The 109990-nt window shown below is 41.9% G+C and overlaps 4 protein-coding genes and 1 long non-coding RNA gene across 8 annotated transcripts in view; 3 read left to right on the plus strand and 2 right to left on the minus strand.

The window, feature by feature from the left end:
* The window catches only part of LOC136676021 (fibronectin type III domain-containing protein 7-like), a 23059-nt gene extending 18615 nt beyond the window's left edge, over positions 1–4444 (minus strand). The window contains exons 1-3 of the mRNA XM_066652872.1: positions 4385–4444; positions 3929–3947; positions 3122–3379 (exon numbers count right to left, since the gene is read on the minus strand). Of these exons, the coding sequence (XP_066508969.1) occupies positions 3122–3379; positions 3929–3947; positions 4385–4444 (337 nt within the window). The remainder of the gene's footprint in view (positions 1–3121; positions 3380–3928; positions 3948–4384) is intronic.
* A 10256-nt stretch (positions 4445–14700) lies between these two features.
* On the minus strand, positions 14701–31582 carry LOC136675490 (uncharacterized). The gene is made up of 18 exons (XM_066652039.1): positions 31154–31582; positions 29886–29960; positions 28670–28793; positions 26809–26927; positions 24857–24990; positions 24080–24251; positions 22085–22203; positions 21555–21615; positions 21318–21412; positions 20608–20822; positions 19570–19696; positions 17671–17853; positions 17299–17372; positions 16906–17034; positions 16111–16395; positions 15868–15973; positions 15583–15751; positions 14701–14850 (listed from the first exon to the last, which is right to left on the minus strand). The coding sequence occupies exons 1-18, from the start codon at positions 31580–31582 to the stop codon at positions 14701–14703; spliced, it is 2766 nt and encodes a 921-aa protein (XP_066508136.1).
* A 5358-nt stretch (positions 31583–36940) lies between these two features.
* LOC136676022 (G-protein-signaling modulator 2-like) lies at positions 36941–59152 on the plus strand. 2 transcript variants are annotated; one of them, XM_066652874.1, is made up of 15 exons: positions 36941–37054; positions 37447–37490; positions 44895–45116; positions 45540–45675; positions 45972–46111; positions 46372–46495; positions 47153–47268; positions 48293–48448; positions 49735–49843; positions 51332–51461; positions 53533–53609; positions 54033–54212; positions 54727–54904; positions 55509–55738; positions 58234–59151. In XM_066652874.1, exons 3-15 carry the CDS (start codon positions 44896–44898, stop codon positions 58381–58383), a joined length of 1947 nt encoding a protein of 648 aa, XP_066508971.1. In that variant the 5' UTR covers positions 36941–37054; positions 37447–37490; position 44895; the 3' UTR covers positions 58384–59151. The 2 variants fall into 2 exon arrangements, with proteins under 2 accessions (XP_066508971.1, XP_066508970.1); XM_066652873.1 differs by lacking the exons at positions 36941–37054; positions 37447–37490 and adding an exon at positions 42531–42666 and having other exon boundaries at positions 58234–59152.
* A 5797-nt stretch (positions 59153–64949) lies between these two features.
* Positions 64950–91318, plus strand: LOC136676020 (zinc finger E-box-binding homeobox 1-like). 3 transcript variants are annotated; one of them, XM_066652869.1, is made up of 10 exons: positions 64950–65022; positions 77478–77639; positions 77737–77784; positions 79492–79620; positions 79765–79967; positions 80932–81037; positions 81743–83655; positions 85646–86254; positions 86935–87109; positions 88418–91318. In XM_066652869.1, the coding sequence occupies exons 1-10, from the start codon at positions 64962–64964 to the stop codon at positions 89002–89004; spliced, it is 3993 nt and encodes a 1330-aa protein (XP_066508966.1). In that variant the 5' UTR covers positions 64950–64961; the 3' UTR covers positions 89005–91318. The 3 variants fall into 3 exon arrangements, with proteins under 3 accessions (XP_066508966.1, XP_066508967.1, XP_066508968.1); XM_066652870.1 differs by having other exon boundaries at positions 85667–86254; XM_066652871.1 differs by lacking the exon at positions 64950–65022 and adding an exon at positions 66178–66342.
* Positions 91319–94149: 2831 nt separating this feature from the next.
* On the plus strand, positions 94150–101670 carry LOC136675787 (uncharacterized). The gene is made up of 8 exons (XR_010796220.1): positions 94150–94255; positions 96507–96597; positions 97503–97750; positions 97857–97938; positions 98200–98238; positions 98341–98532; positions 99257–99352; positions 99970–101670. It is a non-coding gene; the product is annotated as an uncharacterized lncRNA (long non-coding RNA).
* The last annotated feature ends 8320 nt before the right edge of the window (positions 101671–109990 follow it).

Genomic DNA, 109990 nt, shown 5'->3' on the forward strand with positions numbered 1-109990 from the left:
CGGATTAGGGGATGGCGGGACTAGTTTGTGAACGAAACTTCTCGAAGTTCTATGTAAGCGCTGGAAAAAAAAATCCCGGACTTTGGTGAAATTACGCCAGCATTTTTTTAAGTCTAAAAAAGAGGACACGTCCAGGTAAAAGAGGACCTCTGGTCACCCTACTTTCAAAAATGTAGCAAATGGTCTGTTCAGTTCCAAACTGAATGTTGTTAAAAGGAGGGATGGTACAACACACTGGTAAACCATGACCCTGTCCCAACTTTGTTTTTTTTAAAACCTGCTTCTCAGTTTCAGCAATTAAAATGCTGTCTTTGTACTATTTACAATTAAATTTAGGCTATGTAATATAAACATTTGCTTGTAAATATATAAAAATATATGTTTTGTAATAACGTAGGATTAACAGGACATTGGACAGCATGCTTAGTATCACAGAAACATATGTTAAGTAATACTGGGTTCCAGTTCATCTTAAAACATTACACAGGTGACATCATCCCTAACATGTAAGTAGGGCAGCAATGGTTAGTTCACAAAGTTGTTTATGTTATTTCATTAAATCATTACAAGACATTATCTGTGGCAGAGAATGAAGATATAAACTAAAAAATACAAGACCTACAAAATTACAGCTTGCACTGCGTAATATGAAGAAGCAGCAGCAGGTGAGCAACGTGTGTGTTAAACACTTAAGATTCAAATCAGTTTCTGCTCCTGCTGATAATCCACTGGGAAGGTTTTAGTAATTAACTTAAGTAAATGTAACATTAAGCTACATGTTGAAAAAAGAATGTTAGTTAACACGGCAGCATTTGTTAATTATTATGGAACTGCAGCTTAGTTAGTTAACGCTCTGAGGTCTATAAATATGTCTGTGCTTCAAACTTGGTAATTATGTTGGTTTTAACATCTGCGATTATGCTGCTCAGAAACACAGCGCAGACATTTCCTGAATCTGCAAAGTCCGCCATTTTAATTTGCACTTATCAAAAGATGTAAACGGTGTAATAGGGGGCTTTATATGTCCATATACTCATTTTGCATGACACTGTTTTGTGGCCATTCAAATGTATCATTGAGGACTTATCCTTCCAAGCAAACTCTTCATTCTTTACTCAGTCAGCATCTGAGAAACATGTGAAAGTCAGTTTTTATTGCTGCTGAGGTTGCTGCAGCCGTTTTTCAAAGCAGCGACAAAGATAACAGAGATTCAGAGCTGGAGGGATTTGATTTGAAGTCTGAATGTGTGGGAACCCTGTTACTGTGGACAGTGTCAGATTATATGGGCAAGTGTCTGGGCCGGAACTGAGACAGTGTATAAGGCTTTTCTTTTCTCAGTTTCTTGACTAAAGAAAGTACTAAATCTACTATTTTAAAAAAACTACTCCTTCAATGTCACTGCAGTTTATAAATCCCATTTCTTGAAAAGGGACGTTGTGTAAAACCCCAAATCTATGGGTCAGAAACCACTACTGAATGTGTGTGACCTTCAAGCCCTCAGACAGCACTGCATGAGAAACCATCATGCCACTTTGACAAATACAGCTACATGGACTCTGAAGTATTTATCCCAGCCTGCTGCTACATTGGGAATGGAACCTGAAACTCCGTTACACATGGCAAAACCATACATCTGTTCTATGCAGAAACATGGCTGAGTACTCAGGGCCTGAGCTCACATCAGGGGGTCTGAAAGACAGTGTATATGCTGTGGTCAGATTATTCCACATTTCAACTTGTATATAGGATATACAGTGGAACATCTACTTACGAACGCCTATACTAATGAACTTTCCAAGATACGAACCGGGCATTTGAATATTTTTTGCCTCCACCAACGAACCATGATGCTAGAAACGAACCCGAGCCTCCGCCGAGCCGGCGGCTGGAAATGACTACTGACCCCAATAGGCGAGTCTCCCAGCGCCCAGACTTGAGTCATTGACCCATTTTCGCTCGTTCTCTCGACCCTCAAGTTTTAAAATAATGGAAAAGTAATGAATGCGTTCCAGCCCCCACCCCGAAAGTAACCCTTTTTGCACTAATATATGTTTATAACTCTCTCAAATTAGTAAAAAAACACAGGCACTGGCTGTATGACGGGAGGTGGGGGTGGGTGGAATAACGGAGAGTAGGCGGTAAATGTTGGGAGGCGAAGCGTAGATACGGCTTAACTTAGCACGAATTTCGATGTCTGCTATTTACGCTAATGCTAAATTGCTAAAACTACAATTTGCTAATTTTAAATAGGGAAAATTGACTCGAGAAACCAACTTTTCTACTTACGAACCGGGTCACGGAACGGATCAAGTTCGTAAATAGAGGTTCCACTGTAATAGGGTATTACCTCAATCACCTCAATGTGCAGCATCCACACATCAGCTATTTGGTAGAGAGTAGATAAGAGTTCATTCATTCATTCATTCATTCATTATCTGTAACCCTTATCCAGTTCAGTGTGGCGGTGGGTCTACCCGAAATCACTGGGTACAAGGCTGGAACACACCCTGGAGGGGGCGCCAGTCCTTCACAGGGTGACACACACTCACACATTCACTCACACCTATGGACACTTTTGAGTCACCAATCCACCTACCAACGTGTGTTTTTGGAGCGAAACCTCAACCCTAGGACCCTGGATCTCTGACAGAAACACTACCTGCTGCACCACCGTGCCCCTAAGAGAGAATGATTGAGCCAATTATTAGAGAAATTTACAAAGACATACTGCCCCATTCAAAGCCACATGTTTTCCCAGAAAGTCCATGGTTATTTCAGCAAGAAAATACCAGGCCTTACTTTGCATATGCTACAAAAGCATGGTGCATACAGAATGCATGTGCTTGACTCAAATTCACAGATTTAATGAGTTTATATTTACGAAATACTGTTTACTGTAGTTGGTCAGTGAAGTAAAAATGAAAGACTTGATTTTATTGCCTTAAAACAAAATGTTCTGACTTTGACATGGGGTTTGTTGTTTATTATATATAATAGTAAGCATCTGCTGAAGATTTTCGTAGTGTTTCTCACTGCCTGGTGATGAACAACACCTGATATAACAACAACCATGAATAAACAAATACAACAAACACAAATATAAATGTTATTTAAAGGTCACCCGTAGTCCCCTCAGTCTCTGCGCTGCTGAGAACGTGAACAGCATTGTCCATGGCCTCAACTCGCATGGTGTACACTGTGTTTGGAGACAGGGAGTTGACAGAGCCCATGACGGTGTTGCTGCTAAACTGTGCGAACACAGGCAGATCACGCGAGTTCTTTGGAGTGGCCGTGATCTTGTAGGAGCTTGCTCTGGAATGACTGCTCCAGCGCACTGTCATGCTTTTGGATGTGGCCGTGAAGACAGACAGAGTCAAGTCTGGGGAGGAGAAAAGAGAGTGTTAAGCAACAAATCAGATAAAGTTTCACTCCATCAGTGGCATTCAATGCTGTTACAACACATACACTTTACATATTACATTCCACATTTAAATTATACCTAGAAATGCTTTGAAATGTAGTTGGAGATTTTACAAACACGACACAAACTTATCAATTTAATGCGTATATGACTTTATAATTACTTTTCTTTCAACTTTTTAAATCTGTATCAAATTTATTAAACAATATAAAAACAAAATAAACAAAATACCATAAAAATATTGTACTTTAAAAAATCCATAATGAAATTCTACATTTAAAGAATATGTAAAGTTGTGAATGTTATTATCCATTTATCCGCTGTCAGGAGAGGTTCAGAAGACATTGATATTGATCCCAGACCCGATACATTGATCTCTGCTTTTGTAGTTATCTCAGTGTTTTATGAGTTTAATGAATGCTATTGTAAACGTATAGATATCACTTTATAATTATTCAACAAAACTGATCTACTTTTACTCTGTGGCAATGACAAATCTTTTCTTACCATTTTGTGCAGCACACATCTGCAAAAGGAACACAAATCACAGCAATGAGGCTCTATAATCTCAAAAAAATGTTACAAGACTTTCGTGGTCAGTGTGGAGGGCTATTATTCTTACAATTGCTCTTTTGTATGTGGTTTGATTGTTCCCCGGGGAAATAACCTAGCAACGTCTGTACATCACTCAGCACGGATTTTCCTCGTCCAGCCTGACTGACTTTTCTTCATTAGTTCACTAGGAAACCTTCTCAAAATTTCCCAAACAACCACTGTTTTTTTTTTTTTTTTTTGTCAAAAATGTATTTAATAGATACACACTAAATATATATATATATATAAATATAATGACTTCTACCTGAACGTACCAATCCTAACTACAGTACAACTTAACCTGACATTAAGTAGCCCACTGCTGTCAGCACTACCACACAGCTTACAAATAAGTGAGCATCCTCTTACCTTAGATATGCCAATGGTCAATAAGATGATTTTTAATAATTGTAAATATTGTGATTCCATGCCTCCAGTCTCTTTACGATCTGCTGCCTTGGGGTTTTGTCCTGATATCTTTGTAGGCTGACTCTAGGGCTTTAGTTCCCTCTTTCTCTTTTTTTTTTGTCATCCAACAGGTACTTTATTGTTTGAAAATTCAGCGCGTGTGCTCTCCCTCAGGCGCTGAGAGAGCAGACCAATCAGCACCAGAAGATGGAGCGTGTGCACTCATTTACACATGAAGAAAGGTGGAGACATGCTGGGTATTATGATTTTTTTTAAAGAGTGAAGGAGAGGCTTTAAGAGATTTTGCTGGAGCGGTTGAATATTTAACTGTTGATTTATTAAATAACTTTTGGAATAGCTTTTTAAACTGAAAAATCATGGAAACTTTGTCAGGTTTAATGTATAAATGTGTCTTGAATCTGGGATAAAAACTGGGCCAGTGGCAAAGTCAGATCAACACACAGGTTGATGTTTTTATTGCATTTTACAAAATGTCTGAATGTCTGTTTTTGATTAGTTCCATTTCGTTTAAGTGTGAGAGTAAATCCTATACATTTATGTACTTCATTAAAATGATTTTATTGGCAACATTTAGAGACAATATAATCTGTTTATAATCTGTTTAAAATGAGTGTTACTGAAATTAGTGTTTTCTTTAAAATTACTGATGTATTTTGAGAAATAAATAATATTACAGCGGAAAAGAAACAAACGCACTCATGAGACAGGTCTGAAACGGGTTACACTAAGGACTTTCAAACAGAAGCATATTTTCTGTGAACCATTACAGATTTAAAGCTTTTTATTATTATTATTCAAATGATTTTTTTTAAAAGACAAAAAAGACAGTACCCGATTAATGCACTGATTCCCAACTTGAGCAACATCACATGCTAAACCTCCTGGAATTCATAGCAAACCACCTAAAGCTACATAAACTCTGTAAAATTATTGAAAATATTCATCTGGATACAACATGTGCCATAGGCCATAAATGTGAATACTGCTGCATCAATCTAGGGGTTACTAATAAAAATAGTAGAGTTTCAATATTGAAAGGTTAGCTTGATTTTTCAGAATTAAAATTAACTTCAACATTGAAAAAATCAAAAGAAAGCCTTCTCTGAGTAGAACAGCGCACGCTGAAGAATGGGAGATAATCGCTATTTCACTTATTCAAAAGACAATATGCAGCACTTTTACAGGGTATTGTGTTATTATAGCCTTTAGCTACCAGTTTAAATCCAGGTGAACAAAGACTAGGGGCCTATAGTGGTTTTCTCCGGTTTCACTGGAAACACTGAAGCTAATCTCTATGGAACAATAATAATAACCTGTTTACTCAATATTTTTACAATTTTACTTCAGATCGTCGGACTGTCCAAGAACCTTTACATCAAAAATTTACTTTGTAACTTACTGCTAAACTGTGTCAGATTTAGCGAAGGCAGGGCACAGTGTAACACGGGAAAAACATCATGGATCTTTACGTTATTAATTGTTTCCAGAGACGACCCTAGAGATTTCTGTATGGGGGGCTAAGGGCGGCTAAACTTACAGCAAAATGTGATATTTTATTTAAATATATTAAATTTAATTTTGCTGAACTGTTCCACAAATGGTCTCTTGGGATCTGAACCACCTATAAACCACCTGCTTTGTTGAGTTCTCCCTGATGAGCTAGTACATTCTGCTGCATCAGAAAAGGAAGAGCCTGGTCTTTCTGCCCCAGACAGATCTGATTTCTGTCTTTGTGCTTGTGCTAATTTCAACCGGACCTTCCTCTTTTCAGGATCGGTATAATCACTTACAAATGATGACAAAGAAAACGTGTGTACTGCCCACAAATCCAAAGCTATATAAACTACCGTAATGTAATAATAAAAAAGTTCATCTGGATAGCAGCATCCGCTCTGCCAACTCTATTATTAGAATTTGAATTAGAGTGATTTAATTGGTCACTGTGCTGCACACAAAGGAATTTGTTCTCTGCATTTAACCACTCAAGCACTCAATGAGTGACTGTCTTTGACGTTCTTTCTACAGCGTGGTCCAACAAGGTGACTAACAGTAGCCAGTGAATGGGCACATTTTTTAAAAACTCCAGCCACACTGCTGTGTCTGATCCACTCCACTACAAGCTCAATGCGAACTAACAGGCTGTGATCATGTCCATAGTCTCAGCCACAGACGTTCCACCCACAAGATGACGGAGAGTCTGATGCTTTCAGTGCACCAAGCTGTCGGTCAGATATCTTTTCCTGCAGTAGTAGGTGGTTATTGGCCACGTTACATGGCGAAAGGCACCAGACTTTCCCTAGAGAGTCTGGCAATGTGAGACTATCATGTCCATGTCACCGCAGTGCTGAGAATGTGTTTTTTGTTTGTTGTCTTGCTTTTGTTTAGAGGTAACACACAGCTCACAGATCACTCTATTGAAGAAATTAGTACAAACACAGAAACAGAAATCAGACCAACAGACCAATGAAAGCTTAATGCTAAAAGAAATGTTTGGACATAGGAAGACTTGACTTTTTAAGACTTAGACTTGACTAAGTCTAACAGCAGTGGGTATGAATGACCTTCGGTATCTCTCCTTCCTACACTGTGGGTGTAACAGTCGTCTGCTAAAGGAGCTGCTCAAGGCCCCCACTGTCGCATATAGGGGGTGAGAGGGGTTATCCACAATTGATGTCAGTTTTGCTAACACTCTCCTCTCCCCCACCTCCTCTATGGAGTCCAGAGGACAGTTTAAGACTGAGCCAGCCCTTCTGACCAGTTTATTTAGCCTCTTTCTGTACCTATCACAGCTTCCACAGCCCCAACAGAGCACAGCGTAGAAAATCACTGAAGCCACTGCAGTGTCGTAAAAAGTCCTTAACAGTGTCCTGCAGACCCCAAAAGACCTCAGCCTCCTCAACAAGTGCAGACGACGTTGGCCCTTCTTGTACAAGACATCTGTGTTTATTGACCAGTCCAGTTTGTTGCTAAGGTGAACGCCCAGGTATTTATACTCCTTCACAATCTCAATGTCCACACCCTGGATGTTCACTAGTGCAAATTGGATAGGCTTCTTTCTGAAATCAGTCACCACCTCCTTTGTCTTGCTGGCATTAATACACAGCTTGTTCAAGTGACACCAGTCCACAAAGTTGGTGGTGACCTCTCTGTACTCCAGATCGTTCCCCTCTGACACACGTCCAACAATGGCCGTATCATCAGAGAACTTCTGGAGGTGGCAGCTGTCCGAGTTTGTAACTGAAGTCCGATGTGTAGAGTGTAAATAGGAAAGGAGAGAGAACAGTACCCTGGGGGGCCCCCGTGCTGCAGACCACCACATCAGACACGCAGTCACGTAGCCTCACGTACTGCGGTCTGTTGGTGAGGTAATCAGTGATCCATGCAGCCAGATGACAGTCGACACCAGCTCCCTCCAATTTCCCCCTTAGTAGTGGTGACTGGATTGTATTGAAAGCACTGGAAAAGTCAAAGAATAGTACTCTTACAGCGCTCCCCGTGCCCTCTAAGTGTGAGAGTGTTCGGTGTAGCAGGTAGATGACCGTGTCCTCCACACCAATACCCGGTACACACGCGAACTACTATTTACCAGTTGTCGAAGGTGAGTGAAATAAACTACAACTGCTCATGGTTGAGATGAATACACTAAGAGAGATAGTCTTTCTAGGGATACAGTCAGTTTGTAAGAAGTTCCAGGGAATTATGCTAATGATGCAGTACTCAAAGGTAGCATCTACAATTGTGGGGAAATGCTGTCCTCTGATTTGTTTACATTCAGACGCTCTGCATTTGAATTGCATTTGAAGGGAAAAGGCAACTGTTTTTTGAATGTGTCTGAATTATAAATTGTCTGTAAGTGTTTATTCACTGTTTGAATTCCCACAGAAACTCATGTGTAACTGGAGCTGTTTAGTTTTGTAGCACTTTCGCTCTGTGTTTACTTTCATGCAGTTAGCACTCTCCTGAATTTAGTCAGCTCCATTTACAGCAAAAATAAGTCAGTGTTACCCCTGTATTGACCTCCATTTTTTCCTGCTGTGAATTTGCTTTTTAAACCATTTTCAGACACTGGGGCTTCATAAACACATTAGCGCACCAGTTTCGAGCACAAAACAGTGACAGACTGCGATAAGCAGAACTGTCCTTTCATGTCCTTATATTTATGTCTATTGAGTTACCCACTGTTATCATGATGCTAATCACCAATTATGCTAACAGTCTCTGCCACTCCCAGAGGTCTTTTCCTTCATTCACTTTTTCTCCAGCAACTCACCTTCCTCTTCAGGAACTGCCTTTATCACATTAAGCATCAAATTTACGGATTGAATAGAAATAAATTACAATAGTTTCAGTGGGATAGTCGCCTTAGTATCTGGTTTCCCAACACTGATATTTAAACCTTTAATACGGGTTGATACTTATAGCAACCGTTTAAGACACCATATCAATTACATGAACAACAATAGCATCCACCTAAAATAAAATAGCACCCAACTAGTAACCACTTAACCACCAGAAACATTAGCCAGTGCTTTTCTTTGATGAAATGTAACAAAATAAGAATTTGATTAAAAGCATTCTTAATGATTTCTATTACTTTATCTTGAGTGAATCTCTAACACCAAATATAACTACTGGAAATAGCATCTACATATGTCATTATGATGAACAAAGATGACTTCTTTAGGGGGTTATGGCTGGATAATAATAAACATCATCCACAAAAAAACTCTGTGAATTGTTAGAACCGTGTTGGTGATCTAAAACATATCATCATTTCTATACAAGTCAACATCAATCAATACAAAGTGCATTATGAGCCCAGAGGACTACATTAAAGCCCCTGGGAAATCATTTAGAAATGTTGATTTTATTTTATTTTTCGTATAATGCTAATCTTGTGTGTTACGTGAAACACTGAGCAAAGTTTAAATAAAAAACAAACAACAGAAATGTGATCTTTGTGTCTTTGTGTGGTTTAACGTGATTATTTTGTTAACGTAAGTGTATGAATCGGATACCTTCTTGAGTGTCTCCTGTTGTATTGTTTTTTTCCTTTGGATCTGAATTGTACCATTTCTCCTATAACATTTTGGACTGTTTTAGAGATCACACATTCCCTGTTTTAAACACCTTTGATAAGAACAGCTGTTATCTTTACGACAGTGCACCAGGAACTCAGATGATGTATATGGCCTAGGTTGTTTATGGCTTGTTCATGACAGTGATGTGTTACGACAGTTCCTGGTGCTTCCAGATCCTGTTTTAGGTAAAGATCAATCCATGTGTGAAGTTGTAAAATGGGTATAAAGATGTGTGCCCCTTACAAACCATTAGATCAGTCTGAGATTCAGCCTGTGACCAGATCATTCTGAGATCAGTCTGAGGATCAACCAGAGCACTCAATAAACAGCCTTATATCCAGACTGGTCTCCTCTCTTCACTTTGAAACCACCAGAAGACAAGTTTACAACACTCCAAATTGGTGCTGTCCTCCAATGTTACTCTGCTGTACTGCCAACCGAATGTGGCTGTTATCCCTGCTGTTATTACTGCTGGCCCAACGTGTCCGCTATCACTGCTGTGCTTCTGACCAAGTGGGTCCGCCTTCCCCACTGCTACTCTGCTGTATTGCCAACTGAGTGTGTCTGCCTTCCCTGTTGCTACTCTTCTGTACACGCCGACAGAGTGTTGCTGCTATCTCTGCTGTACTCAGACTTAATCCATTCATGTTTGTTCTGTATTGTGATGTGTATATAGCCGAATAGCTAGCTCTCTCACTAAGATGGCTCCTAAATTTTAGCTTACCAGTCCCTTCAACTCAGAAAGGAGACGTGGCTACGGTAGCCTTGTGATTGGTCAGGGTAATACTGACATAAGCATTACCCACTTTTAGGGCTGTCTATTCTACACAGAGAGAAGAGCAGTATTGGCCATGTTTTAGGAGAGATTTATCCATCCATCCATTATCTGTAACCGCTTATCCAATTTAGGGTCCAGAGCCTACCTGGAATCATTGGGCGCAAGGCGGGAATACACGCCAGGGGGACGCCAGTCCTTCACAGGGCAACACAGACACACACACATTCACTCACACACTCACACCTACGGACACTTTTGAGTCGCCAATCCACCTGCAACGTGTGTTTTTGGACTGTGGGAGGAAACCGGAGCACCCGGAGGAAACCCACGCGGACACAGGGAGAACACACCAACTCCTCACAGATAGTCACCCGGAGCGGAAATCGAACCCACAACCTCCAGGCCCCTGGAGCTGTGTGACTGCGACACTACCTGCTGCGCCACCGTGCCGCCGAGAGATTTATTATGTTTCTTTTTTTGTGTTTTTTATTTAAACTTTGCTGAATGTTTAACATAACACTCAAGTTTAGAACTCTCACATCTACAGACACTTTGAGTTGCCAGTCCACCCACCAAGGTGTGTTTTTGGACCGTGGGAGGAAAGCAAAGCACCCGGAGGAAACCCACGCAGACACAGGGAGAACACACCACACTCTTCACAGACAGTCACCTGGAGGAAACCAATGCAGACACAGGGAGAACACACCACACTCCTCATAGACAGTCACCCGGAGGAAACCCATGCAGACACAGGGAGAACACACCACACTCCTCACAAACAGTCACCTGGAGGAAACCCACGCAGACACAGGGTGAACACACCACACTCCTCACAGACAGTCACCCGGAGAAAACCCACACAGACACAGAGAGAACACACCACACACCTCACAGACAGTCACCCGGAGGAAACCCACATGGACACAGGGAGAACACACCACACTCCTCACAAACAGTCACCTGGAGGAAACCCACGCAGACACAGGGAGAACACACCACACTCCTCACAGACACTCACCCGGAGAAAACCCACACAGACACAGAGAGAACACACCACACTCCTCACTGACAGTCACCCGGAAGAAACCCACGCGGACACAGAGAGAACACACCACACTCCTCACAGACAGTCACCCGGAGGAAACCCACGTAGACACAGGGAGAACACACCACACTCCTCACAGACAGTCACCCGGAGGAAACCCACGCAGACACAGAGAAAACTCTGTGGTTATTTAATCACATTCTATCTGTATAAGTTTGATGCACAAAGGTTTGGTCATATGTAGATGTTGCACATCAGAGAGTGCCATGCTCTGTACAAAAAGTACTGCGCTCCACGTTTCCGGGTTGGACCAGTGGATCTGTGTTGTATTTTAGAGTGATTAATCATCATGTGTTTTTTGTTCCGAAAACAACCACTTAGCATCAGTAGCGGACCTCAGTAATGATGTTGTGGCTGACTGCCATCAAATGATATTTCACAGAAATGCATCCTGCCACATCCTCTAGTGACAGGCCTTCCAAGCAGAGCAGAAGCTGTTACTGCAGCAAACTGGGGGTCAAACCCGGTTCTATAATTCTGACAGAACAAAGCACTGTGTGAGAATAACTTCAACATGAACAATAGAAACTGCTGATCTTTATCTGCTCCCAAAGGAGTTTCTGCTTTTTGTGCGAACATCAGTGATCACAAGGGACACACAAAATGATGCTCATCACAAGATCATCCAAACTGTATAAAGGACGTGATTAAATCACATACAGATTTTAGCCATGGCACACGGACCTGTTTGTCTTCACGTATTTTATTCGAAGGGGATGCTACAGATCCAGGTGCGTGTATAATTTTCTCGTGAAGATCATAGCTTTATAGATGTAGAGATGTGAGTAGTGTGGAATGCAAACCAGACTGAGCATGTGTGTGTGTACTGCACATGTTTGTGTGTAAATAAGAAAACCCTTGATAAATGTAGAGATGCTTTAATTTACAATTTGATTAAAATAACAAAGAGATTTGCTGTTCAAAGTTTAGAAAATATTGTTTTATAGAACTGTACCATTTATTACAGACATCTGAAATTTAAAGGGAATGTCTAGGATTGTGGGGAAACACTCCGTGTCTTTTGAGGTGGAACAGTGTGTGTGAGGGAAATTGTCACACAATAAAGTTTTATTCACTGTTTAAATGACCACAGAAACACATTTGTAGCTGGAGGTGAAACTGTCAGTAACGCAGTTAGCCGTCTCCCGAATTTGGAAACATTTCCACCTTAAGAGATCCGGCAAAAAAAAACAACTATTAACCACCAATGGAGCAAGAATAGAGCAATATCCTCATCTCTGTTTGTGCTTTTCCACGTTTGGAGTTCTTTTCGTTGTGTAAGAAGACGACTCTAGATGTCTTTGCCATGAGCAGAGAGAGGGAGAGAGATAGAGAGAGAAAGAGAGAGGGAGAGAGAGAGAAAGAAACAGAGAGAGAGAGACACACACACAGAGAAAGAGAGTGAGAGAGAAAGAGAAAGAGAGAGAGACACACAGAGAAAGAGAGAGAGAGAGAAAGAGAGAGAGAGAAAGAGAAAGAGAGAGAGAAAGAGAGAGAGAGAGAGAGAGAGAGACTAGCGTACTGGACTGAGCCAGATTTTTTTCGTCAATTGTGAACTACATCTTTAAATGCTCCTAAAATTTATTTATTTGTTTGAACAGTTTAGGAAAAAGGTAAACCTGCTACAACAGTGGAAAGTAAAAGAAAATGCAGGAAAGAAAAGGACTTGTATGAAGCACATTGCCTCATAGAGAAAATAAATAACAATAAACAGACGAAATTCAACCTCATATATATATATATATATACACATTTAAACGTGTGCTGGTGTGTATTACACATGTATGGAATATGTGTAGGAATGTTTACATTTACATTTATGCATTTGGCAGACGCTTTTATCCAAAGCGACTTACAAAAGAGGATCTAACATTCAAACTACAGCACAATTTATAAAAAATACCTTACATTAAGTGCAATATGCAGGAAGTAATAAGTGCATTAGAGAAAGACATTCAGCGCAAAAGATACTCTCGGAAGAGCTGGGTTTTCAATGATTTCTTGAATGCAGAGAGGGTTTCTGTTGCTCTGATGGTGCTTGGAAGCTCGTTCCACCAGCGTGGTACCAGAGATGAGAATAGCCTCAACTGACGTCTACGGGGGGTTGTTAGTTGGCGCTCCTTTGAGGAACGGAGAGGGCGGGCGCTAACGTGTGGTTTTAAGAGTCTAATGTTAATAACAGGAACACGCTGGGATAGTAACATAACGGCTGTATTTGTGTCGTAGACACCAACCTGTTTTCTATCACAACTGTAGAGAAATCTACAATGCATCAGCTTTAAATGACTGTTTACATCTCAAAAAGTAAAGGAAGCGGAAATATAAAGGAGAAAATGAAGGTGGAATTCCCCTTAAAATATTCCTAAGAGCACATCATTAGAGGAATGTGTTTGTTTAGAGGAGAAAGGAAAGGATGCACCTTGCGCTCGCCCTGAGGGCTGAGGAGAGAGAGAAATATAATACTGGACAACAAAAAGAGAACAGGGGAAGAAACCAGGGACAGAAACTAGAAACTTAATAACACCCCCCCCCCCCCCCCCCACACACACACACACACACCCCTTCTGTTATCATCAGTGTATGGTGAGGGTGCCTAATATCAAATAAGCAGAAAACAGGGCCAAAAGCCTTATGTGAAATTTGTTTGTGTTTGTGATACTCTGAGAGGACACGGGGAGGGAGTCCAGAAACATGACACAGAAAATCTGTCCTACTTCCTTCTGCTTTATCACTCGGTGACAAGCATTAGTACGTGGATAATGGTTATTCATTTCAGTGCCTTTTATTTAAGCAACGTTAGTTTGTGTGTGTGTGTGTGTGTGTGTAGTACTCTTCTAGGCAGGCTGCATTGCAATACTATTCTGTTCAAAGAGAGTTATTATATGTACTGGTGCCATTCTGCCCCCTGTAGTCTGCCTTTTACTAAACATTTACTTATTTGTTAATTCTTGGGGACATCATAAAAATGTCATCACACATGAAACTGAAAACACATTGCAACACACATCATTTATATCTGCATCTGAACTTTGTAAATTCTTTAATAATAACAGTTATTAGTTAATAGTTATACACTGGTTTTCTGAGACGAGAGAAAATCAAAAACTACTGTTTGATAAGCATTTATTTAATTAAAATGAATTCAATTATATATTTAAATATTAAATAATATAAAACCACATCACAAAAAAGGACAGGAGTGTTTAGAAAAAAATGTTCACTGTATTTCAGCAGACATTCCACGTAACCTTTGTTTAAAATATCAAAAATACGTAAAATTCTGTGTGCTCCGTCACTGACAGGTTGGATCCCGTGTAACAGTCTTGTAGATCCGGGCCTTGGCCAGGTCTGCAGACAGAGTTTTAGCCATGCGGTCTGTGGTCTTCTTCATCAGAAGAGCCACCTCCAGGGCTTTATCTAGAGTCTTGTTTATTGCCTCTTCCTGTCCAAAAAATAAATTGTACAGAATTAAAAACATTGGCTAATCAGATTCATACGACGTGTGAAAACAGACAGAATTGGAAATGACTTCAAACCAAGCAAGACCTAGAAAAGTTATGATATTTTGTAAAATAATATGTATTGTTTATTTCCTTTGAACCTTTATTTAACTGAAAAATGTACATAAAATATGTACTTTCCCCCCACAGTCCAAAAACACACGTTGGTAGGTGGACTGGAGGCTCAAAAGTGTCCGTAGGTGTGAGTGTGTGAGTGAATGTGTGAGTGTGTGTCGCCCTGTGAAGGACTGGTGCCCCCTCCAGGGTGTATTCCCACCTTGCGCCCAATGATTCCAGGTAGGCTCTGGACCCACCGCGACCCTGAACTGGATAAGGGTTACAGACAATGAATGAATGAATGAATGAATATACAGGTACATATTTTAATTAATTCATTCATTCATTCATTGTCTGTAACCCTTATACACCCTGAAGGGGGTGCCAGTCCTTCACAGGGCGACACACACTCACACCTACGGCATTAGACCAAGGATTTTTGAACATGAAGTATTAATGAAGTAAGAATATCCAAAAGTTCCAAGTACAAAATTAAAAAACTTGTATTGTCAGTTACGGCACAATTAAAATATAGTTACATAGTGGAAAACATGTCTCGGTCTCAAGTAAAAGCTGGTTTAAGTAGACACTTTAGAGCGCTTCAATGTGACCCTGACCTTGCTGGCTCTTTGTCCCCAAGGCCTTGCTCTGCTCCTGCCAGGCGTGTTTGGGACAGGGGAGGTCCTCTGGAAGTACACGTTAGCAGGCAGCATTGCTGAGTCTGACTGGGTGGAGCGCCTCCTGCTGGACACTTCTGAATCTGACTGCTGATCCCACACCTTGAAACTAACAAACACACGCAAAAAGAAAGTCAGATTTTGGAACGAGGAGTGGGTGGAGTGTTTGATTTATCAGCCCATAAATAACTGATTATCTTCTTAAGGAATTGGTGAGTTGAGTACCCTGGAGGAAGACTGTTGCAGGATCCGTAGTTGGTCTGAAGCAGAGGCTTCCCGTGAGGATGAGGGGGCAGATGATGATGTCTGTTCCTCGAGCGGAGATACTCGTCTATAGTGTTAAACATAAATGTTTTCACCAAACATACAGTGAATTCATAAAGAGGTCTGGCTGTTAAATTAAAATCTAAAATAAAAACAGTACGACATCCATTATGTTTTGAGCCCAGAGAGTTAGCACACCCTCACCTGGTTGTCTATACACACTGCTATCTCTGCTTTTGTGAATGGTTAATACAACACTGCCATGACCTCCATGATCGTCCCAGACAGGCACAGTTGCTGCTTTCCTGCTGTGATGAGTTGGTCTATCAGCAGCTCTTCTGTTGTTACAGAGTGGTCCTATACAACCATCACTGATGTGGCCAGTTAAGGACCTGATGCTGACATTGCTTCCAGACCCAACAGTGGCTCTCAGATGGTGTTTGCCAGGCTTTGACTGAGATGTTTCTTGAGATAGACTCTCTAAAGAGGCTAACAAGGGAAAAAATGAAGGGTACATTTATTAATGTTTATAAATAGTTTACAATCTGTTTACAGTCATTTATGACAGATAGATAGACAGGGCAATGGTGACCTGTTGTTTGCCAAATAGTGAACCCACATCCATTACACAGTTAAACCTCAGATCTTGCCAGATACTGACCTCACCGTGTCTCCTCCATCAGTCGACATTAACCCCGTTGGCTTCCTCAGATATTTGTTAATAGGTTTAACCCTTTAATGAATTAACCACCAACAAAGTGGTTTCTTGGGTCTGAGCTTATTCTATTCTTTTTTTTTTTAGTTCTGACTCTTTCAGTTTTAGACACAAAAAAAGGTTACTGCCGCACCTCTATCTCTGTGTTACACATGATTATTAATGACTTGTGAAAATGAACTGTAAAGTGTTTACAATCTAATTTATATCCATGTAATAGACATGCTTTTAATCCATTTATAAACCTTTATAAGTGTAGGCTTATTTTAAAGTTTTAAACCCACTTTTTGATGAACATTTCAAGTCTTGTAACGTCCTGCTGGAGGGACTTCTGCAGTGAGTACGTGTGCCTTTATGGGTGCGACTATAAGAAGCTGGAATTTCACTGTTATCTGAATCTCTGCTGTCAATTCCTGAGACAGAGAGAGAGAGAGAGAGAGAGAGAGAGAATGAGAGAAATTGAGAGAGAGAGTGACAGAGAGAGAGAGACAGAGAGAGAGACAGAGAGAGAGATTGAGAGAGAGAAATGAGAGAGAGAGAGAGAGAGAAACAGAGAGAGAGAAAGAGAGAGAGAGAGAGAGAGAGAGAGAGAGAGAGAGGGAAAAAAAACTCATATTATTCGGACAGACACTTATTGTGACAGTATACAAGTTCAATATAAAATGGTAGGCTTTTACCTTTGTGTTTACTGAGCTCCACATCAGAGGAGCTCCAGTCCTCCTCCTGCAGTGATGTATCTGCAGTCGGGCACCTGTTGCAGGAGATAAGTCTGCAGCTTAAGGTTTGCACATAAGACCTAACACTCTAAGACCCGTGGCTCTAACACACTCATTTTAACCCAGGGATAGTTTATTAAAGGTCTGATTACTGGGATCACTCAAATGTGTTTAAGATTTGCTAGCTTTGTCTTACATTATCTACATTTGTATCTGTCTAATGTACAACCTTGCTGTAGTAACACTTAAATAAAGGTTGATTGAGTCCAACTAAAATAAGGTAAAATAAGGTCACCATAGCTGTCATTGGCTATTTCCTTTGTGCCGTGTCACCTGCTGGAATTAGTTCTGTGTCTGTGTCGGACACGAGGCCGGGTCCTTAGTCGTTTCTCTTGTGAGCACACACTGCTCCGGGGCTCCGTCCGCACACCCGGGTGTGACAGGTGACAGAGACTCTCATCCAGCGCCCTCTTCAGACACGACACCTCATACTGCAGTGCACTGATGGCTTCGCTGCTGGACACAGCACACACACAAAACCTCGTTCAAGTTTGACTTGATGCTTCTGATCTAAACTGAAATAAGACGAATATAACAGAGCTGTAGATCCTTTGTAAATATTTAATGTTTATTAAGATTTAAATTCGGCTTTAATTCGTACTCAATGAGCAATTCTTTCAAACAACATCCTGAGTGTTTCTGGTCGACGTTACCATCCCAAACTTTGCTATTCTCACTTTTATAAACTTGCTTAATCCTACTGTTTCTTCACATAGAATATGTTCCATAGACATCAGCAAAGCTTGAATTTGCTGTGTGTTGAGCACTATGTTGAAGAATATTTAGGTAAATCCTACTGTAACCTCGGGCGGCACGGTGGTGCAGCAGGTTAGTGTCGCAGTCACACAGCTCCAGGGACCTGAAGGTTGTGGGTTCGAATCCCGCTCCGGGTAACTGTCTGTGTGGAGTGTGGTGTGTTCTCTCTGTGTCTGTGTGGGTTTCCTCCGGGTGACTGTCTGTGTGGAGTGTGGTGTGTTCTCTCTGTGTCTGCGTGGGTTTCCTCCGGGTGACTGTCTGTGAGGAGTGTGGTGTGTTCTCTCTGTGTCTGCGTGGGTTTCCTCCGGGTGACTGTCTGTGAGGAGTGTGGTGTGTTCTCCCTGTGTCTGCGTGGGTTTCCTCCGGGTGACTGTCTGTGAGGAGTGTGGTGTGTTCTCTCTGTGTCTGCGTGAGTTTCCTCCGGGTGACTGTCTGTGGGGAGTGTGGTGTGTTCTCTCTGTGTCTGCGTGGGTTTCCTCCGGGTGACGGTCTGCGAGGAGTGTGGTGTGTTCTCTCTGTGTCTGCGTGGGTTTCCTCCGGGTGACTGTCTGTAAGAAGTGTGGTGTGTTCTCCGTGTCTGTGTGGGTTTCCTCCGGGTGCTCCAGTTTCCTCCCACAGTCCAAAAACACACGTTGGTAGGTGGATTGGCGACTCAAAAGTGTCTGTAGGTGTGAGTGTGTGACTGAATGTATGTGTGAGTGTGTGTGTTGCCCTGTGAAGGACTGGCGCCCCCTCCAGGGTGTATTCCCGCCTTCCGCCCAATGATTCCAGGTAGGCTCTGGACCCACAGTGACCCTGAACTGGATAAGGGTTACAGATAATGAATGAATGAATGAATGAATACTGTAACCTCTTGCTGTGTTACAGATTCTCAGTCTCTCATTGTTCTCTCTCATTGTTCAGCTAATGTCTCACTCGTTCCCTGCTTCTGTTTTATGAACAACTCAGTTTCTGTAAAGAATAACTACTAATATATCATTTAAATTGTATTAGGTATTCTGAGGAATCTAGAGAGGATTTAATGTACACAGGAGGATATGTGTAGGACGGAATATACAAATACTACAACATTTTATACAAAGGACATGAGGGACTATAGATTGTGTATCTTTGTCGGTTCCTGGAATGAATCATCCACAGAGACATGATACTGATGATAAAATGTTGTATAAACTTATGTTTCCCTGAAACTGCACCATTGTGGAAAATAGTGGGGATATAATTCCTAAAAATTCATAAAGTAAACATTGATAATGGAAATGTACTTTCATCTGATGTGAATTTTTTGTTTGTCTGAGATGAAATATGCGCAAGTACAGGACCAAATAATTAACATTCTCATGAACTGCACTTTCAAATATTATTTTCACCTTTGAAAGTGAATGATATTATGCAGAGAAACAGGACTGTACTCACTTGGGACAGGAGCAGAGAGAGAATTGTCCTCTGATTTGCTTCTCAGTTGCAAGCGGTTTCTGTGTCAGTGCCGACTGTCCCTCTTGGCTGGGTTCTTGCAGAAGGGGAGAATGGAGAGTGGCACCCTCTAGTGGAACAAAGATTTAATGGGGAGAAAATGACAGCTGAATCAATTCTGAGTGGTTCTGGTCTTTGGCTGATCAATGTACAGATACACATTATAGGTTAATAGTTACTGACCACCCTTCAGTTAATGGAAATGTAACAATAAAAGGTATTAATTGAGTGGAGGATCATTGTCAACACTGTGGCAGTTGAACAGGCCCAAGTTTCTCTGTCACTGCTAGGTCTAGAATAATCCACCAATAGTCAGATATACCCAGTCCTAATAAGTTATATGTTGGCCTATGGTCAGAAACTGAACACTGCTGAGGGTATAGAGAATGACAAACACAAACTGACCAAAAAAAAAGAAATGCGTTAAGGTCTCTACTACAAGCTACAAGGTGGACTAGCGTTATATGTGCCTTAATTTTCTCCTGTGGCTTTCACTGTCCATTTAGTCCACTATATTCCACAGTCTGGCTATTAAAATCAGTCAAAATGGCTATAAAGATATTGAATTAGCTTTAAAATGGCTGATTGTTACTCCCCTGAAAACGTAGCAAGTATGTGCACTGGATGTGTGCATTTGAGTGGAATGGCATTTGTGTTCCTTTAGGTTTGTATGTGTATGTGTGGAGCATAAAGATTAGAATTAGAATCACTTTATTGGCCACTGAGCTGCACACAGAGGAATTTGTTTTCTGCATTTAACCCAATCCATGCAGTGACACACACATTTACACACTAGTGAACACTAGGGGGCAGTGAGCAGTGCAGCCCTAGGCGCCTTGGGAGCAGTTGGGGGTTAGGTGCCTTGCTCAATGGCACTTCAGTCATGACCTGCTGGCTCTTACATGCCCAGCTCCCTCACCACCAGGCTACAGCTGCACCAGTTAACATAAATGCCCATGTGTACAGGCATCAGTAACTTGCCTTGAACCCATAATCGATCTTCTCCTAAGGTGTGCAATCCAGCGGTTGCTTTCTGGCTGTTGGGATTCTCTTGCATGTTCTGCATTGTCTTAGGAAGTTGATCTGGTTGCCATCCAGTCGTAAAAGAAAAAACAGTGTGTAGATTAGAGAGGGAGACATCGTTATCAGATGTGCTCGCGCTGGTCATGCCATTCAAATCCTCAGGAGGGAGTGAACTGGAAGAGAAAACACGTAATGGGACATTTAGCATTTAGACATAATAAACAAATCACACTGGCTTAGAAATTAAACCATTCCCTATTATTACATTATCAACACAGTTGTGTATCTATTTCCATTATGCCTTATCAGTGCTAACATGAATGTACGCTCGTATAACAAATAGATTTAATGATCATTTATGGGTCCCCAGCTGTTCTTGGGCTCATAAGAGCAAAGTTACGTCACATTGTCAGCTTCAGGTTTTAAAACCTTTGTTAATTCTTTTCCACACTGATCACTGATAGATCACAGACTAAATATTATTCACATTCATTTAAATTTCATAATACACATGTACAGGGTTCTACAGGACACCTAGCGTTATAGGAATTCATCATAGATTCCATCAATATCACTACGATGAGCTCAGAATGTTATACCCACACAATGATAGAGAAGCAGCAGGTGTGTGTGTGTGTGTGTGTGTGTGTGTGTGTGTGTGGCGGTACCTCTCAGTGCCACGTTGTGTGTCTGAAAGTCCTGTAGGTGGACGGCTCTGGTCAGAGGTGCACAATCCGCTGTCTGTCTCTGGACTTACAAACCGCTGTAACAAAAAAAAACCATTTGCAATCACCCTTTAGTCACAACAGAACCTTGAATCATCAAACTTTACAGAGGAGACACAAAATATTAAAACGTTTTTATGTTTTTAGTCTTTTAAAAAAAAAGAAAGGTTAGTGGGATACCTGTGCTATGTTGGTGTACTCTTCCTGGGGTTCCTGAGTAGGAGAGCCTCTATCCTCAGGTCTTTTATACAAGAGGGAAACGAGCAAGAAACAATATTTATTCATTCATTCATTGTCTGTAACCATTATCCAGGGGAACAAACCCTGCAGGGGGCGCCAGTCCTTCACAGGGTGACACACACTCACACCTACGGACACTTTTGAGTCACCAATCCACCTACCAACGTGTGTTTTTGGACCATGGGTGGAAACCGGAGCACCAACTTTCATTGGTCGTTTTGCATGTTCTGGTCCACGTTAAGTGCCGAATGGTAACACACTCTCTTGCACACCAAACACATCTTGACATATCTACTACATTAGAAGTAAGGGGTTAACAAACTCAGTGTAAACTCTCTAATTTGTTGGAGGAAAGAAAGCTGGAATATGTTTGAAAATAGAGTTTGTGAATCAGTTGGAACTAGTTGTCTTGATGTAGGAAGCACAAGTAAACACAGTGTAACAATGTCACTCTGGAAAACAGAACGTACCGGAGCCGGTAGCTGTTCTCGCTCTCGCTGAGGAGTGAGTCTCCATATTCCTTCATGAAGACTTTAGAGTGTTCCTCTTCCTCTCTCTCGCTGTGTCCACCGCTGGTCAAGACTGACCCCTGTAAGATGAGAGCCAACGTTCTTATACAATTTTGTGATTCAGTTCTCATCACATTATGTGTTAGTGATTTAATTTAGAAATCTATGACAGCTGACAAAGACGTACGTGTCCAAAACCACTACTCGAGATGATTCTGGAAACAGTGCTGCCTTGGAGGCAGGAGGAACGAAATTGTAATGGTTAATACGGATTGGACATATATCTTCAAATACAGCACCATGAGCCAGTAAAGCTCTGCCTGGACTCTGCCTGCTCTGTCTGTCAGAAATGACTCTGGAATAAATAAATGTGCATAATTTGTTAAAAAGCTTTGAGCATTTTGTTTTCCTTAAATGGAGAATAATGTAACTCTGTGCCTCAGAAGCAGATTCTGTAGAAGTACTTTCCTGTATATCTGAGTTGTGATGGCTGCCTCTGAAAGAGCTACAGAGTGTTATATGATAATGCTCTGCTGCCTCTGAGGCAGAGGCTTAGACATAGTTGAATAGCACATGACTGCTGCCTCTGAGGTAGCAGAGCATTACTGTGTCAGTCTGTAGCTCCTTCAAAGACAGCACCCTTAAATCGAGGGCAAAATGTACTTCTTTAGAATCTTCCTCATAGACAACCGAATTTTATTTTTATAACACGCTAAAGCTTCCTCTGAGGTAGCAGTCACAACTCAAATGTACAGGAGAGTACTTCTTTAGAATCTGCCTCAGAGGCAGAAAAGCTTTTTACAGCTTCCTCAGAGTTACACTATCGTCAACACTTCTAAAAAATTATGAAATAGAACTAAGCCTACAGCATATTTATTTCTTTCAATGTCATTTCTGGGAGACAGAGCAGGCAAACACGAGGGTCTCCGCCCAATCCATTTTAACCAATCACATACATACCCATCTATTTGGCTGGTAACCAATTACACTGGTACTGCCTTGAAGGCAGTGCTGCCCCAGAATCATTCTGAGTACTGATTTTGCACCAACACTTGATCACTTCATTTATTCATTTCTTTTATTACTTTACCAATGAGAGGTAGACTGGTATATTAGAATTTGATGACAATGGGTCTGTCCCAAAACCTCCTGGGCTCCCTGAGTAGGCAGTGACTCCGTAGACAGCTGTTTAATTGCGGTGTCTAGCCTTTATGTTTTTATCACGATTTTAACTATTGCTCTGGGAGAAATAGATGCTGTGAGTCGTGCTTATGTTGCATCATGGGATTGCCTTCGCAGCTGAGGAGTAGTTTGATGCCGCCTTAAAATTCAGCCAGATTAAGGTATTTCAGTAGGCAGCATAATGAGGTCTAACAAGTGGGACAGCCTTCGTGTCGAGACCGCGCTCACTATGATGTTAAATGCTCTCTAGTTTTTCAAGCATTTAAAAGATCTTCTAAACAATGACTGATATATGGAACATGGAATAAACAGGCAGCTGTCGGTGTTGTTCTGTTGAGCTGATATTTGTATTAACGGGTACAGAAGAGGTACAGGTATCCTTCTACAGAGACATAGACTGTCCCTGATTAGTGTAGCCATGCCATCCTTTCATTAAAAGAAGCCTTCAGAGTTTAATTCCCTAAAATGTAAGTCCTTCAGGGTGGGTGTATTCATGGGCTAAAGCCCACCCTCAGTCTTCATAGGCTCTCCTCTGATGGACCGCACCTAGATGATACGTATTGGTCCCTGACAGTGGTTCCAGTGCATCAAGGCCAAATGAGGCACAATGGAAGTGGTTTAGATCTTGGCACCAACAACATACTGTTTCATTCCAAATGGCAGAAACGTCTGCAAGCCATGGTGCCATCATCCATGTGAACCCTGCTGTGGTGAATGAAGGTTAAACAGTGAGGTGTTATTGTGAATGAGTGCACATGAGCTAGCTGCGTTCACCTCATGCAGTGTCGGCTGATGTGAGGAAGAACAGATCAACTCTCCGTGCGGTGGGAGAATGGGAGTGGAGGACACCGGAGGAGGAGATGGCACATGATGTGCATTTCTGTCTATCTGTTCCTTTACGTCCTCCAGCTGCATCCCTAGACGAAATATATCCCCTTCCACCTGCCTTACGAACATCCACATGAGTAAAGGGAGGTGTTATAAAGAGCTCACATCCAGGGCGTCCTCAGTTATTTCATCACTATTTAATTTAATAACATAGTTATTCCAGAGTCAGAATCTGTTAACACCATACATACACAGATCAGCCATAACATTACGACCACCTCCTTGTTTCTACACTCACCACTCACTGGGCATTCTCTGAGTTCCACTGGGAGCACTTTGTAGTTTTTGTAGTTTTACAATTACAGACTATAATCCATTTGTTGCTCTGCATACTTTGTTAGCCCCCTTCCCCCCCTGTCCCTCAGCGCTCAGGACCCCCACAGAGCAGGTGTGATGTGGTGGTGGGTCATTCTCAGCGCTGCAGTGACACTGACGTGGTGGTGGTGTGTTAGTGTGTGTTGTGCTGGTGTAGAGTGGATCAGACACAGCAGTGCTGCAGTGTTTATGACAGTGTAACACTTGGCAGGTCTCTTCCCATAAAATGTAAAAATGCACATATTTCAAATAATTTGCTCTGAAAGGTTTGAGTGCTAACATCAAACACACCAACTAACGGATTAAAGACACATGGTTAAAAGCGAAGTTTGGGTTCTGTTTTACTACCTGTCAGGGTCGAACTGTCCTGTATTCCTGTCAAGACCCATGTAATTCTGCATCTCCAACACTCTATGCTCCTCCTTCTTGCTCATGTAGTTGCGCTCCAGCTGATCCTGAGCCTCCATCATGCTCTTAAACATCTGATTTCAAGAACATAAAACACCAGCATTATCTCAGCACCTGCTCAGAGACAACACAAACTACACATGCTGCCACACACACACACACACACACCTGTGCAAAACCACAAACCAAATACTACCACACGTGTACCCAAACATCTTCTCCCAGACAACACTAACAACATAAAACAACATACATTCTCGTCTGACATGCTTTTTACATCCATTTTTTTTTTCAAATAAACTCACATGCAATTCCTACATTGGTATTTTGCAGATAAATTCATAATATTTTGAAAAAAATCAACGTTTCAAAAGGAAAGCAGTAATATTTCAAGAAAAAATACTCAATTAGAATACAGTGCTGTTATTTTCAGAAACATCTGCAGTGATAACTAACTACAACAAAATGTGTCTTCTGCATTTAACTCATCAGTGGCTGTAAACACACACACACACTAGTGCACTAGGGGCTGTGAACACACACCCAGAGTGGGGAGCCATCCCCGGCACCCGGGGAGCATTTGGGGGTCCAGTGCCTTGCTCAAGGGCCCATCAGCTGTGGATGTTCCTACGGGTCCTGGGGATCAAACCAGCAACCTCCCGGGACCAAGCCCTGTCTCTAACCATTAGACCAAGGCTGCCAATTTCAAAACTTCATTTCATTTCACAAAAGGGTCCTGCCTTCCTTTTGCAAATTTTTGGCCACAATACTGTGACCTTCCTGAAAATAATGGCACTTTATTCTTGTAATCTTATGGCATTATAATTGAAATATTGTATTATACTTTGAAATACTTTCATCTATGTATTTAAAAAACGATTATTATTTTTTTAAACTAACAACATCATATGTTCTTGACATACTTCTGTTCTCACATGGTCTCAGACATATTCTTAACATCATAGGAAACCTGTTTACATTCTTCTTTTTTAAAATGCAGTGAAGTTGGTGACTGGGTGAATTCACCTTTCAGACGTTAACTGGAACATTGTTACATTTTTAATGTGATAGTGATTCTATCTCAACACATTTCTTATAGCCACCGAAGTCCTTTTGCACTTGTACAATATATAGCACTGTGTACTAACGGATAAGAATGATCGTAAACGTCTATCTCCAACTGTCCAGTCACCTTCATCAGGATTCTAGTCAAGGTTTGTTTTCATTTCATTTCTCATGGTTCTTAAAGCTGATAACAGAGGCAGAATGAACAATGCTCAAACATCCAAACACTACTAATAACAGCAGACTAAAGCCAGTAATACACGATACAGGGGGCAGCCATGGCCTGGTGGTGAGGAACTGGGCTTGTGACCGGAAGGTTGTTGTGTCAATCCCAGAGGTGGCAGGTCATGTCTGAAGTGCCCTTGAGTAAGGCATTTAACCCCCAACTGTTCCCCGGGCTCCGTGGCTAGGGCCGCCCACCGCTCCGGGCACCGCTCACTGCCCCCTAGTGTTCACTAGTGTGTGTGTGGGTAAATGTGTGTTTCACAGCTACTGAGTTAAATACAAAGAACAAATTCCTCTGTGTGTAGCGCAGTGGCCAATAACGTGATTCTAATTCTAATTCTTAATCAAACCTGACAAACTACAGACAATTCTCAGCCAATGATGCTCACCCAACTACTGTATGTTATAAAAATTAGAGAAAACAAATACAATGCTACCATTTGCTGTTCTTCCACAGATAGGGACATGTTGCTAACGCAAATTTTGAATTCCTCCACCTGTGAAATAAAACAAACATTTTAATAACTGACTGCTAGTATTCTGCTAATATTTCTCATGCTCAGGCCTTTTCTGGTTAGGTCTAGTGAGTCTCTTTGTTTTACCTTCTCCATGAACTGGTTGATAATTGTGGTGAGCTCTGTGGTCAGTCTCTGGCCCTCAGACATGCTCTGCTCTTCAGAAGGAAGGCTCCACACTGCATCTCTCTTCTCTACAACCAAACCTACACACACCACAGATGTATACAAATACTTTCAAGTCTTATATGCTCTATATTTTGATAATGAATCTACATATTCTGCGTATAAATACACACTGACAGGGCAAATGAAATGGAATAGCAGTACGTAAATTAATTATGAAGTGCTGTGACCTCAGGGGACGGCTTGGGAATGGCCACGCCTGAATAAGTGAGGTGTCATCTTATGAGTGAGGTTTAACACTGGTAAGCATGCTCATGGCAAGGCAACGTGAACAAGGCATGCTAGTGGGTGCCAGATGGACAGAGTATTCCACTTCAGACGTTGTTGGTGTTTAGCATTCCTCTATCCACAGTGTCATGTGTGTACTGGAATTAGGGCTGGACAATAACCAATATATATCGCAATATAAAATGTTTCACATTTTTAATATTTCAGTAGACATTATTTACAGGAGCGGCATGGTGGCGCAGCAGGTAGTGTCCCAGTCACACAGCTCCAGGGACCTGAAGGTTGTGGGTTCGAGTCTGGCTCCAGGTGACTTTCTGTGAGGAGTGTGGTGTGTTCTCCCTGTGTCTGCGTGGGTTTCCTCTGGGTGACTGTCTGTGAGGAGTGTGGTGTGTTCTCCCTGTGTCTGTGTGGGTTTCCTCTGGGTGACTGTCTGTGAGGAGTGTGGTGTGTTCTCCCCGTGTCTGTGTGGGTTTCCTCCGGTCCAAAATCACCCGTTGGTAGGTGGATTGGTGACTCCAAAGTGTCTGTAGGTGTGAGTGTGTGAGTGAGTGAGTGTGTGACTGTGTGTGTTGCCCTGTGAAGGACTGGCGCCCCCTCCAGGGTGTATTCCTGCTTTGCGCCCAATGATTCCAGGTAGGCTCTGGACCCACCGCGACCCTGAACTGGATAAGCGATTACAGATAATGAATGAATGACATTATTTACAGCATCTGTCATTGGTGTTCATTAGAGGGCGCTGTTGTCAATTCAAGACATTCCGTTTTAAAGTTAGTTTAAAAATATTAACATTGACAAAGCTAACAGGTTTATGTTTGATGGTGATGTCATGTTTCCTGTTTGTTCTGGGCAGTTTTTCTGTGGCTTTTTTATTGTTCACATCAATATCAGAATAATATCGTATCTACTGAATTGAAGGAATATATCGTGGTATAAACTTTGGCTGCATCGTCCAGTCCTAACTGGAATACATCATATAAGGCATTATCTCCCATGGGTGCTTATCTGTCAATGCCATGAGACATGTGCCTTTGTCAGAAATCACTTCCACATTTAATGCAGTGGGTCCCTCGTGTATATCCCGTAGGTCAGTGCAGCATTCTTTAGCTTTCAAGGGATATGGATGCAAAAGTGTTAGATAATGCCACAACACTGGACTTCTCACCTAGGCTTGGGTTGTTAGAGCACTAGCAACATGTGGTGTGTTCTGGTGAGTTATGATACCAACTGTTCTGGGATGATCATAGTGTTCATGTGTGGCACAAACCCCTTGAACCCATGGATTGCCAAAATCTCCTCTATATGGCATGGCTCCTTTAATTTGCATGCCACTATTCCATATACAGGTCCAAATGTGTCGTCTTAAAGAAAACTGATAACTGATATCTGGTTCGACTATCAGCTGACACTGTGGCATTGTGGTTCACGGCTGAGGAACTCAGATCAGGTTTCTTGTTCATTTGAAGCCAGGGCTACAGTACAGAGAGACAGCATCATGTTTCACGGAAGAAGGACAGTGAAGAAAATGACGACTTGCCTGTTATGGTCGACTGAGAGGTTTGTGGTGCAGCTCTGGTCGAGGCTTTGCCATGAGTCATGTTCAGCACATCAATTGTTTCTCTCCAGTGGGTTGAAGGAGATTGTTCATTTGAGGTTTTACACTGTTCGATTGAAAAGAAGCTAAATTAGCATTGTTTTTAGCATTGTTCCTTGTATAACACTTATGTAGCAACTGCCTAGGATTCTCTTAAAAGGGCATGAAAGCATCCACATTATTATAATAAATTATGGCAGATATAAAACAAAAAGTATAAATAAAAGTATATCAAAATACTATATAACTAGTAAACTTTAATACCAATAACATAACATTGCTATTGAGATGGGGCGTGGTGGAGCAGCAGGTAGTGTCTCTGTCACAGCTCCCGGGTCCTGGAGGTTGTGGGTTTGAGTCCTGCTCCGGGTGACTGTCTGTGAGGAGTGTGGTGTGTTCTCTCTGTGTCTGCATGGGTTTCCTCCGAGTGACTGTCTGTGAGGAGTGTGGTGTGTTCTCTCTGTGTCTGCGTGAGTTTCCTCCGGGTGACTGTCTGTGACGAGTGTGGTGTGTTCTCCCTGTGTCTGTATGGGTTTCCTCCGGGTGACTGTCTGTGAGGAGTGTGGTGTGTTCTCTCTGTGTCTGCGTGGGTTTCCTCCGGGTGACTGTCTGTGAGGAGTGTGTTGTGTTCTCTCTGTGTCTGCGTGGGTTTCCTCCGGGTGACTGTCTGTGAGGAGTGTGGTGTGTTCTCCCTGTGTCTATATGGGTTTCCTCCGGGTGACTGTCTGTGAGGAATGTGGTGTGTTCTCTCTGTGTCTACATGGGTTTCCTCCGGGTGCTCTGGTTTCCTCCCATGCTCCAAAAACACACGTTGGTAGGTGGATTGGACACTCAAAGGTGTGAGGGTGTGAGTGAACGTGTGAATGAATGAACTCAAAAGAACTCTGTGTAGCGTGGGAGGACACCAGAGCACTCGAAGCAAACCCAGGTGGAAATGTGGCGAACACACCACACTCCTCACAAACCCTGGAGCTGTGTGACAGACACAAATGTGATCATTAAAATTTGATTGAATTATTAATAAATTTAAAAAATTCAAATAGAGGAGACCAACATGACAGTGAGAAAATATTCTGCAGTTTTGTGCAGTTTGTTATTGTCAAGTTGATGGCCACTGATCCTGACCTAGTATGCACCAATGTATAAAAAGGCAATGTACCTGACCCCTCAGCCTTATCTGGTTGATAAGGCTGTCATCCTCTGCATATTTAGTAAGTAATCTGTCATACTCCTCCTGAAAAGTAACACAGGGCACAAGACAGAGAGTCAGCAAGCCGACACATTCAGTACATACTCTAAAAACACTGCTAACATAATCCAAGCTCTAAACGGACTTTCAATCAAAAACACAAGAAAAAAAACTCACTGACAATCATTATTACAATTTATTACTTCGGTCGACATATCATTTTCAAAATTGGCTACTACAGCATTCTTCAGCATCTGCTGTGCCTCTGATGTACAGTAATCATATTGCCATGTTTCGATTGACATATTACACCTGTAAAAAAGCCCATTCTATTATTAGTGGTCCTGTAGTCAAGGCGGGAGCACACCCTGGAAGAGGCGCCAGTCCTTCACAGGGCAGCACACACTCACACACTCACACCTACGGACACATTTGAGTCTCCAATCCACCTACCAATGTGTGTTTTTGGAGCGTGGGAGGAAACCGGAGCACCCGGAGGAAACCCACGCAGAAAATGGGAGAACACACCACACTCCTCACAGACAGTCACCGGGAAGAAACCCACGCAGAAAATGGGAGAACACACCACACTCCTCACAGACAGTCACCCGGAGGAAACCCACGCAGACACAGGGAGAACACACCACACTCCTCACAGACAGTCCCCCGGAGGAAACCCACGCAGACAAAGGGGGAACACACCACACTCCTCACAGACAGTCACCTGGAGGAAACCCACGCAGACACAGGGAGAACACACCACACTCCTCACAGACAGTCACCCGGAGGAAACCCACGCAGACACAGAGAGAACACACCACACTCCTCACAGACAGTCACCCGGAGGAAACCCACGCAGACACAGAGAGAACACACCACACTCCTCACAGACAGTCACCCGGAGGAAACCCACGCAGACACAGGGAGAACACACCACACTCCTCACAGACAGTCACCCGGAGGAAACCCACGCAGACACAGAGAGAACACACCACACTCCTCACAGACAGTCACCCGGAGGAAACCCACGCAGACACAGGGAGAACACACCACACTCCTCACAGACAGTCCCCCGGAGGAAACCCACGCAGACACAGGGAGAACACACCACACTCCTCACAGACAGTCCCCCGGAGGAAACCCACGCAGACAAAGGGAGAACACACCAGTGCATTCAGTGCATTAACACATTAATCTGAAATTCTTCCACCGAAGCCCTGATATTAGTGAATGTTTACCTGTAAAAGTTGATCCATTCTGGATTGTTCATCCTCGTCTTTCCTCAACTCAGTCAGCCAGAGAGAGTCCTCCAAAACTCGACTGATGACATCAGCTGTACAGGACGGTGCTGATTTACCCAGACTGCTTGGTGCTGTGTGAGTTCTGTCTGTGGTTGACGTGTGGAAGGCAGGCTTAGTGGGTCCGTTACCTTTAGGGATCTTGACTTTAGGGGCCACTTTGGAGAAGTCGGGTAAAGGGTAGTGCACCTGGCCCTGTCCATACTTCAGCTCGGTGCAGGATCGTGTCCTACCCAAAGCAAGCCTGCTACCCTGGACGTCTGCTTTACACAGGTTTGGAGTGCTGGCACTGCAGCTCTGCTCCACACCGTCTTCTTTACCTTCATTCCCTTCTTCAGCCGAACCGTCTGGACTCCTGTTGGTGGACATTCTGGACTCTACAGTGGGGTCTGACTGACTGTAGATGTGTGAGTGATTTACTGATGGATCTGGGTGTTGTTCTGGGTTTTTATTTCTGTTCGTTGTTGCCAAAGATTCCGTCTTTGAGACTGTTTCTTCCGATGTCACGTGGCTTTCGCCTCTGCTGGATTCGTTGTCCTCTAGAAGACTTGGATTGGCTTTGGGGTTTGCTCTGAGCCCTGTGAATAAAAGTGGACAACATGTCAAAAATATACTACAATCACCTTCATACACATCATACATACATAGAATTTAAATCAACCTAGACAATGCCACATTCGCCTGCTTGTTACTTAGTTACCCCTTAACTTCACTTGGCCAGTGGCTCTCAGTCCTGGTCCTGGTGGTCCACTGCCCTGTACTTTTAGAGAGTCCTCTGTTCCCAACACACCTCAAGCAACTAATGAGCCAATGAACAATTCCTTCCAATACTGAAGTGGATGGAGTGAGGAGAAAACTACCACATGCAGTGGCTCTGAGCGTCTGGGACTGAGAAGCATGTTAATGCTTCTCACCTTAAATGTTAATTTAAGGTGCCTCACACTGAACTTCAACATCTTCAAATGTTTTTAAGTAAAAATAAGTGCATGTCCCTCACAGGGAGCCCATTTAAATGTACAATTACTGTTATTTTCTCCATTCAAAATATCAGACAAATACATGGAACATAAAATGAAGCCTGAACGAAAGTTATGGAGCCTTACGTTAAATTAAAGGAACGCTTGGTAAGATTTGGGTTTTGGGCTCCATCAAGTGTAATTCATTTTTACAGCACTGTACTTGTTTCATACCCCTCTCCAGAAGTTACATAATGCAGTTTCTGCAGTGCTGAGCCCAGAGTAGCACTGACAGAGGCTCCAGTCTCCCTATTACAAGTCAGTGAAGCATCACATTGATTTTAAACCTCAATCAATCAAATTTTATTTATATAGCGCTTTTTCACAACAGAAATTCGTCACAAAGCAGCTTTACAGAGATCTGGGTCCCAGCTTACGATGAGCGAGCCAAGGGCATGAGGAAGAACCCTTAGAAAGAGCCAAGAGTCATACGGGAGAACCCCAACCTCCTCGGGTCGACACCAGGAACGCAACCGAGAACAGAACAGAAGTAAAAGTGAACTGATGGAGATATTGTGTTACAGTAAAGTGAAGGTGAAACATAAGTGAAATGAGTCTGAGGAAGGAGGAGGTGGGCAGTGATTCTGTGGGAGGGTAAAAGCAGATGTAGAGTTCATTTGGGATAAAACAGCATCCCTGCACGACCAGGAGTGATACTGTAGATGAGACCAAAGGCCAAGATCTTGTACTGGACGCATAAGGGTGGGGGCAGGATCAGGGCAACACCAGGCGTCTCGTAGCATGAGAGAGACAAAAAAAGTGTCCACAGGCCAGGCAAGAAAACACAGCAACAACAGGAAACAGACATGCAGGAGAGAGAGAGAGAGAGAGAGAGAGAGAGGGAGAGAGAGAGAGAGAGAGACAGAGAGAGAGAGACAGTGAGAGACAGAGTGAGAGAAAGAGGGAGAGAGCGAGAGAGAGAGAGATAGAGAGAGAGAAAGAGAAAGAGAGAGACAGAGTGAGAGAGAGAGAAAGAGGGAGAGAGAGAGAACGAGAGAGACAGAGACAGAGAGAGACAGAGTGAGAGACAGAGAGAAATAGAGAGAGAGAGAGAGAGAGAGAGAGAGAGAGAGAGAGAGAGAGAGAGAGAGAGAGAGAGAGAGAGAGAGAGAGAGAGAGAGAGAGAGAGAATGTTATACCCTACCTCCAACAGCAGTGTTTGGACTGGGTGGAGCTCTGCTGAAGGCTGTCTCATCGATGCTCTCCAGCAGCGAGACTTCAGGCAGTGTCTCTGCCTCAATCAGCCGTCCACATCTGAGCAGCTCGTCCTGAGAGAAATGCCTAAGCAGGAACTCAGGGACTGAAGCTGAACCTCTGCCAAGCTTCTGTCCTTCGAGGGAACCATTTGTAGGTCGCTTGGAACTGCTGAGGATTTGGAGTGCTTCAGAGCTCTGCTTGGATGCCTCGTTCACAGTGTGAAGCTCTAGGGATGTTCCTTTGGAGCTCTGAGTGTGGAGGGTGTTGTAACTGTGTTCACCATCATATGGGAGTTCCTCCTGATCTTCATCGCTGGTATTGTCACCCTCTTGTGCTGTGTTGGGCTTTGGAACTGAAGCATGTAACAGATTTATTTGGACATCTCTGATGTTGTCGTAATCTCTGTGTTCACTGTTTATGGAGGAAGGACTCCCAGAGGAATCTTCTTCAACCTCATATGAGCCAGAAAGACCTGCGTTCTCTACAAATTCAAAATTGGGTTAAATTCCTTAAACCACAGACGTATTATACAGTTATTAATCTGACTTAATAATAATTAATATAACACTAATACATATGAAATTTGGGACCACACACATAATGAAGTTCCCATATACTTTTCAATTTGCGGTGGGTCCAGAGCCTACCCGGAATCACTGGGCGCAAAGTGGAACACATCCTGGAGGGGGCACCAGTCCTTCACAGGGCAACACACACTCACACATTCACTCACACACTCACACCTACAAACACTTGAGTCTCCAATCCACCTACCAACGTGTGTTTTTGGAGCGTGGGAGGTAACCGGAGCACTCAGAGGAAACCCACACGGACACAGGGAGAACACATCACACTTCTGACAGACAGTCACCCGGAGGAAACCCATGCAGACACAGAGAGAACACACCACACTCCTCACAGACAGTCACCCGGAGGAAACCCACACAGACACAGAGAGAACACACCACACTCCTCACAGACAGTCACCCGGAGGAAACCCACACAGACACAGAGAGAACACACCACACTCCTCACAGACAGTCACCCGGAGGAAACCCACGCAGACACAGAGAGAACACACCACACTCATCACAGACAGTCACCCGGAGGAAACCTCATAAGTGTCCGTAGGTGTGAGTGTGTGAGAGAATGTGTGTGTGTGAGAGAGAATGTGTGAGTGTGTGTTGTGTTGTGAAGGACTGGGTGTATTCCGTTTTGCGCCCAGTGATTCCGGGTAGACTCCGGTACCACCGCGACCCTGAACTAAATTAGGACAGCCTTAACATTACTGTTCCATTTGGATATTGGCAAGAAACATTCAGTGCATTCAATACAATCTTTAATGTCAGTGTGTGTGGTCTATACAGCTTTAACAAGCTGCAGATATAAAGCACAGTGCTGATCTGGTAAAATATGAGAGAGTCTTACCACCACTGGAGTGCATGCTCTCGGGGCCCTGTGAGACATGCACCCTGAAGGAGCCTTGCAGGTCACTCAGATGGAGACTGTCGTCATCCCCAATGTCCACAAATATACTTTGCTCTAAACATTTTTCCCAAAGCACAGAAGGGCCTTGGTGAGAATCAGCCTCGTCGTCTACATCCTCCTGGATCTCTTCTGCAGACGGGTCACCTCCGATCCAGCAGCTTCTTCCCTTGGTCTTACATCTCTGAGCAGATCCTTCTCGATTCATTTCTTAGCAACCACAAGAATAAACAAACGCAAGCTGAACACTGATGTTAAAGTTAGCGGAGCTCTTTCTATTGTGTTCTGTGCAGAGCAGGTTTATGAACAGAGGAGTGTGGAGTGCTCTCAGAGCCAGAATATTCTCTCATTTGTTTAATTTAGGAACCAAGTAACTACTAAGTGAGATTTGTTGTTTATAACGTACGTCCTTTGCATTGTTTAGATGTTTAGATATAAAAGGAAGTAGTTTTAAATGTTCTCCTGTTTCTTTAAAGATGAAATCTTTATCTTGTGCTGATCTGATGACATCATTTAAGATGCACATCCTTGTGGGAGTGTTCTCTCTGAAAGAGAACACAATGTCATTAACTCCTTTGAAAACACCTTTATTAAGAAGAGAAAGCTGTAACATGTTCTTACTGAGCATTTTGCCTGAAAATGTTGAATCATTTTCACATTACTGCAGGTGTTCAGGTGCAAACAGGTGTCTACTTTATATAAACACTTTTTTTTAAACTAGGACACTTAGAATCATTGGCATAGCGCGTTAAAGACCACCTCTGTAGAGCATTTTATTAAACATGTGATGTAAATGAGTGTGTGATTGCTCCATGAGGTCTTTCACATATAAAAACAGGTGAGAAGGTAGCTCTCAAAATTATAGCTTAGACAATAAACACATGCCAGCCTTTAGGTAGCTGAAGGTCTTACCTTTTAATGACGTTCTTCAGCCAGAGTCCGTCTTTACTGACAGTTAATAAACTCGGTGCTCGATGTGAGGTAAATGAAACATGACATAACACATTGATGGAGTTACAGCACGGTGTGAAGTAACACTACACTTCAATCCACCATCTGAAGTCTCATAAATAATACACGCGCCACTCGGGTCTTCAAGCGTCTGATTGGCTGCTCTGTGAAGAAGGCGGAGCTTGGTTGCTTGGGGAGAGTCAAAGGAATCGTTCAGCACTATTTAATGGTTGTGTGTAAATAGTTTTGTCTTCATAATAAAAACAGACATTTTACCAAACACATTAATAACCGTGAGTGTTAGTTCAAACTGACAAGTAATGTTTCTTTCGACGACGAAAAATTCAGCTAGTAATATATCTATCTCGAATGAGTCGATTCTTTGAATCGAATCTTTAGTTTGTATTTTAGGAGCCGATTCACTTTGGACAATATTCGTTTTTTTTGTATTAAAACAAAACTAATGTGTGTATTATAACAGTAATATTTCTGGTACTTCATTAGCATTCAAGGCACTGCCCCTGCATTATCCTCCACAGCTGTATCATTAATTCATGAATTGTTTTCTGATCCTATTCATTTGGTCGAAACATGGAATCACGGGGCGCAAGGCAAGAACAAACCCTGGACGTCAATCATCCACACACATCTGGACACGCGCACAGCCAGCCTACCAACATGTGTTTCTGGTCTTTGTGAGGAAACCGGATCACCCAGGGGGAAACCCATACTTACAGGGGGAGACTCCTTATTTAGTTATTTATTTATTGACTAAAAAGTACGACTTAATTAAGAGCCGTGGTGGAGCCGTAAGAGTCCGTTCTTATTTGTGAACTGAGCCGATTCATATGATTCACATTAAGAGCTGAAACATTCATCACTAGATTCAGCATTCAAATTTGATTGGTCGTCAGTGGCGATGCTGGGGCGTGGCTAGTTTGAATTACTCGCTGCTGGTTGGCTGAAGAAGAACTGGCAGGGAATTCGCTTCTTCAGTGCTGTATTGTAAAACTTCTCAGGACGAAAGTAAACAGTGTTAAAAATGACCAAAGCCCACTGGCTTACTTGTAGGTAAAGTAGTGTTTTTTTTATATTCAACGTCATATATTTTATGGATATTTTCTGTTAGGGTCTTGAATGTATTTAGCGAAGAGCTTCACGGGGAGAAGTCAACCGTTGAGCCCGTGGTAACGTAAGTTAACGTTAGCGCTTTACATTATCGTTAAACGAACTCTAACCGTCACACCGCAGCTTATTTCTGTCCAAATACGAACGCGTCGCTGTAATACTGCATCTCTTTCACTCTGAATAACCCCACTTTCTCACCATTTATTCTCGCATAAACCTAGTCATCTGTTATTTATTTATTTATTTATTAATTTGCTGACCACTAAACTGTCGTTATTGTAAATTTACCCCCAGTTAGAAGCATTCTCTGTTCCCATAAACACTAATATAATCTATAGATGAATCATTTTGACGGTAGATAAAGCAGACAACTATCTCAGTGGATGTTTTGACCTTGGATTTAAACTAAAACCCTTATCACTATGTGCTTTGTGCTTGTTTCCACGTTCTCTGCAGGTCTTTTAGAAATACAGGTGATTTTAAGCAGCACTATATTTCAGGTTGGTATTCTAAGATATTGCAAGCCTTTTCTCTTGAAACGTCAGGTCTCTCTGCTTCTTGCTGTCACTGTTTTAACCCTTGTTCTTATGCATGTTTGTTCACGGTGTCAGTTAAAGGCGTATCCCTCCATACATCAGCCCCCACAAACAAAACAGAACAGCTTTGTGTAGCAGCTTTGGCAGAGCTTTCATTTAGTGTTATGTGTTTTGTACAGTGGCACACAACTGTCAAACACACTCCTGTCACACATCAGTGGAAAAATGAGAGTCTCTATGCAATACATGCATTATGTACTGCATAGGTATTTCATGTTGTCACTTCCCAGTGTTTTAGGTTTGAACGGCGTAAAGATTATAACAGGACATCAGTTGTTAGGTGGTTGACATGTATCCGTTGACAGTTTATGACGGTGTTAAACTGAATAAGAATAACGACTCAATCAAAGCAACAATTCGCCAAACAGGAATAACAAGGTTACAAGGCTACATTCAAACTACAGGTCCGCTTGCCCAAAAGAACTGTTCTTATGATGAACAATGGTCTTCATATGATATAGTGAATGCACTATAAACCTAAAAGAATGTTAAAACTGATTCAGAGAAGTTGGTAAACGTCCGTAGGCTGGATGTACGTAATATTTTAAACGTGAACGTGCAAGAGCTTTCTTGCAAACATGGGCTTTTCAAAGAGGAAGACAGTAAACCACTCACAAATAGTTTAATACTCCAGGTCATCCACATTTAAGCAGGTGTCATATTGACATGAAAAATCTAGAATTGACAAAGATAAAGAAAATGCCTAGAACAGTCCGTTTTCCAATCCCCAGATCGTAATATTTAAAACTAACGTACATCGACTGGCACTTTCACAGACATTGCTCATTGTTGCTGTCAGTCTTTCCTTCCCAGCTTGGTATTATGAGGAATGTCCACTTGGATTGACATCAAATTTAGATGAATTCTGATCCGACTGTTCAGACTGAGTCGCATTGCTGCATATCAAATTTCATTTTCTTGCATAAAAGTGGCTCAGAATTGTCATACACGGTTTTTAATTTTGCTGTTCACACTGCCACACAAATGACACATTTGAGTCACGTGAAGAACACGATTTGGGTTTCTTTTCCCTGCTGTACGAACATCTCCATATACTTTTACAATATTATTAGCCACGTTTACATGCAGCCTGATAATCAGTTAATAATCCGACTAATAGCTCCATCGGAATAGAGAAGTCTGATTGGGGTAATTCAGATTACATTTTCCATCTGATTGAACGAGGCGGTAATTCTTTAAATACTGTGTTAAATAGAAGAATAATAGCCGTGTAAACACCTGTATCCATTGTACATTCTGCGCATGAGAGGAGCTGGTACAAAGCCGCAGCAGTGGTCTTGGTCATTTTTATAAATTAAAAAACGGAACTGAAGACGGTTTCAGGATTCACTGCTTACTAAGATGATTGTTTATCAATTTTCATGTGAATAGAACAATGAAAACAAAAACAGGGATGTTTACACAGTCTGACTGGAAGCCTATTGTCTTCATATGTGAACTACACCTATTGTTTTCCTGGCATTTAGCGAGTAATGTTGTTAATGTTATAAACAGGGACCATCTACAGTTTTGTTAAAGGTTTGGGCGATATGGCCCTAAAGTAATATCACAGTGTTTCAGGGTGGTGTGGTGATAACGATATTCTTAGCGATACGACACAACACTGAAAAATACATTTATTTATTTATTTCAAGAACAAACTACTGCAACAAAATAAATGTTGTATTAATGTTAATTATATTCAAATTAAATATATTCTTACATAACACCATGGTTTATTGTAGATATACCCAGTCGCATCACCCCTGACTTTTAAGCTTTTTTAAATCCAGAATGTTTCAGAGCCAGTTACACTCTGGGGACACATTAGAAATGGTTTATTCGTTTGCTGCTGCTCCGGAACTCTTAGATTTCCCGTCATAATAACAGTAAATGCGTCTCCAGTTGCCTTATCAAGCTGATTAGTTTGCTAATGGATTAGCTCAGTACTGCTGACACATCTTGTGTAGGATTGTCAAATGACGCATGTTTCAAAGACATTTATTCATCAGACTTTCAAAAGTGAGAACTTATTGAAAAGAATCGCGTGAGGACACGTTGTCTGACATTCATGTGCTAAAGGTTAATGTTAAAAGCATGTGTTTGTTCAGACGTGTTTCATGTACCAGTTCAGCTTGTATTGCTATGTTATATATATTTAAATAAACAGGATTCCCTAACCACATGTAATTATCAGCACATTATCACACTATATTCGCTAATGTCTTGAGCCAGAATGTGATGAAACAGTCAGGAAAACAATAACAACAGTTTAATAACACTACATTTACATTGCAGCAGAGCAAAATGCTTGTTTCTGCAATTGCTGGCAGCTTTTGTTGGTGTGACACTAAAAATGCAAATAAAATAACAAATCTGTACAATATACGCTAACTGTTATTTCCTTCGGCGTTCAAAACTGCACACACTGAAACAAATATATTTATTATAACTATAATTACCTTTAATTACATTATCTTTCGCCTCCTGCCTATACTTCAGTTGGGAGCATATTTGGGGATGCTTCTTACAATTTTATTTAGACACCTGTCCTTATAAAAGTACACTACGGTCGCACATTTCCACAAGGTAAACAACTCAACAGAACACTGGGGAGCAGTGAGACTCTCGCTGTGTCGTTATTTGTAATCCACATTAAATATGTGTATGATATCTCCCGTTATAAACCCTCAGCGCTTAGACAGGGCAGACACAGAGCAGCAGCGCTATTTGTCAGGGAAGTAAATTCGTGCGTCAATATTCGCGGACGCAAACCCTGCGTGACTGTGGCTTTATATGTCCCTGATGTATACTGTGTCCCCTATAGTAACTTAAATGCGATACTGAAGCAGCATGATAGATCACGATTGACGTGCATGGTCTTGGAGTTTGACCTGTCGATCGCAATCGACTGGTTGGCGACCACTGCTGCATCACGCTACAGGTGTTACTGATATGAATGATAAAACTGTTGGTTTTATCATGGTTTTGTCATGACCAAATTTTTCATACCACTTGAAATTTGTTCGCCAATCAGCAAAGAAGCCTTACAACCACAAAGACTACAAAAACCACAAAGATCATTGCAAAAGAGCAGTTCATAATCCCAGTAGAGACATGCAGAAAGCTTTTATGGATCATTTTTAAAATGGCATTTTTAATAGAAATGTGAAAAACACAGATGTGGTTCATTTTTAAATGAAATCTTTTAATACAGCGTCTGGAATTATCTTGTGAATGTCTTGTAATGTATTCCAGCTCAGTATTTTAGTGTTTATTTTGTTTTTCAAAATGAATACAGATATAAAAAAGTGATGATTATTAATAATAAATGAATAGAGATGACAGTCAAAACAAAAACAAACTGCACAGTAAATTATCCAGTGTTAAATCAACACTATTAGTGTTACATTAACACTGTTAGTGTAATGTATGTATCTTTACACTTATATAGCGCCTTTCTAGACACCCAAGGACGCTTTACAACACTGCTCAGAACACTCAATCCACACACACACTGGTGAGAAGCGGCAGCCAAATGCGCACAGCGTACTCTCGACCAGTAACAACCGTCCACCTGGAGGACTGCATCGGGCACTAGGGTTTCACCCAGGACAGAGTGCCAATCCATATCTGGGCTCACACTCATACACCAGGACAGTTATTAGACAGAAGCCAATTCACCTACACTCCATGTTTTTGGACTGTGGGAGGAAACCGGAAACCGTTAATAAGTTAACCCTAATAGTGTTGATTTAACACTGGAGAATTTACTGTGTGAAAAGGTGTCGGCTGAAGCATTAGCTTAATGTTCTTACCCTTTTTACTTAGCTACTTAACAGTCTTTTTACTTCTGTATAATGGCGATGCAAAACAACAGCAGAAGGAAAATCAACATTCCACACTTTATTTGTTTGTTTATTTGTTTTTATAAGTGCTTCCCGCCCTATTTTTGAAAGAAAAAAAAAAAGTAAACTTGCAGAGTGAGCTACACATTTTTACTTCTTATCACAACTGTTCCACAAATGAACCTCTTTGATGGATATAAATCTATTTGTTTATATTTGTCCTTGCTCTTGTTTCTGTGAACATACCTCTTCCCCTGAGTTCATATTTCCTCTCTTTAAAATCAAACAACTTCTGAACACAGTTGGGAAGTAAATTCTATTGTGTTTTGTACATTATTTGTGCAGAATTAAGGTTGATGAGGTCACTGAGTTTAAAAACGTGTAAATTAATAAATAGTTTGTTGGTTGGTTCATAATAATCCTTTCAATTTACTTAAACCAAGTTTTCAAAGTGTGATTTATTGGATTAGACCTACTGACTTTGGCTGTTATATTTTGTGGGGAAGTAGCCTCTTCTGAGCTTGCTTTGTGCCACTGCGAAATGGCTTTTGGGGACCACTGTGGGCTGCACTGTCCTAGTCTTCCTGCTTCTTCCTGAAGTGTGTACATTCTGCTCTGTATTATCAGTACTGTTGGTATTGATCACACACACTCTCTTTCAAGTGGACAGCCTGCTTTGATTCAGCTTGAGCACACACAGAGGCCACAGTGATGTGAGACACACACACACACACACACACTCACTCTCTCACACTCTCTCTCACACACAGCCTTGCATAGCCGCTGCTCAGTGGGTGTTGCCATGGCGTTATGCACAGAATGAGGCTTCACACGGCTTCTTGTGTTCTCTTCACAGAGAGGCCCGGGAGACTGCTATTGGATAAAACACGCACTTTCTCACACACACACACACACACACTCTGAACCAAACCTACGCCAACTGAGAACCTGGATCTGTGACTTCGCTTTTTACTTTCGGCTGGGGCTGTGTTCCACTGCGCTCTGAAGACTCAGGCACTGGATACCAACGGAGACGCCATTGATTGGTTTTTGGGTTTTTTTTTTCTTTTTTTGGAGTAACTTTTAAGCACTTTGCAAACATTTTTAAAACTTGGTTGAACTTTGTTACGGACCTAACTGGGATCACTGTGTTTATTATGCACTTCAATGGCGGCAAGTGGCTCAGTGGCTAGAATGGGGGACGAAGAGAATTCCGTTCATGTTTGCTACAGGTAGGCACTTTAGCATCATTTCGTGTTGCTTTTAAAGCAGCTGTGTGTTTCACTGCCCAAAGCTGGATGCTAAGTGTCATGAAAGGTATAGCATTTTTCAAACACTCTGCATTTTGTCTGTAAAACCAAACTGAAAATGTAAAAGTAGAGTTGAATATAATTGTGTCTATTTTAGATAAAAATGCTAATCTGACTTTTACAGTAGAGTTTGCTGTAGGTCTGTGCGTCTGTTGCACCAGAAACTTCATGTTGGACCTGTTGACTGCTTTACTACTAATCCTGGCATGAGGGGAGGCAGGTGTGCCTCTGAAAGGAGAGCTCTTTTCACCATCCTCAATATTTAATATTGCACTGAATCATTTATGCTTTATTTCCCATTGTGCGCCCATCTGGTGAACATCCTCAGCTGCGGTTTTCCACTTACTAGTGCGCGCAGCAGCATTTCATGCAAACCTCCCTTTGTGTTCGCCTGTATTGATTGTTTGAAATGGTTTCACATTTCCATCAGACCATCAGAGCACCGCAACAATGGTTTGTTATCTCTAGTTGACGCCAAGGATCTTAGACTGAATGGACCTGCTTGTTTAGTAGATCCATTTGTCATTTGTTTTTCTGTTTAAACGTGAAAAAGGTTGATCAGTTGCCTGCTATGAGAAAAGCCATTTGGAATGATGTTTTGGGGAAATTGATCTGTTATTAATAAAGTAATTTAACTCTCACAGCCAGGACATTAGTGTTGGGAGAGTGTATTTATCAGAGCAGTTTTTATTAAGGGAGAGTTCTTCTGTAATTAAATAAATCACTGGCCTGGGTTAATATAAACTGTGCTGCTCTAGAGAAACATGAGAATTGTTTACAGAAACCAGACCAAAGAGTTTAATGCCTCTTTCTAAAGGTTGGGATCAATATCTAAAGCATGGAGCATGTTTTAGGAATCAGTTAGATTCTCTTTCATTTTTTCTTAGCAAAGGTTTGACTGGGAAATAGGAAGGTGCTGCTGGTGCTGTTGCCAGTGGACAGAGTCTTTAAGAAAGGTAGATATGTGTGTAACAGGCTTCTTAGCTGCTTTGGCAGTTTGAGTTCAATGAAAGTAAGTATATTAAGGTGCCACTCATGTGGAGTAGGTCAGTAGCACAGTGTGTGTCACTTTAGCTCATTTCCTTGATTTAGAGTCTGTGTAGTGTAGCCTCTCAGTTTAATGTTCTCTCTCTGTGTGTTCCCTAATCACAGATTACAGAGGAGAGTTAAGACTCAATCTGATTAGCAGCGAAAACTCTGAGCGCAGCAGTTTCTGTCAAAGCCAGACGCAATTTCTGCCCTTCGATACGGAACGGTTAAAGCAGGCTCTACATATTTATTCGTGTTATTATGCTTCTTTCATATATCTGATTTACATTCATTTAACTTTTACCTTTTTTTTGTAATGTGAACTTGTTGGATGGGGTGGTATCTGCTGGGTTTGTGATGTTTGTTTATCAGCAGCAGCTAGTTTTAGTCAATGCACCCCTCAAGGAAAGCTCGGCAGGGGTCAAAAACAAGTCCATAGAGCTGTCAGAGCAGCTGAGACGAAGCAGAAGCGCTTTAGATGCCCATCAGATGCTCCGTGTGCTGTGATTGTGTGAAAGGCAGCAGGTAGGCGCTGTAGCTTTGATGAAATTATGGTCAAGGCTAATTGCTTCTTAGTTTAGTCATCCAAAGGGTTGAAGTGATGAGGAGATTTGGATTTATGAAGGATTTGAAAGGATTTGGATGCAATGGACAAATAGGTGCTATGGGCTGGCGTTGATTATTTTTGTGACAGTTATGGTATTTAAAAAGCAGGATTGGGTTACGCTTCGGGTCACGACCTGAGACTTTAAGACATTTATAAGGGATGATAAATGGAAGTTCTGCAGATCATCCAAACTGTATGTGAGCTTGTCTTTTAAAGTAAACACTGATTTAAAAGTCTGTATTGATGCAGTTTTGATTGTATATGTTACTATATCTAATGCTATGTGATGAGAGATCCTGTTAATATACTAATCCAGTCGTAAACAAAGGTATGGCCTTTATATTTAAATAAAGCTTACATTCACAGCTCTGCTGGAAAAAGTCTTTACTGCACGAACTTGGTGTGTGAAAGACTGTAAAATAATAAGATTATTAAATATCCAGCCTTGGGAGAAGCACAGGAATCCTCCTGATAGGCTGTTGGTCTTTCATGTTCTCTTTGCTGTGCTCTGCAGGATGGAGGCCTCCTGTCTGGAGCTGGCTCTAGAAGGAGAACGCCTGTGTAAGGTGGGTGATTACAATGGAGGGGTGTCCTTTTTTGAGGCTGCCATACAAGTGGGCACAGAGGACCTTCAGGTGCTGAGTGCCATCTACAGCCAGCTGGGCAATGCCTACTTCCATCTACTCAACTACACCAAGGCTCTGGAGTATCACCACCATGATTTAACATTAACCAGGTAGAGACACTCGTTCATGCACATGAAATGAGCACTAGTACTCTTTTACACACACACACACACACACACACACACACATATATATATATATATCTCGGCTGGTCAGTGTCTTCCAACAAATTTGTGCCGGTCGCATTTACACATGTGCGCCACACGAGGGCAGCTACACACACTCACTGTTTTTATTTTTTTTTTACATGTACTACCTTCTGCACATGTTTTCATTTGGAAACATTGCTCATATATACTTCAGCATCTTCCTTTCAAATGCTTCATCGACTGCATCCTCCAATGGAGCTCTTAACTCTATGAAACAAACTATCTGCTTACTTCCAGAGTACAGCACCATGTCTGGCCTCAGTGTTGATATGCATTTTAGAGGAGAAACGTTGTTTGATGTGTTGTTTTTGGCTTTCGTTTTAGGACCATGGGAGACCTGCTGGGTGAGGCCAAAGCCAGCGGTAACCTAGGGAACACTCTAAAGGCATTAGGACGCTTTGATGAAGCTGTGGTCTTCTGCCAGAGGCATTTAGACATTAGCAAAGAAGCTGGTGACAAGGTCAGCACTTTACAAAAAGCACAATAAAGCTAATTTCTGATAGCGTTTTTGAATAACGTGTAAAAAGCCTGACTTTTCTCTTTAATGGTAAAAGTAATTCACAATTTTACAAATGTTTTGTTTTCAACATTGATATCTGCGCAACGTGCATTAAATACGAGCTCATTTAATTTATGCATCTCTATTACTGTCCCAAAGCAAACACAGTATCGTTGGCCTGGACTGTTAATATTGAGATAAATATAGTGTACTTTTACTTATTAAACTTCTAATAGAGGTCTTTATTGCTGTGACAGATGGGGCAGGCCAGAGCCCTCTATAATTTCGGGAATGTGTACCACGCCAAAGGAAAGAGTAGCTGCAGTAATGACTCAGAACCTGGAAACTTCCCTGAGGAAGTCACTACTGCACTTAATAAAGCTGCAGAGTACTACGAGTAAGTGTGTGTGTGTGTGTGAGAGAGAGTACGCTTATGCATATGGTTGTATTTTAACATTAAATAATGGTGTGAATAGCATGCTTTAACCCAGTGATTTTCAAATTTTGCTCGTAACATGTTGATTGAGGTGTGTTAGCAGATAAAACCAAAAAAGAGCAGCACGTAATCTTTGTGTGCTTGCAAAAAGTCTGAGGTTAGGGTGTGCCAAGCGGTTAAGAATAATGTAGTGTTTATTTCTGTCTGGTGTGCTGTCGCAGGGCAAATCTGTGTATCGTGAAGGAACTGGAAGACCGAGCATCTCAGGGACGCACCTACGGTAACCTCGGAAACACTCACTACCTGCTTGGAAACTTCCGAAGCGCCATTGCCTCCCACCAACAGGTGAGGCTTCTAACCAAAAGCTAGTGATTAACATAGACACTGGTGGTAAGGGGAAATAATACAGTTAAAGGGAATGTCTACGACTGTGGGGAACTGCAGTTCTCTCTGGTTTATTTACATTCGGAGGCTCTGGGTCTTTTAAGGTGGAACTGTATTTCTGTGGAGAAAAATGAGTACTGAGACACTTGGTTGTTTTACTTGTTTACCCTCCACTAGAGCTAGCAAATGGTGTGGACATGTTCTGAATTTTTTTTTTGTAACAGCCATGAACGTCGTTTTTTTAAATCTGTGTTACCAGCAAAACATTTAATACAATTCAGATGTAATGACTTCTGTGTCTGTCAGTTGTCAAATGTAAATGAGTGAATATGACTGAGTAGGAATGACATTTCTGGTTCTAAACTTTTGCCACAAATGTTCTTGTTTTGACCAAAAATTAAAAATGTGAAAATAAATGATACGTCAGTGACGAGAGAGAACAGAACAGGAACTGAGTAGAAGTATTGTTCATATTCAAATGTTCAATTCCACCTTAAATAGTACAGCAGTTGCATTCTTTCATTTTCTTATTCAAGGTGTGTGTGTGTGTGTGTGTGTGTGTATATGTGTGTGTGTGTGTGTGTAAATTATTAACATATATTTTTTAAAATCCTCCAGCGGCTCCTTATTGCTAAAGAGTTTGGTGATCGATCAGCAGAGAGGCGAGCCTACTGTAACCTGGGAAACGCCTACATCTTCCTGGGGGAGTTTGAGAAAGCTGCTGAACACTACAAGTCAGTAAATATTCTTATTCATCGAGCTGTTTATTACCAAAACCGCTTATAGTTTTGCAATTTTTCATGTGTTCGGTTCACTTCTTTGTTGATGCTTATGTTAATACATGTTTAACCTTTCTAAGTGTCTGACTACTTACTGTATGTCTACTGTTAATCTGAGTGTTTACATCATCTCTCTGACAGATCTATCCTTTATATATTCCACATTGATGTTGTCTATTACTGTGGCAGTGAGTTCTTATTATCAGTGTTTATTATCAGTTGTAGTTACACAAATTCTTCATACAGTATTAACTAGTGCTGACTGATTTGGGCGGGGTAAAGATATCTAATGGAAATGTTATTTTCCTGATTCATTCTGCAAACTGATTCTTAAATGAACATCCAGAGAGGCTTTTTTCCTCTTTATTTTTGTTGTGGTTCAGAAACATGTTTTTTTGGCTTCTTCTGAAAAGTATAACTCACAGGTTGTGTATTACTGAGCTGAAATTCCTCTCCTAAAACACGTTAAAGAGGGAATATTATACCCCATTTCCAAAAGCTTACACACGCTTTGTCAAAATGCCACGAGGAGCCGAAACTGTTCGTTCTTCTCCATTCACGTTTTCGCTATCTTTAATCAGTGCACTTATATCTCTGAACTTGTGATTATAAATACTTAGACGAAGAGGTGGGACAGTACCAACGTGACTGCAGGCTACAAAAGACACAGCTCAAAATCCCATATTAGATTTGGATGTGAAATCATGGATCATGGGTTAATGGGTTAATTTATTTCAGAGTTTGTGGGTTGGTAGCAGCTCTAGACACTTTTCATCTTTTCATGTCCCTTTAAGACAATGCTGATTAACGCAGGCTTAAACGACATGGCATCACTTATGCTCCTGAATATGGTGTTTAAATATAAAAACAATGGTTTCCACCCCTGTGTTTACTTTATCCTGCAGTTTGTGTTGTGGAATTGATTCTGTGCTGGAACGGTGATATTGTTTCTAAGTGTTTCTTTGTGGGCTGTTTTTAGGAGAGCTCTGCAGTTGGCAAGACAGCTAAAGGATCGGGCAGTTGAAGCACAGGCCTGTTATAGTCTGGGCAACACTTACACACTACTGCAGGACTATGAACGAGCTATTGACTACCACCTCAAACACCTCATCATTGCTCAGGACCTCAGCGACAGGTACCGACTTCATCTACACATTTAACATTCTCCTCGTCTTTCGACATGACCTGCAAGCACAGGGCTCATTATTGGAAACACAAGTTTATTATACGGGAGAGCATGGAGAAGGTGAATTTTGAATATAAAATAACATACTTGGCTGTGGTATCAAAGTGTTTACTCAAATATTTATCGCACCATCGTGGTTTAAATGGTTTGAAGATGTCACAACAAAACAGTAAATAGTAATACACTTTATAAAGTGAATAGTGATGATGATGATAATGATAAACACTAAATTATAAGCTGAAGTAACAGCCATGTCGAGCAACAAGTCTTTGCTGATGCTGATGATGGTCTTGGTGATATTTTTAAAAATAGGTATTCAAACCTGTTCAAACTTAGGTATTTTAGTTTATGGTTAGTTTTGGTTGTATGTTTTTAAAACATTAAAATAATTCAATCCTTAAGGTGTTAACCAAGTCATCAGATTTATATTATGAGATATGCTGGATTGTAAACATTGGAAAACCACGCAGACACAGGGAGAACACACCACACTCCTCACAGACAGTCACCCAGAGGAAACCCACGCAGACACAGGGAGAACACACCACACTCCTCACAGACAGTCACCCAGAGGAAACCCACGCAGACACAGGGAGAACACACCACACTCCTCACAGACAGTCACCCGGAGGAAACCCACACAGACACAGGGAGAACACACCACACTCCTCACAGACAGTCACCCGGAGGAAACCCATGCAGTCACAGGGAGAACACACCACACTCCTCGCAGACAGTCACCCGGAGGAAACCCATGCAGACACAGGGAGAACACACCACACTCCTCGCAGACAGTCACCCGGAGGAAACCCATGCAGACACAGGGAGAACACACCACACTCCTCACAGACAGTCACCCGGAGGAAACCCATGCAGACACAGGGAGAACACACCAAACTCCTCACAGACAGTCACCCGGAGCGGGACTCGAACCTACAACCTCCAGAACCCTGGAGCTGTGAGAGAGACACTACCTGCTGCTCCACCACTGTGCCGCCCCTTTTTCAATTTTTCAGAGCGAATTATTTATTTTATTGTATTGTTAGCGTGTTAAGTTATGAAGTTACAGTATTCCAATTAGAATTTATTTTTTGAAAAGGATTTGTGGAAAAATGTCCCATTGATATGTAATAGAACTGCAGAACCGGCTGCGTGGACTTAAACCAAAGCAACTGTATTTGCTTATGATACCTTTTGTAAAATTTTAGCTGTTGGATGTTTTTTATGTTTGTCAGGATTGGTGAAGGCCGTGCCTGCTGGAGTTTAGGGAACGCACACACAGCGCTGGGGAATCATGACCAAGCCATGCACTTTGCAGAGAGACATCTAGAAATCTCTAAAGAGGTACACAACTTTGACTTGGGCCTAGATTTCCCAAAAGCTTTCTAGTAGTAGAGGAAGAAAGCCTCTATTAATAAATGTGCCCCTCCAAGAGCTATAACCTTTTTATTTGTTATTATTGTTTTTATTATAGCAAAAATGCCTGTATAACAAGGGCAATTAGATGCTTTCCAGTTTACTTTTTGTCATTAGCACCTACAGTTATCAGCCATTAAATTATCACCAATATTTTTCTACATTCCCTGTTCATTCTCTCAGCTACACTGACCAAACATGAGCACTTATACATTGTAAAATTACAACAAAATTGTCCATCTGGCACTCTGCATACTTTGTTTTACTCTTTTCTACAATGGTCAGGACCACACCATGTATAATGTGTGACTGACTGTGTTAGTGTGTGTTGAGCTTTTAAGAGTGGGAAGAACAGTGCTGCTGTGGCGGTTTTAACACCTTTATTTTCCACCAACTAAAAATATCCAACCAGAAGGGCCTTGTGGGCGGCGTCCTGTGTCACCGACGCACACTGTGCAGCGACAGATGAGCTACTGTCTCTGACTTTACCTCTACAAGGTGGACCAACGAGGGAGGAGTGTCTCACAGAGTGGACAGAGAGTGGACACAGGGTTTAAAAACTCCAGCAGCACTGCTGTGTCTGATCCACTCTACACCAGCACAACACACACTAACACACCACCACCACGTCAGTGTCACTGCAGCGCTGAGAATGATCCACCACCACATCACACCTGCTCTGTGTTTACCTGAGCATTGAAGAACAGGGTGAAAAGGTGCAAACAAAGTATGCAGAGCAACAGCTGGCCTTCAAGTGCTCCTTTGTGGTGAGTGGAGCTGAGAGAATGGACAGTGAGTGTAGAAACGAGGTGGTCACAATGTTATGTCTGATCTGTGTATGAGTCTGAGTGGAAACAATGGACAAGACTATGGGACATGTTTTTACTTTTATAACATAAGAGTATATTGCTGCACACTCAGTCTAAAGCTGGTCACATTCTGTTTTTGAATTTCTGAAATTCAAGAAAAAATGTAGATGTAGCTTTAAATCAGTTCTGAATTTGTACATGTTATGGATATAGGGAGCATCTGAAAATTTGGAAAATTACATCTTCACATTTGCAATTAAATATTTTTATATCACAATCTGTTCCACAATTCTATAATGAGTTATTACAAGGGAATATACCTTTCTTATAGCCCAGCTTATTTTGTGATATTTTTAGACTGTTATAAATTGATTGCTGAACTGACAACAGCGCCCTCTAGTGACCGTCAGTCAGTGACAGATGTATATTGAAATAATGAAAATTTGTTGTCCAGCCCTAACTGAGCATTTCTTACATATAGACTGTGCTTTTGTGTGAACTGAAACTCTTACACAGTACATTATTCTGATGTACATCAAAAACACACTATTCTAAGAGTATAAATTAACATTTTCAAAATGAAAAATTGCTTGTGTTTTGCACTCAGACCGGAGATCGCAGTGGTGAGCTGACGGCCCGTATGAATGTGTCTGATCTGCAGATGGTCCTTGGCCTCAGCTACAGCACCAACAACTCTGTCTTGTCAGAGAACAAAGAGATTGATTATAATATGCATGGTAAGATTGTACAATCATTTAAAAACCTTTCTTAGAATACAAAATAAAAGGAAAAGTTTTCAAATTGTATGGATATGATTTAGGATCCTTTGTTACAAGCAAAAGACAGTGAAAATCTCCACGTTGTTTAACAAAGGACTGGCTGTATGATCAGGGTGTGTTCGGGTAGGCTCCGGACCCACCGCTGCCCTGAACTGGATAAGGGTTACAGACAATGAATGAATATGATTATTACCGTTTATGTTTTCTTTTCTCCACTTTCCCTTTAATTTTCTAGTAATATGTTATTATTTATGCCTTTTGATTTTCTCTTAACCTTTTGGGCTCTAGTTATTTTTCAGAATTTCAGAAAAATAGCTAATTGCCAAATTTGAACGATTATTACTTTCTAAATACTTAGAATAAATTAAAATAGTTTTTTTAAGGACACTTTAAAGTAGAAAAATATGTGTTTTTGATCCTAATATAATTTTAATATACCGTATTTTCCGCACTATAAGGCGCAAAACTCAAATTATCTCAAAAGCCGACAGTGCGCCTTATAATCCGGTGCGCCTTATATATGGACCAATATTGAGCCACAACAGGTCTCGCAACTACGGTAAGCAGCCGCCTACTTCATTTTCTTCCGCGCGCGGTGCATGCTGGATATATACCGGTATATATATTTCATTTCCATTTGTTTTTTATGTAAAGCCCAAAATGGCTCCTATTAAGAGACACGCATATGACGCAGAGTTTAAACTCAAGGCGATCAGTCACGCAGAAGCACACGGGAATAGAGCAGCAGCAAGAGAATTTAACATTAACGAATCACTAACGAACGGGATTCGTGGATGAGGAATAACTTAGTAAAGTGAGCTTTACGTGTTTATTTTGTGTGTTGTGTGATTTTAACGTTTGAGCAACGTGGTTATTGATATATTGTTTTTGCTTTGCACTATTTCGAGTGTTACTATATTGTGATTATTATTATTATTGAATCGAGGAAAAGTCCCCCCCCCCCCAACGATGTGGGGTATATTAACATTGCACTACATGTTTTACCTTAAACTACGCTGGGTTGTAATCTATTAATAAAGTTGAACTGACCTATCTGACTGTTTTGTTGACATTCCCTTTAGCGCAGCTCCATCTAATTGATGCATAACGTAACCCCCAGCCTCTACTGTAGCGTCTATTGTATGCGCCTTATAATCCGGTGCGCCTTATATATGGACAAAGTTTTAAAAAAGGTCATTCAATGAAGGTTCGCCTTATAATCCGGTGCGCCTTATAGTGCGGAAAATACGGTAATATAATATGCTTCCAATTAACTCCCAAATGCCAAAAAATGTAGACGCTCACAGGTTTTTTTTTTTCACCGTAAATGACTCTAGAGACATCAACAGTGATCCACGTGTTGATTTATTTATAGAACTTTACCAGAGAACACTGTGAGTGTTCCCAATATATTTATTTTGAAATTTATTCAAGTCTAAATAGAGGATCACATGTGGTATTTTTTCGGGGAATCGAAATTTGTTTTTCATAATAAATTTTTTTTTTTTTAATTACTTCAAATACACATTGCATGGTTTATGTTTGGGCTGTGAAAAGCCATTTTGGGCATTATTAGATTCTAATAAGCAAAAATGGACTTATTAGGGATGCATATATTAGTCCATTTTGAAAAACTGTGGTAATAAATATCCAAAGTGTCAACAATGGTGTCAAACAGTGCTCAATCACCTTGAATAAGGCGTTAAATTAATTGTCGCTGATGGTACTGCATGATAAATGTGCATTGTAAAACATAATATAAAAACTTCATACTATATATATATGATGGTTTGCTTGGGGCAGATTTCTCATTATCTGTCTTTTATATTTAAAAATCTTAAAAAATAAAAAAGTTATGAAGCAGAGAATGTGACAATTACTAGTCTGAAACCACTGGTGGTTTCATGGAGCTAAATGTTACCATGATTGTGGCACAACATTTCTTTATCTACTGCATGTGGCAGTCATCACAGTTGTGCCTTGACTGCTTACAGAAAGTCTTTTTTGTTTGTTTACTTTATAAATCTAGGCGCAAGGCCCCGAATGAGCAGACGGCAGAGCATGGAGAATCTGGAGCTGGTGAAACTTACCCCAGACAAGCTCAGCGTGAGTGTAGTCTTTCTGTACTGACACAACACACCTGATAACGTCAAGAACCTCCAAATCATAGTCAGAACTACAGACACCCACATGCAACCAGACACCTACAACCTCAAAGCCTCAAACTGACTGAAACTTAGACTTAATCCCTGGTAGATACCCAGGACAGGCTTTCATTGTTTCTGTCTGGTATCTGCAGTGTTCACAGTAAAACCACAGTAATATTATTTAAATAAACAAGGCATGGGGGCTCAGTACACTGGGCTACTTTTAAGAGGAACTGTTAAGCGAACACTGTTACGTACATTAAATCTCAATATTCGTGGTAATAGAAGTGTTCTGCTGTTCAGATGAACAGATTTATGGACGTTGTTTTCTTAGGTGCATTTACACAGTGATGTATTCATTTTATATTTTTTTTCTGTACAGGGTCAGAAATGGGGCAGTGATGTTCTGTGTAAGCAGTCGAAGCCTACGCTGGCCAAGTCCTCCACTAAACTGTTCTTTATGAACCGTCTGAGGGGGAAGAAGACAAAGAGCAGCTCCACAAAAGTTCTTCAGGACGCCAGCAACACTCTGGAGACCCCTCAGAGCCAGTCTGCTCAGAAAGTGAGTGTCTTTGTACTAGGGCCGCAATTAACTATTATTTTCATATTCAAGTTGTCTCCAAATAATCCATAACTTGCTTTATTTAAAAATAGTAATTTGAATAAATTAAATATAGGGGAAAAAAACTATTATTTATTGCAGCATTTCAATGAAATGTAGTGAACAATGACGTATTTTAAATAATATTGTTTTAAAAACGGTGTCTGAACACCTTTGATGAGTTTGCTGTTGACATAGTTTTCTCACAATAAGTGAATATTAATTTAGGGGATGTTCCTGAAAGTCCATTTCATTAATATACTTCACAAACACCCTACGTCCTCCTCCAGTTTCGGGAGAATATGGAGAACGCTGTGTATTGGGGAGTTCGGAGCCCTGGATCCTTTAAAGTCTCACTTAGGGCTGTTTTGGACCTCCTTTAAGTGGGAGCTCTTGTTATTTACTCAGTGACATTTACTGCATGTGAGAGAAGGGGAACACAGTTTGTGACTTTTTGAACTTTGACCCCCTGTAGCGGGTGACCGTGGACATGCTGGGTGATGAAGGTTTCTTTGACCTGCTGAGCCGTTTCCAGGGCAACAGGATGGACGACCAGCGTTGCTCTATTCAAGAGGGCCGAACCCGACAAACCGCCTCCGCCTCTACCTCCTCGTCCTCCGCGTCTTCCAGTCCACCCACAAGCATGAAGAAATGTGAGTGCCAGTTTCGTCAGTAGTAAAAAGAATAGGTGCTGAAATTTCACCAAATCTCTTCATCCAAGTAAAGACAAGGAAGAAAAATGTGAAGGGTTTATTCATTTGGAGTTTGGAGTTACTAAGGAAAGGCAGTTTAAAAAAAAACGTGTAGTCCAACCCATTTTATTGACCAAACTGCCTGGTCATTTGCCGTATTCGGAACCGTACTCAGCACATCGCGTTCCAGATGTTATTAGTTACTAGTCATTGTGTGAAAGGGAGGACAAAATGCAGAAATACATTTCCTTTTAAAAATACTAGTGCAGATGTAAACTTACTAAAGTAATTAGACAACACCACAATGAAGTGTGTTTATGTTATAATTCCAATTGAAAAGCAACTGATTTACTTTTATATTTTTACATTGTTACTTTAAGGGCATACTTCAACTTTAATAACAGCTTGTTAATTGTTAAATTATAGAAATAAATCCCATTTTAAATCGCACAATATTTGTAATAAACTCATAATTACATTTCCATAAACAGGGGATCAATATTCTGAAGTTATTTCAAATTTTACAATGCGAATAAAACTACAATGTCCTTGTTTTCCACTATAGCTTTGTCAGAGTCAGCTGTGTCTCCGGGACAGGAGGCGTTTCTGGGAAGCCTGGCGAGGGCTCAGGGTCGGAGGCTGGAGAATCAGAGGGCTGTGGGAAGTTTACCAGGTCTGCAGAGCCTCCAACCCGGCCAGAGCTGCAGCAGGCAGGCGGTACTCAACCAGCTGATGGCCAGTGACAGTGCCTCGGAACCAGATGACCAGTTCTTTGATATGTTGGTGAAGTGCCAGGTGAGAGAAGTGGCTGAATCCGCTCCTAGGAGCTTATAAACAGGACATACGTCTAACCTGCAAACTATGTACTTGTTTAATTTTTCAAAAATGATTTATTGAAGCTAAAAGCTGGACATGAGTGAATCTTGGAGATGATTTGAAAACAAGGGGAAAGTTTGAAGAGTGACACCTGCTGACCGCAGTTAGTCACGTCAGCTAAGTTCAGGCCTGTGGTGAAGCTGTAACTTCAGTTTGCTTCAGAACTGAAGCTGTTTTTATATAGAGATTTAAATGACTATTATCACTGGATTTCCTATTGTCCTTTTTGAAGTGCATTTGTTTTTAATGTTTACTGTTTGTGCTGAATTGTGTACATTCTCACATCAGATCAAATCAAACTTTATTTGTCACATACAGTGATACACAGTACACCTTGCAGTGAAATGCTTTGATGACTGTCCACACACAGTAACAACATACAAGAGTTAAGGAAGTAGAAATAAAATAAATTATATAGACATTCTCAAAATAAATAATATTAAAGTAAATAAATAAAATCTAAAACTGCACAACAAAGTCAAAAGAAAAATAAAACAACCTCTAAAATTGAGCTGTGCGTATGTCATACAGATGATGTTTAAAGTGCATAAAGTGCAAGTTAATTCTGTTCAAAATAAGAAGTGACACGTTTATTCTGTGCAGTAAGAGCAGCTAACATCCTGTATGTGGTGTAAAGTGTGAGCTGGATGAAGTCTGGGTTATATCTGATAAGTCTCTCAGTAATCTACAAATAAATATATAATAATATATATATAATAGAAATACATACAACTGTTGGCCTTCATCTTAAAGTGGTGAAGCTCCTGAATGAGGTTCTAGAAACTTCTGGTCATTTTCTGTGCAAGGCCATTATTTGACTGCACTATGTAATGGCTGCTTGTTGTTACCTTGTAGCTCTTGGCACCAGACGTTAAATAGGCAAATGTGGGCAGGAATATTTAGCTTAAAGCATCAAACTGCATACAATTCTACTCGATACGGACGCTGCAGATATAGGCATGTCCTCACATGCACGGTACAATTAAAGCTTTAAGAGTAGCTGATTAAAATATGTCTGCTAAGAATAGTGTTCAGCAGAAAGCTATATGTGTAATATTACCTTTGTGATACCTGTAAAAATACAGCTTGCAGCATCCTGTTCATAACGCTATACTCATGTTGCTGTGCACAGAGTAACTACAGGTGCAGCCTGAAGCTAAAACCTATAGCCACTCACAGTGTAAGAGTGCGTAACAATTCATTTCAGTTGTCCTTTATTTTCTTTAATGGGTGCATGTCGTCACTGGTCTGTGTTTGTGATTTTACTGGGAGCACGATGTGGGGAAAAAAAAGGGTTTTTACGTCTTGCATCAACATGTGGTTCTGGTGATCGATCGCATTTCTGAGAAATGGGGTTTAAACACTCAAATCAAAAACAGAATCGCTGTCAGAACAGATGTCAGTCAGAAAGTCCCATACGAGCAGCCGAAGGCGGCAGTGGCAGGAAACAAATCTCCTTCGAGACCGGAGATCCTGGGGAGGAGCCGAGATATTCAAGGGGAACCTTCTCTGGACAAACTATTGATAGGAATTTTTCAAGTATCACCAGTTACATCTGTCATTATCCTTCAGTGTAGTCAGTGTAGTTAGTAGAGTACTGATGTAAGAGTGAAGTAATGGGGATTAAGGCAATAATAATAACACCAAATAATGAAAATAATAACAAATAATAAGTGATCGTGGCATAGATCTGGAGCAACAATAACAGTGTTGGAGGCATCGCTCTCTAAAACCAAGTCCATTTCAAGTCCAGACACAAGGTAAAGTGTAAATTAAATCTGGCTAAAATGTATCCAGATGAGATCCGAGGCTAAAGCACATGTTGATAAAAGGTTTCAACAATTAAGCTCAAAAAGTTATGACAGATTTTACATTTCTATTTCATTTAGTCCTTAATTATACTGCCTCGATCTGATCTGTCCCCCTCTCCTGTCTTCTCTCTTTCTCTCTCTCCCTCCCTCTCTCTCTCCCTCTCTTACTCTCTCCCTCTCTCTCACTCTCTCTTTCTCTCTCTCTCTCTCTTCCTCTCTCTTTCCCCCCTCCCTCTCTCTCTCTCACTCTCTCTCTCCCTCTCTCTCTTCCTCTCTCTCTTTCTCTCTGTCTCTCACTCTTTCTCTCTGTCTCTCACTCTGTCTCCCTCCTTCTCTCACTCTCTCTCTCCCCCTCCTTCTCTCTCTCTCTCTCTCTCTCTCTCTCTTTCTCTTTCTCTCTGTCACTCTTTCTCCCTCTCTCTCTTTCTCTCTGTCACTCTCTCTCCCTCTCTCTCTTTCTCTCTGTCACTCTCTCTCCCTTTCTCTCTTTCTCTCTCTCACTCTCTCTCTCCCTCCTTCTCTCACTCTCTCTCTCCCCCTCCTTCTCTCTCTCTCTCTCTCTCTCTCTCTCTCTCTCTCTCTCTCTCTTTCTTTCTCTCTCAGGGTTCTCGTTTGAATGATCAGAGGTGCGCACTTCCTCGTGCTCCGATCCGTGGTCCAACCGTCCCCGATGAGGACTTTTTCAACCTCATTCTCCGCTCACAAGCCAAGAGGATGGACGAGCAGAGAGTTACATTACCATCTGTGCACTGAGCACCAACACACGAGTGTCAGGAAATACCTGTAGGATGCTTAGTGCCCTGTTCTAGAAGTCGGTTTTTAAAATGTCCATATTGGTACGATAATTTATATCTGGGTTTCACATTTTAAACAGAACAGTCCTGCTCCTGGTGATCTAACAGTCTGCCGAGTTAAGTTCCAAAATGAAGCTCCGGTCTAACACACGTGATGCATGTATTAAAGGCATTGTAATATCAGACGTGTGTACTCTATCTGAACTCTCAGTGGTGGTAGGTCTCCAGTGCACCTCTCTTCTAATACACAATGCTACTTACATCAGTCAAGCATCAAGCGTCTTCTAGATATTTGGCCAGTTCCTGACACTTGGCTTTCCTTATTTCGCAAGTACATACTCCATGCAGTGAATGCACACAGATATATCTTTAGTTTTCAAATCCTACGTCGGTCCGTTTGTTTTTAAGGTCTAGTCTTACAGAGTTTCACATCATTTTTTTTTTTCTCTCTCTCTCAGCGGGCTCAGCTCAGTCACCTTTCAAAAATCCTTCAAATTTAAAGTGTTCGAGCCACAGAATCACTTGGACACACAGGGCAAAGGCACTTCGGGACATGTTTGTAAAACTGTCAGTCACTGATGTCCCTATCTGACTTCTAAGTCAATGTTTAATTACGCCCAGAGGTTTCTGATTCGTCTTTTAAAATCCACTCCACCGTTCCTGCAACGTAGGTTTCTACAGACTCTAATACAATCTGCTGTATCACTGAAGCAGCGTTTCTATAAGAAAATTATGTAGCAGCGAGGATCTGTACTCACTCACAGTTTTGGAGGTTTTTAAATGTATACACATCTAACTTTGAGTGCAGATCAAATATGATACACATTTTGAGCACATGTTTATAGCTTGTTTTAGTATGAATGTTTATAACACAATAGCATTAAGCATTAGTTTTGTACATCCACAGTTCTCTGTATACAGTTGTATTTATGTTTTATTACTTTAATCATGAAGATTGTGTGTAAGAAAATGGGGAAATCTCGAGCTGTTTTTGTTAGGACGGGTAAAATGGTGTCTGTGAATGTGTTTTGTTTTTGTTTTGTAGTGTGTGAATGTCAGGCCTCTGGACACAGGGAAGGTGTCAGTGGAGTGGTAGTAATTAAGAATGAGTGGGTTTTGTTTTGTTTATATGGAATGGAATTTTTTGGAGTGTTTTTAAATACTGCTAATTTTACATTTTGTAACAAGGTTGTCATTGTAATTTGTACATTTCAATACATCAGCACTGAACGGACTGCTTGATTATTGTGATCGTGTCAGAGATTTCCTGGAAGTATAAGGTAAATGATGCAAATCAGTGCATTCACTCACATTGTTTTGACATTTGATGTTTCTTTTCACAACTAGTATGCTGTAAATGTGTTAAATTAATATTTAAAATAGAAATATTGGATATAGGGTGGCGCAGCAGGTAGTGTCTCTGTCACAGCTCCAGGGTCCTGGAGATTGTGGGATCGATTCCCACTCCGGGTGACTGTCTGTGAGGAGTGTGGTGTGTTCTCCCTGTGTCTGCGTGGGTTTCCTCCGGGTGACTGTCTGTGAGGAGTTGGTGTGTTCTCTCTGTGTCTGCGTGGGTTTCCTCTGGGTGACTGTCTGTGAGGAGTGTGGTGTGTTCTCCCTGTGTCTGTGTGGGTTTCCTCCGGGTGACTGTCTGTGAGGAGTGTGGTGTGTTCTCTCTGTGTCTGCGTGGGTTTCCTCCGGGTGACTGTCTGTGAGGAGTGTGGTGTGTTCTCTCTGTGTCTGTGTGGGTTTCCTCCGGGTGACTGTCTGTGAGGAGTGTGGTATGTTCTCTCTGTGTCTGTGTGGGTTTCCTCCGGGTGACTGTCTGTGAGGAGTGTGGTGTGTTCTCTCTGTGTCTGCGTGGGTTTCCTCCGGGTGCTCCAGTTTCCTCCCACAGTCCAAAAACACACGTTGGTAGGTGGATTGGAGACTCAATAGTGTCCGTAGGTGTGAGTGTGAGAGTGAATGTGTGAATGTGTGTCGCCCTGTAAACAACTGGCGCCCCTTCCAGGTTGTATTCCCACCTTGCGCCCAATGATTCCAGGTAGGCTCTGGACCCACCGCGACCCTGAACTGGATAAGCAGTTAAAGATAATGAATGAATGTTGGATATATTGAAAATGAGGAAGAAGTAGAGTGGCTGGGGTGGTAGGTTCAGACTTCACTACACTTAAATATCTGTGAAGAGTTTGTTGCGTTCTCCCTGTGTCTGTGTGGGTTTCTTCCCACAGTTTGAAAACACATTGGTAGGTGGATTGTTTATACAAGAGTGTCTGTGTGTGAGTGATGTCTTCTGACGGACTGGTGCCTTGTCCTGGGTGTGTTCCTGCCTTGCACTCAATGATTCCCAGTAGACTCTGAACCCAAGGAGATAGAACTGGTTACAGAAGTTGGAAAAAACTTGCATACAACTGCATAGGAACTGAGTAGTAGGTTGTTGGTCACTGCATGGAGTAATGAGATGTTATTAACACAATTTTAATTTGAAATGAGAGCATCTGCATTTATCAGAGTTCTTAAAATTCTCTCCAAGTGGATGACTTAAAAACCATGACTAAAAACTAATGACTGTCAGTGACAGGATATACATATAATGTAAATGAGTTTAAAAATCATATTGAAACATTTTATATTGTGATATATTTTGATATTGAATTATTGTCCCCAGGAAAAAGCATTTTTATATATAAAGCTCCTTACCTAAGTGTAATGTTTATGGTGTATATATAAATATATATACGTTTATTCTCATTCCTCTGTCGTGTCTTATAACCTGTTTTAACTCTTTTATTCAAGCATTCATTCACCACCTTCAGCATTAGGAGCTCAGGAAGATTTTATTTTCCTAAGACACACTACACCTCTCTAGTGCTGCATAATACTATCATTCACTGCATAATTCAGTTAGTAATATACACACAATATTACAGACAGAAGTGCAGAAGCTGTAGTGCTCAGTCTTTATTTTTTACGTTTTAACCTGGGAACAGTATCAAAGTGTATTTCCTGTTCAATTTAATGCAGTAAAATCTGCTACACGTCTTCATTGTAAATCAGGCCCAAAGACCCCCTCTGGTCAATCATTAAACCCCTAAAAACTGATCCCTGTGCATCCAAAGGATTATTCATCCATTATCTATAACTGCATCATCCTCTTCAGGGTCTTGGAATCATTGGGTGCAAAGCAGGAACACACCTTGGACAGAGTGCCACTCCATCATAACACTCACGCAGTCATTCATACACACCAATGGGCAATTTCACACAGCCTTTAAGAGGAAACTGGAACACACGGAGGACACCTATTCTGACACTGGGAAATCACACTAATCCTCATAGACGGTGACCCCAGGCAGGGTTTGAACTCAATCCCAGGACCTTGGAGCTGTCTGGAAGTGACGCTACCAGCTGCAACACGTTTTACGAGTTGTTTCCAAGAAAAATGTTCACTAAAATCTTAAAATGACGTAGATGTAACTAAACATTTGTCTTTATTCGGTACACATGGATCTATAAAGAAACAATTCCCTTTCTCAGTCTCCATCCAAACTTACGCTCCCAGTATGAAAGACAAGCTGAGGTAATTATTCCTTTGGCTTTTGTCATATCCTAATGTTAGACCATTCTTAAATACTGCTGTTTAAAAGTGGAGACAATAACTTTTAATTTAATCCTGATGTGTAATACACACCACAAACTTGTTAACAAGGTTAAGATCTTGATTATCACAGGAGTAGGACTTTAACCAACCATTATGGCCCCTATTATAATACGCTCTCCACTCCTGGTCCCTTTGATCTGCTTTCTTTAAATTTAAAACTCACCTATCAATTTCTGTAGAGTGTAATAGACTTATTAATTGCTTATAAGCAGTTTTAGAATTGGCTTATATTCACTGTCCAAAGAAACACCAGTATCTTCAAAACTTTAACGCAAATTAATTTATTCATTCTTCATTGGGCATCACACACTCACACCTATGGACACATTTGGATAACCAATCCACCTACCAGGATTTAGACACTGTCCAGTTAAAAACATTCATTAATTCATTATCATTAACTCTTATCCAGTTCAGGGCAGTGGTGGGTCCGGAGCCTACCCAGAATCTCTGGACGCAAGGCAGGAACACACCCTGGAGGGGGCGCCAGTCCTTCACAGGGTGACACACATTCACACCTACGGACAATTTTGAGTCGCCAATCCACCTACCAGCGTGTTTTTGGAGCATGGGAGGAAACCCACGCAGACACAGGGAGAACACACCACCCTCCTCACAGACAGTCACCAGGAGCGGGACTCGAACCCACAACCTTCAGGATCCTGGAGCTGTGACAGAAACACTACCTGCTGCACCACCACCATTAAAAACGTCTCCCAAAATAGTAATTACAGGAGAAGAAAAATTTTTTTAACTTTCAGTGGAAGTAATATAAAAAGATTTTATTGTGATCAACTGGGTTGATTCATCACAATGTTTTACTACAGTGAAGGACAGCTGCTGTCCAAATTATGATCAAATTATGTAGTAAACTAAAACTAAAAAATGGTGATACATGCTTGTAATTGGACAGTAGCTATTTTTGGGACTGTAGGATGTATTTGTTGGGATGTATATGTAGGGACTGTATTTGAGAAATCCCATGCAGATTTGGAAATCTGCATTTACTGAGTCAGCAGAGACTTATTCACTGTGCACCTCAGCACTCTGCGGCTATCACAGGGAGAAAAAATAGGTATAGCTTTCGTAAAAAAAAGCAAGATGTATTTAATTGATATGGCATAATTAATTTTACTTAATATGAATTAAGATATAAATTAGCACGAAAAACATGTTCCATATTGATCTGAGAGCATGAGCTGAAGAACCTGGAGCTGTGTGGGGGACAAAGGGTTAAACTGGTGGCCTTCAGGGGTGGACCATGATTATGTTAATCCCAAAAACACAGAGATAGTCCCTGTATAATTTATATATATTTATATTTAAACAGAGGGAGATAAATAATAAGAGAGACCAAAAACAAACGGGTTTGAAAAACAGACAAGGGCGAGGTGTTCCAGAAAGGTGATGTCGTAAAGCCGAGTGTCGTAAACCAGGTGCTGAGACGCGGGAGCGCGCGCCGCTTTCACAGCAAATAACGGTTCAGTTCGATTCGGTTAAGTGAACCGACTCTTGAACTCGATACAATGAACGTTCGATTCAATTGAATGCTGGTCTCCCCTCTGTGTGCAGGTTCAGACTGACTGGTTAATAAACGGAACAGGCAAAAACAGGAACTAAAATGACTGATTTCATACACACTCTTCTAACACCTGCTTGCTGTGCATATATATATATATACTGGATTTTGCACTTCTAGGTAGATGCTATCTGCATTTCACCGGTGTGCACAATGACAATAAATTTGAATCAAATCTAATCTCTCTTTCTCTCTCTCTCTTTATATATATATATATATATATATATATATATATATATATATATATATATATATATACATATATATATATATGGTTAATAACCTTGATGGTTTTAAGCTTGAATATTTATTATTATTATTTTTCTTTTCAATGCAATAAGTTACAAAAATTCACGTCTGTTTATCCTGCTTACAACAGATCATCTTTGTTAGACTGTGCTTTGAATGTTACAATTAATTCATTCATTGTCTGTAACCCTTATCCAGTTCAGGGTTGTGGTGACTCTGGAGACTACCCAGAATCACTGGGCGCAAGGCAGGAACACTCCCTGGAGGGGGCGCCAGTCCTTCACAGGATGACACATACTCTTGCATTCACTCACACCTACGAACACTTTATAGTCGCCAATCCATCTACCAACGTGTTTTTGGAGCGTGGGAGGAAACCCACGCAGAGACAGGGAGAACACACCACACTCCTCACAGACAGTCACCCGGAGGAAACCCACGTAGACACAGGGAGAACACACCACACTCGTCACAGACAGTCACCCGGAGGAAACCCACGTAGACACAGGGAGAACACACCACACTCCTCACAGACAGTCACCCGGAGGAAACCCACGCAGACACAGGGAGAACACACCGCACTCCTCACAGACAGTCACCCGGAGGAAACCCACGCAGACACAGAGAGAACACACCGCACTCCTCACAGACAGTCACCTGGAGGAAACCCACGCAGACACAGGGAGAACACACCACACTCCTCACAGACAGTCACCCGGAGGAAAACCACGCAGACACGTGGATAACACACCACACTCCAGGTCGTTTGAACTGTGTGACTGTGACGCTACCTGCTACGCCACCGTGCCACTAGGCTTACAATATGTGGGATAAAATGGGATTTAATATGAAATGCATAAATGAGGAAAAAGGATGTTGAATAATATTCTCTACTTTAGGTTTCTTCTGTTGAATCGGCATGTTTAGAGACCGTTTTTATTTCGGTGTACAGGAAAGTTAGTTATGGATTGTTGAATCTATTGAATCGGTTCGCAGAGAAGAATCGGTTCTGGCGATCGGTTCACTCTCAAGTCACGGCGCTGGAGTCATGGCGGACGGCCCCAGGTGCAGAAAGCGAAGAAAGCAGGCGAACCCGCGTAGGAACAGCGGTGAGTGACCGTCGCGGCGCTGGGGCTCAAACCGAGGCGAGCTCCGCCCTCCGCCAAGCGGCTGGAGCACTTTGAGGGAGTTTGGTGGTCTGTTGAGTCACTTAGTTTTATGGTGGACTGTTTAAAATAGTGTCTGAGGGCTGTACCGTTATCCGTTACCTGAGTCTCAAAACTTCTCCGTGCCCTTTTCCAGGGCCGTTCCGCACACCGATCGGTTCGTTCTGCTTACTGTGGCTTTTAATTGAGTTATTAAAGCTTTTTAAAGTTAAAATCCACTTTGTCTATGTTAACTCTGGGTTGAGGCGTGGAGTAAAGCGACACTAAACACCACAGATGAACCTGGGTGACTTAGAGAGACAGACAAATCGAGAGAGACGTTTTTTCCGCGATTTAGCCTCACGTTTCTTAACTTGTCGTGGTCTAGTCCACATTTTACTAATTCACCGAGCTGCTTGTACTTTCTGGAAATCTCAAGAGCTGCCTTTCTGTTGTGGAGTTCTGCTTTAAACAAAACAAAAAGGCAGAGTGTGGGTGTTGCTCGGAGGTGTGGGCTGGGCTGAGCCGCCGTTAGCTGTAGCTCTAGGTTTGCTATCAACCTGAAAGGAAACAGGGTTCTGTGCAGTTTGACGTTCCTAAACGTTTAACGTGTGGAAAAACGCAGAATGGGCTCGTGTAGTACTCACAAAACGACGACAAATATTCTAGACACCTTTCCTATAACACAGAACAGTAATTGCTGAAGGAAACGTGTTGTTTCTAAGCCGCTATCAAGTGTTTTATCCACCTAAGCCCTGTTCGCGTTTGTAAATAATACAGCTCCGTCACCGCACCCTCGGTTTCACACGAGAATTGGTGAGATTTGGACTAACTCCCCCAGTTTTGTGAGTGTGAGGAGTGATTTGTTTTATTTACACATTCTGTTAAAGCTTCATTTAGCAACAACGCGGAGTTTACTAACTTTAAATCACCGAAATAACCCTCCAAAAAGTTGGTGTCCGCGGGAGCTCCCGACGGTAGCGCGTCTTTTAAACATCCTCCTCTCGCTCAGCCCTTGACCGTTATACCTTTATTCCAGCCCCACGGGCGCGCGCGTGACGCAGCTTCGCCCCGCCCCGCGCAGGAGCATCAACGTGTTTACCTGAACGGCGAGCGGAGGAAGAAAGGAAAAGAAAGAGCAGAAAAAGGGAAAACAAAATTAAATAACGGATAAAACCAATGCCATCTTTAACCGCTGACCGCGCGCCTCTCGTCCCCGGAGCTGCTCTCACACAACCAGCGAGAACAAGCGAGAGGAGCCGCGGCAAATGGCCACTTGCGCAGGTAGAGCGACACCACGGAGCCTGGCGCACGAGGCTGGGGCGAGCTACTTACCACCATTCTCCGTTCCACCTTAAATGATGCAGCACTTCATTCTGGCTCCCTGCAGTGTTTAAGGTGGAACAGAGAGACTCGGGCAGTCGGACGTGTATGTCTCATGCGCCATTTAAGGTGGTAAGGAAAGTCTCGGGCGCTATAACCTATAACTGCTGCATCATTTAAGGTGGAACGGAACGCCTCGGACACTAGAATTCAACTCCTGCATCATTTAAGGTGGAAAGGAAAGCCTTTGGCGCTAGAATGTAACTCCATCATTTAAGGTGGAACTGTGAATTGGGAAAAGTGGAAACTTTAGCCTTGTCCGGGGTCTGTTTCTGTATTTCTTCACCGTTCATTATTTCCGTCGTCGTAACTCCGCGACTAAAGTACGGAGAAAGAACGAAAGAAGAGCGGGAGGTCGCTGTTCGACGTGTAGGTGGCTTTAGTTGTTGTCAAGTTCGCGTCTGTTTCTCTGAGTCGAAGCCTCTTTTGCTTATTTTGAGGCGGAATGGCGGACCGTTATGTGGCGCAGAGAGGGGCGGGTGGGGCAGCTCGCGCTAACGGCGCGGAGGGAGACGGACAGGTGCGAAAGGTGATGCAACAGCACCTTCTCAAAGGTGATTCAGCGCCAGTCTCCTCCACAAATCTGTGTCTGAGAGCAGAGGGAAGATATTTTCCCTTCTGTTACAGGACAAACTGAAAGATCTGTGAATGTTGGCTTATAGATTTAGAGGGGAGTGGTGTGTTTCAGTTTGTCTTTTAACATACAACGTAATACTGGAGAGCGCCCTGGAAAAGCACACGCACTCAAGCGCTTTGATATTCACAGGAGAAATGCAGTGCTGCAGTCCTAAAAACTGACTTCTACACCTAAACAGCGCACCTATTGCCAGACAGGGAGTTGTGCAGCCTGTGGCTTTATAACACAAACGCGTTTCACCGTGCAGAAGCCGTTGTTTCGTGGACTAAATAATGCACTACAGAGGGAGCAAGGAGCTATTTGAGATTCAGCCTCAGAACCAACTGGTGCGCGTGAAGGTGCGGCTGCTTTCAGGCGACCGTGATTTATGCTTCTTTTAACGGCTGGAAGCTGAACACTGCGCATGCTCACTAGACAAAAATGCATGCAAGAGCGGGGCTGGTGTTTTGACCGAAGTTAGATCTCACTTGTCTTTGCTCTAGGACAGGGCTAATTAACTAAACTCAAGAAGGGCCAGTTAGAGAGAATTTTCCCAAGCCAAGGTGTGGATCATAATGTACAACTTTAACATTATGATCAGTGCCATATCCTGTACATTAAAGTAGATTTATAGTTAAAGAATCTTTTAATGCAATTTATAACTGAATGTCAAATCAGATTATACTTTCAATTACATTTCAACAAGATTTATAAATATTGTAAATAATACTCTAAATAAAGTTTCCTTTTCTCATTTCAAGTGAATTTTCAAATAAAACAATGAATTTGGAAAAAAATATATATGTAAATAAAGTCCCTAATGACTTTTGTAGTTGCGGTTGACTTTACTGCTTTTCCATAACCAGCGATTTGATTGGCTCTTAATGCTGGAGGGCGGGACTTTATCCGTAAACAGGATCTATATTTAGCGTTATGAGAATTTCAACCAGTAATCGTTCCCTTCTCATTAAGATTTCTGGTTTTACCTTCCGCTGTTTTCCCGAAAGTGTCCCAAAAGAGCTTCACCAGATTTTGAGTTAGAACCTGCTCTATATTCTGCGTTTTACGGGTGCGTTAAACCCAGGCAGACCAATCAGAGCATCGTTGTCATGGATACAGACAAAACAAATGAGCAGGAAGATTGCAGTTGAACATTTCATCTTGTTTGTAGCAGAACACAAGCGTAAAATATAACCAACACGTTGAGAACTAATCTGTGGAGGTTAAAGAAAATGGGTCTGTCCCAAAACGTGAGAGCATTTTACCTCATAATGAGTGCGCTCCTGACACATAGGCAGTCACAATTTTTAGACACCTCACTATGCTGTGTACTAAGATATCTTAATTTTAAGGTAGCATCGAACCCTTCCTTAGCCGCGAAGGCAATCCCAGGATGCAATGCCAGAACAGCTCCCATACATTTCGCTCTTCTCACACCCCCATTTCGCGCTGAAACGTTGAGGCGACGCTAGCCGCTGAGGGAACACCAGTTACGTGCTTTGGGCTGGAGAAAGCCGTGACTCTCTAACTGCAGTGTCTCAGTAATCTGCCGATTTAAACATTTGTCTACGTAGTCAGTGCCTACCTAGGTAGCTCACTAGGTTTTGGGACAGACCCAGTATAATCCCTTTTAATGAGAGGAGCAGCACGCAGAAGCAGAGCCTCAAACTCCCCCAGTGACCTTCGGAAACACTGCTGGGCTCTTGTTCTGGAGACTGGGGTGATTCAGTGTGGCGTTTAGTTGCAGTGTTTACAGTAAAATAATAAATTCCTCATTGTTTCTACTCAGTAAATCTATTTATTCTTCATCCTCCAGCGTCTTCCTGTGATTTCAGATCGCTGAGAAAAAGCGTGTCAGACTTTGTGTGAAGGTACCACTGCTTTAAAAAATGCCCATAAACCTGACGCTTGTTCATTTCACCTGCTTTCAACACATCTGTTCACTTGCTGCTTAATATATCCCAAATTTGACAGGCGCCCCTGTAATCACACAATCTACTGTATGCTGTTCACTTCACCTGTCAGGGGTTGTAGTCTTGTGTGCACTTTTCTGGTAATTGTTGATTGCTATTGGGACAGCAATGGAGTGAGTGAACTTAAGGAGAAAAAATGTAAAAAAACATCAGTTTGGACGTCATAGAGTATATCACGAATGGAAGAACGTGAGCGACAAATACATTCAACTCCTTCGCAGCAGGCACCCAGGCAGGAAAAAGTCCTAGTGTCTGTTCCAAATAGCTCCCTACTCCCTACGTAGTGCACTAATTTTGTCAGAGTGAAATTAAATTGAGTTTTTATAGTCCTGTGGCCTTTATAGAAAAGGGATTGTTGTCAGAACATTTATTGTACCGATTGCTATCAGGATGTAAAGAGCATTATAAAATGCAATAAAAAGAAAAATCACATTCTCTAATGTCACAGCTTCTCTAATGTCGCTGGGAGCTCGTTCCTCTCTTGTTTCCTGAGCTCTGTTTATTTTTGGTGTGTGATTGTGCTAAAGTCGCTGAAATGGTTTTTTCTCCGTGTTTACATTTGACTTCCTTTTGTTCAGTGTTGTCTAAATTAAAGTCGAAACACAACACGTCTGGTGCTGTGTTATTCTTGGGTACGTGCTGCTCGAGTCGCTCGGTCGGCCTCAGCGTTTAGGTTCTCCTCCATGTGGCAGATTGGGGCAGAATCATGTGACTACAGAGTGGTAGTGTAGTTTTAAAGGGATAGTTACACACACACACACACACATTGGGGACATAACAGAATTAAAAATAATAATAAAATAAAAAAAATAATAAAATCATGTAACAAATAAAACTGAAAATGAACACTTTATAATTGTTTGTTCAATAAAATCAATGAAGGCTAATTTCCTGGAGTAAGAAATTACACCCTTAGCCCTAACTTCCCCTAAGACAGATGTAATTTGCATCAGCTGCACTGAAACAGATGCTGAAGATTAGCAAGTTGTTGGGAGCTTCATGGGAAGAGTTTTCATAAAAATGAGACCCTTGGTGTTTCTAAATAGCCTGTGGTTTTTGTGTCTTTATTGGCACTTTTCCACTGCATGGTACCAATTTTGATCAACTCTTATTTATTTTGCATCAGGCAAATTTCGTACCTGGAACCGTGTACTTTTTTAGTACCTGTTTGCTCCTGGTTCAGAGAGAGCCAAGTAGGAACTAAACCGTGACATTTAAACCTTGTAGAGCGCTGACTGGTGATAGAGACCTGTCAATCAGGGTGAAATGCAGACATTTAGCACATACTAGAGCTGGAAAATGCAATATGGAATGAAAAAACTGGCTAAAGGCCTTTTTAAACATCTCTCACTCACTCACATGCAAACGACCAGCTCTCGGGGCTTCTGCTAAAACACTCTCTCTCTCTCTCTCTCTCTCTCTCTCTCTCTCTCTCTCTCTCTCTCACACCCACACACACACACACACAGAGTGCTTCTGAGTTGAGGGATATTAACCTCAGTCGCAAACAGCTCTCGGGGCTCCAGCTGGAGGAATGTGTGCAGTCACCCAAAATGACGTTGACTACACGATAAAACCCATATATCTCTCATAATATATGGAATCTACCTGACTCGGCTTGGCTTTTTTGCTTTTTTGCCACTGGCCACATCTGATACCTAGACCCTGAAACCCTGTACTTTTTCAGTCCCTGCTCGCGCCTGGTTCCAACCGAGCCGAGTAGGTACTAAATGGTGAGGTGTAAACCCTGCAGAGCGCTGATTGGCTAGAGCCATGTCAATCACCACGAAATGTAGAGCTCATTCAAATCCAGCACAAACTCACCGCTTGTTAAACCTCAGAAGTTACAGCAGCTTTCACATTTATTTTTTATTGGACTCACAGCGGTCTTTACCTCGAGGTGTTTTGAAGAGGTTTAAAAGTTCCTTGGGCCGACGGCCAACGAAAATCTCCAGCAAAAGCCAACGTGTGACAAGGAAAACAGATCTGTGAGAACTGTGGCGCAGAGCCATGATCAGTTCAAAAAACAAAAACCAAGCGAATACACGAGTAAACAGCACCTGAACTTACCTCCGTCGTCGTTGTGGTTTTCAAAGCGAGCGATTCCCAGTATCGGGGGGGGGGGGGGGGGGCGGGGGGACTGTGCTTGTGTTGAGTCGAGTAGAGACGGACCCATGCAGAGGAAAAGTGACATTGTAGCTTTGGAAGCCCATGTCAAACCCTATTTCTTTATAAGTACCTTTAGGGCAGCTTCAAACCAAAATGCTGCCTCATAAGAATCTCGACAGCGCAGTATTTGAGTTGAGTGCAGCTTATTTTCATTGGATGCTTTGTGCTGATTACAGTCAAGTGCTTCACAGGAGTGATGCTCTCGTGGGGTAATTAATGACAGGGTTGAACTAAGCACATCACTAGTCTTTTTATTTGTGATTTGTGATTGCAGATGTAGTATGTTGCCTTGTCAACTCAGGGATGTGATTCATAATTTGAGGAAATTGGTCAGGTTTTAATTTTTATGAAGAGAACCGGAAAAATCCTGCTATCGTACATCATCTATTTGCATTCCTTACTCATTTCACTAGTTCTCTGGTCCTTGAGGTGTGTGTGTGTGTGTGTGTGTGTTTGGAATATAAACAGGAGAGTGAAAGATCTCAGTGAGTTATGGTAAATTGCTTTTGCATACTAATTTTATTCACTAATCTACAAACATGTGGATGTTACTTTCTATCATGTCATAAACATTTTTATTTTGCTTACTCATTAGCTACATCATTAGTCTGACTGAGATAGTTTATAATCATGAACTGTTGAGCAGCGCTGTGTGTGATGTTGGGGTTTTTGTGTTCCAAAAATAATAAGAAAAAATGATTGTGGGCCATATCTGGGTATCTTCTGGAGAACTGCACAACAGTAGCTTGCAGAGTTGGACTGTATAAAGGTACTGTAAACACTGATCATCCGTAACATTACAACCATCTCCTTGTTTCTAAATTCACTATCCTTTCTCTGAGTTCCACTGATTATACAGAAGCACTTTGTAGTTATACAATTACAGACTGTAGTCCATTTCTTTATTTTCCTCCTTTCACCGCTTATCCAGTTCAGAGTCTGGAGCGTTTAATGCTGCACACTGGTGCAACAGGTAGTGTCTCTGTCACAGCTCCAGGGTCCTGGAGGTTGTGAGTTCGAGTCCCGCTCCAGGTGATTGTGAGGAGTGTGGTGTGTTCTCCCTGTGTCTGCGTGGGTTTCCTCCGGGTGACTGTCTGTGAGGAGTGTGGTGTGTTCTCTCTATGTCTGTGTGGGTTTCCTCCGGGTGACTGTCTGTGAGGAGTGTGATGTGTTGTCTCTGTGTCTGCATGGGTTTCCTCCGGGTGACTGTCTGTGAGGAGTGTGGTGTGTTCTCTCTATGTCTGTGTGGGTTTCCTCCGGGTGACTGTCTGTGAGGAGTGTGGTGTGTTCTCCCTGTGTCTGCATAGGTTTCCTCCGGGTGACTGTCTGTGAGGAGTGTGGTGTGTTCTCTCTGTGTCTGTGTGTGTTTCCTCCGGGTGACTGTCTGTGAGGAGTGTGGTGTGTTCTCCCTGTGTCTGCGTGGGTTTCCTCCAGGTGCTCCGGTTTTCTCCCACGCTCCAAAAACACGTTGGTAGGTGGATTGGCAACTCAAAAGTGTCCGTAGGTGTGAGCTTGTGTTGCCCTGTGAAGGACTGGCGCCCCCTCCTGGGTGTCTTACTGCCTTGTGCCCAGTGATTCTGGGTAGGCTCCAGACCCACCGCCGCCCTGAACTGGATAAGGGTTACAGACAATGAATGAATGAATAAATATAAAACGTTTCAATAACAATCTGATTTTTAAACACATTTTCTGTATTTTAGTATTTACAGCATCAGTCACTGACTGATGTCCATTAGAGGGCGCTGTCGTCAGTTCAGCACTCAATTTTAAAGTTAGTTTAAAAATATTAATATAGACAAACCAAGAGGTTGTTTTTTAATGGTGATGTCATGCTGCTTTCAGTTCCTGGCCATTTTTCTGTGACTTTTTTATTGTTCGTCTCGATATCGGAATTCTATCATATCGACCGAAATTAAGAAATACATTGTGATATAAATTTTGTCCATATCGTTCAGCTGTAGTGTGACAGCTTTCTTGAAATTGCAGTTGTGTTTCTTTATCATGTTTTTGTCACAGAGATGCACAAAATCGGCATGATATATTCTGGTGACTCCATTGTTATATATTTTTATATATTGTAAGCCTAAAGTGCCTTGCTCTGTATGAAAACGTTTAAATGATTCTGATACCTAGTTTTTAATTATTTTTAAATAAACACATACCTAGAATAAGTGTGTGTGGGGTAGGGGGTTGGGTAGCAGGTGTGCTACATAACGAGCCAAATCACCTCATCCCAGGAAACGCCACAGGAAATGTGTGTTACCATGACAACTTGACTGTGTTGATTATGAGGTCATAGTGGACGGGTTTGTAATTGCCAAGAGTGTGTCTGCTTTTCAGACACACACACACACATACACACACACACACATCCATTCACAAGTTGTTTCAAATCCTGACCTTCAGGTGTAGAAATAAAAATTGCTTAGACCCATGACATGTAGGGACTATGGAAGGAAAAAAAGGAGCAATACATGTTTACTGGTCATGTAGATTCTCTGTTAGTGTGGGTGTGTGAATTTAGATCCTCATTCACTCAGGGTGAAACTAGAAGAGGAAGGAAAAGAGAGGTAGAGAGAGAGAGAGAGAGAGAGAGAAGCACGTGGCATACTCACCCAGTATTGTTTGGCATAGTTGGTGTGTTCTAAAAACTAGGTAGGCCAATGAACCCTGGTGAATGAGAGAGAACATTCAAGAACAGTGTGAATGGAGGTAAAAGCTTTGAGAACTGTTCAGTTCCCTTGTGCCAGACTGATTTAGATTTTTGTTTGTTTATTTTGGGGAAAAGTAAAACGGTTTCCTTTGGTTTTAAATCACAATCTAATGGTAATGATTATGAAACCAGTTTGTGAACAGAATCATAATAACTGTTGTGCTCAATTTTGGAGATTTTACAGAAAGATGTCTCTGTAGACGGTGTTAAAGAAGCATTTTGCTGATGGTTTTAGATGGTGTTAAAGAGGCAACTTTCACAACCCAGCACTGCAGCATCCTCTTGTCTGTTTTAGCAAACATGCAACATCCATTGCTTTTATTATTTTGATGATATTGCTTTTGACAGTGGATTTTCAAGCAGTGTACAACAACCTGTGTATATCTGTTGGCCACCAAACATACACACATTTTAGTAAGAGTGAGGATGAGGAAAAAAAGAAACTTACAATTACATGTTCTGCCTTAAAATGACCACCTGAATATCATTGAGATGCTGAGCTGAGCTGTAATAGCGAAAACACAGCCTCTGTCATTGGTACTCCAGGTTCAGCACTGCAGAAACTGCATTATGTAACTTTTGGAGGAAGGCAGGAAACCATCCCCCCTCCTCCCTGTCCCAGATGATTTCAGTACAGTGCTGTAAATATTAATTACACTTAGGTGGAGCCCCAGGAGCAAAAACCCCAAATCTTACGTGGTGTCCCTTTAAAAGCACACATTAACATCACTTCCTTGGCACAGGTCCTTGTTCTAGCCAGAGTTCGGACAGAAACCAGGACAGAGATTCTTATAGCCAGCCTCCGTTTACATGCTACCAATCATGCCCAGTCAGTATTGTTCATATTATTGTGATTATTTAGTAGTATGAGCAGTAGACATTTTTCAAAGTGGGGAAAATAGAATCAGGAAGTGAGAAATAAAAAAAAACCCTATATAATCATTTACAAAGCATTTACAATAGGAAAACACCCCTGTTTCCATGGTTACTGCTCATAACTAAATTCTTAATTGCTGTATTTTCTTATTATTTACTAATTATTCTGTTTCTTTACTGAAAAAGAACATTCTTCATGTGAATATACTACAACAGTCATAGAAAATACATCAGTCTTTAAACTTGTCCTGATTGAGTTAGAGATGATCCAAATTTTATAAAGTTAGCGGGCTAGGTAGATGAGTTATCAACAAGCCATCACTGGACCTTGCATGGAAAACGTATATGGTGTTTACACTTCCACGGGAAACACAGATTTCGTTTGAAAAATCATAGGAGCCAAAAAAAATAGCATTTCAGTTACTGAGAGAAATGTTAATGTGTAGGTGTAGGCATAGCAGTACTTAACGGGCATAAGACGGTGCGAATGTGTTTGTATTTGAAGACTGTACGGCATAATGCCATGATGAATTCCTCAAAACGTCAGAAGTAATTTATATAATGCCCCTGAGACTGTTACTGCTCCTGCTGACTCCCCAAAGAGTCTCTCACACACACCACTGCACTTTTCTCGCTCTCGCTCTCGCTAAATCTCTTTCTCACTGACATGCACACTCAAATACTACTTCTATTGTTTTGTTGATGTGTCTTGCTGTCGGAAATAGATGCAGGTTTGATTCCTGCTAGGAAATATTAAATGAAAAATGTAACACTTCACCTAGCTCCACATGGAATGCATTTACATGCAGTTAATAATCTGTGATTTCTACAGTTATCTTGTTTATCCAAGTGGTCGTGTAAACAACAGCATACTCCGATTTCTGAGATCAGAGTAAAGCCTAGAAATCAGATAGTCCCACGCGGGACTCAAACCCACAACCTCCAGGACCCTGGAGCTGTGACCGAGTCACTACCCACTGCTCCACTGTGCCTCCCAGACTACAACATGCTAAGCATAATTATGTAGATATTAGATGTAGCTATTCAGATTTCCAGTTTGCAAATCTCGTTTGATAACAGAACCAGTTTGTGTCGGGATAAAGACATTTTTCCTGGTACAGATTGGAGTTGTAAGACAGGTGAGATTGAAACAGACATTGATAGGTGGTATCTACCCTAAGTGCCTCTGCTGGGGAACATTCCAGCCGTTGTCCTCCCTTGGCTACATGTTTCTCCATCGCACTGAGGACTGCAGAGGAATAAGATTATATTTGGTAATGACACACACAGGCGTGCACACACGCACGCACACGCACATAGAAGAAAGCTGTTTTGGATAGACTCCAACCATACAGGCATGCAGTGATGAATTTTCCAGCAAGCCTATCAGCCCGCAAGACAAGGAAATTATGCTCCATTGTTTCTAAGTCCAATCTTTACGTTTGTGACAAATCAGATTTTTGAGAAAAACAGAAATGTGTAAGACTTTATTTTCATACAGTCATCATAATGACAATTTTATCAGAATCTTCAGAAGTACTGTGACCCTGGAATGGGTTACGGTATAAAAACGATGATATTATCCATCCATTGTCTGTAACTCTTATCCAGTTCAGGGTCACGGTGGGTCCAGAGCCTACCTGGAATCATTGGGCACAAGGTGGGAATACACCCTGGAGGGGGCACCAGTCCTTCACAGGGCAACACACACACACACACATTCACTCACACACTCCAACCTACGGACACTTTTGAGTCTCCAATCAACCTACCAACGTGTGTTTTTGGACTGTGGGAGGAAACCCAGAGAGACACAGAGAGAACACACCTCACTCCTCACAGACAGTCACCCGGAGGAAACCCACGCAGACACAGGGAGAACACACCACACTCCTCACAGACAGTCACCCGGAGCGGGAATCGAACCCACAACCTCCAGGTCCCTGGAGCTGTGTGACTCCGACACCTGCCTGCTGTGCCACTGTGCCGCCCCACGATGATATTATTCAGAAATGAATTAAACTTAGTCTATAGTGGTTCTCTCAGAGCATCAACTCATGGAATCATTTCCAAAGCAGTTTGACAGTTTTACTTTGGCTTTGGTTTAAGGTTTGGTCTGAATTCCACAAAGAGGTCTAGTGTCAATAAACGATGGCTTTGGACTTGAACTGTGTGATATCTGCTGCTTAAATCAGCTTTGCTAACCATAATGAGCTAATGCATCCCAGGATGATCATAAAGTACAGATCATTTAACCTTTTGGTACTTAGTGACGTCAGCACGAGGGCTGTCAAAATCACATGACTTTTTGAGGCATTAAATGTTAAATTGCTTTTGGGAGATAACTCTATGCCATGTGGTAAAAACAAAGCAATACGTTTTAATCAGGTCTGTAACCTTGGTATTGTCATGGACTCTACATTTCTCTTGTGGCACACATCAATGACATCATCAAAATAGGCTTGTTTCACCTTTGAAATATCACTAGACTGCATCCTCTCCCTGTCTCTGGCTGAAACTATTTCATGCTTTTATAACGCCTAGGCTGGATTACGGCGATGCAGTATTGGTTGGGCTCCCAGCTACCGTTGTACTGTAAAGTGTACTTGAAAGGCACTTATAAATACAATTTATTAGTTTTATTATTATTATTAATCACAGAAACACTCTCTTCTTCCTTCTCAAACAGTGAGGAGTTTCTCGAACGTGTCCGAAGCTGCGTCTGATTCTGACGATGAAGATAAACTTCACATTGTGGAGGAAGACAGTATTTCAGATGTTCCAGATGAAAAGCCAACAGTATTCCAGCTAGGTGCTGCACAACAGATACACAATGGACACACAGAGGATGGTCAGTAAAAAAAAACAGCTAATAAATTGATCTTTTTAAAACTGTATATTTAAAGCAAAATTCTCTGAAAGTAAGTTATTATTTGAAATGTTTACAGATGGGAACCTGGGGCCGGACGCTTTGATAAGAGCAGTCAGAGTTAAAGGTAAGTCATAAGAGTCCGCTCTTATTTTACATCACGTAATGTGGGGTATATGTTTAAGGGGGTTTGTCCTGATGTAGAAAACCTGGGTCCAAACAGCATTTTAGGCTGTGAACTTATTATGTTTCATCAGTGTACACCCGTGCATTTCATTTCATTTTTCACATGGACTGTCATTGTACAAAGGACATACATTTGTGTCAGTGTGACTGTGAGGAGTGTGGTGTGTTCTCCCTGTGTCTGTGTGGGTTTCCTTCGAGTGACTGTATGTGAGGAGTGTGGTGTGTTCTCCCTGTGTCTGTGTGGGTTTCCTCCGGGTGACTGTCTGTGAGGAGTGTGGTGTGTTCTCCCTGTGTCTGCGAGGGTTTCCTCTGGATGACTGTCTGTGAGGAGTGTGGTGTGTTCTCTCTGTGTCTGCGTGGGTTTCCTCCGGGTGACTGTCTGTGAGGAGTGTGGTGTGTTCTTCCTGTGTCTGCGTGGGTTTCCTCCGGGTGACTGTCTGTGAGGAGTGTGGTGTGTTCTCCCTTTGTCTGCGTGGGTTTCCTCCGGGTGACTGTCTGTGAGGAGTGTGGTGTGTTCTCTCTGTGTCTGCGTTGGTTTCCACCGGGTGACTGTCTGTGAGGAGTGTGGTGTGTTCTCTCTGTGTTTGCGTGGGTTTCCTCCGGGTGACTGTCTGTGAGGAGTGTGGTGTGTTCTCTCTGTGTCTGCGTGGGTTTCCTCCGAGTGACTGTCTGTGAGGAGTGTGGTGTGTTCTCTCTGTGTCTGCGTTGGTTTCCTTCGGGTGCTCCGGTTTCCCGCCACAGTCCAAAAACACACATTGGTAGGTGGATTGGAGACTCAAAAGTGTCCGTAGGTGTGAGTGTGTGTCGCCCTGTGAAGGACTGATGCCCCCTCCAGGGTGTGTTCCCGCCTTGCGCCCAATGATTCCAGGTAGACTCTGGACCCACCATGACCCTGAATTGGATAAGCGCTTACAGATAATGGATGGATGGTTTTAGTCTGTGTTTTGGTGTTTGGTCAATGAAAATATTGGTTTCTGAAGGTACTCTTTAAGGTGGAGATATTTTTTGTGTTTATGACCAACACACATCTTTTCATAAATGCTGTTGTCACACAGCATCCCTGTCTCTGGCTGATATTCAGAGAGCACCTCATTCCTTATATAGAGAATTACATAAGTCATAAAACTTAATAAATTTAATGTGCAATTATTTGTCTTGGTACAACATACAATGAAATGTGTATTCTGCATATAACACATCAGTGGCAGTGAACACACACACACTAGTGCACTAGGGGCTGTGAACACACACCCAGAGAGGTACTGGGTACTTAAGAGCTACTATAGCCCCCTACTGGATTAGCATGATAATGCAACCATTTTCATATTTACCTGGATGGGGATATTTTCAAAAACATGGAGGAAATCTCTGGTTCCGTGTGCACAGGGCCTTAACTGTTCAGAGGTGGGAAGGTATCTCTCGAAATGAGCTCATTGTACAGTTGTGTTCCCTGGCTGGTTTGATAGAACAGATGTGAATCATTTAAAACAGTAAGAAGGACCAGGTGTGCTCATTTCTTACACATAAACATTTTGCTCTTTTACAAACTCTTTTTTTTGTAAATACAGCACCTGATTCTTGAAGGCTTCTGCAGCCAAAGCATATTGCCTTTCTTTGTATTGATCAGTTTTCTGTATTTCCACAAAAGAGGAGTGTATAACCGATGAAGAGGATGATGAAATCCAGAAAAACGAAACACAAATACAGAGGAATGAAGGGGCCATTTTTCAAGAGGATGAGCAGAGCACACCAGAAAGAGGAGGCCATGATGAGAATGGTAATAATTACGGTTCAAACAGACTAACTTCGTTTGTCTCCACTATTCCCTCGTCTACCTCCATACACCCTTCTGTCACAGTACAGAAGCTCATAAAGAACTCAAATAAACATGTTCCTTTTTCTCCTTAACCCTCACTTTCAGGTACTCCTGACGAGTTCTCTCAGCTGCACACATGTCCCTACTGTTCGCGAGGTTATAAGCGTCACACGTCTCTCAAGGATCACATCAAACTGCGCCATGAGAAGAGCAAGCAAGACTTCAGCTGTTCCCTCTGCAACTACAACTGCAGCTACCGCACACAGCTCGACCGTCACATGACCTCTCATAAAAATGGACGAGAACAGGTGCCTTGTAAAACTAATCTCTATTAAAATATATTACATTATTTGTTTTTTTTGCAGTTTTTAACTACATTTAACCTTTGTATTTTGTTAATGTTTCTTACTGAATTGCAGGGGCGTAGGAGGGAGTTTGATATTAGGGGGGGGACATATTTGCTGAGTCAAAACCCACCCTATACCCAAAATATCTAGTTACAATCTGATGTGGGACAGCGTTTGGCTGTGTCCCAAACAACATACTATGGAACTTAACTTAATACTGCACTACAGAAAGCACTGCTTACGGTAGCTCTACAGTCAGACCGTCCAATCTGAAGATTTTAGGCTACTTCACCACGCCCCCTTCTCATTCAAGCGAACCAATCGGAGTAGGGGAGGGCGGGACTAGTTTGTGAACGAAACTTCTCGAAGTTCTATGTAAGCTCTAGAAAAACGAAATCCCGGACGTTTGTGAAATTCCGCCCGAACATTTTTTTAAGTCTAAAAAAGAGGACATGTCCGGGTAAAAGAGGACGTCTGGTCACCTTATGATTGACCCGCTTCTTGACAACATCTGAACACACGCAATGACGCAAACGAAGAATGGTCCGTGTCAAACGTGTAGTGCCACTAGTCTCCCGACTGAGACCCGGCACGAACTTATAGTGCTAATCTAATCTTGACACAAAGGCACAAAAATATTTTGTAGTCGGATCCCAGCATAAGAGCGGAAACTGAGCACATGACTGAGACAAAACCATCACAACAATAAGCTAACTGAAAATATATGTGAATGTATTTACACATAAATTTATCCATTTTTTCAGAGATGTATAATTTTCTAAACATTCTTTGGAGTTTGTATCATTGTCTCTACATTGCACATATGCTACAGAACAGTGCTTAAATAAACTCAGCATGTTACAAAATTAAACGTTCATGATCTACTGGAATTGCAATGCTCCCTCTTTTTCTGTCTCCTTCTCAGAGGGCTGTGACACAGTCAGGAGGAAACAGGAAGTTCAAGTGCACAGAGTGTTCTAAAGCCTTCAAATATAAACATCACCTGAAGGAACACCTGCGCATCCACAGCGGTTAGCGGCTATTTACATGTTTATTGAAGTTTTTGAATTCTGTTTTTTTTGCTTCTGGAGCGGGCGGCACGGTGGCTCAGCAGGTAGTGTTGCAGTCACACAGCTCCAGGGGCCTGGAGGTTGTGGGTTCGATTCCCGCTCCGGTTGACTGTCTGTGAGGAGTTGGTGTGTTTCCTCCGGGTGCTCCGGTTTCCTCCTACAGTCCAAAAACACACGTTGCAGGTGGATTGGCGACTCAGAAAGTGTCCGTATGTGTGTGTGTGTGTGTCTGTATCTGTGTTGCCTGGCGCCCCCTCCAGGGTGTATTCCCGCCTTGCGCCCAATGATTCCAGGTAGGCTCTGGACCCACCGCGACCCTGAATTGGATAAGTGGTTACAGATAATGCTTCTGGAGCTCCCTCAGTGTAATTCATGTTAACAGCACTGTACTAAAATCAAAGGGGAGGGGGGTGGTTTCCTACCCGTCTCCAAATGTTACATAGTGCAGTTTCTACAGTGCAGAGCCCACAGTGGCAACAACAGAGGCTCTGTTCTCTTTATTACAGCCCAGTGAAGGATCACAATGATTTTGAAACTGTATATTTTAGATAAAAAATATTACGTAGTGTCCCTTTAATGCTTCCTTTTTGTTTGGAGGACTGTGCAGCAAATACAGTGTAACACAACTGAGGACTGTAACTGTGTTTTGTTCTCTACTCTTCCTAGGTGAAAAGCCTTATGAGTGTTCGAATTGTAAGAAGCGTTTTTCACACTCCGGCTCCTACAGTTCTCACATCAGCAGCAAGAAGTGTGTAGGATCTCCCCCTGCTCTAAACGCTCTGTCTCGCTCCCCCGGGGTCAAAGCTGCTCTCACCCTCTCACGGCCCACACGCATCCTCTTGCGGGAGAAAGTGGATATTAGTAATAAACCTTTACATGAACAGCTTCCACCCAAACAGATTAAGCAAGAGCCTATAAATCATGAACTTAAACCCGTCACAACTTCGCAAGTCGTGACCACAACCACCGCCACCACCAATAACGGGAGTGCCATTCCTCTTCAGACTGCTGCCCCTCAGGGTGTGGTACAGACTTTGGTTGTACCTACTGTGGGATTAACTCAGCCAATCAGTATTAACCTGAGTGATTTACAGAATGCACTGAAAGCAGCAATGGATGGAAACATGATCCGGCAGGTAGTGGCTAGCACAAATGCTAACGGAACTGCCGCTAAAGTTGTCGGTCAGCTACAGCCACAAACGCAGGCAGTGGTTGTGCAGACTCCTCATCAACAGGCACAGGTGATCTCTGCCATCTCCCTGCCAGTGGTGGATCAGGACGGGAATGCCAAAATTATCATCAACTACAACATAGACCCACAGGTCGCCACGTCAAAGATGAACACAGTGCAGCCTGTTATAGCACCGCCAACTGTGGCACAAGCAAAACTGCTGCAGCCAAATGTGACGCCACCAAAGGTGGTACATTTTAACTCAACACAAACTCCAAAGGTGTTACAAGTAAACTCAGCCCAGCCTCCAAAGGTGTTACAGGTGAACTCAACCCAGCTTCCAAAGGTGGTACCGATCAATTCCACCCAGCCTCCAAAGGAAGCACAGGCCAATGCAGCCCAGCCTCCTAAGGTGGTACACGTTAACTCATTACAGCCTCCAAAGGTGGTACAGGTTAACTCAACCCAGCTTTCAAAGTTAGTACAAGTTAACTCAACACAACCAAACGTTACTCTAACCCAAATGCCAGGCACCACTAAGCCATTACCTACGCAGATAAACATCCTTAAACCCATCCAAACAGGTAATTCCTGTAAAGTGCCATCTATCTACAAGGTAACTAAGCTGGTCCAATCGCTCCCTACGCAGACAAAGTTTTCACAGCCAACAGTGTTACTTCTGAGGAGAACGGACGGGTCGCAGGGTTTGGTAGTCCGACAGTTAACAACTGTGCATTCGAACACACAGGTAATTCCAGCCATAGACTCCAAGATCATAGAGAATATGTCAAGCCCTGAAAAGGCAATGGTGACAGAAAAGCAAATATCACCTGTTCAGCAAAAACAGGCTGGAGAAGATTCCATTGCTCCCAATGAGAACTGCCAGCCTGAAGACCTGAGCAGGTCTTTGTTACAGGAGATTCAGATCAAAACTGAGCCTATGTCTCCAGTTGAAATTGAGCCTGATATGCAGACAGATGGAGAAGACACCTTGCAGACGGAGGGAGAAAGAGCAGAAAGAACAATTGCAAAGAGCATAGGTTCAGACTTTACAACAGCTCACAGTGGAGTTGCTTGTAGTGATGGCTTCCATAACTATGCCACATGTCTTTTCTGTGACAGCAGTCCTAGCAGTGCTGATATACTCAACTGTCTCAACAGCAATGAGCAAGGATCTGGCATATCTCTCTCCTCCCTGCTCGGAGAGGGAGACTCTGGACCTCCAGTAGAGAGTCTTTTACCCCTCCTCAAAGCTTATAGCAAGGACTCACACCCCAGTGAGGAGCAGCTCTCTCGAGTTGCTGAGTCAGTCAGTCTGCCTCTGGATGTGGTCAGTAGGTGGTTCCAAAGAATGCGCTCCAAGAAGATATCACTCCGACCCCTGGGTTATCCCAAAACCACAGAGCAAGTAAGTGTGTTATATGAATATTTTTGGATATTTAAGATGCTAATGGTTTTGTAGAATTCTAATCTATAAGAAGACTTTGTTTAATTTGGATATGGAAAGGCACAGAAGTGTAAACATGCTACACACTGTTAAAAAATTCAATTCCAAAAAGTTGGGAGGGTATGTGAAATGCTTATAAAATAGGAAAGTGATGTTAGAAAATATTAGAGCTTAATTGTGAAATTTGAGTCCCGCTCCGGGTGACTGTCTGTGAGGAGTGTGGTGTGTTCTCCCTGTGTCTGCGTGGGTTTCCTCCGGGTGACTGTCTGTGAGGAGTGTGGTGTGTTCTCTCTGTGTCTGCGTGGGTTTCCTCCGGGTGACTGTCTGTGAGGAGTGTGGTGTGTTCTCCCTGTGTCTGCGTGGGTTTCCTCCGGGTGACTGTCTGTGAGGAGTGTGGTGTGTTCTCTCTGTGTCTGAGTGGGTTTCTTCCAGGTGACTGTCTGTGAGGAGTGTGGTGTGTTCTCTCTGTGTCTGTTTAGGTTTCCTCCGGGTGACTGTCTGTGAGGAGTGTGGTGTGTTCTCCCCGTGTCTGTTTAGGTTTCCTCCGGGTGCTCCGGTTTCCTCCCACGCTCCAAAAACACACGTTAGTAGGTGGATTGGAGGCTCAAAAGTGTCCGTAGGTGTGAGTGTGTGAGTGTGTGTCGCCCTGTGAAGGACTGATTCCCCCTGCAGGGTGTATTCCCGCATTGCGCCCAGTGATTCTGGGTAGGTTCCGGACCCGCCGCGACCCTGAACTGGATAAGGGTTACAGACAATGAATGAATGAAGGAATAATTCTGAATTAGAAGCTGTGGTACATCACCTTTTCTTGTTTAGGGAAAGGGAAGACACCAATTTATCCAAGTTTAAAAGCAAAACTCTTCTGATGCGCCAATGCAGCACAACTTTGTTCTTATGTTTCAAAACACCAAGTTTTCAGGCCGGTACATATCTGGTGTGTAGGAAGGCTAGTTTGTAAAAAGCGCTATATAAATAAATATGATTTGATTAGAACCTCCAGGATCTATTTATGCAGCCATGCTTTTGCAGTGTTTGCAGAACCTGACTTGGCATTGTCATGTCAGAATAAGCATCAGTGTCCCTCAAAAAGAGGTAATCCAGAAGGCAGCAGGTGTAGTAACATATACACGCATTGCTGGACGATGTAGGCTTTTGAACTTTACGCCGGCAAGAAGTTTCATTTTAATTTTATTCTTTAGCTCAGAGAAAGCTACACACTGGCTCACACTGTCATACCACAAGATTTCAGATGTGCTTTAACCATGAGAAGACAGCAGCATGTTTGGGCATGGATTCTGCTGAGCCTACTGTCTTAACTTGCATTTATAGATGCAGCAACGAACAGTACATAGTAATGTCAGAGTATTCCTGTCTGTTCGGCGATATCCATGACAGAAACATGCTTGTTTTGATGCAGGGCGTCTGAAATATTGAAGGTCACTGACATTCCACACTGTAATGAGGTGCAAAGTTGAAAGGCTGTAATTGACATAGGAACATTGTCTTAAGCCCCTTGATTATTTGCTGTGAGGTGTGAGCATTAACCCATCCTTGATGATAAAGAATGCTTTTTTTTTTACATAAACATGATTGAATTGTTTGAATGAAATGTTTAAGATGTTTGTTTGAAAATTTCACAATGTTCCTGGACTTAAATTGCCCCTGATCTATGAACTGAAAGCATTATACAGTTAGAATGTTTAATTACACAAACATTAGAATGATAAAATAGTTTCCTTTGTGTTGTTATTTAAACACAGGACTAATAGCATTTACAAATCACTGCTGTCAGTTTTATTTGCATTTCTATTTTCATACCATCTCAACTTGTTTGGAATTGAAGTCTGCAGAGTCCGGTTTGCTGCCCAGATGTAAAGAGAGATCGTTACAAATGAAAGAAAATTGTTTATTAACAGCCTCACAGAGATTTGTCCTTCCACCCCCTTATCAGACTCTCGAAAACTCTTCACAGGACCCAAGTATCGACTCCCCATCCCAAATCCTCAACACTCCATGTGAACCCCATGAAGACTCTTCATTGAACCAGAAAAGTGTCCCTTCTCCACTCAACCTCTCCGCTAACGATCTCATCATTGTAAAGACAGAGGAGTCAGAAGAGGAAGGGCAAACTGAACCTCTGGACCTTTCTCTCCCAAAGTCCTCCTGCAACAACGCTAACGCCTCGAATTCCACGTCAGCATCCACCAACAAGCCATCGCTTCCTGCACAAGAGGAGCCTTTGAATCTCACCTGCCTCAAGAAGGATGCATTGCCTGGCAACACCATTTACATGACACAACCTACTACAAGTCCAGTAAACATCGTAGCAGCATCTTTGCCCACGTTGGTTGCCATAGCAGAGCCAGGCGGAGTCCCCTGCATCCGAGCTGCCTTCTCCACCAACAAACGCACCATCCTCATACCCCAGTTGTCCTACACCTATGCCACACCCTCAACTAACAGCAAGGCTATCACCACCACCTCCGCCAACACGTCCAACACCACTGCCACCCCGCCATCCGCAGACACACAGGGAACAGTCATACTTAGCGGCAGTCAGGTAAGAAAATGTGCTGAGCAGTATTTAGTATCTGTTCTCTCAGTATCTTATGGTGTTTTTCCACTCGGCAGGGTCAATCAGCATGGCCCTATTACTAATGCGATTAATCCACAACCTCTTCAAATGTCTGTGCTCATTATCCACCGCATAATCGTTTCTGCAGTGCAGAGCCCACAGTAGCAACAATAGAGGCTCTTTTCTCCATTTTACAGTTCAGTGAAGGACAACAATGATTTTGAAGCTGTACATTTTAGATAAAAACATTACGTAGTGTGGATTTAAAGGCTAAGCAGCAGCTCTATGAAAGTGTCAAACAAATAAATACAGTGGAGTTTGAGTTCCTAACTTGTGTTTATTGATAGTCAGAAAACATGTTATTTCTTACTAATTGAAGGAATAACGTTTAAAAGACCGTTGGTCCCCCCCCCAACGGTGTTGGGAAACTCTAATAGGCGTCTTGCCTGTGACGTAGATGGTGGACAACAACTCTAGAAGCTGCACTTAATTTAATGCAAAATGACGAAAAGGTGTGTTGTTTTTGGCTGCAATCATTCAATGTTATTCGGTCTGTTTTCCGATCTTGTACCTTTCAACATGTTTTATATTTTGTGTCAAACGTTTTAAACTTTTTATCATTTATAATCTGCCTTTCTCTCTTTCTTTGAATTTCTGTTTTTTAGGAAGCGGCCAAAGCTGGAGGTGAATGTGCGTCGGCGTGGGACGGGCAGAATGACGGTGACCTCTCACCAAATAGAAAGAGGAGGAAGTTGCAGTGTGGCCAGTTCGCTTGTGACCTGTGTGACAAAATCTTCCAGAAGAGCAGCTCGTTGCTGCGACACAAATATGAACACACAGGTACAAAAGGTTTGTTTTGGGGCTTGTGGCTGAAGCAGACTTTAAATTTGACATTCAGCCTGTATTCACAGTAAGGCAGGTTTAACCCTGATCTGTAGTTTAATTTCCATAACTTTGATACCTACAAATACGTTTAGAATTGGGAAAAATCACACGCATTAGAATGTTTACTAGTTTCCTGTGAAACTACATATTTCTCATCAAAATTGAGCTGTTTTTATTTAATGAAGGATTGATTTGCTGAGGTAAGTATTGTGTGATTCACAACTCATTACACTCCACAGCCCGATGCTGGGGTGGTTTTAAACTCCACTAGATGATGTTTGGCATTGTGTGTGTTACATCAGAGCATCCCACTTCACTGGCTCCAAAGGGCTTTATGGGTGCCCCATAATTAGCTGAAAACACTCATTTGAAGAGGTGTCTATTAGGGGTGTAGGAAAACATTGATTCGCGCTCAAATCACGTTTCTAACATTGAACGATTCAGAATCGATTCTCGTTTTCTTTTTTTTTTTTTTGCGGGTGCCAGTGTGCCTTCTCAGCCACTGTAGTGCTAGGCAAAACAAGTCTAGTAGGCTACAGGGGGGTGTTTAGTGTCGTGTTACGGTGTTTGTTGTTGTGCCGCTAAAGAATGGAGGATGAAGAAGAAGGTCTTTGAAAGCAACCATTTGGATTTGAAAGAATCGGAAAAAAATCGAATCGTGACCCCAAGAATCGATTCTGAATCGAATCATGGGATTCCCAAAGATTCGCAGCCCTAGTCTCTATTTTATAACTAAATACAAACCTGGGCTCATTCATTGTGTTGGCTAAAGACACACATTTGTATTTTTGTATCTTAAAGTTACACTAGATTAGATTTGTGTTTTTTGCTGCTGGGGCTCCCCCTATTGTACTTTTTACAGCACTGTACTGAAATGAATGGTGAGGGAGGGAGGTAGTTTCCTACCTTCCTCCAAAAGTTACATAGGGCAGATTCTGCAGTGCTGAGCAGGTGCTTTATTTTCCTTATTACAGTTCACAATTATTTTAAAGCTGTAATTTTAAGGTGAAAATATTACATAATGGCCCTTTAAGGGTTCAAATAGGTTTGCCTTTCAGAATCGGTCAGAGTTTATAGTGTGAGTGGCCTCTACAGTGTGAGGTGTCAGCTACACGTCATACACACTGTTGTAAAGTGAATAACACCAGGGTGGTCAGAGCAGCAGGGTGTTTATGATGAAATGTGCACTGCCCGTGAGATTGTCTGTTTATCTGCAGATATTACCTGCTGATGTTTGATTCTCTTTTGAAACTCACTAAACAGGTAAGCGTCCTCATGAGTGCGGCGTGTGTAAGAAGGCTTTTAAACATAAGCACCACCTGATAGAGCACACGCGTCTTCACTCCGGAGAGAAACCCTATCAGTGTGACAAGTGCGGCAAGCGCTTCTCCCACTCCGGCTCCTACTCCCAGCACATGAACCATCGCTACTCCTACTGCAAGAAAGAAGCTCCCGACCAACCAGGGCCAACCCACACTCCTTCACATCTCGACTCCGATGAGAGAGAGAGCGAGGCGGAGGAGGAGGAGGAGGAAGACGAGGAACGAGAAGGAGAGAGAGACGCCAACGAGGAAATGGAGTTTGCTGACTTTGACATGAGCGAAATAAGAGTGGTCAGAGTTGGGGAGGAATTTGATGAGGAGGAAGAGGAGGAAGAAGATGGAGAGGAAGAGCAAGTGACGGAGGAAGAAGATGCCATGGAGCTGCAGGTTGAGGAAATAGACGCTCTAGAGGAAGTTGTGGAGATCGTGGACATGGGGGAGAGCGTAAAAAAACAAAACGCGGAGGAGATGAGGAAAACGGTGGTTACTGACTGCGTGGAAAGAACAGAGGAGGGAAAAAACAACTGAGAAAAGGAACATTTATTTTCTCTAGTATTTGATGATGAACAGATGAATAATTAAGACTCATTGTGGAGTCTCGAGAGCCGTGGGTTCCTCTAGAAGCAGTGTGTCAGTATTTTACTGTGTATGAAGCCCATGTGTGCCTGATCCTCAAACCTTTTTTTTTTGTTGTTTTTCGAAAGGAAAATAATTAGAGCCATTTCTAAACGAGTTAAATCCAACTAAACTGGACGATTTAAAGCTTAGTTGACCATTTCGGGTTGAATTGTGTTACTGGACCGCAACCTCCAGGTTTGTTCGTCAGTGTTACTAAAGGTTTTCCTTTAAAACTTTCCGTCTGTACAGTCAGGTGAGATTTATATACATTTTTATTGCCAATGAAGTTTACTAAATCAGTATTTTATTAGTATGTCACTATGTTTTGAGAGATAAAACTAAAATGCACTGCAGGTACATTTATGGATTGTTTATTTATGGATACATAATGCCTCAAGTTTTAGATACCGATCAGTATTCTTGTTAAAGCAGGCCAGCCAGTGTTAGCATAGCATCGTTTTATTTTTTATTTTTTGTTTTGCCATCTGCCTGTCCGCCTTTTGAAGGAAATTATTTCCCAATTGCACTTCGGTACCATGGCATCATCTATAAAGATTTAAAAAATAACAATGTACTTTTCATTTTTAAACAAATTACGAAGGGGGCAGTTCTCCTTCGTGTTTATTATGGGTCTCAGTACCTTGTGTGTAGTTTATTCTGCTACACATTTTGCATCGTTTGAGATTGAGCACTCCTAAAGGTCTGTAGTTCTGACTGTACACTCTAGGCCCATAAAAAGGTCATGAAATCTTTGCTATGTTAGCGATTCTTTATAGATGGTACTTATTCTGAAGTGCACTTTTCTGTGGTATAGTATGTAGGAACATGGCTCCGTTTAAAAGGAAAAAAAAAAAAGAAAAATCTTTCAGTCAGGGAATTGTGTGTCGACCTCAAAGCCAGTGTTAATGTCTGTGTTTAGTTTACTGAAAAAAGCCTTTGTTTCATTAGGGGTGCACTGAGTTTTACGAAGCACATTACTGAGAGTTGTGCAATAGAGTATCTTCACAAGTACTTTTTATTTCTCTAGCTTATTTTTCAATTTTCTGAAACTCCCCTCAAATTATTACACGTTGCAGTGGGCAACTACCAATGTGAGATCCTCAATGACAAAACAACTGTGTTTGTTTCATTCAGAATATTATTACCTTTTTATTTCTTGGTGAAATCATGAAGGTAATATGTGCGTAAATATTTTAGTGCTGTTCACCATTCGCTAATCCATTTTTACGTCGTGTGATGTTGGTGCACCCCTAATTTTAGTCAAGTCTTGTCTTACTGTGTCATTTCGTGTCAACGTTAGATAAACTATGAAGCGTTCTAAGGAACCCCACACCCCCAGCCTTATGCAAGACCGCCAAGCTGTAAGTGCCATTCATTCCATTTAACCCTAATTCAGTACCAAATGAAACCATTTCAAACTAATCAGCAGATTTATGAAGGATTTTAAAACTTGAACACAGTCATGTCAACTGTACTCTTTGGTAAAAAAGAGCCAAGAACGTTAATTTGGTTGAGTTTAGAGTTGTTTGATGTAGCATCAGAGCACCATTTTAGCTCTCGGTTTTTTCAGCTATTAATAGACGTTCACATATAGGATTTACTACAGTGAATAAGACAATAACGAAGTAGACATTGGGCTGTTACCACATATTATTATTTTCATATTTTCCAGGCTGCACCAGTGTGAATATGTCAGGGGTGGCCTTGTGAATACACACCGCAGCTGACTTTGGCTTAGTATTGGGGTGAGTGCAGAACGCACGCCTCAGTGTGGCATTTGTACTTTAAAACCTAGGTTTGTATGATAGTGGTTTAAAACTTTAGCATCAAAGGGCCATTATGGATCAAACTGTTTTTCCCCAGGGAATTTAAGCTCTTTCACATTTTGCCTGATGACAATTATTTGGCAATTATTTTGCTAATTGGTTGGAATAAAGGCTATGACCCACGCTGGTCGTCTGGAGACGAAGCCAGCTGTTGGATAAAGGCATAGGAAAGAGGAAAAAAAAAATGTGCAAACGTGAAGGAAGAAATACACTAGTGAATTAGCCGAAGGAGTGCACTTGATGTTAAGAGGCGCTTGTAAGAAAAGGGTGAATGTGATTTTAATGTTAATTTTACCATAACACATTACAGTATTATTCATTGTGATGTATTATTTCTAAATGTTCATGTTTATAATAATGCACGTGTATATTGTGTATGTTTGTATCATCAGTATTAAAAAAACTGTCATTGATGATTTGTTTATTTCATTTATACACACATTTTATTTTTCCTTGATGAATATTTATTATTACACACACATCTGTTTACTGTAGTTTACAATATACTTTGTAGATAGTAATGAAAATGTGTCACCAAGGAAATAAATTACAATATTTTTTACAACATTTACAGCAATGTAAATAACAGACCTCTTTAAACTGAAGAATGTACTTGTCTCTGCAGTCATGTTTCATTCATTCATTGTCTGTAACCCTTATCCAGTTCAGGGTCGCGGTGGGTCCAGAGGCTACCTGGAATCACAGGGCGCAAGGCAGGAATACACCCTGGAGGGGGCGCCAGTCCTTCACAGGGCAATACACACACCTACAGACACTTTTGAGTCGCCAGTTTTTGGACTGTGGGAGGAAACCGGAGCACCCAGAGGAAACCCACACAGACACAGGGAGAACACACCACACTCCTCACAGAAAGTCACCCGGAGGAAACCAACACAGACACAGAGAACACACCACACTCCTCACAGAAAGTCAACCGGAGGAAACCAACACAGACACAGGGAGAACACACCACACTCCTCACAGAAAGTCAACCGGAGGAAACCAACACAGAAACAGGGAGAACACACCACACTCCTCACAGACAGTCACCCGGAGGAACCCCACGCGGACACAGAGAGAACACACCACACTCCTCACAGACAGTCACCCGGAGGAAACCCACGCAGACACAGGGAGAACACACCACACTCCTCACAGACAGTCACCCGGACGAAACCCACAGATACAGGGAGAACACACCACACTCCTCACAGACAGTCACCCGGAGGAAACCCACGCAGACACAGAGAGAACACACCACACTCCTCACAGATAGTCACCCGGAGCTGGAATCGAACCCACAACCTCCAGGTCCCTGGAGCTGTGTGACTGCGACACCTACCTGCTGTATAATAAACACCGGACAAAAGTTGTACCGTCACAACTTTAAACACACACAAGTAATTTATATATATTTATAAAATAATGTGCATGTTTATGCCAACAAACATGGCTTAATGTTTTCATTTTTGTTGTACACTGCATAGTTATTTAGGTTTAGGTATTTTCCCTTAAATATAATGTTTATTTAAGCCATAAAGCTCTGTTTATGTCTCATCAGGTCAAGGAATATTGTTCCAGTCTTCTAGCTCATCTAGGTGGTTTTAAAAAAAAGTTAGCAGACAAATATTTTTTTTCCTGGAGAGTAGTGATTTCCAACCAGTTATTCTTCTATACACACTACACTTACTGTTTGTCTAATGATGGTAGATTAATGGAAACTTATATTAACTGTTTCAGAGAAGATTGTCCGATGCTAGCTGGGGGTTTGAGATTTGAGATTTTTTCCCCCCTCAAATTATCTCAAGATCTCAGGACCGTTTGTTCAGGATAGTTTGTAATTCAGGATATTTCAATTATTTATTTATTTCATGGGGCAGTGCTCATTAGTCAAAAGAGTCCTTCTGTAAAACAGAGTTAGCATAAAAGGCTAATTTTCTTCTGTGGTCCAGTTCTTAAAAAGGCAACATAAAAAAAATTATAAGAATTCAAAATTATTACATACAAACAATAATGACAAGAACAGACGTTCAAACAAACACCACTGCTTTATTTAAGGTGGACTAGACAATTCGAATAAGCAGCTGGCGAATAACTAGCCAAACCTCCTCAGTTGTTCACTTGCTGCCATATCTCTCTCGATCTTTGCCAGATGCTATTGTAGCTAACATGTTAATTCCACTGAAAGGTGAAATGTTGTGACTGGTTGGTGTGAAATATCTTGTTCAGTGAGTTACAGGGGGATTTTTGTGGAGACTAGATCACAGAGAAGTTCATAACAATAAGAACATTGAGGAAAACTTCAAGGTCGTATAGCAAACGTGACTTTTGGTTACTCCCGCTAGGGGTCGCCACTGTAGAACATTTCACTCCACACATGCCCATTTTCTGACAAAAGCCTCACATTCTTCCAGGATTGGGACAGACAGTATGAGCATGATGAGGTGTACAAACACTAGTCAGTAGGGTGCTGTGGTGTGGTGTCAGAGCAGTGTGTGTATCACCCCTGCGATCCAGTGGAAACTGTCTAGAATTAGTTCTACGGATTGTCTGTAACCCACAGCCAGACACCCTTCAGTGCCATCCAAGACATTGCCATGCTCCAGACAAACCGCCCCATCACAGGAGTAGGCTGAGTGTTTCCAGTGGTTTCGTAAGCCCACAGGACATCTTCAACCAGGCGGTGTGACAGGTGCTGCAACAGTGACAAGCAAAACTTGGCAGAGAGAAAACGGACAAACAGCAAACCAGTCAGCAGCTGTGTGGATACATCAACTCCAGGGACACACCGAACTGAATAAGAATTATTATTGGGTTTTTTTTCCTCCATAAAACACACATATAATAATATTTATTAGTAACCAAATACTTTTAACAGTTACCGCTGTTAGGCCTTTGGTGATTTTCTGCCCTCTGGTGGACAAAATGCACATTTTCATATATAGGCCTTTAAGATCACAGCAGGGGCAATCTTACGGAGTTAAATCAGTGCCACTAGAACCTGAACCTGAAATCATGATTCTTAAAAAAAATATATGTGAAATTTAGTGTTATTGAAATATTTGGAGAAAAAATTCAGGTGACAGAAATTTCAGGTAAAAAAATGCAGGTAATAAATGTTCAGGTACAATATGAAGGTCATTAGAATTCAGGTCCGGAAATTCAGGGAAACATCCGGGCTACTGAGGAAGAGCAAACAGGCGCAGATCTAATCGAACTCACACCTGGCCAATCACAACACACCTACAGAGGTCAGTGGGAGGGCCGTTATTTTAACACCGAGGCGGGAGCGTTGCCGAACCATGGCAGAAGATAACAGCGGACCTTTTCCACCTGTAAGTACTGTTTGGACCTTTCTCTTTATATCAGCGCGCGTTAGACACCACTGTGTAGTATTTTATTGGCCGCTTGTACACACACACTCTCACATTATTGTCTTTTCTACGACGAACGCCAGGCGAAGCCCCGGTTAGCGGCGGGGAGCCTGTTAGCATCGGCGCGCTTCCTACACGATGACGTCACAACGGCCGTGTTATTCCAATACATTCCTGTGAAATTAAAATTGTGAGAGAACAGCACAAATTACACCGATTTTTCAAGCAGTGTTCTATTAATGTGAGCAGCGCTCATAAAGGAACAGAAGAACCTGACGAGAGAGTATTTTAAGCGCAGAATTATAAGGTGAGATCATTACAGAGTGTGATTAGTGCCGTTTGACTGGATTTAGTGAAGGTCTGTGAAAGGTTGTGTACTAATCAGGCCTCAGCGTTTCTCGTGACGTTGCATTAACATTTCTTATTTTAATATTACGTCTTAAGATAATAGTTAAATATTATTTATTATTATTTAAGGTTGTATGTCACAATAATGAAATGTTTATGGGACTGTAGTTTCCTAGCTAAATTAATCTTACCACCAGCGTTTCAACATTTCCTCAAATTAAGGACTCCGTGTTAACAGCTTCTTACAAAAACACCAGGGGGTATTTCATAAATTAGAATTTATGTTTAACGTTTTTTTTGTTGTGCCAAAATCAAGCCTGTCCAGACGACGCTGAAGTTAGTTACTCATTCGCCAGTTTCTTATTCGGATTTTCTGTTCCACCTTAAAAAGGTGGTGAAATAGTTGCATTCTGTCGCCGCTAGAGGGCAAAGTACGAACACACCGTCCATAACATGGAAAAACTACACGATTAGCTTCATTCAGTGGATGTTATCTCTTTATTTTCAAAGAGTCTCAAAAATCTGAAAGTCTCACTGAAGACACAATAGAACAGACTATTAATATCCTGAATATGAAGAAATGTTACTGTGGAAGTTTGGTCTCAATGAGCCTTTCAGATTTTTGAGACTCTTAGAAAATAAAGAGATAATGTCAAATGAATTAAGCCATATGCATTTTATCGTGTCCAGTGCTATGTTTATAGGGCCATTATATAAAACTTCCACAGTAAAATGTCTTCATCTTCAGGATATTAATACTCTGTTGTATTGTGTCTTTCAGATTTTTGAGACTCTTTGAAAATAAAGAGATAATATCCACTGAATGAAGCTAATCGTGTAGTTTTTCCATGTTATGGACGGTGTGTTCGTACTTTGCCCTCTAGCAGCGACAGAATGCAACTATTTCACCATTTAATTTGGAACAGAGAACCCGAATAAGTAACTAACTTCAGCGCCGTCCCGTCCAGTAGAAGAAGAACCAAGGATCACTCCTAAAGGACAATCTTCAACTTAAATGTTTATAGTGTGAAATCCTGCTCTCAGAGGTTTACACATGTGATGTTCTTCTGAATTCACTCTGTGACTGCACACATTCTCCATAAATATTTACTGCACGTATTCACACAGTAATAGACTCTGATGTGTTACAGAGTCCAGTTTGCAGTGATAAAGGAGACGGGCTGCTCATTTCTTAATGTGGTTTCTGAAATGTTATTAATTCATAAATGTTAATTTATAGCTTGATTTATGACAGAAGTGTTTAGTGTTCTGCTTCCTGCCCTTCTCCATGTTGTTAAAATTCATGCAGTTCATGTAAATTTGTTGTGATTGGGCGCTTTTATTAAATTAATTACAGGTTTTAAAAGGTGTCTTTCCCCTCACAGGTGGTGGGGAGTTGTACTTATGTCAGATTCAGCTGGTGTTTTATTGAAACCGTAGATCACTGACACATTCAGGGCTCCATTTGTTAAATTTGTGGTGCACATTATTTCTTGACACAGGGGAGTCGTGCGGAAGTGTTGCGCTCTGTAAGACTCCTAGTGTCTCTGCTCTCATCCTGCGAGAGACAAGGGACCACAGTCACAGCTCAGAGCTCCAGGGAGGACGGCAGGTTCAGGGACTGGGCTTTAAACCTGTGTCATTTGAAGTGCTGTGTTGTGGCACTTTCTGTCTACAAATATAAGAGTAATATTTTTATTTGTTGTGGTTACCCTTTGCAGGCAACAGGGAGGTGAAAGGCCATGCAGCAGCCCCCCTGGACCCACAGTTCTGACAGAAATCACAAGGGTTTAGATAATAGTTATGTAGTGTATATTAAAATAATTGGTATGTATTTGAATTTTTTTTTTTCTTCCTTCTCCAGGGCCTTTCCAGCTCTTTGTTCCAAAGGGAAGCCCAAGCGACGTTGTAGAGGAGGACTCCAAGCAGGAGGTCCACATAAAAAAATTAAGAAAGTAAGTGTCACTTTCTCTTACCAAGTACGAGAAGTCGCCATAAGATTCTGAGCAGTTACAGGCCGCTTTAGGCAGGAGGACTGTTACACTCCTGATGGAGGAGGTCGGCACGTGTGATGAACTAAAGACATCTTTGTTATTGGTGTTTCTGTATGTGCAGTTAGTTGAGTGTATAATAATTGCACGGGTGATTTACCAGTCGCCAAACGGGGAGACGCTAGCACTGCTACCAACTAAACCTTTATATTTGAGTCATTATATTAAAGGATAGTTAGTAGGGACCCAGTGGGGGAGGGAGTGGGAGGGGTTCCCTATTCTCCCCCAAACTTTGTATTGCAGTTTTGTTAGCAGTGACAGAAGCTCTATTCACAGCTCAGTGTTGCAACACAATGATTCTGAAGCTGTACCTTTTAATGTAAATGTTATGTAGCGTTTCCTTGATGTGCCGGCAACTTGCTCTTCTTGCAGTTCAGTGAACAACTCAACCTTCTGTATCCAACGCTAAAGGCGATAAAAGGAGGCTGGCTTCTTTACAAAGCGTCAGGTCTAGACTGGTTACACTGGTTTTATGAAGACACTTATTTTCTTGCCTACACCCTTCAAAAGATAATCCTTAAACGGTTCTTTTATAGAACTGTGTGTGACTTTTGCATCAGGAAATGGTTCCTCAGATTGATAGAGAATATTACATATGGACGACAGTGGAAGCTTTTGGAAGAGACACTGTAACCATCCATAGACATCATTCTCCATCTGTCTAAAGAACCTCTTCACAATGTAAAGAACCATCTGATCAAAGCGTTCTCTTAATTTTTCATGGTTCTTTTATTTTCTTTTTCTTTGTTAAAGGACAATTGAAAAACTATAGGACAATAACTAATTATTTTTTCTCCTTCTTTATTAAGGAGGATGGAGTAGTCGGAAGCTTTCTCTCGTGTCCCCAGATGATCGTGGCTGTATATAACTCCTCTTCAAGAAAGAGCTGGACACTAGTCCATTGCCCCCTACTTCTGAAGCATTCAGCAACAGGCCACAGTGTGAGACGTCGTACCCACTCCAGGTCTTGGCCGAACAGTAAAGTCATGTGACGTCACAGTTGTGGAAGCCTCTGACGCCGTGGACAGTGATGTTAATGAACCAAATGAGAACAAACGTTAGTGCTTTTTATAAAAAGTTTACATTTGCACTGATACAGATACAAATACTGAGTTCTGAAATCACAGCTGTGACGATGTGAAGTGTGTGCTTTATTTTCTCAGCCTCTGTTCCTCAGACCTGTCCGACGCCTGAAAGAGTTCCTCTCTGAGGCGACTGAAACACATGAAGTTCACGCGGTGAAAGGTATTCACTGAATTATTAATCAGAACTGCGTCTCCATTTCTGTAAAATCTCACCGTACTTGATTTTGCTGACTTCCCCAGAAATACATACATTTTGTCAACATCAATGTGAGTGGAATAGGAATGATCAAAAATGACACGTACATCTACATTTCAAATGGTTACCTTTTTGGTGACGTACGGTTTTGTTCTGATAGCAACAATGTATTTCTCCCTCTTTTTTTTGTCTGTTCTTGCTGATGTCGCTCTGCTGATCGTTCAGAAGAAATATTGCCCAGCTGTAGTTCCACACGTCTGGAAGGTTGGTGCTTAATTGTATTACAAATTAAAAGTACTCCTAATTGTGTGTGTTACACTGGTCTTTATGGGGTGTTTGTGTTTCCCCTGATCTCCCGATCTATAGAGTGGCAGTCAATCCCAGACCCCATCCAAGCTACATCACAGTTTGGAGAGACACAGTTTAGTAATCATGCTACACAGGCACCCTTCAATCTACACAGGGATATGAGGAGCACCCCGGAGGAGCGAGATGGAGCTCTGATCTACAAGTAGACTCGTGTGGAATGGGCTTGACCTTTAACCTGCAGACTGGAAGGTACAGTAGGAATAAGCTGTTTAAGAATGCATGTTTTGTTAATAAATGAAATCATTTTCACGGGTGATGGAACCTTTTGGAGGGTGTTACATGGTTCTGAAGTCTGGGTTTTCTGTGAACACAGGTAATTCATCCACATTCTGTAGTAATGAGTAAGAAACAGCAAGTGGGACACTTGAGGTGCTAAACATTTATTCTTTTAAATATTCAACAGAAAGGACACTTTATTTCTCCATTTCAGCAAACACTGGGGTCACCAGATCATTTGGTGTCATCATCCCCCACTTTCTTGTTGACGCTGACGTGTTGACTGTGGCTGGGAGAATTTTAGGACATTGATTTATACCTGGAGGGCCACGTCTGTCTGGAAATCCTGACACAGCAGCTGTGCAGCTAATGGACCGTCCAGACTTGGATACTCCAGATACACTCAGGCTCGTAGGCTAAACCTCCAGAGACGCGGTGTGTCGTCATTTCATCGTCCTATTAACATTTGTTTTAGTCATTGTCAGTCAACATGCCGTATCTTACCTTTTTTCTTTTCGTGTGTTAAAGCTTGAGAAGTTTGAACTTTCAGAGCAAGAAGATAGCCCAGGAGATGGCTTTTTGAAAAGATGCTCATTCATGCTGTAGGATTTTCATACGCATGGATGAATACAGGGTTCATGGTTTGTGCTGTGTATCACTGACATTTTACCTGTAACGCTCTTTATAATTTTAACAGGTAATTGGACGAATCTCACGGCAAATGAGACGTGGCCTGTTTGTCCCAACGCCCCGACACTGTGCCTCTGCTTTTCCCAAGAGAATCACTCGAGAGGTTGGTCCAAAGTATCAAAATACGATTAGTCAGTTAATAGCTTAAAAATGTATCTTTTGAGATATTCTGAATTTTTTTTAAAGTTTTTTTGTGTAGTTAATCCTTTCTACCTAGAAAACTCACCACCTGAAATTGTTAAAAGTAGCCTCCTAACAGCAGCTACCTGCTTTGAGGTGCTGAAGTGTCCTAGACATTGAGAACTCTGAATCTTTCAGAAATGATTTTCTGTCATGGATTGGTACCCATCATCCAGGTTTTGGGCTCATTTAGATATTTTTTGTGGGGTGTATTAGTGTTGTGTCTTAAATGTTTTAGTGACTCCTTTTCTTTTGCCAGCGCGTAAAGGACTTTGTTTAAAGTGCAGAATGCCTTTTCTGAAAGATCAGCTTAAATATTTTTCACAAGTTTACCCCATTCTGAAAATGGCAGTGGTAGCTGTTCCTGGCCTGTTTCAAGGACTTTAAACTGAAATGTTAAGAATGCCTTTACTCTAAGACTGACTATTTAAATTATAATTTAAGAAGTAACAATGTTTTAATTGTGCTCAAACTTCCACTCAATTGAAATGAGCTGATTCTATGGTGCAAAGACAACTGAAATGTATCTATCTATTCCAGCCCAGGGTTTGGAGTTACGTCAGCTGGGTCTTCCTCTACACTGAGGCCAGAGGAAGGTTTGTTTTTTAAACGTTGTACTCTTAATTCACCTATATTCCATGAATGTTCTAGAGCAGGGGTGCACAACTCCAGTCGTGGAGGGCCGGTGTCCAGCAAATTTTGGTTATACCTCTGCTCACACACACCTGAGTCAACTCATCTGTTAATTGCCAGGTTTAAGGGGTGTGAGGAGAGGAATAGCAGAGGACTCGCCCAAGTGGCTGGAAACCAGCCCTCCAGGACTGGAGTTGTGCACCCCTGTTCTAGAGCAGTGGTGCTGGTTGTCTCCAGCATGTTCTGGGAGAAGGCACAATCCTGGGATACGTTCTTTGAAGTCATTTCTTTCCCACTGTTGCTACACAAGAAAAGAGAGGAAGCAGTAACATTTATGCAAGTGATTTGAACATATACAAGGGGGAATCATTTAAAGATCTAATTTGGCTAAAACTACAGTGAATATTTCAGAACATACCTTAATGATCCTCCAACAAATATAAAGCATGACGCAGACATCACGGCTACAGTTGTTTGTACAGCTAATGTAAGCAGCTCAAGGCTCCCAGGATCCAACGGACATTCTACATCTGGCAGGACAACACCTTGGTTAGGTCCTGGGAGAGTCAATCCAGAATCTCCCCCGTCAATGGCATCAATCTGAATCCCTGTTCATATTTACAACACAGTGATACATACTTGTAAGCATTAATACTCACAGACAGTCACCTGGAGGAAACCCACGCGGACACTGTGGAGTGTGGTGTGTTCTCCCTGACAGTCACCCGGAGGAAACCTCCAGGCCCCTGGAGCTGTGTGAAGAACATCATAGTATAATTGGGTGACAGTTAACCACACGTCTCGCGAAAGAAGTTATACTAACAACCAGTGTATAATAAATAACTACATTTCTTGAGATTGTTTTGGACCTGGTGCAGCAGTTGTCAATCATCATTGCAGAAATGAAAACAGTTACATGACCCAATGTCACATTAAGTTCATACCTCTGATTGTGGACTCGATTTTTTTGCCCGATATAAAGCTCCCACACCCAGTTCCTCGTACTGTGAACACTGCACGAGCAACATCCACATTCTCCACACCCTGATCTGCTCTCTCTCTGGGGAGGTGTAGAGTGCATGTACATCACCAGTGACTATAACATTCTCTACGTTAAACCATTCAGTCATAGAAAGGACAGTAAATTTTTTACTCACTTGTAGGGCCATCCAGACCTCCCCACAGCATCCAAGAAGAATGCATCGGCTGTTGAAGCTTTGTTGTTTAAAGCAGCACTGAGATTCATGATCTGTAAAACAAAATGGAGGTCAAATGTGATGTTCTACTCATATACATGTGAAACATTCTATATTAATTTCAAACAAGCAGTAAATGATCAGGTTCAATGACTTGGTAATAACAGGAAAAGTTCTCCATTTATTTACATTTTGCTGGAAAAAAAAAAAAGTTTTTTGATGTAATGTGCGGTTAATTTCTACACAACAGAGAACGGGCTGGTGATAGGAACCCGGGAATTATTATAAAATGTAGCACAATCTGAAAAAGTACCTCTTCACTATGAAATACATATTTTCGGCATCAATGTTTACATTAAGCCAACCATGAGTTTCCATCAGCTCAACCACTACAAGAAAGTGGATTCTCCAAAGTCAACAATAAATGTCAATTTTAATGCATGGTGCAGTTTCAGAATTATTCAGACCCCCACCCCCCCATTGCTTTATAAAACTAATCAAACACCTGAACTGTGTGTTGAATTCGGAGAAAGCACTGGTTTTATTAATCAAGCTTCTTAAATGGCTCGTTTGATTTTGCAAAGAAGATTGAATCATTTTAATTATAAATATTTATACAGTGTGTTGGTGTGTGACAGATACCTCTAGCATTGTAAGTACATTCATTGCTTATAGCAAAAAAAATAGAAGTCAAAATTAGGGCCTACCTTTCTCGAGATGCCATCGATACCCCACCAAATATTACACTATTGTATCTGTTAAAACAGAAGTAGCATTTAATTACAACCATGGCTGAATAATTATTTACTAATTATAACTAATTATTTAATAATGATATGGTACGCTGCATTCACATTCACTCACACCTACGGACACTTTTGAGTCTCCAATCCACCTACCAACGTGTGCCAACCACGGGAGGAAACCAGATAAATATTAAGATAAAATATACAGATAAAATTAATGGCATGTGTACAAATGTGGGTCGTACACGTTCTAAAATACAAGCAGAAATACACAATAAAACAGTAAAACTTGAAAATAAGAAGTGTGTAAGCATAGAGCTGGAACATTAGTACAGCTCACGCAACATTAACGGCTACCCACCTGATGAGCTTGTGATTAGTGTCAATGTGTTGCATGCACAACGGTCCAGGAACAGAACACTTGCGGCGGATAACACAACCCATACTCGATGATCTTCACAAGACGCCAGCAGAGTCAACACGACACACTGAGGCTCTCACTCCTGTCACTGCACGCAGTGGCCCTCAGACTGGAGACGTCCTCTGACTGTTCGGTAGCCTGCACGTGGAAGCCTTGACTTGATGTTTCTTCCCATCGTGTCTAGATCATCATCAGAACACAGACTGTATTCGCGCATTCTACAATGTACTGTTCTCTCTGAGACTGCTGGCAACACGTGATGCTGATAGTCCAATCTCAAAAAGGTCATTCAAGTGTTTCGATGAGATGTTAAGTCTTGAATGTCCATGGGGTCCCACCTCCCACAAAATGGAAGAGGGAGAGTCTCGAGATGCAAGCAGAGAACAAAGATCTGAGTAAAGACAAGTATCCAACGCCTCCTTCACAACATCTGGTGGAAAACTAAGACCAGCCGCACTTAGGAAGAGACTTTCTTGACTGATGACACACAGCATGTCGTCAGAATCAGGAGAATTATTTGAAAGAGCGTTGCTCAAGCCTTGTCCGGAGTCTGGAGATCCCTAAAATCCACCTGTAACATGAAGCACAACGCTCATTAAAATATGAAACATATTGACACTAATTATATTATTATATAATGGAACTACACATGACCACTGCACGTGGGTACAAGACGTCTGATACACTCTCTACACCTGTAGAGTCTATTAACGTGTTTAGAGCTGATGTTTCACAACTGGCCTCTAACACGGTTACTGTGCTTGCACCTGAGGTAATGTTTTGCAGTCAAGATTCTTAAAATAATCAGAATAACATTCTTCACTGACAGTGATATTTGTATAAAGTAACACACACACAGAAGCAACACAGTGTGTAAATCTGTCATAAAATGGCTTTATGTAATTTGTTACAGTGATGCTACTATCCTCTATCACTTGTGAGATAATAACAGCAGATCTTACTGCATTTTACTGCAATTCTAGTTTAAGCAGAAAAATTAAGTTGGTAACAAACTGACAACATTCTGTCGCTGCTAGAGGGCAAAGTACGAACACACCGTCCATAACATGGAAAAACTACACATTTAGCTTCATTCAGTGGATATTATCTCTTTATTTTCAAAGAGTCTCAAAAATCTGAAAGGCACAATATAACAGACTATTAATATCCTGAAGATGAAGACATTTTACTGTAGAATTGTTTTTTGTATTTTCCCTGTGAACATAGCACTGGATGTAAATGTGGGGGGAAACTGCGTATTTGGCTTCATTCATTGAACATTATCTTTTTACTTTTAAAGTGTCTCAAAAATCTGAAAGGCTTATTGTAGACACAGTATAAAGACTATCAGAATCCTAAAGATGAAGAAATGTCACTGTGGATTTACTTTGTCATAATCTTGTGAATATAGCACATGGCATGATAGAATATGTAGAAACGAACTTTGGTTATATGGCATTTTTATTTTTGAATTGTCAGATTATCAAGAATCTGCAATTGATATTACAGAAGGTGTAGTACAAATATAATATCCCAAAATAGTTTAATTCAAAGGTATGTTTGTTTAAACTGGTTATTTCCATCCAGCCATCCATTATCTGTAACTGCTTATCCAATTCAGGGTCACGGTGGGTCCAGAGCCTACCTGGAATCATTGGGCACAAGGCGGGAATACACCCTGGAGGGGGCGCCAGTCCTTCACAGGGCAACACACACACACACCTATGGACAGCCTTTTGAGTCACCAATCAACCTACCAACGTGTGTTTTTGGACTGTGGGAGGAAACCCACGCAGACACAGGGAGAACACACCACACTCCTCACAGACAGTCACCCGGAGGAAACCCACGCAGACACAGAGAACACACCACACTCCTCACAGACAGTCACCCGGAGGAAACCCACGCAGACACAGGGAGAACACACCACACTCCTCACAGACAGTCACCCGGAGGAAACCCACGCAGACACAGAGAACACACCACACTCCTCACAGACAGTCACCCGGAGGAAACCCACGCAGACACAGAGAACACACCACACTCCTCACAGACAGTCACCCGGAGGAAACCCACGCAGACACAGGGAGAACACACCACACTCCTCACAGACAGTCACCCGGAGTAAACCCACGCAGACACAGAGAACACACCACACTCCTTACAGACAGTCACCTGGAGGAAACCTACGCAGACACAGGGAGAACACACCACACTCCTCACAGACAGTCACCCGGAGTAAACCCACGCAGACACAGGGAGAACACACCACACTCCTCACAGACAGTCACCCAGAGTAAACCCACGCAGACACAGGGAGAACACACCACACTCCTCACAGAGAGTCAAACGGAGCGAGAATCAAACCCACAACCTCCAGGTCCCTGGAGCTGTGTGACTGCGACACTACCTGCTGCGCCCCCTTGTTATTTCCAATATTATTATATTCTTATTTGCTAGTACGGACCACGCCCATAGAGGCTGAAACAGGGAGGTAAACTTTGGGGAGGAGTAAAGGGCGGCTTATGAATGCGTATGAAGCCGGACCCCCATTTAATAAATGAATAAGAGAAAAGGGTGGAGGTGGGAGCGAGTTTAAAACAGGAGGCTCGGTGGGTTTGATAATGGCTGAACACGGCGCGGAGGAGAGAGCTGACGTAGTGAAGCAGTCGAGTTGAGATCCGTCTCCTGAAGTAAATGAAGCGAGTTTGTCCGACGCGGAAATGACATTGAATTTATGGGGTATATATAGAGCTGAGAGGAGGAGTTCGGGCGTGGTCCTACTCTCAAAATTATGTTATTATTATGTTACAAGGCCTAAAGCCCAAGCCTCTGTGTGGATAGAAAAGACATCCCAAACAGTCAAAGTACCAAGAGAAAACTTTATAAATGTAACATTAGTTAATAGGGAGTCTTGAGTAGTTCGGGCCAGTGAGGCTTCACAAGGACTAATTGACTCTGAGTCTATTTACAGAGTACGAACAATGAAGGGAAGTTTATTTAAAAGACATTTTTGATCATAACTATTGAGAGCTGGTCTTAATCATGATAAATAACTGTGTTCATACGTTCTCATGTCTTGAGCTATGAAGATTATGATGAAAATTTTGAACATGGTTTGTAAGAAACTTCAAAAGTTGGTTTATAAAATTTAACACTTTGATACCCATGACAGTTGTGCCCAGTGCATCAGTAAAAGCCTTGTTGACATAAAGAATATTACTGAAAGCAGATCTTGGCTGTGGGACTCTCCTAAGGTCAATCAAGACCAACATTTGATTCAGTATTATTTCATAGAAATGTTTAAAATCGTGAAATGATCGAATTAAATGATATTTTCACAATTTTAAACATTTCTATTTTGTTATGGTCAATAATGGCCTTTAAATAAATTTTCTTACATTTTAAGCTTTAGGGCCTAGGCAAACAATCTTATCAATGCCTTGTTTAGCCTCAATGGGCTGAGCTGCCTAAACTGTGCTAATGCTTGCTTCAGAGCAACCTTCATTAATGTATGTCAAAATATAATAATTACTTTAACTATTTGGGATGTATTTTTTGGGGGAAACCACAAATTCCTTTTGTCTTTTTTTACAGATGTTTTTTTTTTTTTCATATTTAAGGCCCTCTTATCTTAATATGTTGCCAGGCAACCTGACTAATTGCTATAAAATGGCATAATAATAAAAATATAATAATATTGGAAATATCCAGGCATTGTGAATATACACTGACATTCAGTGTTTAAACAAACACACATTTATGAATTAAACTCTACACTTTGGGATGTTATATTTGTACTACACCTTCTCTCAGATTCTTGATAATCTGACAATTAAAATATAAAAATTCCATAGGACATACAAAGTCCATAGTTCAGAGCCTACAAGGAATCACTGGGCGCAAGGTAGGAACACACTTGGGAAGCTGTGCCAGTCCTTCACTGGGTGACACACACATATACACACACACACACAATCACACCTAGAGACAATTTTTTGAGTTGCCTATTCATTTATTCACGTGTGTTTTTGGACCGTGGGTGGAAAGCGGAGCACCCAGAGGAAACCCATTTGGACACAGGGAGAACACACCACACTCCTCACAGACAGTCACCCGGAGGAAACCCACACAGACACAGAGAGAACACACCACACTCCTCACTGACAGTCACCCGGAGGAAACCCACACAGACACAGGGAGAACACACCACACTCCTCACTGACAGTCACCCGGAGGAAATCCACGCAGACACAGGGAGAACGCACCACACTCCTCACAGACAGTCACCCGGAGGAAACCCACGCAGACACAGAGAGAACACACCACACTCCTCACAGACAGTCACCCGGAGGAAACCCACACAGACACAGGGAGAACGCACCACACTCCTAACTGACAGTCACCCGGAGGAAACCCACACAGACACAGAGACAACGCACCACACTCCTCACTGACAGTCACCCGGAGGAAACCCACACAGACACAGAGAGAACGCACCACACTCCTCACTGACAGTCACCCGGAGGAAACCCACACAGACACAGAGAGAACGCACCACACTCCTCACAGACAGTCACCCGGAGGAAACCCACACAGACACAGAGAGAACACACCACACTCCTCACAGACAGTCACCCGGAGGAAACCCACACAGACACAGAGAGAACACACCACACTCCTCACAGACAGTCACCCGGAGGAAACCCACGCAGACACAGAGAGAACACACCACACTCCTCACAGACAGTCACCCGGAGGAAACCCACACAGACACAGGGAGAACACACCACACTCCTCACTGACAGTCACCCGGAGGAAACCCACACAGACACAGAGAGAACACACCACACTCCTCACAGACAGTCACCCGGAGGAAACCCACACAGACACAGAGAGAACACACCACACTCCTCACAGACAGTCACCCGGAGGAAACCCACGCAGACACAGAGAGAACACACCACACTCCTCACAGACAGTCACCCGGAGGAAACCCACACAGACACAGAGAGAACACACCACACTCCTCACAGACAGTCACCCAGAGCAGGACTTGAACCCACAACCTCCAGGCCCCTGGAGCTGTGTGACTGCGACACTAACCTGCTGTCACCGTGCCGCCCCTGTTTTACATCTTATATTTGTAAGTAATTTCTCCAGGTTTATTTGTTTAGTTACATAAGCTCCATCTCTCAGTACTGTTCAAATGAAGCTCATGTGCTCGTATAATTAAATGTTCAAAAAGACAAAGGCTTTCATGGGGTGTCCTAACTTTTCACATGAAAGTTCATGTTTCCACACGCCGTGTTCACAGGGCCATGACAAAAATAAAAAAATACATCCACAGTGACATTCTGATAGTCTTTATACTGTGTCTACAATAAGCCTATCAGATTTTTGAGACACTTTAAAAGTAAAAAGATAATGTCCAATGAATGAAGCCAAATGCAGTTTCCCCCCACATTTACATCCAATGCTATGTTCACAGGGAAATTACAAAAAACAATTCCACAGTAAAATGTCCTCATCTTCAGGATATTAATAGTCTGTTATATTGTGCCTTTCAGATTTTTGAGACTCTTTGAAAATAAAGAGATAATATCCACTGAATGAAGCTAAACGTGTAGTTTTTCCATGTTACTTTGCCCTCTAGCGGCGACAGAATGCAACTATTTCACCACCTTTTTAAGGTGGAACAGAGAATCCGAATAAGAAACTGGCGAATAAGTAACATACTTCAGCGTCGTCATTTTATTGCAATTCTAGTTTAAGCAGAAAAATCGGTGTAATTTGTGCTGTTCTCTCACAATTTTAATTTCACAGGAATGTATTGGAATAACACGGCCGTTGTGACGTCATCGTGTAGGAAGCGCGCCGATGCTAACAGGCTCCCCGCCGCTAACCGGGGCTTCGCCTGGCGTTCGTCGTAGAAAAGACAATAATGTGAGAGTGTGTGTGTACAAGCGGCCAATAAAATACTACACAGTGGTGTCTAACGCGAGCTGATATAAAGAGAAAGGTCCAAACAGTACTTACAGGTGGAAAAGGTCCGCTGTTATCTTCTGCCATGGTTCGTTAACGCTCCCGCCTCGGTGTTAAAATAACGGCCCTCCCACTGACCTCTGTAGGTGTGCTGTGATTGGCCAGGTGTGAGTTCGATTAGATCTGCGCCTGTTTGCTCTTCCTCAGTAGCCCGGATGTTTCCCTGAATTTCCGGACCTGAATTTTAATTACCTTCATGTTGTACCTGAATATTTATTACCTGCATTTTCGGTCACCTGAATGTTTTCTCCAAATATTTAAATAAAAAATATTTCAATAACCCTAAATTTCACACAAATTTTCAAGAATCATGATTTCAGGTTCAGGTTCTAGCACTGATTTAACTCCATACAATCTTTTGGGCTTTTTTTGTGACTTCCAGACTCCCATAGAATAAATTTTAAACACTGTAATTCATACAACACTGCAACATATCAAACTAAAGTTTAAAAAGGCGACAAATTACAGTGGAACTATTACATTATTGTCCCGTATTTCTCATTAATTTGACTTGCTGCACTCCTTCCACCCTCCCTCACTCCCACTTTATAAAAAGTGTAATGACATCAACCTCATTAAGTTATGACGACGACCTAAAGCTTCATTACATTCTCTTCTCCAGAAGGAGAGGGGGATCTCTGTAATCTTTCATTATACAACTGTGGAGAATAAAAGAACACAATAAAAGTCCCGGAGATGAAACGGAGCGAATGACGAACACAATTTTACAATCTACAGTTATAATAGAGTCAAGTGCCATTACGTTCCCTAATTAAAGGCACTGTATGTGTTCCCTTGAGGGTACCACCACAGAGAGAGTTTTTCTGACAGTGTAATAAACGTCACATTTTAAGTTCCATTACATGCAGCAGAGATTACAGATTTTCAGACACAGATTACAGCTTTCACAGTAAAGAGGAAGAAGAAACACTGTTAATGATCCCCTTGGGGTAATTTACTTCTATGCATTTGACCCCTCCATGGCAGTGAACACCCACACACACACTAGGGGCAGTGAACACACACACACACACACACACACACACACCAGGGGCAGTGAACACACACACACACTAGGAGCAGTGAACACACACACACACACACACACCCACTAGGAGCAGTGAACACACACACACACACACACACACACCCACACTAGGAGCAGTGAACACACACACACACACTAGGGGCAGTGAACACACACACACACACACTCACACACTAGGGGCAGTGAACACACACACTCACACACTAGGGGCAGTGAACACACACACACACACTCACACTCACACACTAGGGGCAGTGAACACACACACACACACACACTCTCACACTAGGGGCAGTGAACACACACACACAGCGGGAGCAGGGGGCTGTGACCACCTCGATGCCAGGGGGCAGTTTGAGGGTTAGGTGTCTTGCTCAAGGGCACTTCAGCCGTGAATGATTTACTCTTTGCTGGTTCTGGAATTGAACCGGTGACCCTCCGGCCTCAAGCTCACGGCTGCCCTCCCCCTAAA

Source organism: Hoplias malabaricus, chromosome X1 (genome assembly GCF_029633855.1).
Source record: "Hoplias malabaricus isolate fHopMal1 chromosome X1, fHopMal1.hap1, whole genome shotgun sequence".
In the NCBI taxonomy this organism is placed as follows: domain Eukaryota; kingdom Metazoa; phylum Chordata; class Actinopteri; order Characiformes; family Erythrinidae; genus Hoplias; species Hoplias malabaricus.

What these genes read in the sequence shown, in the direction of transcription:
- LOC136675490 (XM_066652039.1), bottom strand. Translation starts at nt 31,582, where the DNA reads ATGTCCACCAACAGGAGTCCAGACGGTTCGGCTGAAGAAGGGAATGAA. An exon ending in GAATGGATCAACTTTTACAG is followed by an intron (nt 29,961 to 31,153) that starts GTAAACATTCAC and finishes GTTACTTTTCAG; the next exon opens with GAGGAGTATGACAGATTACT. An exon ending in GGGGACAAAGAGCCAGCAAG is followed by an intron (nt 14,851 to 15,582) that starts GTCAGGGTCACA and finishes TTTTTTGGACAG; the next exon opens with GAAGAGGCAATAAACAAGAC.
- LOC136676022 (XM_066652873.1), top strand. Translation starts at nt 42,602, where the DNA reads ATGGCGGCAAGTGGCTCAGTGGCTAGAATGGGGGACGAAGAGAATTCC. An exon ending in GATTGATTATAATATGCATG is followed by an intron (nt 51,462 to 53,532) that starts GTAAGATTGTAC and finishes TTATAAATCTAG; the next exon opens with GCGCAAGGCCCCGAATGAGC. An exon ending in AGAGCCAGTCTGCTCAGAAA is followed by an intron (nt 54,213 to 54,726) that starts GTGAGTGTCTTT and finishes GACCCCCTGTAG; the next exon opens with CGGGTGACCGTGGACATGCT.
- LOC136676020 (XM_066652869.1), top strand. Translation starts at nt 64,962, where the DNA reads ATGGCGGACGGCCCCAGGTGCAGAAAGCGAAGAAAGCAGGCGAACCCG. An exon ending in GAACCCGCGTAGGAACAGCG is followed by an intron (nt 65,023 to 77,477) that starts GTGAGTGACCGT and finishes CTTCTCAAACAG; the next exon opens with TGAGGAGTTTCTCGAACGTG. An exon ending in ATAAAAATGGACGAGAACAG is followed by an intron (nt 79,968 to 80,931) that starts GTGCCTTGTAAA and finishes TCTCCTTCTCAG; the next exon opens with AGGGCTGTGACACAGTCAGG.